The sequence below is a fragment of the Mobula birostris genome, chromosome 4 (genome assembly GCF_030028105.1).
Source record: "Mobula birostris isolate sMobBir1 chromosome 4, sMobBir1.hap1, whole genome shotgun sequence".
Lineage (NCBI taxonomy): Eukaryota > Metazoa > Chordata > Chondrichthyes > Myliobatiformes > Myliobatidae > Mobula > Mobula birostris.
Window position 1 is genome coordinate 49,919,418 of NC_092373.1, and position 112,259 is coordinate 50,031,676.

At 40.6% G+C, this 112,259-nt stretch overlaps 1 protein-coding gene across 3 annotated transcripts; it reads right to left on the bottom strand.

Annotated features, from left to right (window-relative positions):
- Positions 1 to 2,736: 2,736 nt before the first annotated feature.
- usp13 (ubiquitin specific peptidase 13) lies at positions 2,737 to 97,724 on the bottom strand. Of its 3 annotated transcripts, XR_011885680.1 has the most exons (22): positions 97,544 to 97,724; positions 92,067 to 92,192; positions 79,134 to 79,191; positions 69,518 to 69,639; positions 67,222 to 67,364; positions 66,147 to 66,331; positions 52,486 to 52,580; positions 51,541 to 51,728; positions 47,356 to 47,427; positions 44,129 to 44,222; positions 38,543 to 38,668; positions 37,265 to 37,418; positions 35,352 to 35,526; positions 33,002 to 33,090; positions 27,077 to 27,199; positions 22,683 to 22,709; positions 22,067 to 22,210; positions 21,099 to 21,283; positions 18,744 to 18,891; positions 12,545 to 12,629; positions 10,006 to 10,174; positions 2,737 to 3,643 (listed from the first exon to the last, which is right to left on the bottom strand). XR_011885680.1 is itself a non-coding variant. In XM_072255317.1 (21 exons), exons 1-21 carry the CDS (start codon positions 97,652 to 97,654, stop codon positions 10,081 to 10,083), a joined length of 2,544 nt encoding a protein of 847 aa, XP_072111418.1. In that variant the 5' UTR covers positions 97,655 to 97,724; the 3' UTR covers positions 2,737 to 10,080. The 3 variants fall into 3 exon arrangements, 2 of the variants coding, with proteins under 2 accessions (XP_072111418.1, XP_072111419.1); XM_072255317.1 differs by having other exon boundaries at positions 2,737 to 10,174; XM_072255318.1 differs by lacking the exon at positions 97,544 to 97,724 and adding an exon at positions 94,066 to 94,155 and having other exon boundaries at positions 2,737 to 10,174.
- Between the last annotated feature and the right edge of the window lie 14,535 nt (positions 97,725 to 112,259).

Consider the following 112,259-nt stretch of genomic DNA (forward strand, 5'->3'; position numbering starts at 1 on the left):
ACATTGGTGCACCTCAGGGGTGTGTGCTTAGCCCACTGCTCTACTCTCTATATACACGAGGAGGTGTAGGGACAGGTATAGCACTTGCACTTACAGGGATAAGTGGCGGGTGGGAGATCCGTGGGAAGGGACGTATCTATTGCATCCGGTGCTCCTGGTGCAGCCTCCTCTACATCGGTGAAACCCCACGCAGATTGGGGGACCGCTTCGTCGAGCACCTCCGCTCCGTCAGCCACAACAGACAGGATCTCCCAGTAGCCACCCACTTCAACTCTGCTTCCCACTCCCATTCAGATATATCCATACATGGCCTCCTCTACTGCCATGATGAGGCTAAACTCAGGTTGGAGGAGCAACACCTCACCGTCTAGGTAGTCTCCAGCCCCTTGGTATGAACATAGAATTCTCCAACTTCCGGTAATTCCCTCCCCCTATCCCTATGTCACTCTGCCCCCTCCCCCAGCTGCCTATCACCTCCATCATGGTTCCACCTCCTTCTACTACCCATTGTGTTTTCCCCTATTTCTTCTTCACTTTTCCTGCCTATCACCTCCCTGCCTCCCCTCCCCCACCCCTTTATCCTTCCCCTCACTGGTTTTTCACCTGGAACCTACCAGCCTTCTCCTTCCCACCCTTCCCGCACCTTCTTTATAGGGCCTCTACCCCTTCCCTCTACAGTCCTGACGAAGGGTTCCGGCCCGAAACGTCGACCGATCTTTTCCACGAATGCTGCCCGACCTGCTGAGTTCCTCCAGCGTGCTGTGAGTGTTGCTCCGGCATTTAGAGTGTGCTGATAGCACCTAACATTGATGCGCACACTCCACGCTTGATATACAGGCAGCCCACTGTATCAATGACATCCTGCAAGGAGCCAGTGCCTCCCTTTGTTTGCAAATGCCCTGAGTTAAATAAGGAAAAAAAACACATAAGGAATATTAAAATAATTTTCCTCCAACCTGGTGTGCACTGCCTCATCTTCCTTTGAATCCTGAATTTCACAAATATCAAATTATAAATTGAGCTGGCCCTATGATGCAAAGCAATCGCATTGGAGAACCCTAATATTTAAATCATTAGTACATCTATCACACAGAAACAATGACTATAATATCTTTACTGAGAGCATAAATGATCGTTAATCATAATCTGCTGCCAGGATAACTCAGTGGCCACTTTATCAAGTACACCTGCTCGTTATTGCAAATATCTAATCAATCATGAGGCCGCAACTCAATGCATAAAAGCATGCAGACATGGTCAAGAGGTCCAGATGTTCTTCAGACCAAACATCGGAATGGGGAAGAATGTAAGTGACTGTGACCATGGAATGATTGTTGGTGCAGGAAGGAGAGGTTTGAGTATCTCAGGAACTGCTGATCTCCTGGGATGTTCACGCATGACAGTCTCTAGAGTTTACAGAGAACGGTGCAAAAAACAAACAAAAAAAACTGTCCAGTTAGTAGCAGTTCTGTGCAGGAAAGCGCCTTGATAACGAGAGAGTCAGAGGAGAATGGCCAGATTGGTTCAATCTGACAGGAAAGAGACAGTAACTCAAATAAAACAACAGTGTGAAGAAGAGCATCTCTGAATGCACAGCATGTCAGAGCTTGTAATGGTTGGGCCACAACAGCAGAAGACCACACCAGGTTCCATTACCAATCCAAATAAAGATACGGTATGGAATTCGTTTTCTTTAATAAATTTAAGAATATCTACAGAAGAGAAAGAGAAAGGTTGCATGCTATAATATTTTCATTTTACATATCATGGAAGAGTTTTCACAGTGATAGCCTATCAATTCTACAATGAATACTTACAGGAGAAAGAGACTAAGAAAAATACTAATGGCTATCGAATATGTTTAAACGGGGTGGTATACTCAGCCAGATCCATCATGGGTATCAGCCTCCCCAGCATCAAGAATGTCTTCAAAGGGTGATGCCTCAAAGAGTTGGCATCCACCATTAAGGATCTCCACCATCGAAGACATGGCCTCTCCTCTTTACTGCCATCAGGGAGGAAGTACAGGAGCCTGAAGACACATACTCAACATTTTAGGAACAGTTTCTTCCCTTCCGCCACTAGATTTCTGAATGGTCTATGAACCCACGAACACTACCACATTATTTTTGCACTACTTATTTATTTTATATATAATGCATAGTATATTTCATGTATTGCACTGTACTGCTGCCACAAAACAAATTTTATGATACATGTCAGTAATAATAAATCTGATTCTAATTATAATATCATTACCATGGATAGAAATATTATTTTAAATGATTCAGCACATATAAAGTATCTTAATAATAGATGCACTACATATTAAATATGAACTTCAGTAATAGTTTCTATTTGATCAATGGGATATTTAGGAATAACGCTGAATGAATTTGTAAAAACATACAGTTGCTCTTACATTTGGTGAATGATCAATGCTAAAAACAGTTAAAATAATTAGGGAGTTGGTGTACAATTTGCACACAATATTTAGAATCTGTAAATATAAATATACCTAATACTTCAGGACAATCCTCATGGCCTAAAGCTTCTAACTGAATTAGCTCTCTTTCCACTTTTCATCTTATCCACTGTTGTCCACTTTTCATTACACTGCATGTAATAATGACTTGGACTTTATTTAATGTTCTTTTATGAACAAGGTATGAACTTACGTGAACTTATAACTTAAATAGACAATTACTAATTCAATTTGAAATGAAAACTCAAAAGCAACTTTCAACAATATTTTATTATTTCAATGTTGTAATGGCAGCAATGAAGGTTTTTTCCAACATTTTCCAGTAACATTAATACTGATGATAGTTGTTTCTGCAAAAAAAAGTATTTGACTAGAAACAACCATCCAACGATTCTCTGCCTCACTCTGACAAATAAGTTACCTCTAAAAAACTCAATAGTGTTACAATCATACTCTAGTGTAAAACACCAGTATTGCATTAACATAAACTAGATTGATTGTTTACATTAACTGTAGAAGATCAATCTACAATCAGAGAAGAAGGTTTCAGTAGCCACACCAAAATGCATAGTTCTGCACTTCTCAAAGTTGTAAAGTGACAGGCACAATCAACTAGAAAAAGGATTTAGCAAGTAAAAATCTAGAGTCTTTGTACAGAAAAGTTACACATGTAATTCAATTTGAAAGTTCAGAATTCCAAAGGGTAATATAAAAATTTTCACTTCCAGGCCATGACCATCCATATCAATGACTTGCAACCTAGAAGCAGTCTTTATGACAAATCGATGGAAGTTACGGGTTTGAGTGAATGGAGAAAACAAGTGACAGTAATAAGGCAAGGCTGGAAAGAAAGTATGCAGGTGATGAGAAGAGGAGGGAATGTGTAAATTGGGAAGACCAAGTGGATCAAAGCAGGTGGAATGGATACTTCATAAAGATGATAAAATTTGATGTGTAAAACAGAAATCAGCTACATTTGTAAACTTTTGTGAAGTGGTAAAAAAGATTACAAGAACAGGAACTTACAAAATTTTCAAGGATACTTTCTTAGTTCCTTAGTTGTGTTCTTTGTGCCATGCCATCATTGGAATCCAGTGAAATAAATGGCAAGATAAAAGCTGTGGGTTGGTCTGGATTTAAGGATTTTCTGACCCATAGCTAAAAAAAAAATCACAACACGTGTTATTTAAATTGCTGTCTTCTACTGCATGAGAAGTTAATGAAGATCACTTTGGACTGGTATTGCTCAGGGTCATAAAACAAGTACAAATGTATTAAATCTGTTAAAATATCATTATTGTTGTCATAGAAGATACTCTTCATAAGGTTTATATAATGCAATAGTCATGGATAGGAATACTATTTTAAATGTTTCAGCAACCATGAAGTATCTTAATTATAGACACTACATACTAAATAGGAATTACTTCAGTAATAGTTTCTTTCTGATCAATGGGATATTTGGAATCCTTGTTGAATAATAAATGAATTTATAAAAAAATATAAATAGATGTTCTGAAGTTCTGTGGACTATCAAACTTAAACAGATGAATTAATTTGTGTGTCGATGTATAATTTTAGAATCTATGTGACATAGTACCTCTAAAATCACCAACCAGAGGTGATCACTGTTATATGAAACCAGTCAATGAACCATTGAAACAGCACTAAAACAATTTGCAAGACATTTTTACCAGATTGAAAGTTCATTAAACAATCAAGATTTAGTGAATTTCATAGACCTAATTCCACTGATTAATTAAAGAAATAAAACCAGTGGTCCAAATGCCATTCCTGATTTCTGGTTTTGGGCTTATTTTTAGCACATGTTTAAAATTAACAGCTTAAATGATGAAAAATATAAAATTCAAAAACTGGTTACTAGGAGATAGCCAAAAGCTGAAGTGATATGTTTTACTGGACAACAATATTCCAGGGAAATAAATGGGCAATACATCCAATGGAATTGTTCTGAATGCCAGAATATCATTGTGGGCTAAATAATGTACTCTACTGTAAAAAAAAATGTAAAAGTAACTTTTTGTCTGTGAGAATTGTTCTTCTCTCTAGGATTGTTAATTGGCATTTTAAAATTACTATTTCTTCACTCTAGATATTCTAACCATTCCTTGAATTTTAAGTCCATCATTTAGAGAATGTTAAAGAGATGCAAATATCATTAATCAAAGTAAATTTCATATAATTATTCAAATTTTTAAAAGTAATAATCAACAACACAATTACAACTTGTAAGATGCATTACTCATTCATTAGCATCCAAATTATTATTTTAATGAATGCCATTCATAATGCTGCCTGCTTTCTTGAAAGCCTCTCACTGTCCTATCAACCACCAACAGCTTTTCCTTAAATAATGATAATAATTATATCATTGAATGAACTCTTAGAACTTCCTTCAGCATTGCAATTGGGAATTATTAACACGATTTGTTTTCTTCCATATACTGTATAATATGGATTTAGTGATAAAGTCTATGAAAAGTTGGTACAGACCTTGATAATTAAAAATAACTTTAGATAAAACCAAACTGTCAAATCAACATTTAATTGTTGGCAAAGAAGCTGCGGGAGAACATAGAGGGTCAGGCAGTATCTGTGGAGGCAACGGGAGAGTCAACATTTCAAGAGAGACAATGTTTCAGGTCAATATCTTGCTTAAGGTTCTTAACTCTCCCCTCCAGCTGGGTAATATTGCCCTGAACAACTTTTCTTTTGATTCCCTCATATCCAGTTGTCACCACAGATGAAGAACAACTTCCTCATAAAGGAACGACCCCAAAAAAAAGAGAAACCAGTATTTTGAGCTTTATGCATGTTACCACGTTCCAGCTCTGATGCTTCTTCTGAAGATGGACAAACTAAAAGGAACATGTTCTCTAGAATCACTCATCCACAAAACACACACCCTTAGATAAATATTCAATTTTCCTCGTTAGCCTGCAAACTTCAGTTGTTATATGTTGACTACTGTTTCACTTTTATGTGACTTGTTTCTATTTCCACCGAATGCAAGGGTCTCATGTCTAATGAATGGACAAGTGATCATTAGCAAAAAAGTGTCCATTTAATACTACAGACCAAAATATATATTCTTCTGCAACAAAATTAGAATCAATAGCAGGATGATGTAACATTTAATCTATGAATATAATTTATTCATAGAATGAGCTATTGATACTTTTATTATACATCAGTACCATACTTTATGAAGGCAGGTTGGAGTATTTCTGCAAAGATGAAAAATAACCAACACACACAAAATGCCGGAGGAACTCAATAAGTCAGGGAACGTCTATAGATAGAATTAACCAAAGGATATTTTGAGCTGAGACCCTTCATCAGGTGAAGAGAAGTCAAAGCCAACATAAAACCAAGGAGAGGGCATATAATAGAGCAAAAACTAGTGGGAAGTTAGAGGATTGGGAAGTTTTTATAAACCAACCAAAGACAACTAAAAAAAGTCATTAAAAAAACACAAGGATGGAATACGAAAGTAAACAAGCCAATAATATTAAAGAGGATACCAAAAAATTCTTCAGATACATAAAGGGTAAAAGAGAGGTGAGAGTGGATTATCAGACCACTGGAAAACAATGCTAGTGAGGTAGTAATGGGGGACAATGAAATGGCAGACAAGCTAAATAAGTATTTTATATCAGTCTTCACTATGGAAGACACTAGCAGGATGGTGGAACTTCCAGGCATCAGAGGGCATGAAGCGTGTGAAGTTAACGTAACTAGAGAGAAGGTTCTTGTGAAACTGCAAGTCCTAAAGGTAGATAAGTCACCTGAACCAGATAGTGTACAACCCAGAGTTCTGAAAGAGGCGCTGAAGGCATTAGTAATGATCTTTCAAGAATCACGAGATTCTGGAATGGTTCCAGTAGAATGGAAAATTGCAAATGTCACTCTACTCTTCACAAAGGGAGAGAGGCATAAGAAGGGAAACTATAAGAAAGAAACTGTGCTCAGTTCTATTTGCATCACTACAGAAAGGATGTAGAAGCCATTGAAAGGGTGCAGAGGAGATTTACAAGGATGCTACCTGGATTGGGGAGCATGCCTTATGAGAATAGGTTGAGTGAACTCGGCCTTTTCTCCTTGGAGTGACGGAGCATGAGAAGAGACCTGATAGAGGTGTATAAGATGATGAGAAGCATTGATCGTGTGGATAGACAGAGGCTTTTTCCCAGGGCTGAAATGGTTGCCACAAGAGGACACAGCTTTAAGGTGCTGGGGTGTAGGTACAGAGGAGATGTCAGGGGTAAGTTGTTTACTCAGAGAGTGGTGAGTGCGTGGAATGGGCTGCCGGCAACGGTGTTCGAGGCGGATACGATAGGGTCTTTTAAGAAACATTTAGATAGGTACATGGCGCTTAGTAAAATAGAGGGCTATAGGTAAGCCTAGTAATTTCTAAGGTAGGGATATGTTCGGTACAACTTTGTGGGCCAAAGGGCCTGTATTGTGCTGTAGGTTTTCTATGTTTCTACAGGCCAGCTAGTCTGACCTCAGTGGTTGGGAGGATGTTGGAGTCAATTATTAAGGATGAGGTTGCAGATTACTTGGAGGCACATGATAAAATAGGACATCATGGTAGTCATCATGGTTTCCTCAAGGGAACATCTTGCCTGACAAATCTGATGGAATTCTTTGAAGAAGTAACAAGCAATATAGACAAAGGAAAATCGGTTGATGTTTTGTACTTGGATTTTCAGAAGTCTTACGACAAGTTGCCACACATGAGGCTGCTCTGAGCCCATGGTATTACAGGAAGATTCTAGCGTGGATAAAGCAGTGGCTGACTGGTAGGAGGCAAGGAGTGGGAAAAAAGGGAGCTTTTTCAGACTGGCTGTCCGTGACTTGTGGTGTTCCACAAGGTTCTGCTTTGGGTCCGATTTTTTTTTACATTTTATGCCAATACTTGGATGATGGAATTGATGGCTTTGTTGCAAAGCTTGCAGACAATTTGAAAATAGGTGGAGGGCAGGTAGTTTTGAGAAGTAGAGAGGCTACAGGAGTTAGATTAGGAGAATGGGGTAAACATGGCAAGTGTCGGGAAGTGTGTGGTTTTGTACTTTGAATAGAAGAAATGAAAGGGTTGACTATTTTCTAAATGGAGAGAAAATACAAGAAAAACTGAGATGCAAAGGGACTTGGGAGCCCTTGTGCAGGATTCCCTAAAGGTTAATTTGCAGGATGAGTCTGTGGTGAGGAAGGCAAATGCAATGTTAGCATTCATTTCAAGACTAGAATACAAAAGCAAGGATGTAATGTTGAGAATTTATAAAGCACTAATGAGGCCTCACTTGGGAGTACTGAGAGCAGTTTTGAGCCCCTTATCTAAGAAAGGATGTGCTGACATTGGAGAGAATTCATAGGATGTTCACGAAAAGGATTCCAGGATTAAATGGTTTGTCATACAAAGAGCATTTGAATGGCTCTGGGCCTGAATTCACTAGAATTCAGAAGATTGCGGGGTGACCTCATTGAAACCTATCGAATGGTGAAAGCCTTGACAGAGAGGATGTGGGGAGGATGTTTCCTATGGGAGGAGAGTCTACGACCAGGGGACACAGCATTAGTATAGAGTGGTATCCTTTTAGAACACAGATGGGGAGGAATTTCTTTAGCCAGAAAGTGGAGAATCTGTGGAATTCTTTGCTACAGGCAGTCGTGGAGGACAAGTCTTTATAAGGGAGAGGTTGATAGACTCTTGATTGATTAGGCCATGAATGGATACAGGGAGAAGGCAGGAAATTGAGGCTGAGAGGAAAATTGGATCAGCCATGATGAAATGGCAGAGCCAACTCAAAGGGCCAAACGGCCTAATTCTGCTCCTATATCTTATGGTCTTATGGAAATGCTAACTGTTTATACCCCCCTCCATAGATCTTGCCCAACTTACTGGGTTCCTCCAGAAATTGGTGTGTGTTGAGAAATAACCAGTATGCTTTTGAGTGACACAAAGTTCATTAGGAGTTCGGTGTTGGAAGTTGATTAGAATGGCTAAAAGAAGTTGGAATATGGCTGCTTACAAATCTTTGTTTCCTTTCCTTGATTTTCTGATATTTACACATTTCCAGCAATCAGAACATCAGTTATTCTTGGGTGTGTTTTAGATCAGATATGTCATATAGAGAAACTAAACAAAAAAAATCTCAAAATTGGTAAAGTAACATATAAAAAATGGGGGGGGGGGGGGAGCTTTCATCCTGAATCGCACAGGTAAAATTTTGCACATTTTCTCATGACAGTTGTGTCCATTTTACTGCCACATTAGCCACTAGGAAGCAAGTCAGATGTTAAAGAACAGTCTTCGTAATGCAGCATAAAGGTTTCCCATGCAGACCAAGGAAAACAGGGAAGAAAAGTGATGACATAGCTCTCTAGCGTATGTCTCACACGGAGTGCTGGCCTGGAGGACTCTCAAGCTGCAAGAGACCCCAAGATATTGTACTGAGAGTTCTTCATTGGCCTGTCCAGAAGGCAGCTCTGATGTTGGCCACTGATAAGTGAGGCTGAGAGGTGCTGAGTGCAGGATGTTACAATGACCGTGCAAACCCATTAACTGCTGTCTCCATCCTGATCTCGTGATGTCATCAATAGGTGCACGACTACTGGCAAATACCACTCACGTGATGTGACCTGAACTTCACCGGATGTGCCAGGGCTAATCTCCCAGTGGTCACAAATTGACTTGTTTCCCCAGCACACCTTTATATGTAGATGGTGCATAAAAACAATGTGTACAATTTCTAAACACTTCTGTTCAATTTAAAGAACAGTCTGATTCTACTTGGGAGAAGCAATAAAAGTCTGGCAAATTAATGGCAGAGTGGGAAGAAGAGATTTAGTTTCTTGTTAGCCTTCTTACTTAGTTTGGCTGGGAATGCAATGCTAGAGATCTAAAATATCCTAACATGAAGTGTAATCAAGTGAGATAGTGTATGATTCTAGACGATGACCATACCATGGGGCACACATTTGACTCTGGAGGAGTAACCTCTAGTGTAAAGGCACGGATTTATTCAAATTCATGAACTAAATCAGTAACTCAAAGCCACTTCAATATCACTTAAATATCTTGTTGGTGCCAAATACAATAACTCTTCCTTTATTAAATCCTATTTAGAAGGGAAGAGGGAAAACTTTAAAAAAAAATGAGACTTTGTGGGGTGTTTTCATTCTGTGGTGAAATGCTCATTCAACAAAACTGAACAGTAAGTCACACAAATAGAATACAATAAGTGAGAATGAGGGCAATGAGAAAGAATGAAGATGTCTCGATGAATTATAAATTTGATAAAGTCAGTTCAAAGTAAACTGATAGCACACACCTCTGATCAGCTTCCCCAGCTTTTCCAGATGCAATTCAAAACAAAATGTGTCAATATATTAAACAATAAAAAATTTTCTTTTCATATCAAACATATTGCATTTTAGTTTTCTATAAATAAGATATTTGCACAGTAATGACAAAATCCAGTTTCCCCTCAAACCTTTGACAGTTTGTAGATTTTTTTTTGCACTTTGGAAAGAAGATAGGTTATGGCTTTCATATCAAGCTCTCCAGCTTAATAGGCAATCCGTTGATAAAAGTAAATATAGCCCAGATCTTTAGGAGGTTTCTCTGAAGTGTAGACTTTATGGTCATTGTAGATTACCCATCTGATTAGAAGAAATAAAGAAGCAATGAAACATTGCAGAATTGCAAATACATGTGAGACACAAACCCCTGTTTCAGTATGAAATACTCAATTATCTGTCAACATTTTATTTCAGCTTTCAGAAAATCTTCATCTCAGAAGTTGCTTTATTTTCCAAACTATTAAATACACTGTCTGACTAACTCAAGTACTCACACTCAAAATCCTCAAAAACCCTTGAAAATCGCAAGACATGATGAAAATAACAAAAGCAAATAGGATGTAAGGCTTAAGTAGAGGCACGGAGCTTATAACATATTGGTTAGCTCTGAACCACATCCAGTTTCAGTTAACAAACATTTGGAAGGCTTAACTAGGTGCCCAAGGACATGGGATTTCAAGTGACGTGCTTAGACAGGAGAAGTTGAGCCAAAAGCAATTACTGCAGGTGCTGAATCTCAAATCAAATCAGTAAATATTAAAAATATTAAATCAAGCAGCTTCTACGGAGAGAAAAACAGAGTCGACTTTTCAGGATGACAAACATTAAATCTTTCAAAGTACATACAATATATGTTACCATATACAACTCTGAGATTCACTGTAAAAACAGAGTTGATACTCAGAATGACAAACATTTAAATCTTTCTCCACAGATGACTAACTTTCAGAATTTTCTGTTTTGTGGGGAGAATCTCTTCTTGAAGCAAAGAAGATTTGGAGGAGTCTGGTGTACAAGACCACGACTAAGTGTAGGCAGGGTAAACAGAGAGAACCTTTTCCCTTTGGCAGGTAATTCAAGGAAAACATAGGGGTAAGCAAGGTAGACAGGGGAATAATAGGTTTGTTCTGAGAGTTGTATGGACTTAACAGGCTAACAGTTTTCAGTCTATGTCAAAGACAAAAACATCTGATATTTAAAGTGAAGGGAAAAGGAACAGGAAGCATTTGAGATAAACTTCATAAAAAAGACTCAGAAAGTGATTTATAAACTGAAACAACACACACAAAATGCTGGAGGAACTTAGCAAGCCAGGCAGCATCTATGGAAATGAATCTCTTCTTTAGGATGATGGGTCTCGGCCCGATATGTCCACTGTTTATTCATTTCTATAAATGCTGTCTAACTTGCTGAGCTCCTCCAGCTTTGTGTGTGTGTGTCACTCTGGATTTCAAGCATCTGCAGACTTTCTCGTGTTTGTAAACTGGAATACAGTTCCTGAAAAGTTTTCGAAATAAAGTCAGTTAGGAATTTTGAGAAGGAATTGAACAGCACTTGATTGCAGGGCCATGTGGGAAAAGAACGAGAGTGGAATTATTAAGATTGCCTTACAATGAGCTGCAAGGACTCTGTGGGCCAACTTTGTTCTCCACACCAATGGATAATGTCCACACTAGACTGGATAATTTTGAAAACGCCGGTTTCGCGTAAAAACGATAGGCGTCCACACCAGGTGTTTTTGAAAATACCTCCATCCACATTAAAATGGGTATTTGGGTGAATCTCCTCCTACTGGGCATGCGCAGGATACATCTACAGAAAACAAGCGAAGAGGAAACAGTATACTATTTCCGTTTCTGTGGTAGCGGTGTGCTATTTCCATTGGTCAAAAACTACAGTACCTACAACAACAGCAAAAGAAAGTTTTCAACAATGTCCTCGAGGAATACAAAGAAAACCTCCGCTGGAAAAAGCAGACCGGACTTCTTCGTTTGGACAGACGATGAAGTCGAGCTGCTTCAGCGAGTTACAAACGACTACAAAGTCAGCAATGCAGAGGAGAACGTGGACTGGGAGTCATGCCAAACCAAATACAACGACATCCCGGACCGCTATAAAGAACAGTACACCTTTTTGTATGTAGATATGTTGCCTGTACGTGGTAAATAGCTATGTTTAACTCCAAATAAACTATTAACGTAGACAATAAAGTAAACAAAACATGCGTGAAGCCGTCCGCCATTGTTGTTGTGGTGTTGGAGGCTGCGTTCAACAATGAAATGCTGCACTGCCACCGCCATCTGTTCGGGCACATCATGACAGCGTTTTTAAAAAGCTCCAGTTACCCTGTACACACTACACCACCCAACCAGCGTTTTCAGATTTACACACTCTGGAGAGCGTTTTAGAAAAGCTCCGTTTTCGGGGGAGGGAAACACCGTTTCAGTGTGGACGGAGGGTCAAAATGAAGAGAAAAAGCTTCGGTTATGGATTTATTCGGTCTAGTGTGGACGTAGCCTTAGATTAAGTTGAATTTGCACAAATCTAGTGGAAAACAAAATAGGCCTGCTCAAATGAACTGGTCAAGATTAAAATTGTGTTACTAACTGTAATCCTAACAACACCTTAAGTAAATTTTAAGAGATCCTTCCCAAACAAGTAAGTGCTTACCTTCCTTCCTTTTTGATATGGCAGACATAGTGACCAGACATCGTCGATTCTCCCATGTGGCTAATGAAAGCAAATAACTCATATCCTGCAGATAGAATCAAATCATTGATTACTAAATTCTAATTTATATCAAGCAGACAAAACTATCAAAACCCAGTCCCAGCTCCTGTTTGAGTTTAAAAAATTAACCAATTCTACAGAAATCTTAATGATAATCTAGAATAAAGCCAGCCTTTCAGAGAGGTCAAAAGTTCAAAGTAAAACTTATTACCAGTGTACATACATGTCACCACGTACAACCCTGATATTCTTTTTCCTGCAGGCATATCAGCAAATCTATAGAATAGTAACTATAAACAGAATCAATGAAAGAACAAGTAGAGAATAGAAGACAACAAACTGTGCAAATGCAAATATAAACAGCAGTAAATAACGAGAACATGAAATGACAAGATACAAAGTCCTTAAACTGAGGGCATTTGTTGTGGGAACATCTCAATAAATGAGTGTAGTGTTGCTCTTTTGTTCCAAGAGCATGATGGTTGAGGGGCAGTAACTGTTCCTGAACCTGGTGGAGGAAGTCACCTTGCTCCACCTGGTGGAGGCACCTGTACCTTCTATCTGGTGACAGCAGCAAGAAGAGCAATGAGGATCTTTGATGATTGATACTGCTTTCCTACGAAAGTATTTCATGTATACGTGCCCAATGATTGGGAGGGTTTTATCCGTGATGTATTGAGCTGAATCCACTCCCCTTTTGCAGGATTTTCTGCTCAAAGGCATTGACGTCGCCATCCCAGGTTATAATGCAGCCAGTCAATACATTTTTCACTACACAACTATAGAAGTTTGCCAAAGTTTCTGATGTCATGCCGAATCTCCGCAGACTCTTAAGAAAGTCGAAGGGCTGTCGTGCTTTCTTTGTAATTACATTTATATGATAGGTCCAGGACAAGTCCTCTGAGAAAGTAACTCCCAGGAATTTAAAGTTACTGATCTTCCCCACCCCTGATCCTCCGATGGGGACTGGCTCATAGACCTCTGGTTTCTCTCTCCTGAAGTCTGCTATCAGTTCCTTGGTCTTACTGACATTGTTGTTATGATGCCACTCAGTCTCTCTCCTGTATAGTCATTGAAACCGGTTACCACACTCTTCTTGGGCACCGGTATGATTGAAGTCTGCTTCAAGCAGGTGGGTGCCACACACTGCCGGAGCGAGAGATTGAAGTTATCTGTCAACACAACAGCCAGTTGGTCAGCACTCCGTCCTGACTGGATGCTTTCCAGTGTGTACCATTGCAAAACTAGAAATCATAAACAGCTGAATATTTTCCAGGTTAGCAGCATTTACCTAATTGAAGGATGTACTGTATGTTTTTATTGCAGTGCACATATTTAACAACCAGATCGGTGAGAACTGTAGTTTTCTCAGAGTTGTTATGTGGATGGAAGAAAACACTGGAGAATTTATGCACTGGTGAGAAGCCTTTCACGAAATTCCAGGATACCCAAGAGTGTGGAAATGTGATATTTGGTAACCTTAAATTAAAATCAAGCAAGAAAAATGGCAAAACTGGAAACAGGTCAATAAAATTTTCATCAAAAGGTAAATAATGTTGAGGTTAAACATTCTGATAGCACGGCAAAAACCTGGATTTATTAAGGAACATTTGTCTGCTGTAATGGGTAATCCTGATGGCATGGATTATCCTCCAAACAAATTCCACATTGAATTCAATGTGATCTGTATCTTCCAGATGTTGCTCATTGTAACCCGAAGGATTTGCAGTAGAAATTCAAGAAATATTTTGATCCAGTTCAAGATGGCGCTGCTGGAGGTGAGCATCAACTTATTGGCAGTTAACAAAACAATATTTACTGACTTCATTAATAATACTCTTTCTGTTAAAAAAATCTATGGTCAATAATCACTGCAAACAATGAAGTGGTGAGCGAAGGCTGAGTCGAGGGTCAAACCGTGCAGGTGTGAGGTGAAGTCGAGGCATATTCAAGGTTGAGGCACATCCGAGACAAAGTTGGGGTAAGCGGCATGGAGCAAGGTTGGAGTGGTGGAGAGGCAGAGTCGAGGCCCATCCACCTAAACTGAGAGCGAGGTTTGATCGATCTAAGTGCTGGGCTGCTTTGGAAAGGTCAGGTATGGGCTGACAGCTGGAGGCGGGGTCCGGGCTCAGAGCATAACCGAGTGTCAAGGCCGGAACCTAGAGTGGGGAACGACCCAAATTTTGGACGATTTAAATGCTGGGCCAGATGGATTGAAAAGGCAGGTTGTCGGGCTGGTTCTATGATGTTCATTCGGCGCTGCTCTGAACTGAGGCTAAGGCTGTGGCCTGCTCCGAACTTCATTCTAAATGCTATTTACTTACATTTATTGTTTGATGGGTTGTTTCTCTTTTCCCCTCTGAACAGTGGGTGTTTGTTGGTCCTGTTTTTTAAAATGAATTCTTTAGCGTTTCTTTGTGTTGTGGCTGCCTGCAAGCAGACGAATCTCAAAGTTGTATAATATATACATACTTCGATAATAAATGTACTTTGAACTTAGATCCTCTTGGAAAATTTGAACAATTCAACTTTCCATTCAAGTGTTACATTTTAAAATTTCGGTACTGGACATTATTAAGACCCATACTACAAATCACTTACACCTTGGAAAATATCATCAGCAATAACTTCCCACTTCAAGGAGGCAAGGCCATGATGTTCAAGATGTGGGATCAATCCAATGAAGGGAACAAACATCCTTTCACAGAAACTACAGCAGAGATTCTGAGACAGCCTTCAGTGGATTCCACATTGGCCACACAGGTGACCACCTAACTACAAATGGAAAAGAATATTTGATGGCAGGTGGGGATTTAGGGCAGGGTACACAATGGACACAGTTCATGTTTCCTAGATCTAGACTGTTTTTCAATATTTTTGGTGAAGACTGAGGTGATCTCGAAAGCACACTCTGATTGCTGCAGACTCAGTTGAGCTTTGCCATAGATCAAAAATCAGTTGCACGATAAAGGGAGCTTAAATCTTAACAGGCAAGCACTTTGGACATCCAGAAATAGGTGCCTTAGTTAGATCTGTCAAAATAACATATCAACAGACCCTGATCGAGGCTATTATTGTTTCTTTAGCACAAGATGAAGTCAGCGCAATCTAACTTAAATAGATGGCTCCCCGCTGAGCAAAGTAAAAGTAAATTGCCTTTTATACGAAATGCAAAGAAATAGCTAATGGCATGGGGAAGGTGGTTTATAACGTCAGAAACATAAACAAAAAACATTCAGTACTCAACAGATCATGCAGCATCTGTATGAATTAACATTTCAGGTCAGCCCCTTGTTATCAGAATAGTTATCCCTTATTTTCCACCCTTTCTGCTTATGCAGCAGATATTCAGAATGGGGAAGTAAAGTTATTTCCTCTTTTAAAAATGTCTTTATTTTGCTGTTCTAACAAAGATATTAGGCCCTCAAAGGCTAATTTAACACCTCCAAAATATACTGGTACCTATATATTGAGAGAAACGATATTGCCAGCAACTGAATGCTCACAGCTCAGTGTTAAGGGGCATCTTGTGAGAATTAGGGTCTCCAGTCCTGGCAAAATCCTTGTGAATCTTTTCTGCATCCTCTCTAGTTTAGTCCTACTCTTGCTATGTCACTATATACAATCATTTTCATATGGGCCTTTCTGTAAATACAAGAAACACAACAGAATCATTAAAAGACCACACCCAACTGGACAGACAAACAACCAATGTGCAAAAAAATACAAACTGTGCAAATACAAACAGAAAGGAAAAAAAAATAATTATTATTATAAGTAACTAAGCAATAAATATCACGGACAAGAAATGAAGAGTCTTTGAAAGTGAGTCCATAGATTGTGGGAACAATTCAGTGATGGAGCAAGTGAGATTGAGGGAAGTTATCACCTCTGTTTCAAGAGCCCGATGGCTGAGGAGTAATAGCTGTTCCTGAACCTGGTGGCAAAAGTCCTGAGACCCCCATGCCTTCTTCCTGACGGCAGCAGTGAGAAGAGAAACATCAGGTAATCCTGATGAAGGGTCTTGGCCCAAAGCACTGACGATGTACTCTTTTCCATAAATGCTGCCCGGTCTGCTGAGTTCCTTCAGCATTTTGTGTGTTTTGCTTGGATTTCCATCATCTGCAGATTTTCTCTTGTTTGAGAAGAGAACATAGAATGGATAGTGGAGAACCTTTATGATAGATTCTGCTTTCTTGTGACAGCGCTCCATGTAGATTTGCTCAAAGGTTACAGAGGCCTTTACCCATGGTGAACTGAGCTGTACCCACTACTTTTTGTAGGCTCTTCCATTCATGGGCATTGGTGTTTCCATTGTGTTTGCGCATGGCCAAGCGGTTAAGGTGTTGGTCTAGTGATCTGAAGGTTGCTAGTTCGAGCCTCAGCTGAGGCAGCGTGTTGTGTCCTTCAGCAAGGCACTTAACCACACATTGCTCTGCGACAACACCAGTGCCAAGCTGTATCGGCCCTAATGCCCTTCCCTTGGACAACATCGGTGGCATGGAGAGGGGAGACTTGCAGCATGGGCAACTGCCGATCTTCCATACAACCTTGCCCAGGCCTGCGCCATGGAAACCTTCCAAGGCACAAATCCATGGTCTCACGAGACTAACAGATGCCTATTATACCAGTCCGTGATACAACCAGTCAATATACTCTCCAGCAGAGATCCATAGAAGGTTGTCAAAGTTTTATAAGTCATGTCAAATCTTCACAAACCTTTAAGAGAGAAGAGACACTGCTGTGCCTGCTTCACAATGGCACTTATGTGCTGGGCCTAAAAAATGATAATACCAAGGAAGTTAAAGTTGCTGACCCTCTCCACCTCTGATAAGAACTTCAGTTTCCTCCTCCCTTGGTCTTACTAACGTTGACTGAGAGGTTGTTGTTGTGCCACCACTCTGTCAGATTTTTATCTCCATCCCATAAGCTGATTTATCACCACTTTTGCTTCGGCTAACAACAGTGGTGTCACCAGCAAACTGAAATATGGCATTGAAGCTCCACCCTCACAGTCATAAGTGAGTAGAACAGGGGGCTAAGCACACAAGCTTGTGGTGCACCTGTGCTGATGGTGAGTGTGGAGATGTTGTTGCCAATATGAACTGACTGGGGCCTGCAACTGAGGATATCAAGAATCCAGTGACACAAGGAGGTATTGAGGCCTAAGTCTTGAAGCTTATTGATCAGTTTTGAGGGGATGATAGTATTAAATGCCAAACTGTAGTCAATGAAGAGCATCCAGATGTGTGCATCTTCACTGTCCAGATGTTCCAGGGTTGAGTGAAGATCCAATGAGATGGCATCAACTGTGGACCGGTTGCTCCAGTAGGTAAGTTGAAATGGATCCAAGTTGCTTCTAGACAGGAATTGATATGTTTTATCACCAACAACTCAAAACACTTCATCACAGTGGATGAAGATACTGCTGGACAATAGTCATTTAGGTAGATTATGAACAATATTTGGCAAAACATCAATGACCTGAAATGTTAACTCTCTGGTACCTCTCTACAACTATATCCTGACCAGTTGAACAATTACATCATTTGTCAGGTTTCCATCATCCACTGTAAAATGTTGTTGTGTTGTGCTTTAGGTAGCACACCAGAGTATAAGGAACAGGAGCAGGAGAAGCACCCACATTCTCTCAAGCCTCTTCTAACATTGGATACTGAGTAATGTCATCTCTGGCCTCAAATCTACTTTCCTGCCCACCCTCCATCTCACTTGAAATTTCTAATGTCCAGAAATCTATCTCAGTCTTAAATAGAGTTATTAACTCAGCACTCAAACCCCTGAGTTTCAAAGGTCCACAACTTCCAAAAGAAAACTTCCTTTTCTGGTCTAAGGCCTGAAGCAATGCCCTCCACATCCTCACAGCATCCACTTTGTCAACTTTCTCTTTAGGACAGGGGTTCCGAACTTTTTTTTTTATGCCATGGAGCCTTACCGTTAATCGAGAAGCCCGTGGACCCCAGCTTGGGAACCCCTGCTTTAGAATATTAATTTTCAAAGAGATTACATTCTTCTAAATGCTGGGCAGAATGGACCTGATCTACACAAATCATTCCTCATTAGATATGCTCAGGGACCAAACCGTTGAGTCTTTAGTGCACAGCCTTTCAAAATGACCTACTTCCAGGTCCGTCCTTGATTCTGGGCCCTGCCGGCTCTGTTTCCGTATCCATGTGTGATTGTGAATCAATCTCCAACGTCGCCTCGCTTTCATCCTCGCTGTCTGCGTGCGTGAAGATCCAGTCCAATGCTCTCTCCAAGTTGTTATTCTACAAAAGGAGCAATATTGAGATTAAGCGCAAGTTTATAATAAAATCTGAGTCCTGCTAAAAATGATCTGCACCACATCTTCAGGTTGAAAAGTGAACAGAACATCGCTAATGAAGACAACATACCATCAACTTACGTTGTCCATAATTAAATGAGAAACTAACTATATTAAAGCTATTGCATTAACTCTGTCAATAGCTTAGAATTCTTACTTGCTTATAATGATATGGAAGAAGACCATTCAGCCCATCAGGCCCACACTTGACTAGCAATTCCATCAATCCTTTCCCCTCTCTTTCTCCTGTAGCCCTGCATCATTTTCTTCTCACATATCATTTAACTCTCACTTTGTTCTTTTGTCACTTATCTGCATTTGCACAATCTTAGGAGCTAATTAACCTACCAGCATGTCTTTAGGATATGTCAGAGAACTGAAACACCCAGCAGAACACAGTCTGAGGGGCAAACATGCAAACTCTGCACAGACAATAGGATTGAACCCGAGTCCCTGGAGTTGTGAGACATCAGTACCAACACGCCACCATACAATTAAAAAGAATGTGTCAAGCTATGTAGGGCAGTTCAATACATACCTGAAATGAATGTAGACAACTCCGTTATCATTAGCTGAAGCTGAGTCTCGTCACAGTTTCAATCACGTACAAAAATAGGAAATGAAAGAAATATTTATTTTGGTCATTGGCCTGAAATATTGGCCCAGAATTTATGGTTGTAATGAGAACAAAATAGTTACTGTTAACCTTCTTACTCTGTGAAGCTAACAGCAACTTCCGGCATATGGATGTTTGTGGTCAAACACTGAAGACCTGAAGGAGTTTCTATCTAGTGAATAAGGCAGCTAACTGCAGCCTTCAAGAAGAAACCAATGACCTCACCATTTTAATAGACTATTTTCACAACAAACACCACTGAGAACACTGCACCTTGTTTGAAAGAGCATTAGGGTGTCACTGGGTCTGTAAATGCTATTGCCTTCGTATGTTCCTGTTCCCTCATATAATTACTTCAAATCTCATGAGTTTTATAATAAGAATTAAACATTTCCTTCTTTGCAATGTAGCTTATGGTTCATGCTTCATCATTGTTGGCAATTCCATACAGACAGAGAGATTTAGCATAGAAACTCCCCTTTGTCCCACCAAGTTTAGAGCTACAGCTACCACCCTCCCAGTTACATTGAACTTACATTAATACTGTTGAAGACTATGACATCTGTGATATATTCCAACCTCCACAACTGAGTCCTCTGATTCTCTCACTCACCTATGCACAAAAAACAATTCTACAGTGGCCATCCTACCTCCAAACTCCCACATCTTTAGTATGTGGGAAGTAAGTGAAAGAAACCCATAGTCGCAGGAAGAACATGAAAAGTCAGGATCAGTTTCACGTTCCTGGTGTCAACATCTCCGAGAACCTATCCTGGACCCAACATTGATGCAATTGCAAAGAAGGCTTGAGAGCAGCTATATTTCATTAGGAGTTTGAGGGAGTATTGATATGTCACGAAGGACTCTAGCAAATTTCTACCGATGTACCGTGGAGAGCTTTCTAACTGGTTGCAAAACCACCTGCTATGGAGAAGCCACTGAACAGGAGTGAAGGAAGCTGCAACGGGTTGCAGACTCAGCCAGCTCCCTCAATGGGGACTAGCCTTTGCACCATCAAGTACATCTTCATAAGACAATGCCTAAGAGAGGCAGCATTGCTCATTAAGGACCCTATGACCTAGGACGTGCTTTCTTCTTGTTACTACCATCAGAGGGGAGGTACAAGAGCCTGCAAACACACACACAACATTTTAGGGACAGTTTCTTCAGCTCTGTCATCACATTTCGGAACGGACAATGAACCGTTCAGATATATACGTAGATATATATAGATATTAAGCATGGTTGATTCAGAGTCTCCTGACGGACAGCACCTGAGGTCAGGATTAAACCTGAGTTTCTGGCACTGCAAGGTGCCAGCGTTCCACAGAAAACCATAGCCCGGCAGCCCTCCATTCTACACTGTAACACTCTAGTTTGAGGTTTGCTGGAGGCTTGATGCCTTCCCATTCTGGTGCAGCTCATCCTTCAACATTGTACCAGCTAAGGTAGTTCCATTCATTTGTTGTTCTTCATTAACAACCTAGATTATTGTTTCTTTTCCTTTTAAAAATATAACGCATGCCCAGACTTACAGTTGCTTTCAGTGCTTGGATGGCTTGGCTCCTGTGAAATCCCATTGATGTGATAATGGCAACAATCTCCTCTGGTGGCTGGTTTTTCGTTGAAGAGGCTCCTCCAGCAAGACCAACTTCGTACTGACCCAACTCAGCAGTGCCAAGTTCATTACATCCTGATAGTGCCAGTGGCTCAGCAAAATCTAGTGGGAAGAGTAGAAAATTAAAACAAATTAACTTATTAATAAATTACCTCCAATTGTAATTGCTTTGGTTGCGGTAGTGTGGATTTCAACTGTTAAAGCATTATGCTCTGGAGTTCCATACACTCCTTTCCCTTTTTGCACTTTTATGATACTTTTTAAAAACAATGGAGATTTTTTTTTTGTAACTTTTAGATCACCTGTCCTATTATGTCTCGATGTGGCTAGTCGACAGTTTTTATTTGAGAACACTTTCCTTAAATGCCATCAACATTTCTGCTATGTTAAAGTGATATATAAATAGAAACTGCAAGATCTAAAATTTCAGTTCTGGTCCATGTGCCAAGTCAACAACAACACTGCAATAAGCATAACCAGTGTGCCATCTTTTGTGATAGCATTGCCTTTGTGGGTGGTTTTATGGCCCTCATCTTACACCTTATCTTATTTTCTAAACACTTCCTCAGAAGTTATACATTGCAATTTAACATATGAAGGCAGATCTGAAACACATACACTGCCAGAATGGTAATCAATAATTACAGCATCAGATTTTCCTACAATACTTACTAAAAGGCTGCAGATCCTTAGATCAGCATAACTTCTTTACATTTCTGAATAACTAGCTGTAGTTTTATTCTTAGTTTGTGTAAAGCCTATCAGAATAAAGTCTGCCAACGATAACATATGTCCCATTGAAAATTATAAATTGAATTTAGGGACTGCATGCCTTGTCAGAAAACCCTGACATTTGTGTGTTGGCCATTAGGCCTTTTCTCTTACCAGGTTCTTCCATGTGTGCTATGATCCAGTTAAAGGCCAACTCAGCCCCCAAATTTCCAGTGTAGTAAACCGCTTTCCGACATGCCTCCAGGGGAAATCCCATCTCAGCCAGCTGCATTACTGCAGATTCATCTATTTCAGGAGCTGCAGAAAAAGGGGGACACTTGGAAGAAAGATCAGAAAATAAAAGACTGACGTTCTCAGAATACAACTGATATAAAATTATACCACATGTCAGGATTGTCAATTATCTGCACATTTTAAAAAATCTCTAGCACACTACATATTATTAGTGAAAATTGCTGCTCAGGAGATCTGTATCAGGTATGATAATGTGAGAAGAAGACAGGTATTGACTGGAATTACATTACCAGAAGAAATTACTAGTTTGGATACAGCTTTTAATATTATTGCAATGAGTATTAATTAAGCAAGTAGTGGGGGAGCTTTATACAAGAAGATACTAGATTTCAGAATTGAGACTGAAAGCATGTTTTTGGAAAAGCTCATAGAAATAAACAATGAAAAGTTGGGATTAAAGTGAAGTACAGCCCATTAATGGAAAAAGGAAAGTCATAAATATATTTGCTAAAGTAAAATTGAAAATAATACATACTCTCCATGAAATGGTTCAGCAGATGGCCTGAAAGATAAAGCAACAACATTAGTTTTCATTCGTTACCCAGTTACAAACTTCTGCTTTCCAACTTTCCTAAAGATACTGACTGATCTCTAGAAGTATAAGTAGTAGGCAATACTCTACACAAGAGTAATTCAGTTGACACAAAGAAAATCTGATTCTGACACCCTCATTCATTTGCTATAGATCATTCTATAACCTCAAGAGCAACAATCTCCCAGCAAATTTCCCTCATCTCGATTCTGACTGTGCTCTAGCACCCAATGTTACCCAATAAGGATCAGGTAACTCAGCACACAGTACTCAATGGATGCAAAACTTCTCTGATTTCCACAAGTCAACATTATACCAACTGGAGATGAAAGTCTGGAAATACTGCAATCTGGAACAACACCAAATGGTAAAGGAACTCGGCAGGCCAGGCAGCACCTATAGAAGGAAGTGTACAGTCGACAAGACTATTCATCTAAACTGAAAAGGTAGAGGAGAGTTACAGACAGAAAGATCCTCCAGTCTATCTTTCAGTCCAGATAGTGTCTTGACCTGAAACAGCAACCATTTCCCTTCATAGATGCTGCCTGACCTGCTAAGTTCCTCCAGCATTTTTGTGTATTATGACACTGACTAGACTGGTTAGTTAATCAACAAGAACCTCTATTTGCTGAATCAAAAGAGATCTTGAAAACACACTTTATCCAGAAAGTATGTTTATGGCAGCTAAAATACACTCAGTGGCCACTTTATTAGGTACATCTGCTTGTTAATTCAAATATATATTCAGCCAATCATGTGGCAGCAACTCAATGCTTAAAAGCATGCAGACATGGTCAAGAGGTTCAGTTGTTGGTCAGACCAAATATCAGAATGGGGAAGAAATGTGAATTAAGTGACTTTGACTGTGGAATGATTGTTGGTGCCAGACAGGGTGGTTTGATTATCTCAGAAACTGCTGATCTCCTGGGATTTTCATGCACAACAATCTCTGGAGTTTACAGAGCAAACATCCCAAAATGCTTTAGAAATTCTGATGTAATATGTGTTTCGAATCACCAGCACAATTTTTACCTCCTCCCTTGAGGCTAATGTATGTCTATCCCGGAGAAAGCATTTTGATTCAAATAAGTGCAATTTTAATCTCTCAATGAAAATGCGCAGCATTTGCATCAAATGTTTGATTCCTAATAGTTCAAAGATTTTATTTCAACTTTGACATAATTTCCTGTCAATTTTCTGATTTCACTGTACCTCATAAACTATATGATGCCTTTGGATTACGTTACTTGAGGGGAATCACAATGCTTTTTTTGTTTTTGTAGCCCAATGTCTGTTCCGATCAGTACTTTGGTAAACCTTCTCTAAACTGCTTCCAACACAACAGCATCTTTCCTCAGATATGAAGACCAATATAATACATGGCATGGCATTCCATTAATGGCCTATATCGGTGAAGGATAACCTCCCTAATCTATATTCAATCCCCCAGCAAATAAATGAGAACATTCTGTTATATTTCCTAATTCCATGCCCCAACTGCATTTTCTTGTGAATCATACAACAGGACACACAACTCTTTGTGCATTCCAAAGCTATGCAACCTCTTCCTCTTTATCCCACTTCTTATTTTGCTCCTGCCAAAATGGACAATCCCCATGCCTGATCTTTGCACATTCACTTACTTCTGTGGCCTCACACCCTCTTCACCATTTACTTTCAGGGAATTTAGCAACCATACCTTTTGGTGTCTTTATCCAAGTAATTGATATCAATTATAAAATGTTGAGAATCCAGCAACCAGAATCCCTCTGACCAATCAGAAGAAACACCTATGCCAGCTCGGTTTCCTTTCAGCCAGCGAGCCTTTTTCCTCCCTGATACATTACCTCCTCCATTGTGAGCTTTCCTTGTCTGCAATGATCTTAGGTGAAAAACCTTAGGAAATGCCTTCTGGAAATCTAAATATCATACATCCACCAGTTTCCTTTATCCGCAGCACACGTTATTTTCTCAAATAAAAATATTGGTCAATTATGATTACCCTTCCAAACACAGTCAGCTTTGCCTGATTATCTTGAATTTTTCCAAGGGCTCTGTTATAATTTACTTTAACTTCTAACAAATTTGCCATGACAAAGGTTAAGCTCTCTAGCCCCTAGCTTCTTGTCAAATACCTCCTCCTCCTTTCTGAATAAAAATATTTCCTTTACTATTTTTCTGTTTAATGAAACTTTGCCCAAATCCAGGAAATTTTTGAAAATCAAAAGTAGCTCATCAGTTCTTTCACAAACCACTTTTTTTTAAAGACCCTAGATGAAGTTGATCAGGATCTGAGGACTTCAGTCAGTGGCTCCAACAATTCTAGTGATTACAAATTTGCTCGTTCTTCCTTAATTCCTTTAGCTTTCCTTGTACCTAGTTTTGGAATGTTACTTGTATCCTCTATAGTGACGAGTGGAACAAAATACCGATCTAATTTACCTGTGAGCTCCTTGTTTTCCATTACTAATTCTCCACACTCACTTTCTATAGGACCAATGCTCACCTTATTAACAAGTTTCCTTTTCAAAGTAAGGACAGAAACTCTTACTGCCTTGATATCTCTAGCTCACTTTATGTCATAGTTCAATATTTCCTTTAGTTTTAGTGTTTTTATATATACTTTTCTAACTTCTGAACTGCCATCTATTTTCATACAATAACTTGCCTTTTCTTTAAGCTTAATATGGTCTTTAACTTAAACGTGAATGTACCTACAAGTATCCAGCAGTGCACCTGGATGACAGGCTTGAGTGGGGCACCAACACAGAGGCTGTGTACAAGAAGGGTCAGAGTGCCTCTACTTCCTGAGGTCCTTTGGAGTATGCAGGCTTCTCCTTCACATGTTCTACCAGTCTGTTGTTGGCAGTACAATCTTCTATGCAGTGGTTTGCTGGAGCAATGGCATCAACATGGGTAATGCCAAAAGGGTCAATAAACTGATTAGAAAGGCTGACTTTATTATAGGAGTCAAACTGGAGGCTGTGGTAGAACAAAGGCCCCAATGGAAAATCCTGACAATCCTGGACAATGTTCCTCACCCTCTGAAGCCACCTTGGTTGAACAGAGGAGCACTTTTAGTAATAAATTAAGACAACTGCACTGCTCGAAAGAGCACTATGTGAGGTCATTCTTATCCTTTGCCATTAGGCTCTATAATGAATCAATCTATAGCCAGGGAAATGATGAGGTAACCTATTTTTAAATTCTTTCTTACTTCTCATCTAACATTTGTATATTTGTATACTTGTAATGCCACTGTGACATTGTAATTTCCTTTGGGATCAATAAAGTATCTATCTATCTAATTTTGACAACTGGATCCTCCACTATAATTTTACCTTCCCAAAGACACCCATAAGTCCAACAATGAAACCTGTGGGAATTATCCCATGGCATGCAATTCCCAGCCATACCCTACTGCAATGTGTATGCATTCTTGCTTCAAGGATACTAACAATTTGTATTCTAGAGCATTAAAAGAAGTGGCTGTGAGAACAGTGAATATTCCTAAAATAATCTGCTTTACAAAGCCCAAAGCCTCTAAAACCTGATGTTGGAATTAACGGTTCATCACAGTTTTTAATGAAGTGATTTAAGTTCAAGGTCATCGTGTCTCCTCAAAAACAATTTGTAAGTGTTAGTGCTGTGTTTCTCCAAAGGAAAACAAATAAACGTAAAAAAACAGGACAAAGACAAGAAAATATGTAGGTGCTGGAAATGCAAGCAACACACACAAAATGCTGGAGGAACTCAGCAGGCCAGGCTGCAGCTATGGAAAAAAAGTGTCATCAGCTGATGTTTCGGGCTGAGACCCTGTTGATAGAAAATAGGACAGGAGAGGCCATTCAGCCCTCTGGGTTTACTCCATCATTCAATACAATCAAGTTTTATTTACCTAACTCAATAACATGTCTTCCCACTTATTCCTTGATGCTTTACGCCTAGAATTTTATCAAATTCCATCTCAAGAACAGTTCCTGAATGAGGTAATGAATTCCATAGATTCAGCATCCTGTGAGGGAAATGTCTTTCCTCATGTCAGTCCTAAAGCTCTTATTCGGAGACTGTGACTCCTCATTTGAAAATCCCATAGCCAGATTCCCCCAATCTTATTCTTCACCCTCTAATCTGTGGGAATTACTCCCATTTTCTACAGAGCTCTGGAAAATAACTCACGATTCACTATTTTAACAGCTACCTCCTTCAGAGCTCTAGATTGGAAATTATTAGTATCCTTGCAGCAAAAATGCATACACATTGCTTCAATGAGATGAACAGGTCATAGATTAACACATCATAATTGAGCTGTAAACTGTGATGTAAGAATGAGTTACCTTTACTTTGATCGGTTATGACAATGGGTGGAGAAATATCAGGCAGTTCTTCCTCTCCCGGTTGCAAACCTGTTGCTCTTAGGTGGGAGACATCTAGGAGATCTGGCATATCTATCGAGACATCTAAAGCACAGTGCATAGAAGAACTATAGTCATGTGATGTGCCTTACAACACATATGGACTTAAAATAGCCAAACAACTTTTATGTTCAGGAAAAATGAGCAGGTGCACATTCTTTTAATTACAACTAAAATATTTCACACTTTACCCCTTAACCAAAATCTTCAAATTTCAAAGAAAATTTATCAAAGTACATATACAACCCTGAGATTCATTTTCTTGCGGGCATTTACAGCAAATACAAGAAACACAATAGAATCAAAGAATGACTGACCCCATCCAAAGTGCAAAAGACAACAAACTGTGCAAATACAAAGAGAAAGAAATAAAGAAATAATATAAATGATAATAAATAAGTAATAAATATCGAGAACATGAGATGAAGAGTCTTGAAAGTGAGTTCATGGTTTGTGAGAACATTTCAGTGACGGGGTGAGTGAAGTTGAAGTTGTCCTCTCTGGTTCTAGAGCCTGATAGCTGAGGGTAATAACTGAAGCCAGTGGTGTGGGTCCTGAGGCGACTGTACCTTCTTCTTGATCGCAGCAGCAGAAGCAGAGCATGCCCCGAATGGTGGCGGTCCTTGATGATGAATGCTACTTTCCTGCGACAGCGTGCCATGTAGATGTGCTCAATGGTAGGGAGGACTTTACCCGTGATAAACTAGGCTGTATCCACTACTTTTTGTAGGCTCTTCCATCCAAGGGCACTGGTGTTTCCATACCAGGCTGTGATGCAACCCAGTCAATATATAAATTACACTCCACTACACATCAATAGAAGTTCGTCAAAGTTTTAGATGATGCGCTGAATCTTGACCACTTCTAAGCAAGCAGAGGAGCTCAAACACGAGGAAATCTGCAGATGCTGGAAATTCAAGCCACATACATCAAAGTTGCCGGCGAACGCAGCAGGCCAGGCAGCATCTCTGGTACAGTCGACTTTTCGGGCCGAGACCCTTCGTCAGGACTAACTGAAAGAAGAACTAGTAAGAGATTTGAAAGTGGGAGGGGGAGGGGGAGATCCAAAATGATAGAAGACAGGAGGGGAAGGGATGGAGCCAAGAGCTGGACAGGTGATTGGCAAAAGGGATATGAGAGGATCATGGGACAGGAGGCCTAGGGAGAAAGAAAGGGGGGAGGGAGGGAAAAAGCCCAGAGGATGGGCAAGGGGTATAGTGAGAGGGACAGAAGGAGAAAAAGGAGAGAGAGAAAAAGAATGTGTGTATATAAATAAATAACGGATGGGGTACGAGGGGGAGGTGGGGCATTAGCAGAAGTTTGAGAAGTCAATGTTCATGCCACCAGGTTGGAGGCTACCCAGACGGAACATAAGGTGTTGTTCCTCCAACCTGAGTGTGGCTTCATCTTTACAGTAGAGGAGGCCGTGGATAGACATATCAGAATGGGAATGGGATGTGGAATTAAAATGTGTGGCCACTGGGAGATCCTGCTTTCTCTGGCGGACAGAGCATAGGTGTTCAGCGAAATGATCTCCCAGTCTGTGTCGGGTCTCGCCAATATATAGGCCACATCAGGAGCACCGGACGCAGTATATCACCACAGCCAACTCACAGGTGAAGTGTCGCCTCACCTGGAAGGACTGTCTGGGGCCCTGAATGGTGTTAAAGGAGGAAGTGTAAGGGCATGTGTAGCACTTGTTCCACTTACAAGGATAAGTGCCAGGAGGAAGATCGGTGGGGAGGGTTGGGGGGGGACAAATGGACAAGGGGGTCGCTTAGGGAGCGATCCCTGCAGAAAGCGGGGGTGGGGGGGGGGGGAGGGAAAGTTGTGCTTAGTCGTGGGATCCCGTTGGAGGTGGCGGAAGTTATGGAGAATAATACGTTGGACCCGGAGGCTGGTGGGGTGGTAGGTGAGGACAAGGGGAACCCCATTCCTAGTGGGGTGGCGAGAGGATGGAGTGAGAGCAGATGTACGTGAAATGGGGGAGATGCGTTTGACAGCAGAGTTGATGGTGGAGGAAGGGAAGCCCCTTTCTTTAAAAAAGGACATCTCCCTCGTCCTGGAATGAAAATCCTCATCCTGAGAGCAGATGCGGCGGAGACAGAGGAATTGCAAGAAGGGGATGGTATTTTTGCAAGAGACAGGGTGAGAAGAAGAATAGTCCAGATATCCAGATAGCTGTGAGAGTCAGTAGGCTTATAGTAGACATCAGTAGATAAGCTGTCTCCAGAGATAGAGACAGAAAGATCTAGAAAGGGGAGGGAGGTGTCGGAAATGGGACATCAGTAGATAAGCTGTCTCCAGAGATAGAGACAGAAGCATCTAGAAAGGGGAGGGGACATCAGTAGATAAGTTGTCTCCAGAGGTAGAGATAGAAAGATCTAGAAAGGGAAGGGAGAGGAACTGTTGTGTTTTCTTCCTAAAATCAGTTATGTGATGCACTCAAGACAAATCCTCTGAAATGCTAACATTGAAAATTTTAAAGTTTCTGAAACTCTCCATCTGTGATTTCCTGGAGACGACTGGTTCCATTGACCTCAGGTTTCCTGCTCCTGAAGTTAATAATAAACTCCTTAGTCTTGAGTGAGAGTTTGTTGTTGCAGCACCACTCAGGCAGATTTTCAATCTCCCTCCAATTGCTGATTGGGCACCACCTTTTATTCGGCCAATGACAGCGGTGCTGTCAGCAAACTTGAATATCGCATTGGAGCTGTGCTGAGCCTCACAGTCATAAGTACAATGGGTGTAGATCAGGGGGCTAAGTACGCAGCCGTGTGGTGCTCCTGTGCTGATAGAGATCATGGAGGAGATGTTGTTGCCAATCCAAACTGACTGGGGTCAGTAAGTGAGGAAATCGAGGATCTAATAGCACAAAGAGGTATTGACGTCTAGGTCTTGAAGCTGATTGATTAATTTTGAGGGGCTAATAGTGTTGAAAGCTGAGCAGTAGTCGATAAACAGCATCCTGATGTACGCATCTTTGCTGTCCAGATGTTCCAGGGTTGAGTGAAGAGCCAATGAGATGGCATCTGCTGTAGACCTGTTGTACCTGTCAGCAAATTGGAGCCAATCCATGTTGCTTCTCAGGTAGGAGTTGATATTTTATCAGGAACCCTTCAAAACACTTCATCTCTGTGGATGTAAGTGCTATGGGACAATAATCACTGAGGCAGGTTACCATTTTCTTTTTAGGCATCAGTATAATTGAAGCAGGTGGCTACAACAGACAGCCGAAGTGAGAGGTTAAAGCTATCAGTGAACACTCCAGCCAGTTGATCAGCACATCTTTTACAACTTGGCCACATCTGGGCCGGATGCTCTCCAAGGGTTCACCCCCCTGAAGGCAGCTCGCATATCAGCCTCAGAGACTGAAACCCCAGGGTCACTGGGGACTGTGGAAGTTCATGAAGGTTCCTCCATGTTTTGATGGTCTAAGTGAACACCAAAAGGCATTGATCTCATCTGGAGCTTGGTTTCACTTTATAGGAGATCATAGCATTCAAGCTCTGCCACACCTGTCCAGCATCCTTCAGTGATACAAGTTGGGTCCAGAATTGCTACGTAGCACGTGAGATGGCTTTCTAGACATTATACCTGGACCTCCTGTATTTTATTTGGTCGCCAGATCTGATTACCACTGATCTCGTGGTTCATCCATGGCTTCTGCTTGCAGAAGACTGAATGATTTTGTAGGACACACTCAAATGCAACTGTTTTTATAAAGTATATGACAACTGTGGTATATTTGTTCAGATCCTCTGATGAGTCCTTGAATATAGTCTAGTCCACCGACTCAATGCAATTTGCATAGCCACTCTTCTGCCTCCTGCGATAACATCTTTGTTGTCCTCATCTCTGGAGCCTTACTCTTTAGCCTCTGCCTGTATGCAGGAAGGAGGACAGCCAAGTGATCAGATTTCCCAGTCTAGGCATGGAACTGTAGGCATTCCTAATTGTGGTAAATATGTGACTGATTGTGTTGGGCCCCTGCTGCTGCAGGTGGTATGTTTATGATAATTAGGCAGACATTTCTTCAAACAAACCTGACTGAAGTCCCCAACAATGATTTGAAAGGCTTTAGGGTAGGCTGTTTCTTATTTGCTGATGGCGACACCCAATACATTGACTGCTTGCTTAACGTCGGCCTTTGGCAGGACGTAAATTGCGGCCAGGATCACAGAGGAGAACTCTCTCAGTAAGTGGAACGGTCGGCACTTAATCCAGGTCAGGGCAACAAGACTTCGACAAGTTCACTGCATCCAAGCACCACAAAGAGTTAGAGTTTATCATGAAACATGGACCCCCACGTTCTGCTTTTTCTCAATCAGCAGTCCTGTCCAAGTGGTGTTTTGAAAAGTCATCAGGTCTTACTGAAGTCTCTGATGCGTCCAAAGTGACCCTTGACTCTGGGAAACAGAGAACACAGCAATTCCTCACTTCCCGCTGACTTAGCAATCTTGCGTGTAGGTCCTCAATCTTGTTCTCCAGTAACTGTACATTTGCTAATAACAGGGAGTTTCATTCTTCGGCAATTTAGTCTGGCTTGGAATCCTTCACTTCCACCCATGGCGACGCACCTTCAGTTGCTTAAAGGTGCCGTACTTGCGTGCTAGGGAGTTAAGTCCGCGAGCTCTTCAAAGGATCGTGAAATCGCTGGCTCATTACGACAGTCTTCATTGTAATATAAGAGGCAGCACACATGCAAGTAGCTTTATTAACCAAAACAGATATCAACAGAACATCTCACTGAGTAGTGATATAATTTAGTTCATGGCCTAATTATTGGTACCCGAGTGGACTCAGAACACTGAGAGGGATGCAGTCACCAGTCAAAACAATAGCATGTGAATTTGGTATTATTTATTGAATGTGGTTCAGAATAACAGATTCTGTATTTCTGAATGATGGAGTTAAAGATTTCAAATTTGTCGATTAAACTCCAGTTAAATGTAAAGCATGCAGCCCAACAATCTATCAACTGTGAAAGGTGTTCATTGAACTTAACACGATCAGAGGATAAGTTCCATGCACCAAATTCCAAGAAATGTATCATTTAAGTATTTGACACCTTAGCTAAAAAATAATTGGAGGGACAAATAAAGAAAACTATAAATCCCACGTCCAAATTCCGTGATTTCAAGTCCACATTTCTCATTGATCCCCATGGATTAATTACAGTTTGAAAGTGACAGAGAAGGGTACCAGATGTGATCTGCAATGGTCAGTAGCTATTTTCTGCATATCTTTAATGTCACTGGAGAGATTGTCCAGATTTGTTAGGTAAATAGGAACCTCAGAGTAATTGTTTGTAGACAACCCCATAAGCGCACAGGAGGAGGGGTAGCGGTTGGGTGGCTGTCGAGATTTGTGCACAGGGTCAGAAAATTCTGAGCTCTTTGTAGAAGCAGAACAAATTAGAAATGAGTTCCACCTGGATACCAGCAAATGCATAACTAGGATGTCTCACGTCCAACCTAAGGCAGGAGGAGAAGTTCTTGATATATGTTGATGTTCAAATGTGGCCTGGGAATAACCCAAGAGCGTGATTAAAGAGAAGTAGTCAATTCAGAAACATCTTGCTGTCCTGAAAGGAATTATTTTCCTCCATCATAGCTTAGAGACAGCATGGGAGTCTTTTCCCCTATCATGATTGAAAACATCTAAATCACCAATTGAGTGGCAGGGGAGAAGAGTGGTTCCAGTGGTAGTATGATAGTTATTTACAAAATGTTTTCAACAAAGCAACCCCTCTTTGTTTATTTATTGCACATTATGAATACCTTCATTAAAAATATACCGAAAGAACCTGACTACTTTAAAAATGACTGATCTCCAAGAGCTTACCTAATTTTTTTGGTACCCAGTCTATACCAAAGGTAAATTTCTTTATCTGAATCACCAAATATTCAGGAAATGAAGCAAAGTGGATTGTCCTGTAAATAAAAATATTCTACTTTAAATCACAGTTTCTATTCTTTAATCCATTCATTTATTTAGTATCAAATTAATTTTTTTCCAACACTTTGGACAGAAATTTGGTATCATATTGTCCATTTTACATAAATTATGTTACTTAGAAAAACAATTAATGAGTGAAATAACACAGAAGAATAGGACTAAATAGTTAATAAAATATAATTCTGTTAACGGGACATGTCGATGGTAGTTTGTCAGAGACTTCTCAATCTGACCTTGATTGCACTGTATTTATTATTAGTAACATCGTAATTTATATGTCTTGCACTTTACTGCGGCCGCAAAACAATAAATTTCATGAAATATGTCGGTAATAATAAAACTGATTCTAATTCTGACACAATTAAATTTTACACATTTGATTCTATTTTAAAATAGTTAAAACAAATCAATCATGTGGCTCTTAATGCATATTTATTTCAGAAATGATTATCTAAAATAAAATTCCTTATTACTCAGCATTGTCCTATAAAACATGTTTTTAAATTTCCTCTTTATAAAATCATTATAAAGCCAAGGAAGAAATTACTCAGGACACAAAGAACTGAGAATGACAGGTATTTCAACCTTTTTTAAAGATGATGGAGAAATAAGTTTCAATTGACACCAACATGGAAAATGCTGCTCTGGTTATCCACCTTCTGAATAATGAAAAGTAGCTTGACAGGCCCCAGTATTCTTTTAGCTAAGAAATATTACCATTGCCATTAATTTTCTCTATGTTTACAATGCTCACCTACATAGACAAAATTTATCAATCAAAGCAAAAAACGTGATGGAAAGTCACAAACACGAGAAAATCTGCAGGTGCTGGAAATCTGATCAACACACACAAGTTGCCGGAGGAACTCAGCATCTATAGAAAAGAATGCAGTCGACATTTCCAGCCAGTCCTGCTGAAAGGGTCTCGGCCCGAAACATCGACTGTACTCTTTTCCATAGATGCTGCCTGGCCTGCTGAGTTCCTCCAATATTCTGTGTGTGTTGCTCGGAAAGTCATACTTCAGGAATAAAAGAAGATAATTATGAATAGCCCTATTATGCAATTTTGGCTTTAGTCTTCAAGCGCATGTATTAAAGAAAAACAATAATTCATACTCTGTCATCTATTTTATAGTAAAGGACTGCATGATTCACTGTAAGTAGACTTTCAACTGATCAAGAGATCTAATGAAAGTAGCAAATTCATTGTTTAATCACTGCAAAAGCAGGAGAGAAAAACCACAAATAAATATAGAAATTGCATATGATGGTGTGCAGTGAAAGAGATGAATAATAAATGTTCAATTGTCTTCTATGTATTTAAAATACACAATAAACCCTCAAATTACAGTAAAATTGTATGGTTTAGTGCCCAGTGTAGCATAAAGAGATTACCCAAATTGTTTTTTCATTTTAGAATTTTATTAATTTGAAAAAAAAGCATTTCAGTTATCTTTAGTGTATCTAGTCAAGAGAAAATAAAACAAATAGTATCTACAATACTAGTGCCTATATAAGTTTTATTAATAAAGATTCTGCAAATATTAAGACCATTTTTTGACACAAGTTTATGATTGGCATAAACTACTGTTGAATTCCTCAATGTCCTTGCACATCTGTATGTTTGTAGAGTTGAACCATCAAGAAATTGGCTGCACATAATTTAATATCCAAAAACAAAATAGCATGTATATTTACATAAATTGAAAAGTTTGCAGGGAACTATCCAATCTATTAATATATCAAATCAGACCGCTATAAATGTTTACAATAATATCCATTAGTTTAGAAGGCCAGATGTTACTGCGATTAAGAAAATCATTCTAAACCCTTTCTTTTACTCAATGAAATGCCCAGCTGTGAAGGTGAGAAATATCAGTGGGTTTAGGTATTGAATCTGGTCAAATTGAATATGTATGCTTACTTACAGCCTTTTACATCAGTCCAATAAATGGCAGACTATGTCAACTCAAATTAATCAATATCAAGTTTGTAGTAAGATAGGAAGGAAGGTTATTAAGGAGCATCAACCAAGGCAAGGGTACGTAGGTTCATAATAAGCAGAAGGTTAAATAGCAGCTGTCGCTCAAAGGGAACGTGGAGTTGAGGTTACAATCAGATCGGCCAAAATCTTATCAAATATCAGAGCAGGTTCAAGGAGCCAGGAAGCCTACACTCTTGCCCCTAACTCACATATGCTTCACACACAAAAAAAATCTAGCAAAAGCCCACTTACTTTATTGCAGCTGATTTTGCTTGAAGTGCACTGCTCCAGAAATCATTGACATTTTCTGGCTCCTGAAATGCTTGAAGACAGGCGCTGAATGGAATTTTGGCACGAACAACCTCTCTGAAAGGTCGCTTTGCTATCTCAGCTTCCCGTCTCCTTAGTTCATAAGCTACAAGTTCCTCTGTCAAATAACAAAAGGAGCTGTATTTAAAATTGTTTTTAAAAAATTAAAAATATTTACAAAGCTGTTTATTATAGTCATTCCTCTTCATTTTTTGAACATCTTGAGATTATACAAACATGATTCAATTGCAAAGGTCCTATTTATTATACTTAGATGCACTAATTTCCACATGGAAAATGAGGAAATACTGTAATTGTATGAATTCTCCATTAAAATTGTACTTCAATGGAGTAGTTGGGTTTTCTAATGATGAGGTATGAAAGTTCTTCCACATCGAAGTCCAGATGTCACCTGGGTTCTTCTTGGAAGAGCTCAGACTCCCCAAAGGGAAACAAGGAACAAATAAAGGACCAATATATGTGAATTCATTTTGCATTTCTCTCGGGAGAAATTCATAAAGTAGAATTAATTCAGGTTAGAATCAGATTACCACTGACTTATATGATGTGAAATTTGTTGTGTGAAAAGCCATAAAAATTATAAATTACAAACATAGTGAAAAATGAATATTAAAAAGGACTATAAAAAGTTATAAATTAACTATAATTATTCATGTTCTAGTATCATTATACATGACAATGGTAGTAAACAGCAAAATCAGGCCAGGGCTCTGCGATTTTCTTTTATCTGAGTTACATTATTGAATATATAGTATATAGAAATCCGTTAGTCTCGTGAGACCATGGATTTGCGCCTTGGAAGGTTTCCAGGGCGCAGGCCTGGGCAAGGTTCTATGGAAGACCGGCAGCTTCCCATGCTGCTAGTCTCCCCCCTCCACCCCACCAATGTTGTCCAAGGGAAGGGCACTAGGGCCGATACAGCTTGGCACCGGTGTCGTCGCAGAGCAATGTGTGGTTAAGTGCCTTGTTCAAGGACAAAACATGTTGCTTCAGCTGTGACTCCAACTAGCGACCTTCAAATCACTAGACCAACGCCTTAACCACTTGGCCTCGCGCCAACACCGTTGAATATAAACTACAGAATAAATAGCTTATTTTTGTAATTTCCATGCAAAACTAAATAAAAGCTATTATTTTATTGTTTAGGCTCAAGCTATTAAACACTATTTGATAACAGTCCAGATCCAAGGCTCTCACTGAAAGTAGAAGCTTGTATATTGAAAGGAGAAAAGACTGGCTGTCGAACAGGAAGCAGAAAATAAGCATAAATCTATGTAATGCTTTGCCACAGGCATTGGAGTGGGTTCATCTATTGCTAGCAATTTACACTCCGTGGCCATTTTATTAGGTACACCTGCTCGCTAAGGCAAATATCTGGTCAGCCAATCATGTGGGAGCAACTCCATGGTCAAGAGGTTCAGTTGTTTTTCAGACCAAACATTAGAATGGAGAAGTTATTTGATCTAAGGGACCCTGACTATGGAATGATTGTTGTGCCTAACAGGGTGATTTGAATATCTTGGTAACTCCTGATCTCCTGGGATTTTCATGCACAACACTCTCTAGAGTTTACAGAGAATGAGTGACAGTTCCGTGGGTGAAAACTCCTTGTTAATGAGCAACCTAACCCTGCTCCTAATTTATATGTTTGTAGGTTAAAAATAACATCACAACTAAAATAGCTTTTTTCTAGATCTACATAGGAAGAAAATTCAACAGTACCAAAGCATCTTTGATACCATTCCAGTTGTAGTAAGTGCAGAATCATTATGAATGTCTCTCCACTTTTGCCTATGTATTCCTCCATGTCTAAAGCAAGCTCATGGTATCCACACCTTTGTTAACAGCAGCCTCCACCACAGCAGGAAGTTGCATGATGTAGTCAACTCTCTGTGTGTATTTGACTTTCCCAGATTGGCAACACTGGACACGATCTTCTACCATAAAGCGAAAGACTTCACTGGGATCATCTGAACCATTATTGTTTCTCTAAAACACAAAGTATAATAGTTCATAAATAATCTTAAAAAGCTATATTTTTTTTTAAGTGTCAGCAGAACTAAGCAATACAGTTCTTAAAATTTAGAATTATAGAATCATACAGCATAGAAAGCAATTATTTGTGCTGACATTATGAAATAGTTACCTAATTTAATCCTACGCCACAGCTTTATTTAAAATCGCTCATGACTCCGCAAATGACTCTCTTCATACAAAATCTAATTTTTATTGCCTTTCCAAGTAGTCCATTTCCACTATAACAACCCTTTGTGTGGGAGAAAAAGACTATCATCTCTTGATGCAAGAAGGTACTCCTTGAATGTTTATGATACGTCATTAATGTTCTCTATTATCTGCACAAATTAAAATCATGTTAGCCATAGACAAATTACCTTTAACAATTTTGTGTGGCTGTTCTTTAATGACACGTGCATTTCAAAGTAAACTAATTTAAAAATACTTCTTTGAGGACTTTGCTTTGATTAGTACTTGAGTGCAACATTCTTATTCTTCTATCTGCTGAAAAAGGTGGATTTATAATAGCAGAAAATCAGCAATATTATGATATGAAGTTTTTTCCCAGAAGACAGGTGAATTTATTATGACATCTTGTATCATGCACAGGCATTAAAGCAGTCAAGTGTTACAAATGAAATGTGATTTCCAGGTTTTAATAAATCTGTTTTTATTATATTTTGTTATGTCTTACTTAAGACATTAGCAAGATCTTTTATCTTTATATCAAAGAAAATTATGCTTGGATAAAGAGGAGTGCACTAAAGGTTGATTTTAAAACAAAATATTTTTCTTATGGACACTTTACAATGAATGATTGCAAACGTTAGTGAACTTGTAGCCCGCTAAGAATCAAATGAACCCCGAATCCCATTTTCAGAAATTTAAATGCATAGCGATTCAAGATTGAATTGTTCTATATTGAAACCAAACTAAAAGAGATAATATATCATGAATAAATTTGGCAATACAATTTCCTAGTAACAAATCTGTTTTTGTAAATGGACCTATCCATCAATAAGAAATTTTGGAGAATACCTACTAAAACCAAAATTTGAAATTGAAGTAAAGACATTTGTTGCCATTTGGAGACTTACATCTACAAGGTTGATTAAATGCAGAAGGAATTCTAATGCATCCTGTTGTCGATTTGATGAAAATTCTGGATGTCCTTTTCCAACTAAGGCTTTAAACATTCTGGGTGCCATCCCTTGTTGCTGAGGCTGCAATTATTGAAACAGGGCGTTAAACCGGTTATTGTGTTAACGACAGCAGAATGAAGAAAGGAAAAATAAAAGAGCCACTAACAAAGTAAATGCTGGAACAGGCTCCAGTAACTGATTAGATTAATCCTGGTCTTCTGTAATATTAATCACAATAGATGTTGGCTCAACTTGCCGATCTGTTGGTCAGCATCAGACAACTTACATACAGGCATGAGGCCTAGAACAGAACGTGGAACAATACAGCACTGGAAGAGGCCCTGCATTTCCCCATCACCATCCCCGTATCTGCACCAAGCATGACGATACTCCAGCTAACCATATCTGCCTGCACAAAATCTGTATTCCTCTATTCCATGCATGTTTATGTGTCTGCTTAAATGTTTCCATCACCTCCCCTACCAGAGAGGGTTCCAGACATCTGTCATTCTGCATCAGAAAAAAAAAACTTGCCTTGCAAATCTCCTTTAAGTTTTCCCACCTCTCACGTTAAACCTATGCCTTCTCATACAAACGTCTGTATATAACTTTTCCCCCGAAGAGAAACACACTGACTTCCTACTCTATCACAACCTTTCATAACTTCACATATTTCTAATAGGTCACCCTTAGGTTGACACTACAGAGAAAATCCAAGCTTGTCTAACTTCTCCTCATGGTCAAAACATTCCAATTCAGGCAGCCTCCTGGTGAATCTAACCTCTCCTCATGGTCAAAACATTCCAATCCGGGCAGCCTCCTGGTGAATCTAACCTCTCCAAATGGTTAATCCATTCCAATCCAGGCAGCATCCTGGTGAATCTAACCTCTCCAAATGGTTAATCCATTCCAATCCAGGCAGCATCCTGGTGAACCTAGCCTCTCATGGATAATGCATTCCGATTCAGGCAGCCCCCTGGTGAACCTAGCCTCTCCTCATGGTTAATCCATTCCAATCCAGGCAGCATCCTGGTGAATCAATTCCACACTCTCTCTAAGGTCTTCATTTCCTTCTTACAGTAGGTGGCCAGAACTGTACAACTGTGGCCTCACCAGAGTTTTATACAGTTATAACAGGGCTTGATAACTAAATGCCTCAACTGATGAAGACAAGAATGCCATACACTTTCCTAAATACTCTATCTACAATACTTGTATTGCACTTTCAGAGAGCTACGGACTTGCACCACGTGACCCCTCTGTACAGCAATGCCTCTGAAGATCCTGATACTTATTGCATATGTTCCTCTTGAATTTGAGCTCCCAAAATGCACCACCTTACACTTGTCTGCATTAAATTCCATCTGTCATTTCCCTGCCCAACTTCCAACATTTATATCTATTTTCAGCACCTGCAGAATCTCGTGTCTGTATTGCAATGAATCTTTTGACAAACTCCCTCACTATCCACAAGCCACCAACTTATGTGCCTTTTGTAAACTTACTATCTGCCCACTTACACTTTCATTTAGATAGAGATCTCAACACTGCTGTACATTTAGCTTCTGTGTTCTGGAAGGATCAATGTAAAATCAACTTAATTCAAAAAGCCAGGAAAAGCTGAACATTTAGAGAAACTTCACAATAGAACTAGAGGAATTGCTCTTATGCATAGAATCCAATTTTATCACGAAAAGCTGACGGACTATGGTTTCCCTACCAAATCAGCAGACTGGATTGACAAGAGGACCACCCAACCATTTCCACTTCATCATCTCAGTATGTGACATTAACACATAGATAAAGCAGTACTGTGGGCAAGTGGCCAAGTGGTTAAGGCATTCGACTAGCGATCTGAAGGTCATGAGTTCGAGACCCAGCCGAGGTGGCGTGTTGTGTCCTTGAGCAAGGCACTTAACCACACAGTGCTCTAGGACGACACTGGTGCCAAGCTGTATCAGCCCTTGCCCTTCCCTTGGACAACACTGGTGTTGTCCAGCATAGGCAACTGCTGGTCTTCCATACAACCTTACCCAGGCCTGCGTCCTGGAGATTGAAGACTTTCCAGGCGCAGATCCATGGTCTTGCAAGACTAATGGATGCCTTAAATAAAAAATAAAGTTAAAAGCAAAAAAAAATTGCATTTTTATCCACAATGCCAACAGCCCTAACTGTCATATAGATAGCCAGCAGGCCTCTTGGATTCAGGTTTAGAAAGGAGCCACAAGTTGTGCAAATATTCTCTCCCAACTGACTCTCTTTCCCTGCATTTCACACTTTTGCCTGACTGTGTACTCAAGACTGGACTGAATGCTCTGTTACCGAAGTTGTATAACGGGGTAAAGTGAAAAATTGCGTAAGAGTTCACAACAAAGCATAACCTGAAATTTAAGCCAGGTGGGGTCTTGGGCAGCTAACCAGTATTGAACTTACTTTTCAATTGCGCATAAAAACAGAAAATGCTGCTAATATTCAGTATGCCAGGTAGCATTAGTGGACAGACCACAGTGTTAAAGTTTCTGAGCGATAACCTTTCATCTGTGTTTATTACAAATTTACAGCAACTTCAACTTTCTGTTTTACATTTCCAGTATAAATGGGTCATGGATGGAGAGTGCTGCAGGTTGGAACTTGGGACTGATGAATCCAATACTCTTGAGAAATATTCAGAGCTGTGAAACCTCACAGAATCACTCATGGTCTCCACATGTTTCACATTTTACAGCCGGCCATTCCTAAAGGCCACAGATTGTTCAAAGAAGGTTCAAACATTGAACTAAACCTGTACTATCCAACAGATAGATCCCACACATTATACTTGTCTATTGAGTAATGTGCTATGAATGAACCCCTCCCAATTTGCTTGATTTAGCTGCCAAAGGGCTAGAATAATGAATATTCTCCAGAAGTCCATAGTTGAGCCCTCCATTAGTCAGGGTTGACCATGGATATCGCGTCCTAGCTATCTAGGTGATGCACAAGTCAGGGCAGTGCAATAGGGTGAGTGAGCTGTTGCCCACCAGGCTCCCCCTCTCCATGCAGCTGATGAACCAAAGGAATAGGAGAGACCCATACGGTTTGGTATCAGTGGCACTGTAGGAATTGCCGGTCAGCATTGAAATCAATGTGGAACGGCCTTAGGGAGCCCAGCTCCGGAATTTTCCTCAGCGTTTACTCCCGAACCCTTCCCCATGGTACGTATAGACGAAAAGCTCTGGAAGTCTGAGATCAGAATTTTCCTTCTACTAGAAGAGCTGCCAACCACAGCTGAAGAGCCCCACCTGCCAAAGTGACTGTTTTTAAGGCACCAGTAGCCCGCCTTTGCCCCTTCCCCTGTTGGTAGAAATAGTCCCGCCAGGCTAAGTAGCTAAGCTACACATGAAGACTGGGAGTTGGATTCGGCTGTCAGGATATCTGAGGTGTACGCAATTGAGAGCATTTGATAAGGACTGGGAACTTATCCCCAGTACCTCCCCCGGCTATGACAACCTTATGACCAAGTCATAAGGGCAACAATCATTGTATAGAAAAAAAGGCAAACTGCAGTTTATAAAATCTCAGATCAAACCAAGCAGCAAAAAAAAAAAACCTTTGATTCTGGGAGAATCAGACAAGTAAGGATATGACTTCTGACTCAAGTGGCATGCAGGACTCAACAAGAATATTGCAGAATCACATTTGGACCAATTTAAACCTATGTGTTGAATGAGAACCATAAGCTTTAAACTGGCTGACCAGAACTCCTATTTCAGGAATGATACTCAAACATGAGAGAAGATAGCCAGAGACCAGTTCTCTGTACATTCAGTTAAAACCCAGGTTTCAGACTCTGAACAGAATACAGTTTATGTACAATTCAGAAATACATGTTAGACATCCACAGAATGTTAAAAAGTAACTTTGTGACTTAGATGTGGCATGATTAAAATCTATGAATTATTTGCAAATGAAACTCACTCAGACTGCAACTAAATGACTTGACAGTCATCACCATTTGCATGTTTTATACACCTCATTTCCTTGAGTAAATTATAGAAAAACCATCTCAGCACTTTTTGTACATTTCTGGTGCCCAACATAGCAGGAGTCTAAACTGAATGAAGCTTTGAATGTCGCAATAATGAGCTGTTACTGAGTTAATCAGAACTATTGTCCAACTCACAGGAAAACCTAAATAAGGATTAAAAGGTTAACTCCAACCAGTTACAGAGGTGTAAACCTTATGGGTTAAATGGCTACTTAATGTTCTGCAGTTTACAACTATTGAGAAGCAAAATTCAGGGCACAATCACGTATTATAAACTTAGTACGGATACGAAGCAGAAATTCACTTTACTCCAATAATGAATGTCGAATGCAAATCAGATTACATGAATAAAATTAACTACAAAGTGATGCAGAATGGGATCACCTTCTCCAGGTTGCAATACAAAATGATTAAAAACCACAATCCAGTGGATAATGGGAATATTCACCAACTTCGAGGGATTTTTTAGAAAAATGCAAACTTGTATAGAACCAAATGTAATGCAGTGCTTTTAAAGCAGTGCCTCAGAAAATATTTATGCATTGTGCACCTAGGCCATTAGGATAATTACACTCACAACTCACCAAACACTACTGTATATTTTTTCTTAATTCTTTCTGCTTCATCATTATTCCTGGAACTGTGCAACTTCGTTTTGACAAATTATTACTCACTGACTTTCAATATTTCTTGGCATTTCTTGAAAACCATCTGACTAAAACTAGTCAGAACTGAACACATGAATAGACAGAAAATGCTGGAAACACTCAGAGTCTCTAACCCAGAATGTTAACTAGGCTTCTCTCTCTACAGATGCCGTCTGACCTGAGTCCTTCCAACATTTTCTGCTTGCATTTCAGATTTCCACCATCAGTGCTCTTTCTGATTGGAAACCTGACACATGTTCCCAGCTACTGTACATGTTTCCTAATCAGAGGCTCTCTGCCAGTAATCCCTGTGGATGTGGGAATCAGGAGTAGCCTCCCCATTTTGTATTCTAAACGCAGATGCCTACTTCTTCATTACAGAGCATTTTGAATACTTTCCTGGACTAAAAGCTTTAATGAAATTGAACTTTGGAAGGTGAATACAACACACAGCCACTTCAGTCTCTCATTTAGCACAGCAGCCAAGGATTAAATTCAACCAATAAAGGATGGAAAAAAGAAAAAAGGGAAAGGCCTGTGATATGGTGGAAAATGGAGATCAAATACATAAACTCAGTCTGAGACCGACAAACTCTTAGCACTTCCTTCAGGATCCTTCTTCTGCAGAAAAAACTGAATATGTAGCAGTGTTCTTCAAAATCAATTCCATCAAATTTTAACAATTCTTGGCTATGCCATCCCAATTTTGCTTCAGGCATGCATGTAATATTTCTCATTTATTTAAAACATGCAACGACCACATAACAATGTGTTGTTGGGACTGCCACGGTGTAAAACAGTTTACTGTTCTTTGAACCTCCACTGTGTCACACCTAGGTTTCAAGCCACACGCAGGCAAACAACTACCTTGTTTTCTTCTTTCATCACGTGTTCGATAACCTCAGACTTCACTGGAGGTTTGGAGTACTGGCCTGAGAGTAGTGCATGTCCCAGCTTGGCCCTTTAAAAAAAATACCACAGCTGTCAGCTCAATTACGTATGAGAAGTACGTTCTGTACACAGATAGAATGCAAGTTTATTATTGAGTCCCAAAGATTCACATCAATTCTGACAAAGTGGTAAAAAGAGGTGAGAACAGATAAAAAGGTAGAATTAATTTTGTAATGTTATTTGTTAAATTCAGATTAATTTTGTAATGTTATTTGCCAGATTCAAGCCATTACTACCGTGAAGAAAATAAGTGGGATAAGACATGAAACTAAAGGCAGAAGAGGGACAGAAAATGTGCAGTAGGACACACAAGATCAATTCTACACATCTGCTGGAGCAGATGTGATCAAGTGGCCTGATTCATTTATATCAGCTCAGAGAGGTGCTCCACCCAGTGGTCACAATGTGAACTACCAAATTTAAACAGAAGAAAATTTCAATCCTGAGTATGAGGGTCCAAAATCTTATTTGAAAGCAATCTCATCACTTTTGAGTACTACCAACCTACAACTCTGACAACTTAGTAGAATTTATGGCTGTTTTTTTTCCCTCTCACCATAATGAAAATGGGCATTTAACACAGCAGAATGTTTAAGAGCATTTTATGGCAAATGTCAACTGCTCACAGCTATGTAATCAAGAGATTATCCTGATACATACTGTATTATATCTTGAGTAAGCTGGTGAAGACAAAATGATTACTTTCTCCCAATCAGTATCAAAAGAATTTGTACCATGCACAATGTGTTTAATCTATTTATTCAGCAATCACTATTCATTCAGCTTTCTCACATCTGAAGTAGACACTCAGTACATTTTGCACCTAATAAAATGGCCTTCTGAGTGTATGTTTGTGGTCTTCTGCTGCTGTAGCCCAAGCACTTCAAGATTCAACAAGTAGTGTGTTCAGAGATGCTCTTCTACACACTACTGTTGTAACGTGTGGTTATTTGAGTTACTGTCACCTTCCTGTCAGCTTGAACCAGTCTGGCCATTCTCCTCTGACCTCTCTCATTAAGAAGTCATTTTCCCCCAAAGAACTGCCACTCACTGGATGTTTTTGTTTTGTTTTTTTGCACCATTCTCTGTAAACTCTAGAGACTGTTGTACGTCAAAATTCGAGGAGGTCAGCAGTTTGAGATACACAAACCTCCCAGTCTGGCACCAACAATCATTCCAGAGTAAAAAGCCACTTAGATCATATTTCTTCCCCATTCTGATATTTGGTCTCAACAACACCCAAACTTCTTGAGCATGTGCACATGCTTTTATGCATTGAGTTGCTGCCACATGATTGGCTGATTAGATATTTGCATTAACAAGCAGGTGTAGAGTATACCTAATAAAGTAGCCACTGAGTGTACACTCTTTATGATTCTCTTACCTTTGTCTTTAAACTCTGAAAAATAGTTTCTTACTCATTGAAACTCAGTATCAAATAGCAAATAAAGTGAATAATCTGACGAGTAAAAGCTAATTCCTCATGCCAAAAGCTCATAATCTGTACAAACAATAGCTTTTCAAATTCAGCAAAGGCGAATAAATAAGTGATTGTCGAAGAGATTTCTGATCATATTTTTGCATGGAGATACATTTTTTGATTAGGGGAAAAGTCATCATTTTGTCTTTACTGGCTAAGTCAGGATAATCTTGCATTAGACAGCTGTGAGCAGTGAATATTTGCCAAAATATGCACTTTAAATTTGCTTTTGCTGTGTTCTACACTTCTTACTCTCACCTTCATAAAAATACCACCAATAAATCCTAGCTGTTGGAAACATTAATGTGGTTAAGTGGTGTGATTGTTGTTTTTAAAACTATATTTTAATGAGATCTAGTCAGGATGGAAATGTTCTCCTTTCTTTCATTCTGCATTTACCACGGCCCACCTAGAGAACTGCAGACTGAGAGTTTCCTGCTTGCTTCTTAAGGCAGATGACGAGAAGGGGGCAGAGGCCAAGTAACTGATCTCCATCCCAAAGATTCCTGTCCTCTAGCTCAGCTCCTGATTTGTCAGTGAAAGCTGAATGTATCAAGTGAGATCAGATATACACCAAGGGCTTGAACCCCTGAAGATGATTTATCTTGGTCTGCAGCCTGATCAATCACACCCTGTCCCTCGGCATGCTCACACTCAGTGTTCCCAGAGCAGCAACTGTGTTCTCTTGAGTTCTGGCTCCACTTTATTGATGCCACCAACCCTGGTAGTGGAAGATGCAATCACAATGTTACAGATTTCAACCTGCAAATTACAGCACTGTTATTTTGTTTCCCCCCCTTCCATTCACTTGCCCATCAATTCTCATAGTAGAGCTTAATCAGGAGGAGAAGAATATGGCGGCACGACACAGCGCGCATGGCCTCTCCGGTGATGAATATCTGTAATCTGTCAAGTAGAAGGCCATGCATAATTCTGATTTGATGGAGGCAGACACGAGAGCACGGAGGAACATCTGGTGAAACTTCTGAAATGCTTGCTTCGCTTCCGCTGCTACTGCGTGATCCAAAATCTCCGGAGGAGAAGGCCCCAAATCCTCGGCTTTGCCTGTTGCTTGGCGGCCGGGGCCAGGGTCCAAGCGCTCGGCAGAGATGGTGCTCGGTGTCAGAGGGCTAGTCGGAGGCTCGAAGTTTTCGCATGGACTCAAGAGTCGGACTGTGGTCAGGTGCTTCCAGGATGCTGCATCGGCAAGTTTGCGGCACTGGAAGCTCATGGCAGGGAGAGTTTCTCCCTTCTACCGTCTGCATGAGATGTTGGGGCTATCAGGACTTTGAGACTTTTTTTTTTACCGTGTCCATGGTCTGCCCTTATCAAATTACGGTACTGCTTTGCACTGTTGTGCAAAATATGTTATAATTATGTGGTTTTCGTCAGTTTTAGTCTTGGTCTGTCTTTGTGTTTCTGTGATATCATACTGGAGGAACACTGTATCATTTTTTAATGCATGCATTTATAAATGAGGACTGAGTGTTCTCATAATCTAATCTAATCTAATAATCTAACCCTTTTAGTAGATTGTCAGACTGATCTCCAGGCCGTTCTGTTTTTCAACATAATATATTGCTACTCTGCCTTAAGCACATTTACTGTTATATAAGTCATACAGAACCATTTGGTAACACTTCCCACCAAAATCTGTACTTACATCTGTGTTTCAAAATCCTGTGTTGGATCCAGAGGAGAGTAATCAAATATTCTTTGGAGATTTCCTACGTACCTGTAAAACAAGGGCACTACACTGTATATCATACTTCACACAACCTCAGAATACAAGGATGTCCCTTTGAAAAGGGTTGAGGAGGAATTTCTTTAGCCAGAGGGTGATTAGTCTGTGGAATTCATCACCACAGATGGCTGTGGTGGTCAAGTAATTAGGTGTATTTAAAGCGGACATTGAAAGGTTCTTGACTAGTAAGGGTTATCAAAGGTTACAGAGAGAAGGCATGAGAATGGTATTTAAAAATGTAAACACGAGGAACTCTGCAGATGCTGGAAATTCAAGCAACACACATCAAAGTTGCTGGTGAACGCAGCAGGCCAGGCAGCATCTCTAGGAAGAGGTGCAGTCGACGTTTCAGGCCGAGACCCTTCGTCAGGACTAACTGAAGAAAGAGTGAGTAAGGGATTTGAAAGTGGGAGGGGGAGGGGGAGATCCAAAATGATAGAAGACAGGAGGGGGAGGGATGGGGCCAAGAGCTGGACGGGTGATTGGCAAAAGGGATATGTTCAAAAACGAATCCGAAAGCCAACTGGGGTAAGTTGGCGACGGAGGCACGTGGGCACTTATCCTTGTAAGCGGAACAAGTGCCACACATGCCCTTACACTTCCTCCCTTACCACCATTCAGGGCCCCAAACAGTCCTTCCAGGTGAGGCGACACTTCACCTGTGAGTCGACTGGGGTGATATACTGCGTCTGGTGCTCCCGATGTGGCCTTCTATATATTGGCGAGACCCGACACAGACTGGGAGACCGCTTTGCTGAACATCTACGCTCTGTCTGCCAGAGAAAGCAGGATCTCCCAGTGGCCACACATTTTAATTCCACATCCCATTCTGATATGTCTATTCACAGCCTCCTCTGCTGTAAAGATGAAGCCACACTCAGGTTGGAGGAACAACACCTTATATTCCGTCTGGGTAGCCTCCAACCTGATGGCATGAACACTGACTTCTCTAACTTCCGCTAATGCCCCACCTCCCCCTTGTACCCCATCCGTTATTTATTTTTATACACACATTCTTTCTCTCACTCTCCTTTTTCTCCCTCTGTCCCTCTGACTATACCCCTTGCCCATCCTCTGGGTTTTCCCCCTTCCCCCTTTTCCTTCTCCCTGGGCCTCCTGTCCCATGATCTTCTCATATCCCTTTTGCCAATCAACTGTCCAGGTCTTGGCTCCATCCCTCCCCTTCCTGTCTTCTCCTATCATTTTGGATCTCCCCCTCCCCCTCTCAAATCTCTTACTAGCTCTTCCTTCAGTTAGTCCTGACGAAGGGTCTCGGCCCGAAACGTCGACTGTACCTCTTCCTAGAGATGCTGCCTGGCCTGCTGTGTTCACCAGCAACTTTGATGTGTGTTGTTATGAGAATGTTATTGACAGGGATAACAAATCAGCCATGATTAAATGATAGAGCAGACGTGATGGGCTGAAAGGCCTAATTCATTCCTATGTATTACCGTCTTATGGTCATAGGGTAACCTCCCAGCTTCATGTGGATAATAGCAAACCGAAAATCACTCGTCAGTGCGACCTGTAGGCACTAGGTCTAGGTAGAAATTCTGCAAGTTGCTGTTGGAGATACTGAGCTTCTCATAACCCTTGTAGGTAAGCTTGCCAGTAAAGGACATGCAATGACATGTTTATACACTTCCTCCTCACCAGAACAAATTAGGTCTGCTCTATTCACGAATAAAGGAAGTGGTAAGTTACAACTACTGCAATGTGTAGAATCTCATTCCATCGGAATGATTTCAAAATATTTAGTAATGCAGATATTTAAAAAGCAGAATTAAACTTTCTTTCAGTCTTCCTAAGATTCGTCTTTTGCAAATTTTTCTTTCATTTTTGTACACGGTTAAACCTCGTTCACATTTGCTCCCTACGGTTTAATGAGTATGTTTGTTTATTCCATCTCATTCTTCCAGCACAGAAAGAGGCTACTTGGCCCATTGAGCTCCTGCCATCTCGCCAAGGAACACCGGCTATCCCCATATGCTTGCCTGTGACCATGTTTGTGAACATACAAATTCCACACAGAGGTTACGTTACAACACAAGTCATTGCATTTGAGAGTCAACTGCTGTACAACTTGCAATTTGTGGCTGGTTGAAGTACTCTTTTAGTGCTGATCACAGAAATTCCCAATGCCGAACAGCACAGACTGTACCGTACGCAACAGCACATTAGTGCAGGCCAGAGGAGCCGCTAAGGATCGCTGTCAGCATAGTGAACAATAAGCATCATTTCCTTGCTGTTCACTACAAAATTCAGGTCATTATTTCACTTTTGTACATCTTCAAATACTTTCTATTTGCTTTATTTTTCAACCTTCAAGATGAAGGCAATAAGTGATTGTTTTCTTCGGGCCAGCAATGGCACCAAGTGCTCTCAGTTACAATCAAAGTACGTCTGGTAGCGATCAGGTTCTGGCCAGTTTGCAGGCCAAGATTCCCAGCGAGCTAGACCACAAAACATAGGAGTAGAATTAGGCCATTCGGTTCCAGAGTTTGCTCTGCTATTCGATCATGGATGATTTATTTTCCTTCTCAAACCCATTCTCCTAGTAACCCACTGGTGTACTGTTGAAAATGGGATTTTTAAAGATGGGCTTGAATTGGAGGGGCATGGACGTCCTTGAGAGTCATAGGGCAGGAGGAGGTTACAGAAGAAGCAGGATAGCAAAGCCATTCTGGGATTTGACAACACAGTTAGGAATTTTAAAACTAGCCATATCAGGAGCTCAGGTCAGCAAACAAAAGGGGCAATGAAAAAAGGAGGATAGTGTGAGATAGGATATTGGTAACAGTATCTGGGAAAAGGATTTTATTAGAGGAGCTGAGACATCAAAGGAGTCAATGTGACATGACGGAGAAGAATTTAGGTTACATCTCGGATATATATTTGCACAAATCACACTGGGTTTTCATCATTCAGTCGCCAAGGAGAATGTGGAATTACTAGCTTGGGCATGGAGTTTGTGATGAGAGAAAAAGATCCAGGTGCTGATAGTTTACACGTGGATCCTGGCAAACATCCTTGGAAACTATCACCAGTATGCAAAAAACAGAAGGCATCAGAACTTGGAATGTTATGGTGAGGTTGTATAAGGCACTGGTGAGGCTGAATTTGGAGTATTCTGTGCAGTTTTGGTCACCAAATTACAGGAAGGATATTAATAAGGTTGAAAGAGTGCAGAGAAGGTTTACAAGGATGTTGCCAGGATTTGAGAAACTGAATTACAGAGAAAGGTTGAACAGGTTAGGACTTTATTCCCTGGAGCGCAGAAGAATGAGGGGAGATTTGATAGAGGTATATAAAATTATGATGGGTATAGATAGAGTGAATGCAAGCAAGCTGTTTCCACTGAGGCTAGGGGAGGAAAAAAAACCAGAGAACATGGGTTAAAGGTGAAGGGGGGAAGTTTAAAGGGAACATTGGGGGGGCTTCTTCACACAGAGAGTGGTGGGAGTGTGGAATGAGCTGCCAGATGAAGTGGTAAATGCGGGCTCACTTTTAACATTTAAGAAAAACTTGAACAGGTACATGGATGAGAGGTATATGGAGGGATATGGTCCAGGTGCAGGTCAGTGGGACTAGGCAGAAACATGGTTCAGCACAGCCAAGGACCAAAAGGCCTGTTTCTGTGCTGTAATGTTCTATGGTTCTATGGTATGACTGTAATTTGATTAGTTACAATGCTAGATCCTAGAGTCTGTATAAGTTGCAATGCAGCCACAGAAATAGAAGCCATTGCAAGTGGCAACAACTGTCTCACTAACTGAAGTCAATAAGCGTACTTCCAACCTGCAAGAAGATGAAGGAAGGGCTTTGGAAGAGGAAGGTGTTTTCCTCAGCTATGTCAAGGGGGACGAAGAAGGAAGCAGTCCTGATGTCAAAGGCACATGGTGATGACGGCAGTGTTAGTCCTGCTTCAGTAGCAGAAATTTGATAGAGGTGTTAGGACTGAAGAGCATGGATTTAGAAGTGAGTTCATTGGTGAGAAAAAGGAACACAAAAATTGGGAGGCACAAAGTATCCCACAGTATATAACTGTAAATCGCAGAGCAGCATTGTCATACACTTAAAAACCAACTTCTACTTGGTGCTCACCTTCTCTGAAAGTCAGGGATGCTAAAGATTATCTGCATGACGGAGCTGAGGTAGCAGCTGTTTCCTAGATTCTTGATGCCCGTGTACCCAGACCCATATATCGGCTTCAACTTTGTACCAGATTCCTGGACCACCTCCCACTCTCTGATTCGTGGCTTTATATCATTGACTGGATTACCATTTTCGGACTGTTAAACAGATGCAAAAACACACTCAAATGTTATCCAATCCACTCACACTTTAATAACTAATGTTTTACATTTATTTTTACAATAGATAAACAATTGATAATACCTTTTCTCTGTTGGACAGTTCCATTCAAATTTTTTTTCAAAATTATCTATAGTATTGATGAAATAACTATATTGTGAAACTAACCAACCAACAAAGAAATATTGTCAGCGGCAAAGAACAAAAACAAATACCACCATTCTTCATCCTAATATTAAATCTGAACTGCTTATATTAAAGCTATTTATATTTTCCACACTTATACATTTGTGTTTGTACATTGTTTTTTTCCTAACACTCAAGGTCAAAGTGCAGAAAATATAGCCAGATATTCCCTTCTAAAAGCGGGTGTTAATGCACATGGCTCACATTACTTGTAAGGAAATTGAAAGACAAAAGATTACAGTTGGTTTGAAGACAATCAAGTTTTGTCATATCATCTTTGACTTGAACTTCTTTGCAGAGTTGTGACAACATGCAATTGCTCCATTTCCTGATCTCCAATCATCAAAAAGGTACCTTTTTACTTAGTGCAAATTTTCTGAGTTTCATTATGTCTGGTCTTAACAAATAAACAATTTATTCAATTCCATTCCCACCTTACTCACACATAATGAGTACACGCCTATTGACTGCCATTTCAGCTACTGCATCCCCAGTAAGCAGCACAATGTATTCTTCCTTATGAAGAGAAAACAGCTGTTTTCCACTCACCTTTTGCATTGTTAGCATGTTGATACCAAAGTGCATCAAGTGTTCTGCAATATTTTCATCGAGTACTGCTTCCTCTTCATCAAATGAATATACATCTATATTGTAAACAAAATTACAACTATTTTAACAACCAGATTTTAACAAAGACATAAACCAGACAATTAAAATGGACTATATAATGATTATTGTCATTTGTCGATAATCTGCCATCCAATTCTGCATCCATTCTGATGTATGGTTGATAGATTGACTACAATTGATAGATTGATAGGTTGATAGATTGAGCTTTGATATCACCCAAGATGGACACATCACATAGATTGAATCATGTTAGCTCAAGGGCTCCCATTGTGTAGGTACCGTATATGGAGCTAGACGTTCACACACAGGCAATTACAGGTGGAAAGAAGCAAGCCATTTCTTGTCTGCAGAGACGAATATACAAGTCTGACAACATGAGAGTGTGAAAGGACTACTTACATTTGCTAAAACAAAGAAGAACATTAAGCCAATTCACCCCTCAATAAAATCATGGCTGGTCCATAACTCATCTACAAATAGAGTTACAGAGCATTACAATACACAGGCCCTTTGCCCATCTAGTCCATGCCATCCTGGTATTCTGTCCAGTTCTATCTACCAACACATGGACCATAGACCTCCATACCTCTCTTATCCACGTACCCATCCAAACTTCTCTTAAATGTTAGAATTGAAGTCGCATTTACCACTTCAGCAAGCAGCTTGTTCCACATTTCAATTCAATTCAAGTTTAATTGCCGTTCAACCATACTTGAATAATCATGAGTACAGCCAAATGAGACATTGTTAGTACGGGGTCAATATGCTAAAAACACATTACTAAAGGCTGATTTATACTTCTGCGTCATCTCGATGCCGTAGGTACGGCGTCGCCGCAAACCCTACGCAGAACCTACTCGGAGCCCTACTCCGTAGCCTGACGCGCACCCCTCCCAAAATGTAACTGCGCGTCACAGCAATGCAGACCGCAACAACTGTGATCAGTCCGCTTGGTATCATCGCATTTCCTCCTACGCTGCAATAGCTTCCCATTGGCCAACTGCAGGGCAGGGAAGGAACTCTGGCTGCAATGCTTTCCATAAAGCTTTACAGACCTCCGAAATTATAGAGGACACATTTCACTTTTACGACAAAAGACGCTTGCTTTAAACTTGTTTACCCTGAGGAAGACTACTATGACCACGAAGCCTTTGCATGGGCAAGTGTGTGCACATGTGCAACATGCCCGAATTGCAGAGCGATGCAGACACACCAACGCACAAGTATAAATGCTCACAACACACGTAGGCCACTTGCGTAGGTTATGGCGTCCATTTGAGGCACAAGTATAAATCAGTCTTAACAGTTGCACACAAGAACACATTCACGGAATAAAAGAGTGTCGATGCCCCCACCCCCCGCTTGAGGCCCAGTCCTTGCACATTCAAGCACACATAGAGTATTAGTAAAAAAACACAACAACACAAAATGTGCATCTATATAGTCTAGAACTCCCAGCCCATCAAGATCATCTCTTAGCCCCAACGCCCTCTAGGCAATACGGCGGCTTAGATGCCCAATCCTAGAATATACAGACACATATAGAATATTAGTAAAAGCACAACCAGACAAATAGATATGTATATAGTCTGGACCCCTCAGTCCAATTGAAATCTTCAATTGACCACAACTGCACTGCTCCCGGTAGAGTAGTGGTCACCAAATCGACCTTAGTGAAAGGCAAGATCTGGGGGTTCTGACAGACATAACGGCTAAATTAAATGCACCTAACAAGGAGCTCATGGGACATCGTGCTTCTCGTTTCTTGAACACAGAAAAGTCTTTATCTCAGGTAGCAAGTCAACAAATTGTTGCAGCACTTTGCCGCGACTCAACCACTGAACATCAGCATGAAGAATTATGTCTCCGTAAGCGGCATCGAGCTCATCCAATAACACCTTGAATAAGCGGTGCTGAAGCGTTTTTGCACGAATCAAGTTTATCAGTTTGACAACCAGTGTCGTTACATGAGAGAAGTCCACGACCTTCCCAGCCAAGGCCTGCCGATGAATCACACAGTGATAATGTAGGAAGCTGGGAAAATTAGGGTCATTATGGTACAGTGCTATAAAACCAATGCGCACACCACGCTTTGCTGGGGCCCCATCAGTAGTAATTGCCACCAGTTTATGAATGGGGATGTCATTTTCACGGATATATTTTTAAACTCACCGTAAATATCCTCACCTCTCGTTCTCTCCTCTAATTGCAAAAGAGTGAGGAAGTCCTCCTTTGTTGTAAAATCCTGGAAAGCCATTCTGAAAAATACAACAAGCTGAGCTGTTTGCACTACATCCAGAGATTCATCGAACTGCAGTGAAAAATATTCACAGAGTGACAAGTCCTTTAATACTTGTTGATCCACGTCCTCTGACAGTGACTCTACCCTCCTTGTCACTGTTGCAGGGCCAAGCAGTATATCATGTATTGCGGTTGTGATGTTGTTTCTTGTTTTTAAAGTCATTAAAAACAGTCTCTGTGGTAATGGCCATTGCTTCCTTGAATAAATCGCCATCTGCAAAAGGCTTCTTGTGTTTAGCCAAAAGGTGACTTACACGAAATGATGCTTCAATAGCAGCCTTATTTTGAGCAGCATGTTTTGTCAAAACGATTGCCGGGCCTTCAACCTCGGTTTCAGCTCCGCAACTTTCCTGGCACGAATTGCGCTCTTTTGGGGGGGTAGGTGCCTTTAAATTTCTGGTGGTTGGTGTTGCGGTGCCACTCCAGATTCCCTCTTTTAGTCAGTGCCTGTGTTTGGCGGCATAACATACATACACACTTGTCTTTCACCAAGGTAAATAGAAATTCCTCTTCCCATTCTGGATGGAATCTGTATATTTTCGCCTTCTTTCGTGGAGCCTCCGCCGTGCTATCAGGATATCACCAGCGAGTGCCGTATATTGATGTTTGCAACAGTCTGTACTTTTATCTAATCTAATTGGTCACTTTGATGCGGCACAAGCTACGCTGAAAACGCAGTTCATGGCGGGAGAGCTACACACATGTGCACTAGGCAGAAAGAATGGGACTAAAACCCGGCAACCCGGAAACAATCTCTCTTTACAAACAGCTTTCAGTAGCGGGAGTATTGCTACATTACCACTATCCTAATTAGTATTATTTATTTATATAATGCTCACATTATAACAGTATTTGTGTATTTATTTTTCATTTTTCTTGGGACCTACTGGGAAAGTCTCAAAGATCGACCGGTTGGCGACAACTATGGTAGAGCATGACTTCTCGGATGCGTCTCCCCCAGCAGTTGAAAATCAAGCGACCCCGCGGCTTGAGGCCCAAGTCCATTGAATGCCGCCAAAAATATCTGGAGTCAGCCACAAAAGAGCTTGTCTCCTGCCAAGTGAAACCCTGGGAGGGCAGCGTCACCACCGTTCTGGATGCTGGGCCACACCACCCCCAGTGAAGCCCAACGCCTGCGTCTCCTCACTCTGGCAACACCGTGGCTTCAGGCCTGGTCCTCACTATGACCAAGGCCAGGGAGTTCCCCTGCCATATGCCCCTACCCTCATCCAATAAATCAGTAAATTGAACTTGCAGCATCCCGGATTAACAACATCCAAAGGGGTCTTGGGATCACAAGAAAAGGGACAATGGTGGCCACTCACTACAAGACTGTAAGCCTCCATCGACTCAGGCAGCAGCACATTCGCAGCTCCTTCATTTTCTACGCCAGCAAGTAACTCACTGATGGCGTAGACCAGCAGTACTTTAAGTTCTTAATGTATAGCAGGAACCTGTGATCACTAGACTTACATTTATGTAGAACTGTAGCACCTTCTGTTGACTCTGTAGGAGCCGCTGCCAGTCTCACTGCCATCTTGCCACACTTGCACCAGCCTCTGAGAGAAGAGGATCCTCTCTGAACCCGCTTAAATATTTCACTTTTCACACAAAATCCATGACATCTAATTCTAGTCTCACCCAACCTGAAGGGAAAAAGCCTGCACACATTCACCTTATCTATAGCCTCATAATTTTGTAGGCCTCGATGAGATCTCCCATCATGCTCCAGTGTTCCAGGAGATAAAGCACTAACCTACTTATCCTTTCCCTATATCTCAGGTCTTCAATATCCTTGATAATGGCAATGTCTCTGTAAATTTTCTCTGCATTCTTTCAATCCTATTAATATTTTTCCTGGAGGTAGCTGTCCAGAACTGAATACAATGCTCCAAATTTGGCCTTATTGACATCTTATAATAGGGGCCCCCAACCTTTTTTGCCCCGCGGACCGGTTTATTATTGACAATATTCCTGCGGACTGGCCAACCCGGGGGGGGGGGGAGGGGGGGGGTGGTAGGGTCGCCAACGGACAAGGGTAGCAGTCACATACGTTGTGTTTACCCCGGGAAAGACTACCATGACCATGAAGCCTTGCGCAGGCACCTGTGTGCGCATGCGTGTACGTGCCAATGTTTTTCTACAAATCGTTTTTGGCGATTCTGTTCGGGGGGAGGGGTGTTAATCACGACCAGAATATAGGTGATAAGTGGCTAATACACTCAATTTCATTTCTAAAAGAGTTTATCTAACTCTTAGTTTATCTAAGAGTTTATTAAATATGCAGCGCATATTTTCCTCGCATGAATATAGTGATAAGTCAATTATAAGTCACTTATAAGTCAATAGCATCATAACATCTTAAGTAACGTTTGGACATTAAACACACGGCACATATTTTCCCCGTATGAACATATAAAATCATTGCAACACAGCAATATCGCTGAATCAGTGGGAGCCCTGGGCTTGTTTCCCTGCAACAACACGGTGCAAACGAGGGGTGATGGGAGACAGCGATACTCGAAGGAGGTTCCTAATGTCCAATCTATTCCGCAATTTAGTTTCGTTGCATTCATTGCAGAAAACTCCACTTCGCAGAAATATGTTGGAAATGGAAGCAACATTTTTCAGTGCTTTCGTGGCTATCTCCGGATATTCAGCCTTGACTTTGATCCAGAATGCCGGCAGAGATGTTATATCAAACTTACTTTTCAGCCCGCCGCCATTTGCAAGCTCGAGGAGTTGATCTTCTTCCCGTGCTGACATCGATGACACGCGCATAATGACCTCGCGTGCGTTCAAGTTCAACAGTGGGCATGACAGGGAATGAGGAAAGGTGCCTCCAAGATGGCTTTTTGGAGCAGTTTGTAGTTGAGCCCACTAAGGGATCAGAAATTCTAGATTTGGTGTTGATATGCTTATGGAGCTTAAGGTAAAGGAATCCCTATGAGACAGTGATCATAATATGATCGAATTCACCCTGTAATTTGAGAGGGAGAAACTAAAGTCAGATATATTGGTATTACAGTGGAGTAAAGAGAATTATAGAAGCATGAGAGAGGGGCTGGCTAAAATTGAATGGAAGGGGACACTAGCAGGGATAATGGTAGAGCAGCAATGGTTGGAGTTTCTGGAGCAATTCAGAAGGCACAGGATGATTCAACCTTGGCTGACAAGGAAAATGAAAGCCAACATAAAAGCAAAAGAGAGAGTATACAGTATTGCAAAAAATCAGACGGAAGGTAGAGGATTGGAATTTTTTTTAAACCAACAGAAGGCAAAAACCATAAAGGAGGGTGGGGAAAGATGTAGTATGAAGCTAAGCTAGCCAATAATATAAAAAATGACACCAACATTTTTTTCAGCTATATAGAGAGTAAAAGAGATGAGGGCAGATAGTGGACTGATGGAAAATGATGCTGGAGAGATAATAAAGTGGGTCAAGGAAATGGTGGATGAACTGAATAAGTATTTTGCATCAGTCTTCACTGTGGAAGACACTGGTAGTATGCCAGAAGTTCAACAGCGTCAGGGGTCAGAAGTGAATGTAGCTGCTATTACTAGGGAGATGGTTCTTGGGAAAAGGGAAGGTCTGAAGATAGATAAGTCACCTGGACCTGATGGACTAAACCCCAGGGTTCTAACAGGTGGCAGAAGAGATTGTAGAGGCGATAGTAATGAACTTTCAAAAATCAATAGATTCTGGCATGGCTCCGGAGGTCTGGAAAGTTACAAATGTCACTACACTCTTCCGTCCTTGGACTCACTTTACACCACACACTGTCGGAGCAGTGCTGCCAGGATAATCAAGGATACGACCCACCCAGCCAACACACTTTTCGTCCCTCTTCCCTCCGGGAGAAGGCTCAGGAGCTTGAAGACTCGTACGGCCAGATTTGGGAACAGCTTCTTTCCAACTGTGATAAGACTGCTGAACGGATCCTCACTCGATCTGGGTCGTACCCTCCAAATATCCGGACCTGCCTCTCGGTTTTTTTTTTTGCACTACATTACTTTCCATTTTCTATTTATGATTTATAATTTAAATTTTTAATATTTACTTTCGATTTGTACTCCAGGGAGCACGAAGCGCAGAATCAAATATCGCTGTGATGATTGTACATTCTAGTATCAATTGTTTGGCAACAATAAAGTATAAAGTATCAAGTATAAAGTATAAAGAAGGGGGAGAGGCAGAAAAAAGAAAATTATAGGCCAGTTAGTCTGACTTCAGTGGTTGGGAAGACGTTGTTGATTATTAAGCATGTGGTTTCAGGGTACATGATAAAATAGTAGTCATCAACATGGTGTCCTTAAGGAAATCTTGTCTGACAAATCTGTTGGAATTCTTTGAAGAAATAACAGGCAGGATCATCAAAGGAGAATTGGTGGATGTTGTGTACTTGGATTTTCAGAAGGCCTTTGACAAGGTGCCTCACATGAGTCTGCTAAATAAGAATCCACAGTATTCCTGGAAAGACACTAGCATGGATAGAGCACTGGCTGATTAGCAGGAGGCAAGGACTGGGAATAAAGTGATCCTTTTCAGATTGGCTACCTGTAATAACTGGTTTCCACAGGGGCCTGTGTTGGGGCTGCTTCTTTTTACAATGCATGTCAGTGATCTGGATGATGAAATTGCTGGCTTTGTGGCCAATACGAAGATAGGTGGAGGGGCAGATAGTGCTTATAGAAGCAGAGCAGCTGCAGAAGGACTTAGACAGATTAGGAGAATGGGCAAAGAGGTGGTAGATGGAATACAGTGTCAGGAAATGTATGGCCATGCACTTGGTAGAAGGAATAAAAGCATAGACTATTTTCTAAATGGGGAGAAAAATCAAAAATCCGAGGTTTAAAGGGAAATCGAGGTTCAAAATCCGAGGTGCAAGATTCCCTAAAGGTTAATTTTCAGTTGAATCAGTGGTGAGGAAGACAAATGCGATGCTGGAATATAAAAACAAGGATGTAATGCTGAGGCTGTATAAGGCACTGATGAGGCCTCACTTAGAGTATTGTATTTTAAAAAAGGATGTGCTAACATTCGATAGGGTTCAGAGGAGGTTCATGAAAATGATTCCAGGAATGAAAGGGTTACCATACGAGCAGCAATTGAAGGCTCTGGGCCTGTACTCGCTGGAATTTAGAAGATGGTGGGGGGGGGGGATCTCACTGAAACCTATTGAATGTTGAAAGGCCGAGAAAGAGTGGATATGAAGAGGATGTGTCCTTTGGGGAGTCTAGGACCAGAAAGCACAGCCTCAAAATAGAGGGACATCCATTTAGAATAGAGATGAGAAGGAACTTCTTTCACTACAGGGTGGTGAATCTGTGGAATTTGTTGCCATAAGCGACTGTGGAGGCCAGGTCACTGGGTTAATTTAAGGAAGAGGTTGACAGGTTCTTGATTAGTCAGGGTGTGAAAGGTTATGGGGAGAAGGCAGGAGAATGGGGTTGAGAGGGTAATGATCAGTCACAATGAACTGGTGGAGCAGACACAAGAGGCCAAATGGCCTAATTCTACTCTGATGTCTTATAGTCTTAGAAACAGTTAGTCCCCCCAAGCCATCAGGTTGATCAATATCTCCACCCATTTACACATCCCATCACCACCACCTCATACACATCAGCCACTCCTCTCCACAGCCCCTCAGCATCCTTCATCCCTCCCCATTCACCACTTTATGCTTACACTCCACACCTCGTTACTACACTGACAGTCACTGTCCTACTGTGTTTTCATATGTCCTGCTGCTATCCAGAATAGATCCTCCTGCCAAGTGTCTCTTTGTCACTTTATCATTTGCTGTCAGTTACTTTATGTTCAGATACTCCTGCAACTAGCATCTCTTTATACAATCAGTTTATGTTTCTGGAATAAACTCATCTAATGTATACATGACCACACTCACAGTTACCTGTACATTGTGCTGTTCTTTATACTGAATCTTGAATCTGTGCTCCACCATTCACTGTGCATATACCATAAGACGGAGGAGCAGAGTTAAGCCAATTGGCCCATTGAATCTGCTCCGCCATTTCATTATGACTGATCCATTTTTCCTCTCAGCTCCAATCTCCTGCCTCCCCCCCTCATCCCTTCATGCCCTGACCAATCAAGAATCTATCAAGCTCTGCGTTAAATGTACATAAAAACTTGCCCATCCATGGCCTCCTGTGGCTACAAATTCCACAGATTCACCACTCTCTGGCTAAAGAAATCCCTCCTCATCTCCATTATAAAAGGATGCCCTCTACTCTGAGGCTCCGTTCTCTGGACTTCAACTCTCTCATGATAGGAAACATCCTCTCCACATCCACTTTATCAGGGCCTTTCGCCATTCAATAGGTTTCAACAAAGTCACCCCTCATTCTTCCGAATTCTAGTGAATTCAGGCCCAGAGAAAAACATTCTTCATATGGCAAGCCATTCAATCCTGGAATCATTTTTGTGCACTTCTGTTGAATCCTCTCCAGTTTCAGAATGTCCTTTCTAAGGAGCTCAAAACTGCTTACAATATTCCAAATGAGTCTTCACCAGTGCTTTATAAATTCTCAACATTATATTGTTGTTTTTATATTCTAGTCCTCTTGAAATGAATGCTAACATCACATTGCCTTCCTCACCACAGACTCAAACTGCAAACCAACCTTTATGGAATCTTATATAAGGACTCCCAAGTCCCTTTGTGCCTCAGTTTTTTTGTACTCTCTCTCCACTTAGAAAATAGTCAACATTTTCATTTCTTCAACCAAAGTGCATGACTATACACTTCCTGACACTGTATTCCATCTGCCATGTCTTTGTCTATTCTCCTAATCTGTCTAGGTCCTTCTGTAGCCTCTCTACTTCCTCAAAACTACCTGCCCCTCCACCTATCTTCATATCGTCTGCAAACTTTGTAACAAAGCCATCAATTCCATCATCCAAATCATTGACATATAACATAAAAAGAATCAATATCAACACAAACCCCCTGTGGAACACTACTACTCACTGGCAGCCAACCAGAAAAGGCTCCCTTTATTCCCACGCTTTGCCTCCTGCTAATCAGCCACTGCTTAATCCATGCCAGAATCTTTTCTGTAATACCATGGGCTCATAGCTTGTTAAGCATCCTCATGTGTAGCACCTTGTCAAAGGCCTTCTGAAAATCCAAGTACACATTAACCGATTCCCCTTTGTCCATGCTGCTTATTATTTCTTCAAATAATTCCAACAGATTCGTCATGCAAGATGTTCCCTTGAGGAATCTATGTTGACTATGGCCTATTTTATCACATACCTTCAAGTACCTTGAGACCTCATCCTTAATATCCGACTCTAACATCTTCCCAATCACTGACATCAGAGTAACTGGCACCTTTAATCTTTCCTTTCATCTGCCTTTCTTCCTTCTTGAAGAGTGGAGTTACATTTGCAATTTCCAATCTTCTGGAACTATTCCAGAATCTAGTGATTCTTGAAAGATCATTACTAATGCCTCCACGATCTCTTCAGCCACCTTTTTCAGAACCCTGGGGTGTACAGGTGACTTATCGACCTGGTCCAGGTCCAGGCGACTTATCTACCTTCAGACTTTTTAGTTTCCTCAGATCCTTCTCTCTAGTTATGGTAACTTCACACACTCCATGCCCCTCTATTCCCGGAACTTCCACCATACGCCGATATCTTCCACAGTGAAGACTGATGCAAAATACTTATTCAGTTCATCTGCCATTTCCTTGTCCCCCATTACTACCTCTCCAGCATTGTTTTCCAGTGGTCCAATGTCCACTCTGGCCTCTCTTTTACATGTTGTGCATACGATGAAGTTTTTGGTATCCTCCTTAATATTATTGGCTAGCTTACTTCCACATTACATCTTTACCCTCTTAATGACTTTTTTAGTTGCCTTTAGTTAGTTTTTAAAAACTTCCAAATCCTCTAATTTTTCACTATTTTTTTGCTCTATTATATGTCCTCTCTTTGGCTTTTATGTTGGTTTTGACTTCTCTGGTTAGCCACAATTGTGTCATCTGGCCTTTAGGATACTTCTTCCCCTTTGGGATGTATATACCCTGCGCCTTTCGAATCGTTTCCAGAAATTCCAGCCATTGCTGCTCTGCTGTCATCCCTGCCAGTGGATTCTGGTTGACTGGAACATATTGGAACCAGTACACCGTGGCCCAAATAAGTGGCTGTGCCAAATGGACAAAGTTTCATGGAAATAATTATAAAAATTATAAAGAAAGACAAACTGAGTAATAAATTATGTACTTAAAGGAAAAACAGATCAAATTGGAATGCCACCGACGGCACTCCAGTACTATGGTTGGTAAGTTGATGGAGAAGATCCTGAGAGGCAGGATTTATGAACATTTGGAGAAGTATAATATGATTAGGAATAGTCAACATGGCTTTGTCAAAGGCAGGTTGTGCCTTATGAGTCTGATTGAATTTTTTGAAGATGTGACTAAACACATTGATGAAGGTACAGCAGTAGATGTAGTGGATATGGATTTCAGCAAGGCATTTGATAAGGTACCCCCTGCAAGGCTTATTGAGAAAGTAAGGAGGCATGGGATCCAAGGGGACATTGTTTTGTGGATCCACAACTGGCCTGCCCACAGAAGGCAAAGAGTGGGTGTAGACAGGTCATATCCTGCATAGAGGCCAGTGACCTCAGTGTGCCTCAGGGATCTGTTCTGGGACCCCTATTCTTCGTGATTTTTATAAATGACCTGGATGAGGAAGTGGAGGGATGGGTTAGTAAATTTGCTGATGACACAAAGGTTGGGGGTGTTGTGGATAATGTGGAGGGCTGTCAGAGGTTACAGCAGGACAATGATAGGATGCAAAACTGGCCTGAGAAATGGCAGATGGAGTTTAACCCAGGTAAGTGCGAGGTAGTTCATTTTAGAAGGTCAAATATGATGGCAGAATATTGTATTAATGGTAAGACTCTTGGCAGTGTGGAGGATCAAAGGGAGCCTGGGGTCCGAGTCCATAGGACACACAAGCTGCTGCGCAGGTTGACTCTGTTGTTAAGAAGGCATATGGTGCATTGGCCTTCATCAATCATGGGATTGAGTTTAAGAGCCAAGAGGTAATGTTGCAGCTATATAGGACCCTGGTCAGACCCCACTTAGAGTACTGTGCTCAGTTCTAGTTGCCTCACTACAGGAAGGATGTGGAAGCCATAGAAAGGGTGCAGAGGAGATTTACAAGGACGTTGCCTGGATTGGGGAGCATGCCTTATGAGAAAAGGTTGAGTGAACTCGGCCTTTTCTCCTTGGAGCGACGGAGGATGACAGGTGACATGATAGAGGTGTACAAGATGATGAGAGGCATTGATCGTGTAGATAGTCAGAGGCTTTTTCCCAGGGCTGGAATGGCTAGCATGAGAGGGCACAGTTTTAGGGTGCTTGGAAGTAAGTACAGAGGAGGTGTCAGGGGTAAGTTTGTTTTTTTTTTAAAATGCAGAGAGTGGTGAGTGCATGGAATGGGCTGCTGGTGATGGTGGTGGAGGCGGATACGAAAGAGACTCCTGGATAGGTACATGGAGCTTAGAAAAATAGAGGGCTATGGGCAACCCTAGGTAATTTCTAAAGTAAGGACATGTTCGGCACAGCATTGTGGGCTGAAGGGCCTGTATTGTGCTGTAGGTTTTCTATGTTTCTATAAAACTGTGTATTAGTTCCAAATATTTATGAACAGAGGAATTCATCCAGAGTACGCAATTAACAAAACAAATGATAGACTGCCTTCATGCAATGCTATCAATGATTGCATCCTCAAAATCTTCATTTTCATTGCAACATTCAATATGATTGTTGATATCTTCAAATTCTTCATAGCTTCTAACTCATTGAAGTAGTGAAGTCATTTTATTTACACTTCTAGCCATTTCTGGAAATCTCCAAGCCTGAGTGCCTGAAACCATGATGAGCAAAACAATTCTGAATTGTCTTACTGCTATTTCTTGCCATCAATTGATGACAAAAAAAAATCACTGCTTTTTGAATACAAACACACACAAATGGCCCCATTTAAAAACTGCTTGTTCTAAGCATGTTGTAGCATCTAACGGCCACACAAACGCACACAACTGACGATAGCTAGAACCTGCCCAGCAACAGTCTCCTGCCTCAGTTATGCAGCATGGTATCCCAAATGAACCAACGGAATCCTGGCAATTTTCTCCATTGGTTTTTGTTCTTTAAGAGTTGTGCCAAATAACTGGTGCCCCAATTAACCAACGACCCAATTAACCAAAATCCACTGTATATCCATTTTATAGTTAAAATTATCAATTGATAGCAAAAGATTTTTGTCTGTAGGCAGAGTAGGGGGGCCAAGGAGGTAGCAGTTCCCCATGTTTACTACTCTGCACATTCTTCTACCTTCTCCCCTGAATTACCCTACTCTAATTATAAGCATTTGACTCCTTCGCCCAAGAGTCTCACACTCACAAACTACCTCAACTCTGATTTAGACATTTTTATATTCCCTGAAGTATATGTCTTGTCTATTTAATGTCTCCATGCAATAAAACTCAGAGCCCTTATAATATTCACCTGAATGTGCATTTTAACAGTTTAGTAAACTAGCAAATGCCCACACACTTGATCTGCTGTCTTTCTGTGTGTCTTCACATACCTGGGTAGTCTGCCACTGCTTTATCCAAGACATAAATGTGTATAGTGAATAGCTGAGGCCCTTCATATTCTAGTAAGATTCTATTATCAACTGGAAGTTGATAGATTCCTGATGTTTGGGGCATCAAGGGATCTGGTGAGCGAGCAGATGTATGGGTCTGAATGGTATCTAGAATCAGCCACGATGAAATGACAGAGCGGGCTCGATGGGCTGAATGGCCTAATCTTACTCCTATGTCTTATGGTCTTCCTCTCCAGTCCTGAAGAAGGATCTCAGCCTGAAATATTGACTGTTTATTCATTTTCATAGATGCTACCTGACCTGCTGAGTTACTCTGGTATCTTTTGTGTGTTGCTCTGGATTTCCAGCATCTGCAAAACCTCTTCCGTTCACAAAATAGCTATTTGGGGTTTTCATATAGTTCCCTGTGAAGAAAATTATACTATTTCGATATTCCACATTATTCTGCATTACCAGAGTAGCCGCTGGCACAGAGTGAGTTTTACACTAATCACATGAAGAAAAACACGATTTCTAACTCAGAGAATGTAAAAGTCTCCACCTTCAAATCGGCACCAGCTGTGGATTTATCCAACTATGTCACCAAATTATATTTTACTAATCAAAAGAATGATCTGACCTGCACCATCTGGGGTAATAGTTCCTAATTTAACTGCCAAAGGGTATTTTGTCTTTCGGTAATGTTCCAGAGCATGTCCGTTTCCGCCACTGCCATCGAAGAACCATTTCCCACACAATATGGAACCATCTGTCAGGTTGAGCCAAAGATTCTCCCTCAGGTCACACCAGGCGCACTTCCAGCCACTGTTACAAAGCAGGAGATGAAATATAGTCTATAAATAACACTCAGTCTTCTAGCTTAGTAAAATTACCAAATGATGACAAAAATATAGATTTACCAATCTGAAAGAGGTGCAGCTGTGCAACTTATGAGCAACAAACCATTTTGGCATATTAGGTTCTAACATCATTCAATAAAAAACAATTTTCAAAATAAGAAATTCACGAATACCTTGAAGGTGTCTAGTTTGAAGGGAATGACCCTCACGAGTAATAAAATGATAACTACTTGTACAATTCTATAAAATAGGAAAATCACTACTTCAATCACTATTCACCATTTATAACAAAAATCTGTCATTTCAAGGAAGAAATCTAGAGGCTGGTAGTGCCACTATCCTAAAGTCATATAAAGCAGTATATAGTTATCAGAAGAACAGTAAGCTTTTGAGAGATCAACTTAAAGTGTTCACACTGTCTCTTCTTTCTCTTCACAAATGTTGCTCAACTTGCTGAGTATTTTTAGCACATTTTTGTACTTGTTTTGGATTTCCAAAAGTGTTTTGCTTTCTGTAAAAGTAAGCACATTTTTAGTTTCCTCTTTTTTTAAATATACTGAATCCATTTTTTGTACGGATGATACTAAACTGCCTTTTGAGTCTTGGATATAGAATTCCAGAGCATTAACTTTATTATATTTAATTAATAAAGGAGACATAATATACTTTGTGGCTATGAAGGCACTTTTGGGGGTATTTAATAATAAATGTAAACTCATATTAAAAAGCTGGAGAAAATGAAAACCTCATTAACCTATAACTTCATGAAAATTATGTTTTACATCCAAATAATATTCAGATAGGGGAAGAACAAACTGCGTGAATCAAATCTTTGGTGCAGGGAAAAGTGTTGACCTGGGAGGGATTCGGACTCCATTGTCCAGTTGTCGGAGAGTATGCTCGTGCTTTGAATGCTTAAGCTCTTCTTCCCATGATTCAGAATCTTGTTTACCATATGGAGATTTTGCTGTCAGCACTGCATCACATGCTATTGTCACCTGGATGGGGAAGGTTAAACAAGAAGATCATACATTAAAATAGAATGCAAAGTTAAAATAATCACTCATAAAAGCTTCTCCAAGTTAAATCACCAGCCCTTCCTGAGAAACTACAGCAGTTATTAGGACATATACACAACAGATTTCTATCCATGTTAAGATAATATCTAAATAAAAGGAAATTCCCTTTTCACAAAGCATCTCAATACAAAACCATACCTTTAACAATGCTAGCTTGTCACATATGCTATGACATTCTACACTGCAGCCTTGAGACCATTTGATATTTAATCAGCCAATGTCTAAATATGACACAGTCACCAAATTTAAAGTGAAACCACACTTACAAAATGGTCTCAGATCTGTTTGGTCAAACTACCTAGTTTCCCTGACAGGAAAAGTAAAGAGCAGAAGTATTGGGAATTGGGTGGTCCTACATAACTCCAAGGGTCCAACTTTATTTAACTACTACTTGTCAACCTGTTGTACTTGAAATTAGTTGCTGTTGGTTTGACTAAATGGTCCGTGCACCTTCGATCACTATTCAGAAAAGATGTTCTTGGAGGAGTATGGAGTGAATTGAATTGGGTTATCTTTAACATTCTCTTCCTAGAGTTATGTGTGCTGAACAGTAATTTTAGGTAAAGCGATTTTAGTGTCCCAGTACGAATTACTACCTTCAGCAAAAGCTGAGACGATCGTTGAGCATTCAGAATTATGGACATCATGTTAGCTTGGAAAAGTCACTGAGCATTTTGGTTTTTACCATCCCCAACTTCGACTGTCTGGCTGCCCTGCCTTTAATGCTGCACCTTCCACACGGTGGGTGAAGTTGGTTAACCAAGGCCAGAGATGATGATCAGGTCAGGAATCTCCAATGGTTCCTGCCAGGCTGAAGTAGACAACAGTGGTGCGCAGAACAGATCACTGCAACCATTGTACCTTTTGTTGGCAATTACACAAAAAACAAGTCTGTTCTGGCATACAGCCAATCTGAACCCGCCCCAAAGTACATCCTTTTCTCTTGATTTCAGACTCAGCTGGGGATATTCGTAGAAAAGTGGAAAATGACTCAGTACATTGCACACACATTGCTATCGATCAATGACAGAGGCCACCTGAGGTAATACCAACAAAGATCTTGCTCAGGTCAACTTGACCTGACCCCAAAGTTCCTACAAGAATTTATACCAAAACAAACTCCATCTTGGAGACTGAGATCCATCTGGACTCAAGTCAGCATCCCTATCACCTGCTCCACACCCAAATTATGGGAACACTCTATAGTTGAAGGCCAGCAATCCCTGCTGATCGATGTTGGATCAACAGGCACTGAGGACGAGGACCAACAATCCCTGTGGTCAATAACCTAGGTGAGTGGGTCCCTTGGACAAGGGTTGAGGTACGAGGGCTGGTGAAACCCCACCCCACCAGGTCAGCAAGTCCTGGGCCTAGAGGTCAGCAAAGTTCAGTGGCAGGAGCTGCAGGTTGAAGTCCAGGCATTGGTAGTCCAGGGTTCAATAAAGGCAAGGTGGTTAAAATTTTGTCCACAAAGAATCTAGTAAGATATTTGACAAGGTTCCACATGATAGGGTGGTCCAGAAGGTTAAGACACATGGAATCTAAGTGATAAAAGATGGTTTTTACCCACTTACATTACCTACCAATAACTTTTTGCAGTCTTGTTAGATTCTCCAACTTAATTTTCTACCTATAGCAAATTATTCAACCAAGTTATTTATCTTTTTTAAATGATGCCCCAGTCTTTTCATAACATCCTGTCATACAGGCATCAGATTTGATCAAGTTTTATGTATCTTATTTTCAATGGATGATCTCTTTTATCTGCTTCACAAATTTCTGACTTAAACTTTTGCTCTGAATTGGTTACTTATTTCCTTCTTCATATACCTCTCACATTGCATTGCATTAATTTCAAACCTTTGAAACCATTTCGAAGTCTGAAATTCCACATATACTTGATTAGTTCATATTCAAAACAAGCAGAAGCTTAGGCTACTTTGAGGTCTAAGGTCAGTGCCTTCTTTATGAACCATTTTCAACTCTCTCAGGTATAGTAATCACTCCACATGCCCAAATAAAAGCATATCAAAAGGTAAACACTATTGCATCTCCTGACTACAATCACTGACCAGTGCTGGTAACTCTTCTATGTTTGGCAAAGGAATTTCAAAGTGGTCAGGAAATATAACAAGTTTAGCTTCATCTTCATATTCATAATCTTCATTGTTGAAATCTTTGTTCTGCTCCAGGTCTGAGAGAGAATAAGTAGAAACAAAAATAAAAACCAATTAACATCTTGCAATATCTGAATATATGTATATACCTCAATAAAACCAATATGAACAAATGGCATTATAGAAATTACCATTAAAACAAAGCATTTGCATAAAATGTTACACTAACGTAAATCACTTGAAATTTACAACAAATTATATCAAATTTAATTATGAGTTGTTTACATTACAATTCAAAATTTTAAAAGTTATTATATTTGTAAAATTCACAGAATTAGAATATTACATTATCTTTTCCATCAGATTTTATAATTCAAAATATTCTAGCCCAGATCATGTTGGCCTTGTCCTTTCATTCAGAGTCTTCACTTGCTGTGCATTCACACCTGCCTTGTCCGAGCCAGGAGGCTCACCTCACTAGCCATCTGTACTCCAGGGTCCACCACCTGCACTGGTTGGTGAGCAAGCTTAATTTAGCTGTAAATTCCCCTTTGACAACTAGCAAACATGGCTTCTCAGTGGCTTTAACAATTTTTAAATGTTTCAGCGACGATTAGAAATGGCAAAAATGGAAAAAACAGTTATCTTTTAAAATTAAAAATTATAACAGTAAATCAAACAATTTAAAATTATGAAATAACTGATTTATCATCTCTTACATCAGTATCCTTTCATATTTGCTCACTTTGTTACCTCAATTGTCCGGACTATAATAATAATCTACAGCAGTGTGCTAACTACATTACCAATGGTTTCTGTCTGCACTAGCTTAAAAACATTAATAATCTGAATTTGTTGAGCTTTAACTAAATCTGATAGCTTAAGCAGAAAGCATGCCAATTTAACACTGGCTAGACAAGGGCTCCAAAATTTAATTATTTTGGATATAATGAAAACTGACAAACCTTCTGTTTTTTCCAGCATTAACCGAAACGTCATTTTCAAATTCGACCAACGAATTATCAGGAAATGAATAGAACATTGCTTAATATTCTTCAGCCTCAGCTGGGTGGGCTGGAGTTTATGGTTCTGTTTTGATCCATTCAGTCTCAAGCAGCGAATCACCAACAATAGCTTCTTTTCTAATGCCAACTTTTCTTGCCTGATCAATACTTTCCCAATTCACTTTCCACCGAGTTCCCCCTTGCATCACAAATATGGTACACTTGCTGCTATAAATAACCCTTTAATGCAAGTTAGTAATAAAAGATGGACACATGAGTGAGAATAACTTAAATGGCTACAGGGAAATTAGTAGGTACAGAATGGGAACCTGCATGGACCTGATGGACAAAATAACTCCTTTCTGTGTCTTAATAGTTACGTTTGATAAATTCCAAAGATTCACTACCTTCTTCTCGTCACTGTCCTGAATGGATAACTTTGACATGGTGAACCTTGATTCTAGACAACCCAACCAGAAGAAACATCAACTCTGCCACTGTCCTGTTAAACTCTGCGAGAATTTTAGACATTTCAAAGAGATTCACCTCTTCATTCAAGAGAGTATGGCAAAGTTATCTCCCATGGTAGGGGAGTCTAGGACAAGAGGGCACGACTTCAGGATTGAAGGATGTCCATTTAGAACAGAGATGCAGAGAAATTACTTTATTCAGAGGGTTGTAAATCTGTGGAATTTGTTGCCATGAGTGGCTGTGGAGGCCAAGTCATTGGGTGCATTTAAGGCAGAGATAGATAGGTTCCTGATTAACCAGGGCATCAAAGGGTATGGGGAGAAGGCAGGGGAGTGGGGATAACTAGGAGAATTGATCAGCCCATGAATGAATGGCGGAGCAGACTCAATGGGCCGAATGGCCTACTTCTGCTCCTATAGCTTATTGTCTTACAGAGTACAGAAATTCCTGAATGGTCCAGCGATTAGGTCAACAAAGAGGAGGTTGTGTGAGGCAATGGAGCAGCTACAGGCTTGTTTTGAGTCAGTAGAGTGGGCCATGTTCAAGAAATCATCTGTGGATCTGAATGCGTACACCATGGTTGTCACAGACTTTATAAACACAGTCATAGACAAGTGTGTCCCCAGAAAATCATTCAAAGTCTTCCCCAACCAGAAGCCCTGGATGAAGCCTGAGATCTGCAATCTGCTAAGGGTCAGATCACATGCAATCAAGTCGGCAGAAAAGAGAGGGCCAGGTATGATCTCCAGAAAGCCATCTCAAGGGCAAAGTAGCTGGTCTGGACTAAAACTGAATCAATGAAATATGTTTAACAGCTGTGGCACGGCTGGAATGCTATCACCTCTTACAAAGTGACATCAAGTGACACAGGTGACAACAGCACTTTGCTTGCAGATGAACTCCATGCCTTCTGTGCTCGCTTTGACCGGCAAAATATGAAGGAACCATCATGAACACCCACAGTTCCTGATTACCCTGTGATTTCAGTCTCTGAGACTGATGGGAGAGCAGTCTTCAGGAGGCTGAACCTGTGGAAAGCATCTAGCCCAGATAGGGTACCTGGCCAAGTACTAATGACCTGTGCTGGTCAACTGGCTAGGGTGTTCACTGAGATCTTTAACCTCTTGCTTTGGTAGTCTGAAGCACATACCTGCTTCAAGCTGACTTCATCTATACCGGTACCTAACAAGAGTATGATAACCTGCTTCAATGACCATTGTCCAGTAGCACCTACATCCACAGCGATGAAGTGTCCTCAAAGTAAATTTATTATCAAGGTACATATACATCAGCATATACAACCCTGAGATTCATTTTCTTGTGGGTATCTATAGAATAAAACCCAAAACAGAATCAATGAAAGACCACCCAACTTGGGCTTTCAACCAGAGTGCAGAAGACAACGTACTGTGCAAATACAAAAAGAAAAAAAATAATAATAATAATAATTAAATAAGCAATAAATATCCAGAACACAAGATGAAGAGTCCTTGAAAGTGGGTCTGTTGGCTGTGGGAACATTTCAATGATGGGGCAAGTGAAGTTGCGTGGTTATCCCCTTTGGTTCAAGAGCCTGATGGTTGAGGGTTAGTAATTGTCCTGAACCTGGTGGTATGGGTCCCGAGGCTCCTGTACATACTTCCTGACGGCAGCAGTGAGAAGAGAGCATGAGCTGGATGGTGGGGGTGCCCGACGATGGATGCTGCTTTCCTGCCACAACACTTCCTGTAGATGTATTCAATGGCGGAGAGGGTTTTACCCATGATGAATTGTGCCATATCTACTACTTCTTGTAGGATTTTCTGTTCAAGGGGATTGGTGTTTCTATACACCAATTGTGGATTGGTGTGATGCAGCCAGTCAATATACTCTCCACCACACATCTACAGACATTTGTTAAAGTTTCAGATGTCAGGATGAATCTCTGAAAAACTCCTAAGGAAGTAGAGGTGCAACTGCACTTTCTTCATATTTGCACATATGTTCAGAGCCCAGTACAGGTTCTCCAAAATAAAAACACTGAGGAATTTAAAAGTTGCTGACTCTCTCTTCCTTTGATCTCGATGAGGACTGGCTTATGAACCTCTGGTTTCCTTCTCCTGATGGCAAAGATCAGCTCCTTGGTCTTGTTGACACTGGGTGAGTGTTGTTGTTATGGTACCACTCCATCAGATTTTCAATCTCCCTCCTAAATGCTGATTCATTACCACTTTTGATTCAGCCTACAACAGTGGTGTCATCAGCAAACTTGAGTATGGCATTGGAGTCACAAATGTAAAGTGAGTAGAGCAGGGGGCCAAGCTGACAGCCTTGTGGTGCACCTGTGCTGATGGAGATCCTGAGAACCTGTGCAGAGGGTGATGATGAAACATATCAATTTCTGCCTGAGAAGCGACTTTGATCCACTCCAACTTGCCTACCAGCATAAAGTTCCACAGCAGAATCCGGTTCATTGGCTTTTCACTCAAATCTGAACAGCAAAGATGCATACATCAGGGTGCTTTTTATTGACTACAGCTTGGCACATAATACTATCATCCCCTCTAAACTAATCAATAAACTTCAAGACCTTCCTTGTGCATCTGGATCCTGGTTTTTGGTTATTGCATTGTCACTTCATGTGGCTTGATATCAGCACTCCTATGAAATACACCAGAACATTCTAAAGCAGGCATTGTAAATGTTAAGAATAAGTAGTTCTTCGCAATTGCTTCCTTGGCTTTGGATCAGTCAATGAGGCAGTTCACTGGTGAATTTATGGGAAGTTGATGTGGTGTACAGAGTCCCACATCAACTACCGCCTGAACTGCTTTCATGATCGGCCCAATTCATGTGCCAATGTTAAATACTCTCCATCAGGCATTTCATTCACAATGCAGGGCATCCAGCGGGTTAGACACTGCTCAAACACAGCCTGCTATCCTGCATGTCCTCAATCGGGTGAAAAAGGTAGCAACAGCGACTCATGGAAAACAATGTACTGAAGGAGCAGAGATCAGAGACGTCTGGGTGAGAGGATCTGGGGCTGCAAATGAAAGTTGATGTCTGCCTCTTTGACTCCCTGCCATTGGGGATTAGCAACAATGGAACAAAATGGTAGAGCATGTCAATATATTGCTATTATTCTACACAGATGAGGAACAGGAACTTAGTTAAATTATTTCATCAGCAATGATCAGGGACAATGGTTGTTCTCATTTTTCTTACTCCATAACCCCTGTAGGATGCTAATTTAGCAGACCCCATCCTCATCATCTATGTTTCCCTCTTCATTTAGTGTGCCATGCCCAATCCATGTGAGACACTCCAATGACCCACCTTCTACCTGCTCTTACCACTGCTTCACCCTTGGCCACACTTGCTGCTGAAACTTCTCGTCATCTCAAAGATCTCCTGTTTCTCCAATTTCACAAGTTCCAACAATGCCAGAAAGCAGTTTGGAAATTGGTCTTAAGCCATTAACTATTCTGGTCATAATTATTCCTGCAGTCAATTAGTAACAGATCTAAATTTATATTAGACATGGCCCCTTTATTTGTGCCAGCATCAGATTTGTTTACAGCACAATGCTTATTCAACTAAACAGCTGCTGGTTTTTATCAGGACCAGATAACACGCTAATTCTGTCATATGAAGACGTACATATGTTTCAGCAGAAGGTCATCAAACTAAATTAGCCTCCTGACTGCATATGAGAAACATAAATTGTCCCTTTCTCATTTCAGAAGGAAGTCCTTTCCTTCCCAGTTCCTAAGTTTGAATGGCTGACAGAGTTACTGTATGCCACCTTTATACAAAATATGTTTCCATAAAAGGAAACATTATGCAATCTGCTATTAATTAGGACTTACTGGTTCAAGCGTGCAAAAACTCTGAGAGCATTGGATAACAGTGGCCTGAGACAACATTTTTTAAAATATATATTATCAAATACGTCAAAAACTTATTTCTAAGAAAAAAAATTCTCATAAATACGTGTGCGATAGGAGTAGCTGTTCGGACCGACAAGCCTGCTCCATTATTCACTGATTTGTGAGTGAACATTTGACCTGCATTGCCATTTGCAGAAGGCAGTTTCAAATTTCTAATATCCACCACATTGTAAAGCACTTCCCTCAGGCCTCAAATCTATAATCAACAGAAATAATTTTCCCTCTGTCCACTCAACAATTTTCCCTCAATATTTCGAAAGCTTTATATCATATTATTCTCAACCTAATAGACTCCAAGGAACAAATCTCTCCACAAAATTTAAACCATGGAAAACAGGTATTGTTCTGGCAATTCTACAGTATGTCACACATCCTCTAAGGCCATGTGTTATAGATTATTAAAGTATTACAAGCACAAACTCTGTACTTGCCCCTGACATTTTGATAATCTACATTCACGGACACCACCAGCTGCTCTTATTCCCTCCCCTCACCCCAAAAATGCCTTCGACTTCCATTGCTTTTAACATTTCACTAGTTCCAAGTACAGCACCTTCTTGTACTGTACTGCTGCTATAAAACAACAATTTTACCCATTTGTTCAACCTGTTAAAATTTTTCGACTTCAGAGTTTCTACCAAACATCTTACAAGAGCTGTCTCTGAGCCACGAACAAACTTTGATATATTTGTCACCACAGACTCAGTCATACAGCACAGAAACAGGGCCTTTGGCCCATTGAGTCTGCACCAACCATTAACCACCTATTTATGCTAATCCTACATTAACCCTCCCATTTTCTCATCAACTTACCCCAGATTCTACCAATCACCTACACATTAGGGGTAATTTACCAAACAACCAGCACATCTTTGAGATGGGAATAAGCTGCAGTATCTGGAAAAAAGTCGAAGAAACACATGAAGAGCACGCAAATTCCACACAGACAAGGCCAGAGGTCAGTAATGAAGATGGAGGTCTGTTGTCATGAGGCAACAGCTCTGCTAATTTTGCTACGGCACCATCTGGTCTATCCCTCCCTTCACCTAAATCAAACTAAAAAGCCAACACATGTCTTTGCATGACGCAATTATGCACATTCAATTATTTATTTGTTATTGCTACCCGCTGTCCCATGGCTCAACTATTTCTTCCAGGCAACACACACAAAATACTGGAGGAACTCAGCAGGCCAGGCAGCACCTAGGAAAAGAGTACATTTGACGTTTCAGGCTGAAACCCTTGGGCAGGACTGGAGAAAAAAAAATTGCTGAGGAGTAGATTTAAAAGGTGGGGATTGGGGAGAGGGAAACACCAGCTGACAGGTGAAACGGGAAGGGGGCAAGGATGGAATAAAGAGCTATGAGGTAAATTGGTTAGAGAGACAGAAGCCCAGGGAAGAAATAAAATAGGGAAGGAGCACCAGAGGGAGACAATGGGTGGGCAAGGTGATAAGGTGAGAGAGGGAAAAGGGGATGGGGAATGGTGAAGGAGAGAGGGAGGGGTGGGGGGCCATTACCAGATGTTCATGCCATCAGGGTGGAAGCTACCCAAACGGAATATAAGATGTTGTTGGCCAAGTGTGGCCTCATCACAACCGTGGAGGAGACTATGGATAGACATATTGGAATGGGAATAGGAAATTAAAACAGGTGGCCACTGGGAGAGCTTGCTTTTTAAGGTGGACAAAGTGTAGGTGCTCAGTGAAGTGGTCTTCCAATCTATGTTGGGTCTCACTGATATATAGGAGGCCACACCAGGAGCACCAGACAGAGTATAAGACCCCAACAGATTCACAGGTGAAGGTCGCCTGACCTGGAAGGACTGACTAGGACCCTGAGTGGTAAAGTTTTGGAGGAACAACACCTTATATTCCGTTTGGGTAACCTCCAACCCGATAGCATAAACATTGATCTCTCGAACTTCTAGTAACGCCCACACCCCCACTCTCCTTCACCATTTCCCAAGCCCTTCTCCCTCCCTCACCTTATCTCCTTGCCCACCCATCGCCCCCCGCCACTGGTGCTCCTCCCCCCCTTTCTTTCTTCTATGGCCTTCTGTCTCTTTTACCAACTTACTTTCCAACTCTTTAATTTATTCCCTCCCCCCTACAGGTTCCACCTATCCGCTTGCGTTTCTCTCTCCCCGTCCCCCACCTTTTAAATTTACTCCTCAGCAATTTTTCCTCTCGTCCTGCCAAAGGGTTTTGGCCCAAAATGTCGATTGTACTCTTTTCCTAGATGCTGCCTGGCCTGCTGAGTTCCTCCAGCATTGTATGTGTGTGTTGCTCAGATTTCCGGCATCCACAGATTTCCTCGTTTGTAATTTCTTCCAGGGTTAATTAGCCTCAAACTCATGAACTTCAACGAGCAGACTCCTACGATGAACCTTTCGGTTGGTCATTCCCACTTCAGTAGGTGTCATCACCTCTTTGAAATGTTAAATTAGGTTTTCCCAAGTATGTCCACCCTTTATAAACCCATGCCAGCTTTATCTTAACTGAAAATGAGGCATTCCCTCATAGTCTATTTACCTCAATGGCAAAAAGTCCATCAGCTCCACACATACGTCTTTGGAGCTGATGCTTGATGTTTAAGAGGAGAGGTTGTTCTTCCAGAAGCATGGTTCCAGGACAACATCCCATGCACCAGTCTTCAGGCCATGTTACTCTGGGACCTGTGCAGATATTATTTTGTGGTTGTATGTGCTATCGTGACTACCTGTGCTGTGTGCGACTGTATGGACCGTATTTTGCACTTTGGTCCTGGGAGAATGATGTTTCGATTAGCCGTATACATGCTTCTGGTTGAATGACAATTAAACTTGAACTTGAGAAGCCAGGAATTGCAGGGTGAATTTGCAGCATACAAAAGACTACTGTATTTTATGACTGAGATGCTCAAAGTGTACGCAATTATCTAAGTTTTCAGGTTTTCTATACAAGAGACAAAGATTTGCTCTCTTGCTTTAATTCAGATGCTTTAATTCATAACACAATTACAAAAGTCTGGTTGGAACACTTCTTCCCCTTTTCTTCTAATAAAACCCAATCAGTTCTTTATTCCCATCCTGTGATCTCTGTCTCAGAGGCCGGCATTAGAACATCTTTCAAGAGGGTGAATCCTCACAAGGCATCAGATGCTGAAGGTATACCTGACAGGGTACTGAAACCTGTGCTACAGCATACAAGAACATCTTCTATGTCTCAACGCTGCACTCGGAGCTTGAAGATCTCTACTGTGCCCAACACATTTATACAGTCATGAGCAAAGCATGCCAGTGGCCTTACTTCATTACAAGTTTGAGGAGAATTGATATGTCACTAAACACTCCAGTAAATTTTCATAGATGTACCAGAGAGCGCATTCTGACTAGTTCCATCACTGCCTGGTACGGAGCCTCCACAGTACAGGATCAAAAGAGGCTAAAGAGGGTTGTGGACACAGACAGCTCCATCTAAGGCACAGCCCTCGCCACCATTAAAGAGGTGCCTTAAGAACAGTATCCATCACCATTTGGGACATGTCCTCTTCTCATTAGTACCATCAGGGAGGTGCCATTAGAACTTGAAAACACTCATTTTTTAGGAACAGTCTCTTCCCCTCCATCATTTGATTTCTGAATGGTTCATGAACATTCGCTATTACTCTTTTGCATTTTTATAACTCAGAACTGCTATTATACCTTGCACTGTACTGCTGCCACAAAACAATGAACTTCACCACATATGTCAGTGATACTAAACCTGATTCCAAGACCAAGTGACTGTCCTTTTCCCCCTGAAGTCATGGCCCAACATTTAACTTCTGTAAAAATAACTGAAATATGTGCAAAACGGACATGCTCGGCACTGAAAAGATTCAACTTGTTTACACTGTCCAGCAGGCTTGGGACTATGAATCTGCTAAATAAGAATCCAACACTTTCTGCGAGGATCAGGAACTGACAGGACATTTGCTGATCACCCAAACTCTTTTAATGAACAGGTCGTGAATCAAAATAATGTGCAATTAGATTCAAGGATAGACTTGGAAAGAATCTAAAAGATAGAAAGTTGTACATAGATAGAATAATAAATCAAAATTTAAACACTGCAAAACCTGCTGCATTAAATTGCTCTAAAGAAATATGCACCAATCACTGGAGTTAACATTTGCACCTTACCAAGAAAAATCCGAGGAGATCTCTTCGGAAGCCCTCCACCAGAAGCTCCTGTGGCTTTCTGTAATTTGGAATTCAAGAGAAAATCTAATTAGGTGCATGTCAACTTCACAAATACAATTTATTCTTCATCTTTATCAGTACTTAATAATACAGAAGACTGACAATTAAAACTGAATGGTACTAGTATTAATAGTCAATAAAATTTTAAAATACAGGTATTTTTCAGCATTGCAGCAACACAAAATTCCAAGGAATACTGTCGACAAATGTCCAATACAGTTCTGGAGTTAATTGACAAGGCAGTAATCCCCTACAAGAATTCACTAATCCCTTACATGAATTCCTATCCAGCTAAGATAGGAATCCATTATTACTAAGACTTAATTTCCATCACACAGCCTGATTTATTGAACCCACACTCCCCCACCCCACCCCTTTGTGCTTTCAGTTTTTCAAGATTTGACCCTCATCCTATTCTCATCAGTTTAGTCATCCTAAACCCTGTTGCAAACATCTTAAGCCAGACAGACCATTCACAAATACGTATTCTTATCTTCTCTAAAGCAGTTTTATGGGTTTGAAACTGGCTGACAAAGATAATGTGGGAATTGCAGATTCTTCCACAGATAATTGAGGTGGTGTGCTCCTTCCACCACTTTCACAGACACTGTGTGCTCTAACAGCAGACATAAAGCCCAGGGCTATGTGACATATACTGGCACATAGTGAAACAAAACTGAAATTTGAACATTCACCCCTCATGTTTTCACATCAAGCCTAGAGAGTGGCCTCATCCTTACCTATCACTGCATTCTCCCCCAGCCTATAACATTCAGACACTCAGATCTTACCTGTTTCCCATCCTCAAAATACAACTGTTCCACCACTGCTGGTTATGTCTTTAGATGCTAAGACCATTGGCTATAGTATCCCATCCCCAAACCCCGTTGTAAGTTATTGTTCACCTTCTTCTTACCAGCATTGTGCACAAGACCAGCAAATTATCATCACAACTCCAATCCAGCTAAAAATTCATACTCATTGCTTATGTACCTACTTTTAAACTCCAAGGTTTATTTTTTTTTTCTCTTTCAAACAGTTGAATCAACTTGCCAGCCATTTTAAAGATATTTCTGAACCCTAAACTTTACCTGAACTTTTGAGTTTTCTGCACTCCCTTTCATCCCTACTAAAATACATCTCCTACTCCTCCAGATTCATGCTTAACATTTATCTATCCAATCTACCAATCTACCTTAAATAATCACATGCATGTCGAGCACCCTTATAATTTGATCCATTCAACTACCTTCTGCTTTATTTTAGTCAGACCTTCCGTCAACTCTCTCCATTATAAATTTTGCATGTTTATATTTTATATTTATCATGAGATTTGCCAATGACAACTTCATAAGCATTCCTAAAAATTTGCTTCAAAATGCTGTATCAATTAAGTTGGTCAGCTAACAAAACTGTCAATAATCTTTAACCATTTCTGTATATTTCTAACATTCAGAAACATTTGAAAACTGAAACAACTTTCAAAAAAATTCAGAAATAACACTGAATTTAGTTTCCTGCAGCCATTTTCCTCAAATCGAGAAGTTATACCCCTGCCAGGTCTGACTTGGCAGTGGCCATTTGAGCAGACTCCTCAATGCTTGCATTAAGGAAGGTCAGTTTTATGGCCCCTCCCGAACTCCATAAGGAGTACAATCTTTGAGCACATTCAACAAAACTACTGCGAACAACTGTCGGCAACTCCAGGACTTGTTCTTTCACATGGGACTCACTGAGGAACAGAGCATCATACAAAATATTTGAAATGACCAATATATATAGTATCCAGAAATCTGAGATGTTCATTCAGCTATTTTGCTGCAAATTGTGAGATGTTGTTATCACGCAAATTACCACCCCTTCACCTGAGAATACCTTTGATATTAACTTCCCATCTGGAATAGCATGACAGCTTGACTACTTTGGTCATTAAATGGAAGGTATAACCCACAAAATTGAGCTTCCTTTGTAAAGCTGAATCCCTGTGTTGGTGCCATGCTGATGTTTCCAGCAGCACTTTTGTAGTCCAATTGGAAATCCACATCCATAAAGTGAACCAGTTACCAGTTCAGTGATTCTTTAACCTGCACTCTCCAAAATTATAGCTGCCAAACAGGACTGCACATTTTAACTCAGGGCACTGAAGTTAATAACCATGCAAGAAAAAGAATCTTGCTTTTTGATCTGACAGAAATCCAAACAGAAAACATTACCTCCTTCAGTTCTCCATATATGTGTATTTATTGTCATAACAGAACCTAATATGGGCTCTCTTCGTTTCTCAATTTACAAAGGTATCATTTTCAGTATCATCATTTACTATTTCTTCCCTCACCAGAAATCTCCTAAGTTAGATTATAGATGCCATTAGCATTACCTTCAGATCAGTGCCAAACAATCCTTACTCATAACCTATGTACATGACATTACCATATCGCACTACAACAGTTCATTGAATGTTCTTTCTCAATCAGAGCCCCAATACTTAAATACTTAACATAGAATTTAAGTTTCTAAAGAATGAACTTCACTTCACATTGAACCAACCAGTAATTTGAAATAGTCCTGAAGATACCCTCATTGGAAGCTCATGTGACGATGTCTTGCCTGAAAGGGAAGATAGATATTGGAACTAACACTAGAATGTGTGGTCAGGGGGTATGTGGGCAAAAGAAGGATCAGTCATGAATCAGAGTGATCTCTGCTGCAAAATAACTACATTGACCTCTATCTGAATTCATCCTCCGGGTGGAAAAACTGAAGGTCAGCACAAACTCATTAAAATTACATATGGGGAAAAAGAGACAAGCTAACTGGCCATTTATAATCACAAACAAGAGAAAATCTGCAGATGCTGGAAATCAAGGAAATACACACAAAATGCTGGGGAACTCAGCAGGCCAGGCAGCATCTATGGAAAAGAGTGAACAGTCCATGTTTCAAAACGTCCTGATGAAGTGTTTCAGCACAAAATATTGACTGGTCCATAGATGCTGCCTGGCCTGTTGAGTTCCTCCAGCATTTTGTGACCATTTATGATGGTCATTAAGAATACTATGAAACCTTATAAGATCCTAAACAATTCATGCCACTTTCAAGAAGTCTGTATTGTGGATAGCCAGAGGCTTTTTCCCAGGGCTGAAATGGCTAACACGAGGGGGCAAAGCTTTAAGGTGCTTGGAAGTAGGTACAAGGAGGATATCAGAGGCGAGTTTTTTCACACAGAGTGGTGGGTGCATGGAATGCACTACCAACAAAGGTGGTGGAGGCGGATACAGTAGGGTCTTTTAAGAGACTCTTAGATAGGTACATGGAGCTTAGAAAAATAGAGGGCTATGCATTAGGGAAATTCTAGGCAGCTTCTAAATTAGGTTACATGGTTGGCACAGCATTGTATCCGAAGGGCCTGTAAAGTGCTGTAGATTTTCTATGTTTCTATTTTAAAACCCACACTGATTCAACTTTCAATTTTCCAAGGTGATGACTGGTGCCTTTTAACATTATAACAAATCAGCAGGACCAACGTGCTATTCAACAGAAACAACTTCCTTACACTAAACATACAACATAAGAACAGACCATTCCTCCCAAATAGTCAGAGTTGCACAGAAGTCATGTGAAAAATTCTTTTCTTCAGAAAGTCCCTCAGCATCAAGGATAAATTAATTCCACTGCAGTTTTATCGGCTCTGAGTTGGCAAATAGGGCCAGCGTGGGAACTGAAAACTTCTGCAGATGGTCCAGAAGGTTCCAAAGGTGTGGACAGGTGGATAGATTGTGAGGCAGCATGCTGTTCATTCACGTGTCCAAAAGGTCCTCAATAACTATTTCAAATACTCCCTTCTAAGCAGTTATGGGCCAGGAATCAGGAGAATTGATTAATTTCTTCAAGGAGGCTTTGAGTATCTCCTTAAATATTTTCCTCTGCCCACTTAGTAATATCTTCCCGGAATAGAGTTTCTCAGGAACGTGGTGTTGGGCAGGTGAATATATGGCCTGCCAATCACATCTCACTGAGTGAAACCACAGCATCAATACTGGAATATTGATTTTGGAAAAGCCACTGACATTAGTTCACTCACTCGTCCAGTAAATAAGGACGATTTTTCAGAGACAGCAATGAGGGCATCATTTCAGTGCTGTGAGGCGCCTGCAGTGGCTAGTCCAGGTCTCAAAGAACAATGTAGGGGAGATTAAAGACCTCTGCTGCCTGGTAATCCGTAAACTGTGTGCCAAATCTGAGCCCCTGATCTTCAAGTACCTGTTTCCTCAATCGACCAAAGGTTATGCTGGTATGTTGAATTTGTTATTGATATCTGCTTTTCCAAGAAACATGTGAATTGCTCTCATCATAACTCACAATTCACAAAAGATAGCTTACTGCAGAAGGGGCCTCACCTATGCTTCAATGAATAACTATGAAAGATATATTCTCAATCACTCAATTCAGTGAGTAAAAAGTCTACTAAAACTTATAACTGCAAATGAAATATTAAACATTCAAAGTAAATTTATTGTCAAAGTACATACATCTACAACCCTGAGATTCATTGTTTTGTGGACATACTCAATAAATCCAATAACCACAATAGAATCATAACTGGACCGACAGGACAGACAACCAGTGTGCAAAAGATAACTGTGCAAATACATAAAAAAAAGGAAAAAAAGTAATAATAAATAATAAATAAGCAATAAGTACCAGGAATATGAGATGAAGAGTCCTTGAAAATGGGTCCATAGGTTGTTGGAACAGTTCAGTGATGAGGCAAGTGAAGTTATCCCCTCTGGTTCAAGAGTCTGATAGCTGAGGGGTAACAACAGTTCCTGCACCTGTTGGTGCAAGTTCTGAGACTCCTGCACCTTCTTCCTGATGGCAGCAGCGGGAAGACAGCATGCCCTGGGGGGTGGGGGTCCCTGATGATGGATGCTGCTTTCCTGTGACAACGCTCTGACTAGATGTGCTCAATGGTGCAGAGAGATATGACTGACTGGGTCATATCCGGTGCTTTTTGCAGGATCTTCCATTCAAGGGCATTGGTGTTTCAAATTGTACAGCCAACATGGCAACAGTCAACATGGCAAGGTTCTGCGGGCTACGTACAATACTTGTAAATATTCAGATCCTGTGAATGCCTGACGCAAACACTTTGTGAGGGTCATTGAGTTATATTTAAATAAGGCAGCGAGTCTGGTGACAAAACATCAACAGGTGTCAACCATCAAGATTCAGAGGGAATGGACAGGTTTGTTGTCTGAAGAAAACAAAAGAATAATTTGAAATTTCCTCTCCTCGTCTGAAACCGAGATGGTTCACTGCAAGAGAAAAAGACATGAAATACTGGAATTCAGGGTGGAAAGGGCTCCGGTTCATGCTTGAATGTGAATGGAAGAGTTCTGCAAAGTAATTGTCCATCTCTAACCATGTAACAATTACAGCACAGAAACAGGCCATCTCAGCCCTTCTAGTCCGTGCCCAGCTCCTACTCTCACCATTACGCTCTACGTTTGCACAGAAAGGAAGGCCGCCATTGGTGACCTTCAGAATGCTCAAAGTGAAGGGGGTGAGTAGAGAACACACCTGACAGTGGCATTATGTTGTAAGCATTTAGAAACGTACCGCAGGTCTGTTGAAAGCGGAGGATGGTTGATGGGAGATGGGGAAAAAAAAGATGCACACGCTCATTTTGGATAGGAGGAAAGGGGTCCGAGCGAAAGTAAAGGGAATGGAACAAACGCATTTGAGATCTCTGTCACACAAAGGGGAAATCATGGAGGGATTATGGCAGGTTGCATTGTCAGAACACGTGCACCAGAGAGAGGAACAGAATGGAAGAAATAGAGTGAGAAAATGCATAGTACAGTATCTGTGGGAGACAGCGAGCTTGTAATGCAAGCTGGTCACTCGTCTACACCACCCCCCCCCGCCCCAGAGAGGAAACCAACATCAAGTATGTGCACCGTGATTCCCATGTAGCAATGTTTCAGTATCTTCTTGGATTTTAAAATGAAAGAAAATGTAAAGGTTTATGATATTTCTAATTTATTAAACAGCAGTCATGAATGTGTGTAAGCTTCAGAGTTTGTTTAGCATTCAGTATACAGTTATGGAAATGGAAATTCACACTTACAGAATTCACAAATCACTACCAAAAATTTGGGATACAGATAACATAATGAAATTTGTGTAAGGGAAAAGAAATGGCCAAATAAGTGCAAAATGTGAAGAAATGATAAAAAGGCACTTTTTTCTCAAGGGGTTGGTTGTACTATGGAAAATGATAATATCTTTTATTTTTCTAGAAATGCTACACCTCCATAATGCAGGGGTGTTATTATTTAACATGCTTATTAATAGGTGAGTACCTGTAAAAATTTCAAAACATCAGGGGCCAGAAGCTGGTGCACTCTGACTTCCTGCTTTTGTAATGTCCTTTGGGTTGTCAATTGCGGGCATCTTGCAGCAGTTGTAAATTAAGTAGAACTTTCTAATAATTGATAATATGGTTTGTAAGTAATTGGACCTCCCTGCAGAAGATCTGAGTGGTGAGTAAATCAGTGATAGAAACAGACAACCTGTGACCAAATTATTCATGATGATATAATGATAACATCATTACACTGCCTGTTTTTTTTTTAAATCTCTGCATCTGGTTTTGATAGTGAAATGACAGCACTGAATTAAGAATTAACTGTTGCTTCTTTGGTTGTTTTTCGTTCAAATACTGTGGATGTTGGAAACTTGAATTAAAAGCAAAAGATACTGGGAATGTTCAGCAGGTCAGGCAGCAGCTGCCAACAATCTTTTATGGTAAGTTAGAAATTACACTTGTTCAAGTTGCAGAGAAAGAGGGGAGGGGAGGGGGTGGAGGGAACAAAAGGCCAGGTGTATAATAGGCTGGAATGAATTAAAGGATGGTGAAGTTGGCAAAAATAGCTTAACGAGATGGCAAAGCCTGCTTGTTTCATCAACACTGCAGCAAAATTTGCACCATCGTTTAAATCGTTCCTCTGACAAAAGGTTAAAGGAAAAATGGATATAAATTCATAAATTAAGGTGTAGAAATTAAGGATAATAAAAATAACTAGAAATAGTAGGTGTTTCAATCAAATAAACCAATGGAACAAACAAATTATCTGAAAATGTTTATGTAGAAAATAACTGACTTCTTAAATAATTGTGTTAATCGGTACAAAATTTTCACTTGATCAATGAAGCAATTAGCAGTAACACATCAGTCACTCCAACAACCCCCTCCATTCACCCACCTAACCCTACCATCACCATCAACTTCCCCTGTGGGGCAATTCTTAGGGAGCTTTCACCGTTAGATTTACATTAACCACACTGAATGACATCTGCCACGAAAAGACCCAGTTCCATCAGCATCCAGTACAAGCCCTCTCCTCATTACTACCTTTGGGGAGGTAGTACAAGAGATCGAGGACACAACATTTTAGGAACAGCTACTTTGCCTCCTCCATCAGATTTCTGAACAGTCCATGAACACAACCCAACTATTTTCCTCTCTTTACGGGCTTTTTTTATATAATTTACATTAAAGTTATGCACTGCACTGCTGCCATAAAACAACAAATGTCACGATACATGTCAGTGATAATAATAAACCCGATTCGGATGAGTTTCGAAATTTATCTGTCCGCGGTCAACTTACAGATCCAAACTTTCAAAGTTCAAGTGTCATTCACCATGCACATGGCTACAGCTGAACAAGAGAGTGCTTCTCCAGAGCCAAGTTGCAAAACACATCACTAACAGCCACACACAACAGCTACGATTTAGTTCCGGTCAAGATGGCGCTAGTCAACAATGATTCCTCAGGCGACATCTTCCAGATGGTCAATCATTTCAGTCTTTCTATGTCTTCTACTTATTATCTTTAATTTTGTTTTTGAAACCGTTAGAGCCTAGGACTCACAATCTGTAGTTTGATCAAGTGAGATATATATATATATATATATATATACACACACACACATATATCTGGATATATACACACACACATATATATACATATATATATATACACACACACACACACACACACACACTCATATAAATAAAACAACTATATAACAATAACAGCACAGAAGCAGGCCATCTCGGCCTTTCTAGTCCGTGCCGAACTCTTACTCTCACCTAGTCCCACCGACCTGCACTCAGCCCATATCCCTCCATTCCTTTCCTGTCCATGTAGCTATCCACAGCTAGCGCTCTGCTATCCCTGAGAAAACTCCAGAAGAGAAATGTGAGCACAAGCTGCCACAAGGAGAAGCTCAGAGACAAGACAAAGGACCATGATTGACTTCATTTTTTGCCAATTAAATTGTCAAGGAAGATTGAAACATTGAGGCAAATGCAGGGGGGCTGCTAGTTCTCGACACTCGGCGAGGGGCCGCTGGGACCCAGCACTCTGAGTTTTTAATTGAAATTCTGAGAATTATTCCTTGGACCGAAGTCCATATTACTCTCTTTCAGTTCTATGTTTTTTCATGTTCTTGCCCATTCTTTCTTGTTGCCAATTGGCATTCTGGGGGGTTTGGGTGATCTGATAGTCTTTGTGCAAGGGAGGAGTCGCTAGTTTTTGTTCCTTTTTCTTATCATGTGGGGGGGTGGGATTGATGTCTTTCTTTCACCTACTTCTACGGTTTTCTGTATTTTATGGCTATCTGGAGAAGACAAATCTTAGAGTTGTATTCTGCATACATACCCTGATAATAAAATGAACCTTTGAACCTTTTGATTACTCACACAGTCACTAACTGCACAAGTCTCTCAGTGGCAAGTCCTGAAGATTGATGGTGCATAGGACGTTATCCTGGAGTCATGTTTCTGCAGTTCCTCATCTTGTGTTGGTTGAGCAACAAATGAAGACAATCCAGTTTGTCTTCCAGGGAGCAAACACTGGAGAGCAGCACCAATGGGACAGGCAGCTTTCAGAGGCTGGTGCTCAACCCAGCACGGATTCCAGCGCGCCCGCCATACCCGTCTTCTCTCCAACGCTGCCTAGAGTACCTCCCCTCCAGGGTGGCTGTAACTGGTGCCACGACAAAAGAGCCCCAGTCCACACAACAACTGAAACCACACAGCTCCCTCACCGTCAGTTCTCACCAAAATTCAAAGTAAACCAATGAAATGGATGTGCAGTATTTTGTATTACCAATGTCCGAGAAAACTACCTAAGCCACACACTATATGTTGGATTCAGACAGGATGCTGCGACCAAGCACACTGAAGTGGCCAGTAAGTATATTTTTGTTCATTTGCAGTCTTCTGCTGCAGTAGCCAATCCACTTCAAGGTTCAACGTGTTGAGTGTTCAGAGATGCTCTTCTGCACACCACTGTTGTTATTTGAATTAATGCCGCCTTCCTGTCTGACCATTCTCCTCTGACCTCTGCCACTAACGAGGCATTTTCACCCACAGAACTGATGCTCACTGGATGTTTTTTTTTTGTATTTTTAGCGCCACTCTCTGCAAACGCTAGAAACTGTTGTCTGTGAAAATCCCAGGAGATCAGCAGTTTCTGAGATATTCATACCACCCTACCCCACCAGGAAATAACAATGATTCCAAGGTCAAACTCACTTAGGTCGCATTTCTTCCCAATCTGATGTTTGGTCTGAACAACAAACGAACCTCTTGACCATGTCTGCATGCTTTTATGCAATGAGTTGCTGCCACCTGATTGGCTGATTAGATATTGGCTGATTGGCAGCTGCACCAGTACACTTAATAAAGTGCCAATGAGTGTATATTCATGCTAGCTGGATATTGAACAGTTCCCTTTGTTGTTTTCATCCTGCTCCATACAGAATTCCAATGGTGGCCATCCTCATCATACTCCAACCATAATGAACTTAGCATTCAACATAACAAAACACCAAAGTCAACGTCCAACTAACAGTATTTTTCTGCAGTATCAAAAGCTATTTTAAAATGAATGCATTGACGATCTGCTGAATTTCCATCATTTATAAACATTGCAAATTCCTCAAAAGAATTCAAATCAACTTCTGACTAGTTTCCTCTCCCAAGCACTAAGCCAGTATTTGCCACCTTCCTGTTTCCATTACACAGATCTAATTAGCAACTTTCAACTGGGTATCAGCAGATACTGAAAACATTACCATTGAAGAGTTGTTATTTTGATTTTTAAAATATTATAATAAGCACTTTTAGGAAAAATGAGACTTTCTCACTAACTGAATCAAAATGCATTTAAAGGAAATTAAAATGATCTTTCTTCGAGACCAACTATTATCTGAAGAAAAAAATATCAGGATATTATAATCAAACAATTTCTAATGAAAAGTTAACAACTTACTGCACAAAGTCACATTCTTCTAATTCAGTTTAATAAAGATTCAAATCTCACCGACATGGTAGTAATTTGCAAATATTAAATTCCTGTTTTTGTCCAATGTCAACTTCTCATAAGTATTGCTTTTATATATGAATTATAGTAATTTTATAATATTATAAATCTATAATATAATTTTGAAATGCTATTAAGAGTAATGGGTTTTAAACTTCTTATACCATAAGAACTGCCTGCTCTGGATATTTTGAATTGCCGACAAGACATCAACCATCTCGGCTTCAGCACTCCTCTCTCCTCCTCCAACCGGACCCCTTCCAAATACACTGCCCTCCGCGCTCTCTGCACCAATCCCAACCTTACCATCAAACCCGCAGACAAAGGGGGCGCTGTTGGAATCTGATGCACTGACCTCTCCCTTGCTAAGGCCAGGCAGCAACTCCTAGACACCTCCTCATACCTACCCCTCAGAGGTCCCCACTCCACACCATCAGAAAACTGTCTCTGACACCATCACTGACCTTACCCACTCGGAGAGTTCCCATCCACTGCCACCAAACTTTTTTCCCTTACCTCTTACTGCTCACTCCTACCTCCTACCCGAGATCTACAAATCGGACTGTCTGGGTAGGCCTACTGCCTCTTCCGGCTCCTGCCCCACTGAACTCGTGTCCTCATATCTTGAGTCCATTCTATTCCTCTTGATTCAGTCCTTTTCCACCTACAGCTGCGACATTTCATACGCCCTCGATCTCCTCAGTAACTTCCAGTTTTCTAGCCCTGACTGCCTCATCTTCATTAGGTTCAATAGGTGCATTTAATGTCAGAGAAATGTATACAATATACTTCTGGAAATTCACCACGGACAGTCAGTCCCTATTCACTTCTATCCCCAATCATGAAGGCATTAAAGCTCTCCGCTTCTTTCTTGACAAAAGAACCAACCAATCCTCCTCCACCACCACCACCACCACCACCCTCTGCACAGCAGAAATGATCCTCACCCTGAACAATTTTTCCTTTGGTTCCTCCTACTTTCTTCAAACTCGAGGGGTAGCCATGGGCACTCGCATGGGCCCCAGCAATGGCTGCCTCTTCATTGGCTACATAGAACAGCTGATGTTCAAAGCCGTCCCTGGTTATATTCCTCAGCTCTTACTCCGCTACACTGACGGCTGCACTGGCACAACTTCATTCTCCCGTGCTGAGCTCTTCAATTTTATCAACTTTGCCTCTAACTTCCACCCGGCCCTTAAATTCACTTGGTCCTTCTCTAATACCTCCCTCCCCTTTCTCAGTCTATCTGTCTCCATCTCTGGCGACAAACTGTCAACCGAGATCTTTTATAAATCTACTGATTCCTGTGGTCATCTTAACTATACTTCTTCCCACCCTAAACCTGTAAAAAAAATGTTATTCTCTTTTCTCAGTTTCTCCGCCACACTGCGTCTGTTCCCAGACTTGGCTTTCAGAGATGTCCTCCTTCTTCAAAGATTGGGGAGACCCTCCTTCTACTATTGATGTTGCTCTCAAATGCATCTCCTCCATTCCCAGACATCCACACTCACCCCATCTTCCTGCTACCTTAGCAGTAATGGGATTCCTTGTCCTTACCCACTACATCATCAGCCTCCACATCAAACACATTAACATCCACAACTTCCACCATCTCCAAAAAGATCTGACCACTAAACCTATCTTTACTTCCCCCCTTCCATTTTCCGCAGGGATTGCTCCCTCTGCGGTTCCCTTGTCCGTTCATCCCTCCCCACTAACCTCCCTCCCAGCACTTACCCCTGCAAGTGGCCTGAGTGCTACACTTGCCTGTCCCTCCACCCTCACCTCCGTTCAGTCTTTCGTGGTGAGGCAACACTCCATCTGCAAACCTGCTTGGGTTGTCCATTGGGTCTGCTGCTCCCAAAGCGGCCTCCTCTACATTGGTGAGACCCATCAGAAACTGGGGGACTGCTTCACCGAGCACTCCGCAGCATCTGCTACAAGCGGGACTTCCTGCTAGCCAAATATTTAAATTCCCATTCAGATTCTGACATGTTGGTCCATGGCCTCTTCTTGTCCCAAGATGAGGCCACCCTCGTGGTGGAGAAACAACATCTCATATTCTGTCTGGGTAACCTCCAACCTGATAGCACGAATATCGATTTCTCCTTCCCTCCCCACCCCCCCATTCCTCACTCTGACCTCTTACCGCTTCTCACCTCCCTATTACTTCCCCCGGGTCCCCTCCTCCTTCCCATTCTTCTATGACTTACTCTCCTCTCCTATCAGATTCCTTCTTCTCTAGCCCTCGACTTTTCCCACCCACCTGGATTCACCTATCAACGTACAGCTAGTCTCTTTCCCCTACCCCCCAACTTTTTACTTTGGCATCTTTCCCTTTCCTTCTCAGTCCTGAAGAAGTCGCGGCCCAAAAGGTTGACATCTATTCATTTCCATAGATGCTGCTTAATGGGCTGAATTCCTCCAGCATTTTGTGTGTGTGCTTCTTACATCATCATTGGTACCATCCTTACCTCTTTTATGGTTCGCTTTAAATGCATGTAGACACATTGTCCTGTTTTGCGATAATGCCTTTCCACATGTTCCCTTCCAAACCCAAGGAAAGTACTCATGCACACATAAAGGCCACCTTCAGATTCCTGTAATTTAAACAGAATAGAAAATTGGGGAAATACAGGAGACAGTTTATATTTGAAGAACAATTTCACATAATTGCAATATCATAAAAAGTTCCTAACCTCAAATTGCAATTCAACTGTAAATTAACATAATCATATACTTCCATAAAAGACAAATTAAATAGGTTTCCTCCATGGAGGATGAGAGGTGACCTGATAGAGGTGTACAAGATGATGAGAGGCATCAATCGTGTGGATAGTCAGAGGCTCTTTCCCAGGGCTGAAATGGTTGCCACAAGAGGACACAGGTTTAAGGTGCTGGGAAGTAGGTACAGAGGAGATGTCAGGGGTAAGTTTTTTACTCAGAGAGTGGTAAGTGCGTGGAATGGGCTGCCGGCTACGGTGGTGGAGACAGATATGATAGGGTCTTTTAAGAGACTTTTGGATAGGTACATGGAGCTTAGAAAAATAGAGGGCTATGGTTAAGCCTAGTAATTTCTAAGGTAGGGACATGTTCGGCACAACTTTGTGGGCCGAAGGGCCTGTATTGTGCTGTAGGTTTTCTATGTTTCTTTGGTTAAAATCATATCATGAATCAAAATACTGTAGATACTGGGAATCTGAAATAAAACTCAGACAAGTCAGGCGCAAGATTTGGAAACAAGCCTCTACAGTTTGGTATGGCATGCCATTAAGAAAATGACAAATATTTCATACTATTTATAAAAACAGGCAGTACAATTAAATATTAACAGAACTAAGATGTTATATCCTTCAGTTTTAACATTTGATTTTTCTTTTCCTCTCCTCTGCTTTCATTCACCACTTTATTTAAATCTCTTCCAGACAAAAATACCTGCACTTAACAAGCTTTCATCACCTTTCCTCAGCCAGCATCATAACAGATTCATAACGTTATACAGCTTAAAAACAGGCCCTTCAACCAATTTGTCCATGCTAATCAAGATTCATATGTAAGCTTACCCAAATGTTTCCTATCAAAGTATGTGTCTGAATGTTTATTTAAAACCTTACATTTATACCTACCTCTATCATCTCCTCTGGCAGCTGCTCCAATCACATTGTGGAAAAGTATAATTGATAATAAATAATATAAGAAGCAATATACCTGCAGACATTTAATTACCCTTCAGTCAAACATAAACCAATGTTCTGCTGCTTACCTTACAAATCCACCACAGACAAGTACATACCCTGGGACATATGCACCATTTAACACTATTTTGGTTTGAATATGAAAGCTGTTTTTCTTTAAAAAATCTATTCAGTGTGTTCTTTCTACACAGAATTCACCTCAAATTCATTATTACTAAAATAGTTCCTTAACTATATTTGACTGACTCCTGTGTTATATCTTACATATCAATTTAATTAACTTTTCTAGTTGTAAGTTACCATGTGTACTTTGACAATATAGCATGTTTACACAGCTTTGCGTATGAGGCTCCTTCTCACCAATGATGGTACTGTGAAGCCATAGTTTATCAATTTGCAGGACCCCAGTGTTTTCAGCAGGTTTACATCTTACTTCTAACTTGCTCTATATCAGGTATTGCCTTAAGTTTTCCTATAGGCAGAATATTAGATTACAAAGAACAGAATACAAAGTTTTAAAATAGAACAGAGCCAGACCTGTATGACTCAGTCAAAGTAGCACTTTTTCCTCTAACCTGAAGAATGTAGTGTTTTATCTTCCATGTTCAATGGAATGGTAGATCAATTAACAGAAAGTAAAATCACAAAACAATTATAACAAGTGTGAAAATGTAAAATTTTCTGTTAGAAATAATCAAATTTGCACAAAGACACGATGTATATAAACTCAAATAGCAATATAAAGTGCACAAAAGAGAAAAGAATTGAGTGTACACACCCAACTACTAATCATCAGTTTTAAAGCACAATTTCCATCACACTTGACATTTGAAAAGCAGCAATCCACTCAAGCATTACAAGATCATCTGACTTATTACCCTGAAATACAAAACAAGAAATTCTAATTATAATACTTAGAAACTGAAAACTAATACACTACCCTTTTCAGCCAAATGTGTTGATCAAAAATAGAGGAAAGAATCAGATTTGAGTCTAAATTTTTGTTTTACTAAATTTCTACTGGAATGTTGACCCAATATGCCAGTAATCTAAAAAAAAACACAATCACAAAGTCTGGAAATCTGTCATTTAAAAAGTGATATTAAAAGTATTTGGAAATATTGTTTATCATGTTTAGAGTGCTTCACCATCAAGAGTACTTGTGAATGTCACTGGATATTGCACTGTACAGCTAGATCACACTTGCCCATTTCAGTTATTTCAGAAGCAGCTGAAGATGCTGGGTTTAGAACACTGCCTGGAGAAATTCCTGCAATATTACCACAGTGCTGAGAAGGAGTTCCAACGATCACATCCACGTTCCCTAATGCTAGATATGTTTCCTGTCAGTGGTAAACATTGCCCCTTGATTCACACTCCAGTCAAGTAGCCCTGGCAAAACCTAACTGGAACACCAGTAGCACTTAACTGGTAACTGCCACTTAGTGGTATTGTCAATAATAGTTTTCATCATTTTGCTCATCACTGCAACGGTGCACAGCTCCTCGTTGATCTTGGGTGTTGGTTTGCAAGTTCTGGCTTTAATACATGTCATTTAGCCCTGATGGTACTACAGCATAACAGAATGGAGGTTGTTCCAAATGTGATGGCAGGGCTTTATCTGCACATCAGCTATTCAATTCTGATTGCTATCAATTCTGTTATAGACCAATGAACTTGCTAGAAATTATGTATCTCCTGCCAGCTGCTACTGACAGTGCTTGATTTAGGATTCATCCAACTTGGTCGGCAATGATACTTCAAAGTAACTCTTGATGATACAAGTGATGGATATTGAAGTCCTCTGCATCGAGTCCAATTCACGACCTTGTTTCTCCCAACTAATTATTCCAAGCAGGCTCAGAATTAGGTTTATTATCACTGACATATGTCATGAAATTTGTTTTGCGATAGTAGTACAGTGCAACACATAAAATTACTATAAGTTATCAAAAACTAAATAAATAGTTTGAGAAAAAAATAACAGGGTAGTGTTCATGACTGTTTCAGAAATTTGATGACAGAGGGGGAAGAGTTGTTCCTAAAACATTGAGTGTGGGTCTTTAGGCTTCTATAGCTCCTCCCTGATGATAGTAATAAGGGGCATGTTCTGGATGTTGAGGGTCCTTAATGAAGAACGTTGCTATTTTAAAGATGTCCTTGATGACAGACCAGAGCTGCGTCTGTGATGGAAATGGCTGAGTCTTCAATCTTCTGCAGCCACATACGTGCAATTCTGTACATTGGAGCCTCCAAACCAAGCAGTGATACAACCAGTCAGAATGCTCTTCACTGTACATCTGTACAAATTTGCTAGTCTTTGGTGACATATCAAACCTCCTCAAACTTCTCATGAACTGTAACTGCTGGCATGCCTTCCTCACAATTGCAACAATATGTTGGGCCCAGGACAGATCTTCAGAGATGTTGACACCCAGGAACTTCAGGCTGCTCACCCTTTCCAGTGCTGACCCCTCAACAAGGACTGATATGTGTTCTCCTGACCTCTCATTCCTGAAGTCCACAATCAGTTCCTTAGTCTTCCTAACACTCAGTGAGAAGTTATTGTTGCAACACCACTCAACCAGCTGATCTATAATCACTCCTGTAGGCCTCCTTCTTGCCCTTTGAGATTCTGCCAACAACAGCAGTGTGGCAAATTTATATACGACATTTGAGCTGTGCGTAACCACACAGTAGAGTGAACAGAGTAGTGGGCTAAGAACTGATCAATGAGGTGCAGCTGTGTAGATTGTCGGTGATGGGGAGATGTTATTACTGCTCCACACTCACTGTGGTCTCTTGACAAAGAAGTCAAGGATACAGGGGGAGTACAAAGGCCCAAGTTTTGATGTTTGCTGATTGTTACTGAGGGGATGATGGTATTGAACATTGAATTGTAATTGATAAACAACAGCCTGACGTATGTTGTGCTGTTATCTAGGCACTCCAAAATCAAGTGGAGAGCCAATGAGGCTGCATCCATTGTAGAATCACAGTAAAGAGTACAAGGAATTATTATCTGGGGGCAGGGGAGGGAAGGAAGAGATAATGGAAGTCAGCTGGTTGCAAGGAGCAGAAGGTTTATTAACCCATTTGTCTAGATGTATTTAAGATGTCAAGGGCTTAGATTGCCAAGATCATTGGGTCCCAATTGTATACTGTCACGAAATCTCTAAAAGATTTCTCCTGCTAAGGGACAAGAGGTATCCAACTCTCCCAATTTAAGTCCATTCACCAGGAGAATTTAGTCATCGATTGTTCCCCGTGTTAGCTAGTTCCTTATTTCAATGTTATACTCCCCACAAATGGAAATATTGACTTCGTGTATGCAAATAATTAAAGAAAATTATGTCGATTGAAAAACATATTTCTTTTTCCTGTTGGAAATAACGAGGAAATTATTCAGTTAGTATTAAAAGTCAAACGGTTCCGGATAGGACCTTAGACAGGGATGCGAAATCTTTCTTATACTTAATCGCCACTTGATGGAGCACACAGGTTCCAGTTTCACTGTTAATATCGTGATCACATTACACCACAAATAAAATACTAGATAACAACCAAAAGTACCGCATTCAACGTTACTAATACATTGAAGCAAGTAATTGATAAAATTAATTCATTTCCGTTATCGTCCTAAACTGGTTGTTATGCTCAAATTTGTCCATCGCTAACGAAAAAAAACGACACCCGAGCCTTGACTATCTGGATATAAATAACCTGTCCCGGCCACTGTTGATGAACGCCAAACAGCTGAGTCACTTTTGCCACATTTTAACATTTATAGCCTACAAAAATTAATTTAAAAACTGAGTTTCCATGCCTCCCTTTTGAACTTGTACGACGAGTTAAAAGCTCGATGCTGTTTTCTGCTACAACTTTTCTTTTTAAAGCAATCGTTTAAAGATTTCGTTACCATCCATTTGCTTTTCCCTCTAATTTCCTCCCCTTTACTATCCAACACCCTCCTCCCCATTTCTGTTTAAATTCTCTCCGTCCATTCAGAGCAAACAAATCCAAGTCCCTCTACATCACTCTGTAGTTCTGTGGCCGGCCCAATCCGTTACCAGCTGCTGGCCCCGCCGCTCACTTACTAAACTTCTCTTCTTCCCCCAGGGTGGATTCGCCCAAAGGTGCAACAAGTTCGCCAACAGAGGGACATCAGTAGGGTCTGCAATTCACGTGTCAATAAAGAACATTCCAGTCCGTCAGTCTAGGAAGCTGCCCGCTGAAGTAGTGCGGTGCTTACTTACTGGGGAGTCAAAGGAGAAGGCGCATTCGTTCTTGTAAACCCTGTCCCCTGATCTAGGGACTCTGATAGTTGGCATGTACGGGACCAGCAGTTCTCCGATGTCTGCAGCCATGTTGACATTCCTAACCCAGAATGCTGTTCAGGGCAGACATTGATTATGAAGAGAACTGGACGAGCAGAGACAGCAGGACGATAAACTATTTTTAAACTAGTACCGCCCTCCCTCCTGCTATAGGAGCTGCTGACGTTCCTGTACTCGGAGGGGGGTGGGGGTTGGGGACGGGGTCTTACGTCCAGTGAATAAATTGAGTGAACTTTAACAGAGGATTCTTACGGTAACGAAGCTGAAATGCTTACACTTTTTTATCCCTCTTTCTACAGATGCTGCCTGACTTGCTGAGTGTTTCCAGCACTTTGTTTTATTTTTATGGTTTTGTACAGTGGCTAAACTGCACAAGTCTAAGTACCAACAATAACAAGCCTTTAACAGACTTTCTTTGTGTCGTGTCCACGAGTTTATAGTAGAAAAACAATTGAGCTATGCACACATTCATTACTGAAGGTGGTAAAAGAGACTTCAACCTAAAGTATTTTACTCTGTTTCAGTTTCCTCAGGTGCTCAATCATCTGCTGATTATTCCCAACATCGTGATTTTATCAGAATAGTTTATTAATCACATGTACATCAAAACACAGTGAAATGTATCACTTGCAGAAACATTCAACACAATGGGAGGATGTGCTGGGGGCAGCCCACAAGCGTCTTCACATATTCCAATGCCAACAGAGCATGCCCACAATGTTCAGTAGAACACACAACCAACATACAACAAGCACCAACAGCAAAACAAACCCCTCTCCCACCCAACACACCTCTGATCCTAGGACAGGCCACCTCCAAGTCTCTGGGCTCCAGACCATGGCCCTGCAATTACAGGCATTGGTTCTTCAAACTCTGCACTTGCTGACCCAGAGGCTTTGACCTCTGGGCTTTGACTGCCAGAATCACCAGCAAGCCTGGGACTTACTGATCATGGGCCTCCAGCCCCAGGACTTGCCAGCCTCAGGGATCACCAGCACCTGTTTTTGGGACCTGCAGATGTTGGACCTTGAACCTACATCCTCAGGGTTCACTGGCCTCTGACCTTAGAGCGTTCCAACCTGAACCCTGCATTTACGCCTCCTGACCTCTCACTCACCTCATCCCTTTCTTTACCCCTAATCTAACACAAATAATACAGAGGGGAAAATGTGACCACACAACAGGCAACCAGAAATATTCTTAAATAATATTATTGCAAAATTACAGAAGCAGTTGCTAAATACCCTGTATATGAAAATTAATTTAATTGAACTTAATAACAATTACGAAAAAGAGTATTCAAGGTCCACCCAGAACAATATCTAAAAAGACAGAATACAGTATTAATCATATTCTGCAGGAAAACATTTGAACGGAATACAAAAGATAAGTAAATATTATTCAGCTTGAAGGGAATGGAAATGCAAGTAAACATGAAACAGGTGTCAGCAGTTGGAATGAATTGTACACAGACCAAATCTAAAGAATCGATATGGTCATTGAATCAGAATAGTAGGAAATACATTATCTTATATTCACAGTGTACTTGGATAAGTTGGAGGTGAAAATCAAGATGAAAAATATTGTCACTGAGTTACAAACAATCTAGGGTAGTTGACGAGGTGTGAATGGTCCACAATAAATTGAGATATTGCATTAATACATTAATTCCATACCATTCACTATGAAGTGAAGCTACCAGATAGAATGAATATCCATTATACATTGAACTAAAATTCAATTATTAGCTCACAGAATACCAAATTAAGATCATAAATTAAATCAACAAGTCATTAAAAAGGATTTGCCTAGTGTTAAACGTGTTAAAATGAAGGTGGAATTTCAAAGGAAAATTTGGCGTTCAAGATTCTTAATAGTACGGGTTGAACACCCAAGGAGATGGCTTTCAACCTATATTGCAGTAGGCCTATCTTGAATTAAGGTCCTAGCCTCCTTTAAGTAGATTTTCATCCCCACTTCTAGTTTTGTGACAAAAGAAAGGTTACTGATGAAGCACCTGAGCCTGACTAAGCCTCAAGGAATTCCTACAATAATTCTCTGGGGCTGAGATGGTCCATGTTCTGGGATGCTTTTGCTGAAAGGAAATTCAACTTTGCAATTCCTTATGATCATAGTGGAAGAAGTGAAAGGAAAGTTAACCCGGACACCTTCTGATGTCTAATTCTACATAATTAATTAATTAAATAATTAGGTGGACAATTTCACCTGCTTGGTCTCCCGGGAAATTCTGCACAGACAGGAAAGTAGTGGAGAGACTGGATGCCACTACTTTGTCCCTGGTGTCCAAGCTGGTTAAGCAACAAAGCATGTTCAAATATTCTCACCAACAGCAAATCACAACCTTCTGCAAATAGTTTAAACATTTTACAGGATGTGAAACAAATACTGGCACTTACACAATAATCTGAGGCAAAAGTTGTTCTTAAAAAAACAAGTATATTTATATTCTGGGGAATATTTATATAAGGAGATTGCAACCTACATATATACATAAAACCAGTTTGCAGAGAGTTTGCTAACCAGGAATTATACTTTACCTCATCATTAAAAACTCGCTTACACCTTACCCAACAAAGCAGAATATTTTCAGGGTATATTTATAGTTTATTTTGTTTGATTATGGTGGCAAAGTGCACAAAATTGTGCAGTCTTTAAGATGTGCTTAATCACTGACAGCAACACAAGATAGCCACATTATCATGCAGAAAGTTGTTGCAAGACTCCTGGTGGAATGACATCTTCTGCTAATACTTTCAGATACAATCAGAAAATTCAGGCGACCTGGATGACCACAAGCCTGATCAAAGTGTTTAGTTTTATGGTTAGTCTAAGCTTGAGCATGTAGATATTAAGGAAGAAGATGTGCTGGAGCTTTTGGAAAGCATCAAGTTGGATAAGTCACCGGGACTGGACGGGATGTATACCAGGCTACTGCAGGAAGTGAGGGAGAAGATTGCTGAGCCTCTGGTGATGATCTTTGCATCATCAATGAGGACGGGAGGGGTTCTGGAGGATTGGAGGGTTGCGGATGTTGTTCCCTTATTCAAGAAAGGGAGTAGGGATAGCCCAGGAAATTATAGACCAGTGAGTCTTACTCCAGTGGTTGGTAAGTTGATAGAGAAGATCCTGAGAGGCAGGATTTATGAACATTTGGAGAGGCATAATATGATTAGGAATAGTCAGCATGGCTTTGTCAAAGACAGGTCGTGCCTTACGAGCTTGATTGAATTTTTTGAGGATGTGACTAAACACATTGATGAAGGTAGAGCTGTAAATGTAGTGTATATGGATTTCAGCAAGGCCTTTGATAAGGTTACCCCATGCAGGGCTAATTGAGAAAGTAAGGAGGCATGGGATCCAAGGGGACATTGCTTTCCGGATCCAGAGCTGGCTTGCCCACAGAAGGCAAAGAGTGGTTGTAGACGGGTCATATTCTGCATGGAGGTCGGTGACCAGTGGTGTGCCTCAGGGATCTGTTCTGGGACCCCTACTCTTTGTGACTTTTATATATGACTTGGATGAGGAAGTGGAGGGATGGGTTAGTAAATTTGCTGATGACACAAAGGTTGGGGGTGTTGTGGATAGTGTGGAGAGCTGTCAGAGGTTACAGCGGGACGTTGATAGGATGCAAAACTGGGCTGAGAAGTGGCAGATGGAGTTCAACCCAGATAAGTGTGAGATGGTTCATTTTGGTAGGTCAAATATAATGGCAGAATATAGTTTTAATGGTAAGGCTCTTGGCAGTGTGGAGGATCAGAGGGATCTTGGGGTCCAAGTCCATAGGACATTCAAGGCTGCTACGCAGGTTGACTCTGTTGTTAAGAACACTGGCCTTCATCAATCGTGGGATTGAGTTTAAGAGCCAAGAGGTACTTTTGCAGCTTTATTGTACCCTGGGTCAGACCCCACTTGGAATTCTGGTCACCTCACTACAGGAAGGATGTGGAAACCATAGAAAGAGTGCAGAGGAGATTTACAAGGATGTTGCCTGGATTGGGAAGCATGCCTTATGAGAATAGGTTGAGTGAACTCAGCCTTTTCTCTTTGGAGCGACGGAGGATGGGAGGTGACCTGACAGAGGTGTACAAGACAATGAGAGTCATTGATCATGTGGATAGTCAGGGGCTTTTTCCCAGGGCTGAAATGGCTAGCATAAGAGAGCACAGTTTTAAGGTGCTTGGAAGTAGGTTCAGAGGAGATGTCTGGGGTAAAGTATCTTTTCCCCACAGAGTAGTGAGTGCGTGGAATGGGCTGCTGGCGGCAGCGGTGGAGGCAGAAACAATAGGGTCTTTTAAGAGATTCCTGGATGGGTACATGGAGCTTAGAAAGATAGAGGGCTATGGGTAAGCCTCGGTAGTTCTAAGGCAAGGACGTGTTCGGCACATGTTCGGCACAGCTTTGTGGGCCGAAAGGCCTGTATTGTACTGTAGGTTTTCTGTTTCTAAGTGAGAGATATTTAAGGAGGAACTCCAGCGCCTTGACTACAAGAAGCTGAAAGCATGGTCACGAATGTGGAATGATCAATGTTAAGAATACATAAAAGTCCAGAACTGAAGGAGTGTAGAGATCTTGGAGAAATACAGGTGGATCAAAGGCATAGGTAGGAGAAAGAAGGAAGGAAGGAAGGTATGCCTGTGCGTAAGTGCACTTTTGCATATGGCAATAAATGACTTTGACTTTGAAATTCTTGAAGGGAATTAAAAACAAAGTATTTTAAAATAAGGGATTCTTAGTTCCATGTTCATCACTGGACTCTGGCTTTTTTGTTCTTCTGGTGCTGAACTACTCAATCATGTGTGTTAGGGAATACTGAGATGACGGTTAAACAGAACTTGATGTGAATTAGAACACAGGCAGCAAAGTTTAGAATATTCTCAAAGTGGAGGATGGAAAGGAGAACATTGAAATTATGTGCAGGAATTAGGTTGGTCTTAGATTAGATGTAACCCTAAGTTTACAGATGGTCTTCAACTTTAAGCAAAAGCCTGGAAGGAATAAAGTCAGTGAATAAAATTTCTAGCAAGCCATTAGAGACAATCCTTTCAATATTCAGCTGAAAGAATGTTATGTCTTTATGTTACTGGTTTTTGTTCAAGGAATATTACAGGAGGAGTGGTGCGAAGCATCTCAGTGTCATTGGTATGCATGTGAAACCTCATGGGTTGGAATTTTCCTACCTGCAATGCACAGCATGCAATTAAAACTGTGATACAGCTGTTAGTTAGGTTCAGATACTACTTACTGATAATTTACAGTGTTTTGCTATGGAAATATATACCATTATGTTACATAAAGAGTTGGCTAATAACATGTTCTGGGCATTAAGAAGGCAGGTTAGTTGTTCAGCAAGCTGATCTTATTCTCAAAGTTACTATAGGTATGTTTCATCCAATAATGACTCAGTAGGTCACTCAGCTCATTAGATTCCCATGACACCTCCTAAAGGCGCAATTCCACTCCTCTAATAACCCTGCATCTTATTTTCCTGTATGCCTACGAATTATTCTCTTGCACAAGTGCCCATTCACTCTGATATTGTTTGACATAGTGGAGGATAAGAAGCATCAGCTGTCATTTCGAACAGTGGACAGTAAATCATTGGAAACTGTATCAATTACAAAATTCCAGAACAATAGATGCATAAGCAAAATTAAGATCGCAAAGTAGCAATTCTGTTTACTTCATCTTGAACAGTACATAGGGAGGTCATTATCAGCTGTTATTTTTGTAAATCACTGCTCTGAAAGGATTATTTTGCCCTGCAGCCTATAGTGAAGTCTGGTGCGACTCAACAGACTCAAACACTGAGCAATCTGATATCAAGTTTTGCTTTAAAAAATGATTTCATTATTGCTTCAATCTAAGGTAAAGAGACCAAAATGGGGGAAAAAAATCATAACCTGATGACAGTTGAATATTTTCAATAAAACATTTTCTACAAAAAGAGTACACATTTTGAATAAATAAAACTGGCAAATTCTATTAGTAAGTTTGCAAACAATAGCTATAAAGAGTTTCCTCTTTAAATATCTGCGAATTAAGAATATTTAGATGAACAAAATTACCTCCAAGAACATATAATATTAAGTGTTGACATTTTGACAATATTGTTCATCTATACATAAATGCATTAACAGAATAATCCTAAAAACTTCCTTACTTCTTGCAAACTAAAATGCAGGTAAAGGTCTTCAAGACTAAATGTGAAATGGATAAGAACATTCCACTTTTAGGACAATCTAGAAGCACGGTTTGTTGGTTTATAAATACATTTCTTCATTGCTCAGTATTTACGTCACAAGACATACCGAGCAAAGGCTGCATTTCCCTACATAGAGGGAGAAATATCTAGACAGCATTAATTGGAGCAGTCCTCAGATGCTGGTTATTAAATTACACTGGCAATGTGGAGGTCACCAGTAGATATTCTCTTTTAAATGGCCAGGCAGCCTCTGTGAAGAAGGAGACAGAGGTGGTGTCTGGGGTAATGGCTGCTCGGTACATAGGATCATCTTGAAGCAATGTATTGGAATTCCCTGGCAGCGGGTACCCACCTGCTAATGTTACCCTTTCGAAGAATCTATCCTGTTGATTAGTTGCAGCCCAACTCCGAGAAACTGCTGTGAAGCTCGGCATTTTAGATCTTGATTGCAGACCTGTTTGGAAGGGTAGCTCAATTTACACACAAAATGCTGGAGGTCCTGCTGAAGGGTCTCAGCCTGAAACGTCGACTGTACTCTTTTCCATAGGTGCTGCCTAGCCTGCTGAGTTCTTCCAGCATTTTGTGGGCATTGCCTAGATTTCCAGCATCTGCAGATTTTCTCTCATTTGTGGTCCATTTACACAGTTGCTCTTGTTGATTTGTCATAGCCCAGCTCATTACCACTGACAAATATCACGAATTGTTTTCTTTTGCAGCAGCAGTACATACAGCCGGTATGTACAGACCACATGAGATCCTCAGTGATGTACATGCTGAGGAACTTAAAGCTGTTCACCCTCTCAACCCCAGATGTCAATAATGGTTAGCCTGTCTCCATTCCTCCTGTAGTCCACAATCAGCTCCTTTGTTTCTGGAGTGTCTGCTTAATTGGACCAAAATGTATTGATCCCGATGTGTCCCAGTTAACCAGAATGCACTGTATTTTGTTTCTATTTCAGGCTCCCTACACCTGCAGTACTTAACAGACCTAGAGCAGATTTAAAAACTGGTTGGTAGATCAGTTTTCAAAATAAGTTGGTACTAAATAATAAAGATGTGAACTATTTCAGATTACTCCTTTGAAGATGGTTCTATGTTGAGTTTTTTCTAATAGTATTCTATCCCTTCGACAAAGGCATCTGCTTATTAAAGTAACAGGGAGATCATTTAAACAAAATTTGTTATTGTGTGTTTAAAAAAGATTTTCCAATTCTAAGAATATTCAGATAATGATTAATATGATCTGGGGCTCCAGTATGATTCTTCAAATAACTGAACTGATCTAAACTTTATCCAGGTGTCAATCGGGTCAAATCAACTGAAAAATTCCAGAACCCATTGATAATTTACTAAAAATTAAAAATCAAAATTGTGAGGCTGAAGAAGTTTTCACCTCCTTTGTAATCACTTCGTAATTAACTTTCCTCAGGTGCAATATTGCATATTACCTTACTAACTCACCCAATTTGTTGATGTAGATAACCAGAGGATTACCTGAATAAACATCCCCTCTCTCTGTAAGGTCCAACAGTATGGTAGACTTATAACAGCCCAAACCAAATTGAAGACAAAAAAGCATTCAAAGCATGTCATAAAAATGATAGAGAAGCGCAGAGCTGAGGAAGGAGATATGACCCTCTCAAAGGTGCTGAATATACCTCAGAGCTCATTATAAAAAAAGCAGAAAAAATATGAATCCACAGCCCCACTGCCTCGGTCAGGCCACTCCTCTAATCTTAGTTGCCAGAGAATGGCACCTGTAAGAGAGGCTATTGTGATGCCAACAGTCACTCTGAGTGAGCCGCGGAAGTCAGTAGCTGCAGCTGCAGATGAAGTTGATGTCTTCACAATCTCTAAGCCCTTGCAAAAAAAAAAGAGCATTTATGGATAAGTGGCAAGGAAGAAGCCCTGGCTGAAGACAACATATCCTTGCCTGTATAAACTTTGCAAAGTGTCACTTAGAAGATAAAGACTTGGAAGAAGATCTTGTGATCAGATGAGACTAAAGTGGAATATTTTGGCCTCAAAACTAGGCGATGCATGAGGCCTAAATCTAATACTGCACATAGCCAGGTAACACCATTGCTACTGTGGAGTATGGTCAAGGTAGCATCATGCTGTGGGTATGCTTTTCAACAGCAATGACTGGAAATCTGGTCAGGATTGACAGGAAGATGAATACTACAAAATACAGAGGGATCCTAGATAAAAACTTGCAAGCCTCTGCCAGAAAGCTTAAACTGGGAAAGAAATTCATCTTTCAGCAGGACAATAACCCAAAGCACACTGCTAGAGCAACCATGGGGTGGGTACAAATGAAGAAAATTGATGTCCTTGAGTGTTCCAGCCAAGAGTCCTGACCTTAGCCAGACAAGACTTCAAAATTGTTATTCACCACCCCTCAAGTTTGTGCAGCTTCAGAGGTGTGTTTCAGACATGGCTATAAGCAGCACTGGGGACTGTATTGGCTCCCTTCCTGTTTATCCTGTATACCTTGGACTTTAGATACAACACTGAGCCATGTCATCTGCAGAAATTCTCTGATGACTCAGCAATTGTTGGCTGTATAAAGGGAAGACAGGAGGATGAATACAGGGCCTTGGTGGAGGACTTCATCAAATGGTACAAGATGAATCATCCGCAGCTCAACGTCAGTAGGATAAAGGAGATGATGATAGACTTTAGGAAGATTAACCCTGCACTATTCCCTGTTACTATTGATGGTGAGGATGTGGATATGGTGAGGATCTACAAGTCCTTGGGGGTGCATGTGGATGACAGACTTGAGTGGAGAACAAACACAGAGGCCGTGTACAAGAAGGGCCAGAGTTGCCTCTACTTCCTGACGAGACCGAGGTTCTTTGGAATATGCAGGCCTCTCCTTCACGTTCTACCAGTCTGTTGTTGCCAGTACAATTTCTATGTAGTGGTGTGCTGGCGCAAAAGCATCGACACAGGTGACACCCACGGGCTCAATAACTGATTAGAAAGGCTGGCTCTGTGAGAGGAGTCAAACTGGACACACTGGAGGCTGTGGTAGAACAAAGGACCCTTTGGAAAATCCTGGCAATTCTAGACAATGTTTCTCACCCTCTGCGTGCCACCTTGGCTGAACAGAGGAGCACTTTTGGTAATAAGACTAAGACAACTGCGCAGCTCCAAAGAGTGCAGTATGAAGTCCTTCTTACCCTCGGCCATTGGGCTCTATAATGAGTCAACCTATAGCCGGGGACGTGATGAGCCCCCTCCTGTTGGACTGTGAGGCAACTGATTTTTTTATTCTTTCTTACTTCTGTTCTAATATTTGTATGTCTGTGCACTTGTAATGCTACTGTGACACTGTAATTTCCTTTGGGCCCAATAAAGTGTCTATCTCCCCAACTAACCTGGCACAGCTTGAGCAATTTTGCAAGGAGGAATGAACAAAACTTGCTGCATCACAATGTGTAAAGCTAATAGAGACTTAGCCAAAAAGACTACTGGCTGTAATAGCTGAGAGGAGTTGTTCAAGTATTGACTAGGTATTGAGCAAAGGGGGATGAACACTAATGAACTGCTAATATTCCAGTTTTTAAATTTTTAGTTTTTCCATGCTTTACGATTTTCCCTGTTTTATGGCCTCTCACATGAAAAAAGGAGCATGTGATTCACAAATAAAAAAAATCTCAATTAAATTGATGAGAATCCCTGGTTGTAATACACATTTATGTGAACAAAGGGTTGGGGCTGAATACTTTACAAAACTGTAGTTCTTTTATTCTAAGATGAATTACATGCTTGCATTCTGGAGTGAAACTTTATTTTTTTTCCCCAAACTATTACTGTTCTCATTAATCCATGACTTGAAATGGTGAAAGTGGGCACAAATGTTCTCGTGGGTGGTGAATCAGAATGATTCTTGTTTGTGTAGCTTTATGAAGCTGAACCAAAGTAACAGAATAATTGAAGGCTGACTCTCAAAATAATATACAAAAACAATAAACTTATAGAACAGATAACTGTATTTACATCACTTTTATTAGTAGATAAAATTCAATCAGATCTACATCACAAAGATGTTCAGCTATTAGAAATATCATATTCTTTGACTGAGATTTTAGAAATTACAGTTGACACTTACCATAAGATTGTTAAAAAATGGGATTTTTTTTCATATACACCCAGAATTTTATATGATGCAGAGTTGAAAGTAATGTACAATAACAAATACAAACCGTGTTCCAAATTGAGTTTAGAGAAATTAAGGGTGATCTTATTGAAATATACAAGATCCTAATGGGTCATGACAGGGTAGATGTCAGGAGGTTTTCATTAGTGGGAGAGGCTCAAACGAGGGGATATAATTTCAAGGTAAGGACTAGTTATTTAAAACTGGGATACATTATTGTTATTTTAGAGACATAGCACAATTTTAGAGACACAGCACAGAGCAGGTGTTTTGGCTCAACGAGCCGCAGTGCCCAGTAACGCATCTATTTTAGACTCCAGTCTAATCACAGGACAATTTACAATGATCTATTAATCAACTAACCAATACATCTTTGGAATGTGGGAGGAAGCTGGAGCACCTAGAAGAAACCTACGTGTTCGCAGGTACAAATGTGCTAACTCCTTACAGACAAGATTGGAATTGAACTTTGAACTCCAACACCCAGGGATTTAATACCGTCTCACTAACCTCTACCTACTGCGGTGCCCATTCTTCTCAGAGGGTAGTACATCACAGCTCTCCACACAGCCCTTACAAACCTGGATCAGGATAACACCTATGTAAGAATGCTGTTTGTGGACTACAGCTCAGCTTTTAATAGTCATCCTCTACAAACTGGTGCAGAAATAGAGCAACCTGGGCCTTGGCAGTTCACTGTGCTCATGGCTACTGGATTTTCTGGGTAACAGACCCCAAAGTGTCAGGATGGGAGAACACACATCATCTACTCTCATCCTGAACACCGGTGTACACCACAGGGGTGTGTTCTCAGCCCCATCCTCTATTCTCTTTTCACCCATGACTGCTCTACCATTCACTCCACCAACACCATTGTCAAATTTGCTGACGATACCACCCTAATAGGTATCATATCAGACTGTGATGAGACAGCCTATAGGGAGGAGGTACAGCATTTGGCAAAATAGTGTTGTCATAATAACCTGGACTTGAACATCACAAAAACCAAGGAGCTGATAGTAGACTTCAGGAAATCAAAGCGTGTCGAGCACTCTGCTCTGCACATATACGGGAAAGAGGTGGAGAGAGTAGAGAGTTTCAAGTTCCTCGGTGTCCACATCTCGGCTGACCTCACCTGGACTGCCCATATCTCTTATCAGGTGGGGAAGGCCCAACAGAGGCTCTACTTCCTAAGGAAGCTAAAGCACGCTCTCCTCCCCCATCACCTGCTGATCAACTTCTATCGGACAACTATAGAGAGCCTCCTGACGTATTGTTGTGCAGTGTGGTTTGCCAGCTGCACAGAACAGAACAGGAGGGACTTGCAGCAGGTGGTGAGAGTAGCAGAGCGGGTTATTGGCACAACATTACCCTCCCTCAGAGACATTTATACTGGCAGACTTCAAAAGAAGGCTACTTGTATTTCAAAGGATCCCACTCATCCTGGACATCACCTGTTTTCCCCTCTACTTTCTGGGAAGAGATACAGAGCATTAAGGACGAAAACAAAGAGACTCCTTAACAGCTTCTACCCACAAGCAATGAAATGTATAACACCCCTTTCCCTTCTCCTGCCCCCCTCCTAAGATGGCGGTAGCTAAATGCATCACACTTCCAGGAATGGCAGGTTTGCAATAGTCCTACCCCCCATCCATATATTATTAATTTTGGACTGCACTCCTGAGGTTTTAGCCTTTATTTTATGTATATATTCTTCGTTGTGCTGCAAAACGTTGAGCTGCTAAACTGTGTTTCATTGCTCCACAACAATGACAATAAAGATAAAGATACAAAGATCTCTGCAGTTCTTTCCCAAGGAGTTGCGGAGGCCAGCACATTAAAATCTAGTTCTGAAAAAACAGTCAAGTTGAATTCAAGCGTTGATCATTGTGATAATGAGTGGAACATAGTCCTCAAAATAGACTCAAAAACAATTATGTTCCAATTTCTGACATGAACTATTGTGCTAATTTCAGAAATGTAAAGTGACATGAATAAATTTGCAGTAAAATTTTGCACTTTCAAAACTCTCAGAGCATTAATGACCTGAAACTCAATTACAATACACTTCTGAAGGTGTTTGAACAGTCAACATTAATTGTAAATGCATTTCAAACAAATTGACAAAGTTGGATCAGAAAATTATATTCACATCAATGTTATTCATAGGTACAATCCAATTACATCTTGAACTCAATGACCTATAGCTACATTGTTTTCACCTAAAAATAAAATTCTGTATACGTAATTGCAATGTAAAGAGTATTTCAGTAGAGGGCAGTAAAGCAATAACATTGTCTCAGTAGCAAATATTGATGGTTATTCTTGTCATTTTTAATGCCTTGAAGTGAATATTAAACATAAATGAAATTAACTTTAATTTATTAGAAGTCATTTGCAGGTTTGCAATGAATTGACCAGTACCAAGGATAACACTAATCTTGAGGTCCTCTTGCAATAAATCATCTACAGGTTGTATCCCCATCATGTCCAGCATCTAATGACTATTTGATACAACTGAATGGCTTGCCAGATGCCAGTGAAACACTATTCCCACATAGATGACAGGCATGTTTTCTTTCCTATATTGAAATATAGTTTTACTAATAATTTTATTTCATCTTTATATGCTTTATATTTCAGATACTTACATAATCTCACAGCCATTCATCATTGAAGCTCCACAACAGCACTTAGTCCAAAGAAAATTTTGCTGATAGAGCATCAAACTCATTCAATGCATTCTTCGCTGATTTTCATTCTTGCAGTTAAAGAAACACGAGAATAGATGTAGGCCTATTTAACTCGTAAAGCCCCTTGTTTTTCATTGTTATCTGTGACCCAAATTTTTATACCTGTTTTTCACTGGCCTTTCATACCTTTGATTATACACTTATCAATCCAAGATGTAAAATTAACCATTGGTACAGCATTCATTTTTATTTTTTGGAAGTGTCAAACTCTTACATTTTAATGCTTACAACTTTCACTCTTGGAAAAGCTGCCTATAGTTTTTGACGATACCTCTGGTCCCAAAGAAACCAAACAGCAAAATTAGCTTCTCTTCAGAGTTCACCCTCAAATAATTTAATTAATCACCCTTTAAACCTTCCAAATTCACAGCAATACACTCTGTGTTTAATCTCCTCCTTCATTTGAATCCTTGATATCCAGGTATCATTTGTCACAACCAGAATTGTTTACAATGTTCCAAATGTAGTTCATCTGGGGCTTTGTACAACTATACCATAACACCTATCTTGTTTTAGAGAGTTTAAGACATAAATGCCAATATTCCTTTTACTGCACCCAAAATGTAAATAATTCATGACTTTAATGATCCAATTTTACAGGTATGCTTTCTAAGTGACCAGAAACTGTACAGTCCCTCAAATCCAAATGTTTAAACCAACAATGAAATATATTTCTGTAAATTTGGGCATTCTTTCAATCTATAAATAGGAATTTACAACTTAATACTTCCACATACATTACGTACACTGCTGTTTTTCTTCAGTAACTATCTTTCTATCCATCAACGTTGTTATTTACAAATACAACCAGTAGTTGCAAGCCTGTCATTGATTGACAAAGATGAGGCATCACTAGAAACATCCTTCAATATTTCCACATCCTATTCAATAAAAATGGACACAAGAACTGTTCACAATATTCCAACAGCGGTCCAACGGGTTCCAAGATATAAAAGGTAAGAAACTCTTAGGCTGACCATTAAGATATAGGCTAAATAAAAGGATATAGGTGATTTTTGGGGAGGTTTAATACACAGCATAAACAGGGCACCAGGGAATATTCAGGAACAAGTGACCTTGATATACAAGTCCAAGTCCTCTAGTTCCTCAAGAGGGTTCAGGAGATTCACCCGGATGTTCCCTGGGATGTAAAGTTTCAGTTATGAGGAAAGAGTGGGCAGGCTGTGCTTGTTTTCCCTGGGGCAGAGGAAGCTTAGAAGGGATAATGAAGGTATACAAAATTATGAAAGGCATAAATAGGGTGAATATTAGAGACATCTAAAAAGCAGATGGCATAGGTTTAAAGGTGTGGGTAAGAGGGTTAAATGATCTGTGAAAAGAATTTTTCACCAAGATGATGGAGACAGGTGCAGTCACAAATCGTCCACTAACACCACTACGATAGTTAAGAAAGCACAGCAACGCTTGCTTTTCCTCAGGACGCTGAAGAAAGCTGGTCTACCTGAACAGATGCTGGTGACCTTTTACCGT

What these genes read in the sequence shown, in the direction of transcription:
- usp13 (XM_072255317.1), bottom strand. Translation starts at nt 97,654, where the DNA reads ATGGCTGCAGACATCGGAGAACTGCTGGTCCCGTACATGCCAACTATC. An exon ending in GGAGTCCGAATCCCTCCCAG is followed by an intron (nt 66,332 to 67,221) that starts GTCAACACTTTT and finishes GCTTTGTAACAG; the next exon opens with TGGCTGGAAGTGCGCCTGGT. An exon ending in GGAGGCTGCTGTTAACAAAG is followed by an intron (nt 35,527 to 37,264) that starts GTGTGGATACCA and finishes GTTATTTGACAG; the next exon opens with AGGAACTTGTAGCTTATGAA.